Raw genomic sequence first — 144,179 nt, forward strand, 5'->3', positions numbered from 1 at the left:
AAATGGTTTGAGGAGACTGGCCAACAAAGTTGTTTCTCATCATTCAACCATTTGTTCATATGTTCAACCAGTATAAATTCTACTGAATTACTGACATGGCACCAAAAGACCTTTAGATTTGTTTCCAGTCGAATGGAGGCTTGCATTCTAATCTTGATTTTCCCACTACTTAGCTGTGAAACCTTTGGAAAGTCTCTTAAATGTTCATATTCCTCACAACCAAATGAATGGATTGGCTCTTAAGAGTTCTTTCCAGCTTGAAAACCTATAATTGTCTCCAGACATACGTAGAGTTAAAAAATAAACCAAAAAATGCATTCTGAACGCTGTTCCCTGTATTTCCTCTCTTAAAAAAAAAAGAAAAAAAACAATATTAACAGCAAAACAAAACCTTACTACAAGTTATTTTCTAGGAACTGTGGACCTGAACCAAGCCGAATTCCTGGCACAAAAGTGTTCTTCCTCGGATGACCTGACAATAATAGAACCATGCTAATTTATTTTACATGTCCTGAGTACCCATCATATCCATAAAATTAAGGAAGCAAAAATTCTTCTCTAGCCACCACAACTCTTAAAGTAGAGTTCTTTGCTACTGCCTATACTTTAGCATAACTCAGAGCTGGCATCATGGTCTCCTGTTGGTTAAAAAGAAATCATGTAACTAAGAAGAAAGAAATTTTACATATGAATGCCAAGGGGCTCTGTAGTATACAGTTAGTGGTTTTATTCCTTTTAAGTTCTTGTTTAAGTTCTTATCTTCTTCTTTCTGAGTTTTAATATTGGTGTGCTACAGATATTTCTAGGATAGGGTTTTGCCCAGATTAGTTTTGGAGTAATAAAATATTGTCATGTGAAGGCTTGTGCATCCCTTGCTAATTACTGGTATTGACAAAAGAAACACATCTGTATTCTGAAAAATGAGTCATTCAGCTACCATATGTCTAATTAATTTTGGTTAAGATACATTCAATTATATTTTAATTTCTTACAAATTGTAGACCATGGTTTATTCATCTTTATATCCCCAACAATCCCTGACAGTGTCTTCCATCTAGCAGATGTTCCATACATATTTGTTGATTGATTTTAAATCCAAACAATTAATACTGTTTATATTATTTCTTTCACCATCCTCAAGATGGTCTGACACCTGAATATGCTATTACAGGTCATGCAAATCATCAGCACTTTTTCTAATGCAGCTTTGATTTCCAGGAGAGATTTTATAGTATTTCCACCATATCTAATTCACTGACTACGAATACAAGGCTTGAGTAATCACCAAGCTGTATTAAATTTTAACTCAGTCTAACCCTATAACCAGAGCAGGAGAAATCCCCATTATTACTTTATTCACTGAGCCTTTCAATTCAGACTTAATCCAAGGATTAAAGAACAAATACCTGAGTATTGCAAATAATTTTTAGAACTTTCCCTCTTCATGACATATTCTGGTCATTACTTTCACAGAAATGGTTGTTCACATGATTGAAAAACAAGCCCCTCTCTTTAGAATGTTGTTTATTTATGCAGAGTAAAAACAATAGCTGTGTTAATTATTATCTCAAAATAATATTAAAAGTCTGACCCTAAATATTATCCTGACACAAAATTGAAAAGTCTGACCCAGTCAAGTCAGACAACAGCTAGAACTTTGTCCCACTTGTCTCATGTTTTTCAGGATGACCTAAATAATCCTCTGAGACTGAGGTAGGCTGGGGGAAGGAAATGAGTCAAATACTATTCTGTTCCTTTCCGGAACTCTTTGTTTCCCAGCATTTTTTAAAGCAAGTTTCTTGAGCACAGAGGCTATGCTGCATTTGTCTTACGCGTGGCAAATACTTAGCAAATTTTATTAGAAATTCTGTTGAATGAATCTGATTTTTTTTCAGCTGTTGCATTCCACTGGCTTTCTTGATGTTCCTGACACTAGATGCTAAACCTCCCCATTCCATGCCTGTTCATTGGCTATCCCGACACCTGAGATGCTCTCTCTTCTCAATTCCACCTCCTTGCTTCCCTGGTTTACATCAAGACTTAGCTCAAACTATATCTTCCAGTTCCGTATATAAATATGAAGTATTTCTTTATCTACATATAAATACAAAGTATTTCTATATCTATAGGTAAATACAAAGTATTTCTATATCTAGACATAGACATAGAAATATAAAATATCTGTCTATAGAAATACAAACCATTCATCTACATGTAAATACAGAGTATATACCTATCTATATAGATATATAAATGTATATATGTATATATACATGCACATGCAAAATATATATGTATATATATATGTATAGGCATATATTGAAAGTATACACATACACATAAGCATATACATACACACAAACACACACACACACATATATACAAAACAAAACCCAACAACAACAACAACAACACACCTAGGAGAACCAGAATAGCTATAGGTAGGGGCAGAGGTCTTATATAGTTCATTTACCATACCCCACTGCCTTCCCTCAGGGATTATCTCCCATTTACACTATATATATTTTGTATGTACATAATTATTTGCATGTTGTCTTCCTCATTAGAAAGTGAACTTCTTGAGGGCAAGGCCCCTGCTGTTTGTATCCTAAGTACTTAGCACATAGTGAACTCTTAATAAATGCTTATCAATTGTCTAACTGAAACTGCTTTTTAAAACCTGTAAAAAGGAGGTGAACTTGATACTCTTTTATGCTCTTTTTCTAACTTTATATAATTCCTTCCTTTGTCTAGTAACTCTTTGCATTAATAAATACTTTGCTTTTTAATTATTTGCAGTTCATTTAGCATGATCTCATTGTTAGCATGGAATAATATTAACAAAAAGATTGTATGGTTGTGTGGTTTGTCCTTTGTTCTCAAAGAGGACCATGACATCAGGGATGTGATGACATGACTTACAAATATGAATTGGATTTAAGTGATGGAGGGCTGTGCAAAGTCACCAGCCTCACTTTCTCCTCCAGAGTCATCCAGGTCCAGTGGCCAGATATGGATCAGGATGACTGGAGATGGCCCAAGATACAGTGGGAGACCTTGGCCCTTTTAAGCTAAGGTCTTTTCCAGTTCTCACTTTTAGTGAGGTAACACCCTACAGTGAGTAGGCCTCTTTAAGAAATGAGTCATGGGATAGCTCAGAGAGATGAATTCCCCAGTTTATAAATAACCCTAGGAGGGGAGTAGGCAGTTCTCAAAAGAAGAAAAGCAAGCTATCACATCCATATGAAAAAAAAAATGCTGTAAATATACCTAATAACAAGAAAAACAGAAATTAAAACCACTGTGAGGTTCCACCTTGAAATCATCAGAATGGCAAAGAAATGACAAGTGTTAGAGGAGCTCGGAGACAGAAAGTATAGGAATAGATTTTTGGTGGAACAGTGAAGCAGTCCAACCAAAAACAATCTGGAACTATATTCAAAAAGTCACTAAACTTGCAAACTTTGTCCCAGTGATACTAATATTAAGCTTATAGCCGAAAGAAATCAAAGGAAGTGGAAAAATGATGATGATGATAGATAGACAGACAGATAGATAGATAGATAGATAGATAGATAGATAGATAGATAGATAAGTAGGTAGGTAGGTAGTAGCAAATTTTGTTGTAGCAAAGAATTGAAATTAAAGTGGGTATCTATCAGTTGATGAATGGCTAAATGAATTATGGTATGTAAATGTAAAAAAGAGTGAGAGAAACCTAGATTTATACGACTTGATGGAAACTGATGTGAGCAGAATAAAGAGTACAATTATATGATGACTACAACAATGTAAAAGAAATCAAGTATGTCATACCATATACCAAAATAAAGTCAAAATGGGTTCATGATTTAGATATAAAGGCTGATAACTGTAAGCAAACTGGGAGGGCAAGGAATAGTTTACCTATCAGATTTATGGAGAACAGAAGAATTCATGACCAAACACAGAGAACATTACAAAAAGCAAAATAGATAACTTTGATTACATTAAATTGAAAAGTTTTTGCACAAAGTCAATGCAAACAAGATTAGACGGAAAGTAGAAAACTGGGAAAGAATTTTTATGACCAGTCTCTCTGATAAGGCCCCCATTTCTAAAATATATAGAAAATTAAGTCAAATGTACAAGAATACAAGTCATTCCCCAATTGATAAATGGTCAAAGAATATGAACATGCAGTTCTCAGATGAAGAAATTAAATCCATCTACAGTTATATGAAAAAAATGCTCTAAATCACTATTGATTACAGAAATGCAAATCAAAACAACTCTGAGGTACCACATCACACATACCAGATTGACCAACATGACAAAACAGGAAAATGATAAATATTGGAGAAGATGTGGGAAAATTGGAACACTAATGCGTTGTTGGTGGAGTTGTGAAATGATCCAACCATTTTGGAGAACAATTTGGAACTATGCCCAAAGGGCTATAAAAATGTACATACCCTTTGACTCAACAATAGCACTTCTAGGGCTGTATCCCAAAGAGATCATACAAATGGGAAAAGGACTTACATGTACAAAAATACTTATAGCAGCTCTTTTTGTGGCGGCAAAGAATTGGAAATTGAGAGGATACCCATCAATTGGGGAATGGCTGAGCCAGTTGTGGCATGTGAATGTTATGGAATACTATTGTGCTATAAGAAATGATGAACAGGCAGACTTCACAAAAACCTGGAAAGGCTTGTATGGTCTGATGCTGAGTGAAGTGAGCAGAACCAAGAGAACATTGTACACATTAACAGCCACATTGTGAGATGACTAATATTGATCGACTTAACCCTTCTCAGCAATATAAGGATCTAAGGCATTTCCAAAGGCCTCATGATGGAAAACGCTACCCACATCCAAAGAAAGAACTATGGAGTTTGAATGCAGATCGAAGCATACTCTCTACTATTTTTTTTCTTCTGTTGTGTTTTGTTTCCTCTTTTTGGTGGTTCCTCCTATTGGTTCTAATTCTTACTTACATCCCTAAGGTGAAAATATGTTTAATAGGAATGTATATGTATAGCATATATCAGATTGCACCCTGTCTTGGGGAGGGAGGGGGAGAAAAAGTTAAAACTCCAAAACTTATAGAAGTAATTATTGATCATTCAAAATAAATTAATTTTTAAAAAAAAGAAATCAACTATGAAAAACTTCAGAACTTTTTTCAATACTATAGTCAGAAGACCAAAAATGAAATATGCCATCCCAACTCTTTATAGAGAAATGATGGACTAGAGATGGAGAATGAAACATACAGCTTCAGATACAGCCAATGTAAAGACATGTTTTATGTGACTATGTTAGTTATAAGGAAGGGCTATTTTGTTTGTTTTGGGAGGAAATATAGGTAGAGATGAGGTGGTAACGATAATAAAACTAAAAAAAGGAAATGAAGAAAAGGGTATCAAAGAATAATTAAAAACAAATGGAAGAGAGCAGATCAAAGTTCAGACAAATGAAGCAACTCTGAATCTGCCATATTAAATTTGAAATATTAAAAAAAATAGAGGGTAAGTTCCTTGAGGGAAAGAACAATTTTTTTTTCATTTTTGGCTTTGAATCCCAAGTATTATCACAAGATTCTGAAAATAGTAAGTACTTGTTAAATGCTTGTTGAATTGAATTTAAATGAATCTTATGAAGGGCATATCATAGGTAAATTTTAAATTAATTTAAATTTTTTTCAACTTCTCCTTTTACCTTTTTGACACCTTATATCTTACTAGGAGTTCATCATCTAATATCTGCACTCTCTAGGTAGGTCCTTCATATTAACCCTCTATTTCCTCAGGATTCATCATGGCACTGCCAAACAAATGTAGGTGCCTGACAGAATACCAGTATTAAGGGGTGGAAGTGTAAATATTATATGCACTTAAACTTCATGTTTTTTGTTGGTAACTATCATTGCCTTTGTTACCTAATCCATGGCAGATGCTAATAGTGAAAAAGTAAAATGACAGGCAAGAGAAAGAGAGAAAATTAATAGAATGTCACAGTGGGGCAAAAAGAGGTGGATGCATACTGTTGATGCCCCTTATATCATACTTCATCAATTCCACCTAAGAGTGCAACATTCTAAGAGTATAGAGGTATTTATTATCAAACCAGCATTTTGCATTATTTCCCACCTCCAAGTCTTGTGTTACACAATCCAGTGATCTATTCACTAGACTTTTTCCTAATGATACACCTCTACATATAGAACAAAGCTACCAAATAGAAGGCATAAAGATTTCAAAATATAAAATATAAATCCAAATATTAAATGAACACAATATGTGTGAATATATTCATATATGTACATATAAATACATACATACATACATTTATTGTTGTTGTTATTGTTAATCCTTCATTTTCTTTTTTTCTTCCAGCTAAAGACAAGGTTTATTAAAGATCTGCCATTTTACCTAGACTCTTAAGGTATCTGAGCACCTGTAAGCTATTGGCTAGATTGTAAAAATCTGAGCCTAATCCTTCATTTTTTCAAAGAGGATCAATGACATCATGGGATGATATCTTGACTTGCCTGTGAATTGGATTTAAGTGAGGAAGAGTTGCACAAAGTCATCAGTCTCACTCTCTCTCTTCCAGAGTCATCAATGTCCAGTGGCAAGACAAAAGTCAAGACAACTGATGATGGCCCATGATGCAGTGGATGACATTGGTGTCTTTTATGTCTGACCAAGTTCTAGGAGTTCCACAGCATCTGCTTCAGCCACTTTCATGGCTGTTGGAACAAATTGTTCTGATCTTTCCATTCTGTCAGAGGAAGTCTTCACATGCTTGGGGCAGACATCACTCTAACTTACTGTCTGTCAGGGTAGTTTTACCCTGCTGTGTCAGCCAAGCATGCTAAAGTTTCTTGGGGCCACAGGTGAAAGTTGAGCAACAGATGAACACCAAAGAGGTGTGTGTGTGTGTGTGTGTGTGTGTGTGTGTGTGTGTGTGTGTGTGTGTGTGTGCAAATGACCCAATACAATAATTCTGCCACTCACTACCTCTGTGACTTTGAGCAAGTTACTTAACCCCTCTGGGCCTCTGCCTATAAAATGAGGTGATTGGACTAAATGACCTCCACGGTCCCTTCTAGCTCTTAACCTGTGATTCCATGTGATTTAGAGTTAGGAAAGGTTAGTGGCGAGGGAGGACACTGACACGTAGACTATTAGTCTAGAGTCACTCTTTAAGAGGTTAGTGTATCTCCTAGTGTCTCTGAATAAACTGAAGTCACCCCTTAGTGGGTCTGTTCCCCACTTTACCTCTACTGAATACAACAAAGTATGTTAGTGAATGGGGAGAAGGGAACTCAGGTGGGACTTCTTTCTACTTCTTGATAATAGCTATTAGGGGTTGTACAGGGAGATAACATTTAAAAATAATAATTTTCTTTAAATGGCTAGAATTCTCCTTCAGGATTGAATGAGATGAAAATTAAAGAATAGGGGTGGATGCAGTGGGGGACCTCGGCCTTTTTAAGCTAAGGTCTTTCAGAGGTCACACTTTGAGTGAGGCAATGCCCATTCAGTGAATAAGCCTGTTTAAGAAGTGACTCAAGGTGGAGAGAACTTCTGCTTCTGGGAGCCAAGATGGTGGAGTAAGAAGTAAGTTGCTCTCACTCTCCCTCATTGACCTCTGAAAGCCCAGAAAATATTGACCCAGGAAAAACCCTGAGCAAGCAGAAAGAGAGGGGACAGCCATCTTGTATCTCAGGAAGTTTAGGGGATTAAGAAGAAAGGCCTTTCTCGTTCTGGAGAAGGGGGAGGAGTACAGGATTAGAAGTGTCCCAGCAAGCCAGTGGCAAGCCCCACCTCAGCATATGAGGTTGGTGAAACAGGCAAGTGCCAATACCAGGACCCCCAAGAGCCTCAATACAGGAAGGGGAACTGGTAGAGACACCAGCTCAGAAAACGACCACAGGGAACGGCTTTATCAGCAGCAAAATCACCTGGTACCTCAACATAATTTTGGGAAGCACAACTCCAGAAGGCAAAGCTCCAGGCTGACAGAAATCTGCCAGCATCGAAATATCCCTGTGAAAGGCCCTGGTGAGCAGGAAAAGAAGCTTGGGTAAGTGTACACTTTGCTCCAGCATGAGAACTCAACATTTTTTTTTTGTAAAAAGTCAGGAAATGGGCAAACACCATCAACAAAATGCAGAAATGGAAAATGACCATAGATTCTTACTTTGGGGAAAGGGAAGATCAAGGCACAAATTCAGAAGAAGACAACACTGTTAATATACCCAGATACAAAACCTCAAAGGGGAATATGAACCAGTCTCAAGCCCAAAAACCCTTCTTGGAAGAGCTCAAGAAGGATTTTAAAAGTCAAATAAGAGAGGTAGAAGAAAAATTGGGAAAAGAAATGAGAGGTATGCAAGAGAGAATCAATAGCCTGGAAAAGGAAGGACAAAAATTAACTGTAGAAAACAAGTACTTAAAAAGTAGAATTGGCCAAATGGAAAATGAGGTACAAAATCTAATAGAAGAAAGTAACTCTTTAAAAATTAGAATGGGGCAAGTGGAAGCTTATGACTCTATGAGACAGTAAGAATTAGTCAAATAGAAACAAAAGAATGAAAAAATACAAGAAAATGTAAAATACCTCATTGGTAAAAACAACTCACCTGGAAAATAGATCCAGGAGAGACAATTTAAAAATTAATGGTTTACCTGAAAAACATGATGAAAAAAAAAGCCTGGATAACATCTTTTAGGAAATTATCAAGAAAAACTGCTCTGATGTTCTAGAACCAGAAAGGAAAATAGAAATTGAAAGAATCCACTGATCACCTCCTGAAAGAGATCCCAAATTGAAAACACCAAGAAATATAGTAGCTAAATTCCAAAACTATCAGATCAAAGAGAAAATACTGCAAGCAGCCAGAAAGAAACAATTTAAATATCATGGAACCACAGTCAGGATTAGGCAGGACCTTGCAGCTTCTACATTAAAAGACTGGAGGGCATGGAATACAATATTCCGTAAGGCAAAGGAGCTTAGATTATAACCAAGGATAAACTACCCAGCAAAACTGAGCATAATCATTCAGGGGAAGAGACGGAAATTCAGTAAAATAGAGGATTTCCAAACCTTTCTGATGAAAAGATCAGAGCTCAACAGAAAATTTGACCTTCAAATACAAGACTCAAGAGTGACATAAAAAAGGTAAACAGGAAAGAAAAAAACAACAACATATTATTAATAAGGGCAAACTGTTTACATCCCTACAAGGGAAGATGACATTTGTAACTCTTAAGAATTGTAAGGTCATTATGACACTTAAAAGGGGATATACTTAGACAGAGGGCATGGACTTAAGTTGACTTTGATGGATAGTAAAAAATCTAATTAAGTGGTGAAAATGGATTGTACTGGGAGAAGAAGAAAGGAGGAGGCAGACAAGGGTAAATTAAATCACATGAAAAGGCACAAAAACCAAATAAAGTAGAAGGAAAGAAAGGAGGGAGATGAAAATTGTTTGAACCTTACTTTCATCACATTTGGTTCAAAGTGGGAATAACATAATCAGTTAGATATAGAAATCTAACTTACCCTATAGGAAGTAAAAAGAGTAAAGAGAAAAGAAAAGAAAAGAAAAGGGAGGGGGCTAATAGAAGGGAGGGCAGACTGAAGAAGGTGGTGGTCTAAAGCAAAACTCTACTGAGGAAGGAAAGGGAAAAAGGAGAGAAAAAAGCATAAATGAGGGAGGAGGGGAATAGGATGGAGAGGAAGGCACAGATAATCATAACTGTGAATGTGAATGGGATGAACTCTCCCATAAAACAGAAATGGATAGCAGAGTGGCTTAAGAACCATAAACCTATAATATGCTGTCTACAGGAAACATTTGATGCAGAGGGATACACACAGAGTAAAGGTAAAAGGCTGGAGCAGAATATATTATGCTTTAGGCTGAAGTAAAAAAAAAGCAGAGGTAGCAATCCTGATCTCAGACAAAGCAAAAGCAAAAAGAGATACAATTAAAAGAGATAAGGACGGAAACTCCATCCTGCTAAAAGGTACCACAGATAACGAAGTAATATCATTATTAAACATATAGGCACCAAATGGTACAGCATCCAGATTCTTAGAGGAGAAGTTCAGGGAGTTACAGGAAGAAATAGACAGCAAAACTATACTTGTGAGGGACCTCAACCTCCCCCTCTCTGAACTAGATAAATCTAATCACAAAATAAATAAGAAAGAAGTTAAGGAGATCAATAGAATCTTAGAAAAGTTAAATATGGCTGACCTCTGGAGAAAACTGAATGGGGACAGAGAGGAATATACCTTTTTCTTGGCAGTACATGGCACCTACACAAAAATTGACCATGTACTAGGGCATAAAATCCTCACAAGCCAATGCACCAAGGCAGAAATACTAAATGCATCCTTTTCAGATCAGGGTGCAATAAAAATTACATTTAATAAAAGGCCATGGAAACATAAACTAAAAATTATTTGGAAATTAAATAATCTAATCCCAAAGAATGAGTGGGTCAAACAACAAATCATAGAAAAAAATCAATAAATTCATCCAACAGCAAGGCAATAATGAGATAATATACCAAAACTTATAGGATGCAGCAAAAGTGTTCCTCAGGGGAAGTTTTATATTTCTAAATGCTTATATGAATAAAATAGAGAAATGAGAGATCAATGAATTGGGCATGCAACTAAAAAAGCTAGGAAAAGAACAAACTGAAAATCCCAAATTTAATACCAAATTAGAAATTCTGAAAACCAAAAGAGAGATTAATAAAATTGAAATTAAGAAAACTATTGAACTAATAAATAAAACTGAGAGCTGGTTTTATGAAAAAAATAAAATAGAAAAACTTTTTATTAATTTGATTTTAAAAAAAGAAAGAAGAAAACCAAATTACCTACATCAAAAATGAAAAGGGTGAATTCACCACCAATGAAGAGGAAATCAAAACAATAATTAGGAGCTATTTTGCCCAACTGTATGCCAATAAATCTGACAATTTTAGTGAAATGGATGAATATTTACAAAAATATAAATTGCCCAGATTAATGGAAGAGGAAATAAAATGCTTAAACAACTCCATTTCAGAAAAAGAAATTGAACAAGTCAGTGATGAGCTCCCTAGGAAAAAATCTCCAGGGCTAGATGATTTGCAAGTGAATTCTATCAAACATTTAAAGAACAACTAATTCCAATACCATATAAACCACTTCGGAAAATAGGTGGAAAAGGGTCCTATAAATTCTTTTTATGATACAAATATGTTGCTGATACCTAAACCTGGAAGAGCAAAAACAGAAAAAGAAAATTATAGATCAATTTCCCTAATGAATATGGATGCAAAAATTCTAAATAAATATTAGCAAAGAGATTACAACAGCCTAACTCAAGGATGATACACTATGATCAGATAGGATTTATACCAGGAATGTAGGGCTGGTTCAATTTTAGGAAAACTATCAGCATACTTGATCATATAGACAACAAAACTAACAAATCATATGATTCTCTCAATAGATGCAGAAAAAAAATTGACAAAATATAACATCCATTCCTATTAAAAACTCTAGAGAACATAGGAATAAATGGAGTCTTCCTTAAAACGATAGATAGCATCTATCAAAAACCACCAGTGAGCATTACATGCCGTGAGGATAAACTAGAAACATTTCCAATAAGATAGGGAGTGAAACAAGGATGTCCATTATCACCACTGTTATTTGATATTGTGCTAGAAACGTTAGCTGTAGAAATTAGAGAAGAAAAATAAATTGAAGGAATTAGAATAGGCAAAGAAGAACCAAAGCTATCACTCTGCAGATATGATGGCATATCTAGAGAATCAAGTAAAAAAATTACTTGAAATAATAAACAAATTTAGCAAAGTTGCAGGATATAAAATAAACTCACACAAATCATCGGCATTTCTATGTATTACTAACAAAGCCCAGCAGGAAGAGATAGAAAGAGAAATTCCATTTGAAATTACTGTGGACACTATAAAATATTTGGGAGTCTACCCGCCAAAACAAAACCAGGAACTATATGAACACAATTACAAAATATTTTTCACACAAATAAAGTCAGATCTAAATAATTGGAAAAACATCAGTTGCTCATAGGTAGGCTGAGCTAATATAATTAAAATGACAATTCTACCTAAATTAATTTACTTATTCAGCGCCATACCAGTCAAACTACCAAATTTTTTCTACTCACTTTTTTATTTTGATTTATCAACAATCACTTCCATATGCTTTTGACTTTGAAACTTTTCTCCCCCTTTCTCCCCATCACCCTCCCCAAGATGATGCACAATCTCATATAGGCTATACATTTACATTCCTATTAAACATATTTTCACATTAGTACATTTGTAAGTAAAAATTAAAACCAATAGGAAGAACCATTCGAAAGAGGAAATAAAACTCAACAGAACAGAAAAAAAAATGATAGCGATTCAACTTCCATAGTTCTTTCTTTGGATGTGGATAGCATTTTCCATCATAAGGCCTCTGGGGATGCCTTAGATCCTTGTAATGCTGAGAAGGGTTAAGTTTATCAATATTAGTCATCTCACAACGTGAGTGTTATTGTGTACAAGGGTCTCTTAGTTCTGCTCACTTCACTCAGCATCAGACCATACAAGCCTTTCCAGGTTTTTCTGAAGTCAGTCTGTTCATCATTTCTTATAGCACAACAGTATTCGATTACATTCATATACCACAACTGGCTCAGCCATTCCCCAACTGATGGGCATCCTCTCAATTTCCAATTCTTTGCCATCACAAAAATAGCTGCTATGAATATTTTTGTACATGTGGGTCCTTTTCCATTTGTATGATCTCTTTGGGATATAGCCCTAGAAGTACTATTGCTGGGTCAAAGGGTATGCACATTTTTATAACCCTTTGGGCATAGTTCCAAATTGCTCTCTAAAATGGTTGAATCATTTCACAATTCCACCAACAATGCATTAGTGTTCCAATTTTCCCACATCTTCTCCAACATTTATCATTTTCCTGTTTGTCATGTTGGCCAATCTGATAGGTGTGATGTGGTACCTCAGAGTTGTTTTGATTTGTATTTCTCTAATCAACACTGATTTAGAGCATTTTTTCATATGACTATCAATATATTTAATTTCTTCATCTGAGAACTGTCTATTAATATCCTTTGGCTATTTATCAATTGGGGAATGGCTTGTAGTCTTATAAATTTGTCTTAATTGTCTATATATTTTAGAAATGAGGCCCTTATCAGAGAGACCGGTTGTAAAAATTCTTTCCCAATTTTCTACTTTCCTTCTAATCTTAATTGCATTGCTTTGTTTGTGCAAAAACTTTTCAATTTAATGTAATCAAAATTATCTGTTTTGCTTTTTGTAATGTTCTCTATCTCCTGTTTGGTCATGAATTCTTCTGTTCTCCATAGATCTGATAGGTAAACTATTGCTTGTTCTCCCAGTTTGCTTATAGTATCAGCCTTTATATCTAAATCATGAACCCATTTTGACTTTATTTTGGTATATGGTGTGAGATTTGGGTCTATGCCTAGTTTCTGCCATACTCTTTTACAGTTTTCCCAGCAGTTTTTTTCAAAGAGTGGGTTCTTGTCCCAGAAGCCGGGGTCTTTGGATTTATCAAATAAAAAATTACTATAGTCATTGACTATTGTGTCTTGCATATTTAACCTATTCCACTGATCCACCTCTCTATTTCTTAGCCAGTACCAAGCAGTTTTGATGATTGCTGCTTTATAATACAATTTAAGATCTGGAATTGCTAGGCCACCTTCCCCTGCATTTCTTTTCATTAGTTCCTTTGATATTCTGGACCTTTTGTTTTTCCAAATGAATCTTGTTATTATTTTTTCTAACTCTATAAAATAATTTTTGGTAGTTTGATTGGTATGGCACTGAATAAGTAAATTAGCTTAGGTAGGATTGTCATTTTTATTATATTAGCTCGGCCTACCCATGAGCAACTGATGTTTTTCCAATTATTTAGATCTGATTTTATTTGTGTGAAAAGTGTTTTGTAATTGTGTTCATAGAGTTCCTGGGTTTGTTTCAGGAGGTAGACTCCTAAATATTTTATAATGTCTACAGTAAGTTTAAATGGATTTCTCTTTCTATCTCTTGCTGTTGGGCTTTGTTGGTAATATATAGAAATGCCAATGATTTATGTGGCTTTATTTTACAGCCTGCAACTTTGCTAAAGTTGTTTATCATTTCAAATAGTTTTTTACTTGATTCTCTAGGATTCTCTAAGTATATCATAATGTCATCTGCAAAGAGTGATAGCTTTGTTTCTTCTTTGCCTATTCTAATGCCTTCAATTTCTTTTTCTTCTCTATTGCTAAAGCTAAGGTTTCCAGTACAATATTGAATAACAGTGGTGATAATGGACATCCTTGTTTCACCCCAGATATTATTGGAAATGCTTCTAGCCTGTCCCCATTACATATAATGCTTGCTGAAGGTTTTAGATATATGCTATTTATTATTTTAAGGAAGACTGCATTTATACCTATGCTTTCTAGTGTTTTTAATAGGAATGCATCTATTGAGATGATCATGTGGTTTCTGTTGGTTTTGGTGTTGATATGCTCAATGATACTGATAGTTTTCCTAATATTGAACCAATCCTGCATTCCTGGTATAACTCCTACCTGGTCATAGTGTATCATTCTTGTGATAAGTTGCTGCAATCTACTTATAGTATGTTGTTTAAAATTTTTGCATCTATATTCATTAGAGAAATTGGTCTATAATTTTCTTTCTATTTTGACTCTTCCTGGTTTAGGTATCAACACCATATTTGTATCATAAAAAGAATTTGGTAAGACTCCTTCTTCACCTATTTTCCCAAATAGTCTATATAGTATTGGAATTAATTGTTCTTTAAATGTTTGATAGAATTCGCATGTAAATCCATCTGGCCCTGGAGATTTTTTCCTAGGGAGTTCATCAATGGCTTGTTCAATTTCTTTTTCTGAGATGGGGTTATTTAAGTATTTTACTTCCTCTTCTGTTAATCTGGGCAATTTATATTTTTGTAAATATGTATCCATTTCACTAAGATTGTCAAATTTGTTGGCATATAGTTGGGCAAAATAATTCCTAATTATTGTTTTAATTTCCTCTTCCTTGGTGGTAGCTTCACCCTTTTCATTCTTGATACTAGTAATTTGGTTTTCTTCTTTCTTTTTTAATTAAATTAACCAAAGGTTTATCTATTTTATTGTTTTTTCATAAAACCAGCTCTTAGTTTTATTTATTAGTTCAATAGTTTTCTTAATTTCAATTTTATTAATTTTTCCTTTGGTTTTCAATATTTCTAATTTGTTTAGTTGAGGATTTTTAATTTGTTCTTTTTCTAGTTTTTTTAGTTGTATGCCCAATTCATTAATCTCCTCTTTTTCTATTTTATTTATGTAAGCATTTAGACTTTTACTGCATCCCATAAGTTTTGGTATGTTGTCTCATTATTGTCATTCTCTTGAATGAAATTATTGATTGTTTCTATGATTTGTTGTTTGACCCAATCATTTTTTTAGGATTAGATTATTTAGTTTCCAATTATTTTTTAGTCTATCTTTCCATGGCCCTTTATTACATATAATTTTTATTGCATCATGATCTGAAAAGGATGCATTTAATATTTCTGCCTTTCTGCATTGGATTGTGAGGTTTTTATGCCCTAGTACATGGTCAATTTTTGTGTATGTGCCATGTACTGCGAGAAAAAAGTATATTCCTTTCTATCCCCATTCAGTTTTCTCCAGAGGTCTATCATACCTAACTTTTCTAATGTTCTATTCACCTCCTTAACTTCTTTCTTGTTTATTTTGTGGTTAGATTTATCTAGTGCAGAGAGGGGGAGGTTCAGGTCCCCCACTAGTGTATTTCTTCCTGTAACTCCCTGAACTTCTCCTGTAAGAATTTGGATGCTATACCATTTGGTGCATATATGTTTAGTAATGATATTACTTCATTGTCTATGGTGCCTTTTAGCAGGATGTAGTTTCCTTCCTTATCTCTTTTGATTAGATCTATTTTTGCTTTTGCTTTGTCTGAGATCAGGATTGCTACCCCTGCTTTTTTACTTCAGCTGAAGCATAATATATTCTGCTCCAGCCTTTTACCTTTACCCTGTATGTGTCACTCTTTTTCAAATGTGTTTCCTGTAAACAACATATTGTAGGATTATGGTTTTTAATCCATTCTGCAATCGTTCCATTTTATGGGAGAGTTCATCCCATTCACATTCACAGTTATGATTACTATCTGTGTCTTTTTCTCCATCCTTTTCCCCCCATTTATGCTTTTCTTTCTCCTTTTTCCTTTCCCCCTTCACTAGTGTTTTGCTTTTGACCACCCTCCTTCAGTCCCTCCCCTTTATTATCCCTTTCCCTTTTCTTCCCCTTTACCTTACTGTTCCCTCCCTTCTTCCCCCCTCCCTTTTCTTTCCCCTTTTCCCTCCTACTGCCTATAGGGCAAGTTAGATTTCTATACCTAACTGATTATTATGCCCTTCTTGAGCCAAATCTGATGAGAGTAAGGTTCAAACAATGCTCCCCCACTTCTTTCCCTCTGCTGTAATAGGATTTTGTGTCTTTTCCTGTAATGTAATTTACCCTTGTCTGCCTCCTCCTTTCTCAGTACATTTTCTAAGATCAGATTGATCCACTTATTTGGATCCATTTAACCCACTTGATTAGATTTTTTTTATACATCATCAACTAATATCCACCCCTTTATGTATACTCCTTTAACTGGTGTAATAACAATACAGTTCTCAAGGTTGCAAGTGTCATATTCCCTTGTAGGGTTTAAACACCCCCTTATTAACAACATATTGTATCTTTCTGTCCCATTTACCTTTTTATGTCCTTCTTGAGTCCTGTACTTGAAGATCAAATTTTTTGTTGAGCTCTGGTCTTTTTATCAGGAAAGTTTGGAAGTCTCCTATTTCGTTGAATATCCATCTCCTCCCTTGAAAAATGATGCTCATTTTTGCTGGGTAATTGATCCTTGGCTGCATTCCAAGCTCCTTTGCCTTACAGAATATCATGTTCCATGCCCTGCGGTCTTTTAATGTAGAAGCTGCAAGGTCCTGTGTAATCCTGACTGTGGTTCCATATTTAAATTGTTTCTTTCTGGCTGCTTGCAGCACCTTCTCTTTCATCTGGTAATTTTGGAATTTTGCTATTATATTCCTTGGTGTCAATTTGGGATCTCTTTCAGGTGGTGATGGTGATTCTTTCTATGGTTATTTTCCCTTCTGGTTCTAGGACTTCAGGGCAGTTTTCCTTTATGATTTCCTGAAAGATACTGTCCAGGCTCTTTTTTCATCATGATTTTCAGGTAGTCCAATTTTTTAAATTGTCTCTCCTGATCGATTTTCCAGGTGGTTGTTTTACTGATGAGGTATTTTATTTTCATCATTTTTTCATTTTTTTGTTTCTGTTTGACTGATTCTTGCTCTCTCATAGAGACATTAGTTTCCATTTTTCCAATTCTAGCTTTTAACAGATTGCTTTCTTCTGTTAGTTTCTGTACTTCCTTCTTCAGTTGGCCAATTTGTTTTTTAGGGACTTGTTTTCTTCAGTGTACTTTTTTTCCAATTGGCCAATTGTATTTTTAAGGACTCTTCTACCTCTCTCATTTGACTTTTAAAATCCTTCTTGAGTTCTTCTAAGAAGGCTTTTTGGGCTTCCGACCAGTTCATATTTCCTTTTGATGTTGCAGATGTGGGTTTGTTGACAATGTTTTCCTCTTCAGAATTTCTGTCTTTATCTTCACTCTTCTCATAACATGAATCTATGGTACGTTTCTTTTTACTCATGGTGTTTCTTTATTCCCTGGCCTTTAAAGAGATTGAGCTCTCCTGCTGGGGAACAGAGAGCACTGACTCAAGCTTCTTGTGTTGGGAGCCTAGGTCTTGGTCACTGGCTTTGTGTGCTGGGGTCTCTTATGTTGGTAATTAGAGGCTGTAGGGTTCTGGCAGCTTACCTTGTGTTGGGCTGGAGTCAGCAAGGCTGGAACTTTCAGGCAATTCTAGGTTGCCTGCTTTTTCTTTCCTTTAGCTTTCTTCAGCTCCTTTTAGATGGGTGGTGCAGGGTGCTTATCTGCCTGGGGCCCCTTGTAGTTCTGCCTCGCTTATTTTTGCTGAGGCATTGGGAGACTTGTTTGCTGGGCTGCTGTACTGCTGCTCCCAGTCTTTTTTCTAGTTCAGCTGTTCCAGGGTTTTCTTCTGGGGTGATATTTTCTGGGTTTTCAGAGGTTGACAGGGTAGAGTGAGAGCAACTACCTTTTTACTCCACCATCTTGGCTCCCGGAAGCCCAAACATTATTGTATAGAGCTAGAAAAAACAATAACAAAATTTATCTAGAAGAACAAAAAGTCCAGAACTAATGAAAAGAAATGCAGTTGAAGGTGGCCTTGCTGTACCTGATCTTAAATTGTATTATAAAGCAGAAATCATCAAAACTACTTAGTACTGGCTAAGAAATAGTGGTGGATCAGTGGAATAGGTTAGGTATGCAAGACACAACAGTCAATGACTGTACTAATCTACTATTTGATAAATCCAAAGACTCCAGCCTCTGGCATAAGAAATCACTATTTAGCAAAAACTGCTGTGAAAACTGGAAAAATGGATGGCAGAAACTGGGCATAGACCAACATCTTATACCCTATGCCAAAGTAAAGTCAAAAAGGATACACAATTTAGATATGACTGATACTATTAGCAAAATAGAAGAGCAAGGCATAGTTTACCTTTCAGATCTATGGAGAGGGGAAGAATTTATGACCAAAGAAGAGATACAGAACATTATGAAATACAAAATGAACAATCTGGATTACATTAAACTGAAAAGTTTTTGCACAAATAAAACCAATGCATCCAAATTAGAAGGGAAGAAGAAAACTGGGAAAGAATTTTTACAACCAATGTCTCTGATAAAGGCCTCATTTCTAACATATATAGAGAACTGAGTCAAATTTATAAGAATACCAGTCATTCCCCAATTGATAAATGGTCAAAGGATATGAACAGGCAGTTTTCAGAGGAAGAAACTAAAGCTATCTATAATCACATGAAAAAATGTTCTAAATCACTATTGATTAGAGAAATGTAAATTAAAATGACTCTGAGGTACCACATCATACCTATCAGATTGGCTAACATGGCAAAACAGGATAATGATAAATGTTGGAGATGTGGGAAAATTGGCACACTAATGCATTGTTGTTGAAGTTGTGACAAGATCCAACCATTTTGGAGAACAATTTGGAACTATGCCCAAAAGGCTATAAAATTGTGCATACTCTTTGACCTAGCAATACCACTTCTAGATCTATATCCCAAAGAGATCATAAAAATGGGAAAAGGACCCACATGTACAAAAATATTTATAGCAGCCCTTTTTGTGATAGCAAAGGATTGGAAATTGAGGGGATGCCCATCAACTAGGGAATGGCTGAACAGGTTGTGGTATATGAATGTAATGGAATACTATTGTGCCATAAGAAATGATGAGTAGGCAGACTTCAAAAACACTTGGAAAGACTTACATGAACTTATACAGAGTGAAATGTGCAGAACCAGGAGAACACTGTACATAGTAACAGCCACATTATGGGTTGACTGACTTTGATAGACTTGACTCTTCACAGCAATGCAAGAATCTAAGACAACTACAAAAGATTCATGATAGAAATTGCTATTCACACCCAGAGAAAGAAATATGGAGTCTGAATGTAGATGGAAGCATACTATTTGGTCTCCTTTTTCTTTGTTGTTTTGTTTTATTGCTTCATTCTCCTGGCTCCTCCCATTAGTTCTAATTGTTCTTTACATCATGACTAATGGGAAAATAAGCTTAATATGAATGTATATATAGAGCCTATATTGGATTTTACATTGTGGGGGAGGGGGCTTGGGAAGAAATGGGAGGGGGAGAAAATTTAAAACTCAAAATCTTACAGAAGTGAATGTTGAAAACTACAAATAAATAACTTTTTTAAACAAGAAAGAAAAATAAAAGAATAGGGTCAATAAATTGAAGAGCTGAGGAAGAAAAATGCCTGGATCAATTTGCATTTTTCAAAAGTGACAGGGCTAGCTACTCCTATTAAGGTTAAATAATTTTAAACTTTGCAATTTTTACTTTTTTATTTTAAAGCTCCTTTAGTTTCTTCAATAAGGAAAATGTTTATTTCAATGACAAGAAGATAAGAGAGAAACTGGAAACCTGCATCCCTTTCCCTAGTAGATCCAGTGAAAAGGAACCTAGAATAAAAATAGGGGATGGTGACATTAATTACCAAGGAAAAGAAGAGGGACAGATACAAAGACAGACGGAAAGAGAGGCAGAGACAGAAGGTTTTGGGGAGCCAACCTAAAACCAAAAGGATTTAACAACCAGCAGTAGAGCCTTGGGGCATCACAACATACTTATCTGTGTTTCAAAAAATTAATAGCAGGTAGAGTCTATAAATATGTTATTAATTTAATGGGGATGAAAATAGCATCTACCTTCCAGGGTTGTTGTGAAGATCAAATAAGATAATATTTGTAAAGCATTATATCAATGGTAGTTATCACTATTGTTATTATATTCTATCACCTTCATATCTGACTCCTTCACCTTCACTCAATGATCCAGCCCATGTAACAAAAATCTTAAAAGAGAGAAAAAGGAATTCAGCAAAACTAACCAACACATTGACCCAGAAGAAGAGAACGTATCGTCTTCTACAGTCATGGCAGCTGACCTCTACAATGAAGCAAAGAAGGTACATTTTAAAAATTCTTCTCTAGGGTCAAGATTGGTCATTACGCCATTGTTTTTGTTTTTGTTGTTCTTTTCAATTGTATTGTTATTGTTTTATATATTATTTCTCTTCTCTTCTGTTTACTCTGCATCAGTCAGATAAGCATCAATCCCACCTCTGACTAATTTATATTTACTATTTCTTATACAAAGTAATATTCCACTTTCACTATTTTAATATATAATAGTTTGTGTAGCCATTCACTAATTGGACAGCTACTTTGTTTCCAGTTCTTTGCTACTACAAAACATGTTCCCCTGACTATTTTGATGTACATGGGAAATTTCTTTCTGTCCTTCATTTCCTTGTGTATATATGTCTAGCAGTACTATATCCTTTTACATATATTTAGTTACTTTTGAAATGTAATATCAAATTGCTTGGACTAATGGTTGGATTAATTCATAGTTTCAACAATTGTCTATTGGTGTATTATCTTCCCATAGCTTCTTCAACCTTATCTATCTTTATTTTTTCTCATCTTTGCCAATTTGCTGGGTATAAGGTGAAACCTGCAGATTGTTTGGATTTGAATTTATTATTAGTGACGTGAATCAACATTTCATATGTTTAATAGCTTACAATTCCTCTGAAACTTTTTGTTCACACCCATTGATCACTTATTTATTAGGGAATTATAGCTAGGTCTTAAATATTTGTGTTTGCTTATATATATCCTGAATGTTGCATCTTGATCACAAATATTAGAGGCAAAGATTTTTACCCAAACAAAAGCTTCTTTGTTAACCTAGTTCTTTTGATTTGTTAGAACAAAAATTTTTCAATATTATAAACAAAATAATCTCTTTCATTTTTTAATATCATTTCTATCCCTTGGTTCAGAATTCTTCCCCTAGCCATAGATGTTCTGCTTGTCCTAGAGATTTTGGGGGGGGCGCGGAGAAGTTTTGTGTGGTGTGTGTGTGTGCATGAGACAGAGAGAGAGAGAGACAGAGAGGAGAGAGAGAGAGAGAAGAGAGAGGAGAGAGAGAGAGAGAGAGAAGAGAGAGAGAGAGAGAGAGAGAGAGAGAGAGAGCGCTGTAACGTTCAGGTTGTTATCCATATTGAGCTTACTTTGGAATATTTTGTAAGATGTTGGTCTAAATTTAATTTCTGCCAAACTAGTTTCCAGTTCCAAATGTAACTAGTTTTGGTTTTTATCATTTACTATTCCAAATCAATTAATTACTATTTCTTCCTTATCTAGTTTTTCCACTGATTTTTCTAAACTAGTGCCAAATGTATTTTGATGATTACTGCCTCATGCTACAATTTGAGACCTCAAAATGATGTTTTCCCCTTCATTCACTATTACACTTGAGCAGATTTCTTTTTACACAAAAAAGACAGGGTTTTTTGTTTAGACTAACTTTCAGATTTGCAAAGCACTTTACATACAAGATCTCATTTGAGATAAGCACTTAAGATTACTGTTCCCACTTTACAGGAAATAAAGGTTAATATAAGTGGCATGCCCAGGGTCGCCCAGCTAGCAAAGTGACAAGCAGGATTTGAACAACTCTTCAGGACTTCAAGTCAAACCTAGTCTAGCCAGTAACCCAGACAGCCAGTTAGTGGTGCCTCGGTAACTTTTTGTCACGTGTTCCTGCATGGCTGAATTCGGTCCTGCTGCTAATTACAAAAGGCAGAGGGAGTAAACACGCTGTCACGCATTCCCAGGATTTTCCTGTAGAAGTATCTCCCGATCACTATCAACCTTCTCAACCACACAGCAAGATACCTTTGAAGCAGAGCACCACAGTTATTACGTAATAGCCAGCCCATCTAGAGGTAACAAGGGGAACTCTGCTTCCCAGTGAGCATTGCGGTCGGGCCGCACTACAACATCCACCATGCACTGCGCGAACTCTTCCCTCCACGTTGGTGTATGCTGGAGCTTGTAGTTTCTTTGAACACTTCCCTATGACCATCTTGGTGAGGTAGAAAGTTCGGCGGCTTGGGAGGAGGCTGCTTCTTGGTATCGACATTTGGGATTATTTTAAAACAAGAAAAAAGAAAAAAATCCAGCTCTGAAAATACCGTCGGTTTTTAAATCAATTAACACTCATTTCCTCTCAACATCCACCCACCCACCACTACTCTCGAGGTAGGGCGGGAGGGCCAGGGGAACCGGAAGTTGCGTTTGGCGCATTATGGCGGCGCGGTGGAGCTCCAGGTATTTACGGAACGCGTTTGTGGGGAATGGAGGAGCGGAGTGGGCGTGGGGCTGGGCGGCCGTAAGGGCTGTGGAAGAGGGGAGCGCGGCCTCCGACCGTGGCTGCTTGGTAACAACCAAAGGAGGTTCGGGCAGAGCCGCCGCTTCTCGACGTGTGGGGCTGGGGTCTGCCCGGGGCGGAGCGGAAGGGTCGCTGCATTTGCTTCGGCCCGGACCGTGCATTCTGGGCCCACTCCTTCCTTCGCCCACGGGCAGGGAGCGCCTGACCTCCGGGATGGACCCCCTGCCCTCGAGCTCTGGCCAGCTCGACCTGCCCCCACGAGCGTGGGGCATGGGGCTCCGGGCAGTTGGAGCTGCCCCCAGCCCGACTTGAGCCTCGGCCGACATTTCTCCAGCGCCTGCTTAGTGCACAGCGCTGAGCCTCGGTGCTGGCACCTAGGAAGCGCTTCATTGTTTCCCTCATACTCCATTCTCCCCCTTTTACCTTCACCTGTACTCCCAGTCCTCATTTCCCTCTTCCCCCCTTCCTCTTTTCCTATCCCACATGTTAACTTACCCCTTCCTCCTACTCCTCCCCTTTCTCCAGATCCCCTCTTTCCTTTCCCCTTTTCTCTTCCTTCTTCACTCCTCTCCCCCCTCTTTCTCTTCCCTCCTTTCCCTTGAGGGGAAGGAGGCACATTTACTGGGCGTCAAGTGGATGAAAATCCATTCAGGGAGTCTGAGAAGGATTGGTCAAATACGTAAAAGAACCAGGACAGTACAGGGTCACAAAAACAAAGAGGAGTGAGTATCTAGGAGAAGAGGGTGAATGCCAGCATCAGAGGCTACAGAGAAATGCAGTATTGAGAAAAGGCCGTTGGATTTTTAGCAGTTAAGTGATTATTGGTAACTTCAAAGACAATGGTATTAGCAGTTGGATGAAAAAGTTAGAAACCAGATTGCAGAGAGTTTTAGAGTTAAAGAAGATGAAAGGGAGGCAGCATTGGCATTTGGCTTTCTCAAGGAGTTTTAGCCACATCCTTTGTGAATGCAACGAATAGACATAAGGATTAAGTGAAGATTGTTTTGAGGATGAGGGAGTCATAAGCATATTTATAGAAACCAGAAGAAAGGAGAAGGAGCTCACATCAATTGGCTTCAAGTTTTCTGGTGGTTCTTTTGTTTTTTAATGTTTCCATTTCCTTTTCATCTTTCAGCTCTTCTTCCATTCAGCTTCTTAAAATGTCGTAGACAGTTTTGCTTAGTTGAATCTCTCACCAAGCTTTCTTTAAACTACTTTTATCGTCCATTTCTCTTTTTTCTTTCCCTGCTATCTAGCAAACAAATATTCTAAACAATTTTTGCCTTTCGGGACTGTATCTCTGCTGGCAGGGAGTTCCTTTATTTTCTGAATAAAGTGCTTTTTTAAGGATTTTTTTTTTGGTTTCATCAAGGCAGCTTGTTTTTTCAGTCATTTAATCAGCAACTTTTTATTAAGTACTTTGTGCCTGAACTGTGCTAAGTGCTATGGACACAAGGAAAGATTTTAAAAAAAATAGTCCCTACTCTCAGAGAGTGTACATTCCATATGGGAAAGACAGCATGTGAAAAATATGCATTGGCATTAGCTGCTGGGAGGACGAGAAAAGGTGGCCTGCACAAAAACAAATGATCGATACTCAGTTAATACCTATTAAGTGCCTAATATGTCCTAGGCACTGTACTAAGCACTGGAGATACAAAGAAAGACAAAAGACTGTCCCTGCCCTCAAGAAGTTCAGAATCTAAGGAGGCCAGGGGTCATTGCATCTCAGTGCATGGAATGGGGTGGGGGTGTTAATGTGTAAGAAGACCAAAAGGTAGGGAGAGAGGAGGGGTTATGATGGGCTTTAACACCAAACAGGATTTTCTATATGATGCTGAAGGTGATAAGCCATTTGAGTTTATTGAGTTTGGGGGAGGGGAGCAGGGGTGACATGATCTGGCATGCTTTTTTTAGGAAGATGATTTTGTGGAGGATGGATTGAAGAGAGACTTCAGGCAGAAAGATCAGCCAGCAGGCTACTGTCATAGTGCAGGTGTGAGGTGATAAGGGCCTGCACCAGGGCAGTGGCAGTGGCAGAGGAGAGAAGGGGGCATACATGAAAAAGGAAGATAAAATCTGCAGACCTTGAAAAAAGATGGGATATAGGGAGTTAGAAAGGGAAAAGCTAAGGATAACATTGGAGTTGGGATTCAGGAAGGGTGGCAGTAACCTTGACGGTCATAAAGAAGTTTGAAAAAAGGGAGCTTTACAATTTCAATACTACAGAAACAATCAGGATGTCATAAGACCTAGCACCTTCTACGCTAAAAGACTGTAGGTCTTGGAATGTTATACTTTGAAGAGCAAAGGAGCTGGGGTTACATCCAAGAATAACATCCAACAAAGTGGAGTACAGTCCTGAATGGAAAAAAAAAGGACGTTTGATGAACTAACTGAAAGACTTTCAGGTATTTGTAACAGAAGACCAGAACTCAATGGAAAATTTGATATAAAAGATCCAGAAGAAATATAAGGAAATCATTCAGGACTAATTACAGGGCACTGATAAAGCTTAAACTGTTTACTTATGATGTATGAAAATGTTATCAATATTCTTAAAACTTATCATTTCTAAGGTAGTTTGAAAGAAAGGCTGTGGCTGAGTTGTATATGATGGGGTGATTCTAAAAGAACAAAATTTGGTAGGAAAAGGTAAAAAGGAGCACTTATCATAAAAATGAAGCTTGAAAGGAAGAACTAATATAGAGGAAACAGGAAGGGGTGGAGGACTGGTAATGTTGGAATCACACTCCCATCTGGGTTGAAGAGGGAACAAAATGTACATCTGAAGAGGTTAAAAGTCTTCTGAACTTCTAGAGAGATGAGAAAACTGGGAGATAGGATTGGGGAGGGACTTTTAAAAGGGTATATAGAATAAAGTTAGGAGGGTAGAGGGAGAAAATAAAGGATGGAATTTTAGAGGGGTGGATAAAATAAGGAATAAGAGGGTAAGGGGGAAAATAATGTAATAAGGACAGGGTAAAAAGAGAGGCTGAGGAGGAAAATAATGAGTAAAAAATAAGATGGAGGGAAATTAATAAATGGTAATTAGAACCTTGTCAAATCTATAAGAATTTGAATCATTCCCCAACTGATAAATTGTCAAGGATATGAACAGTCAATTTTCCAATAAAGAAATCAAAACAACTAATAGTCATATTTTTAAAAAAAGGGAGCTTTAGGGAAAAAGATAATGAGTTTAGTTGAGCTGAATCTTGAAAGAATCCTGGGAAATTAAAAGGAAGAAGGGGAACAGAATGTTCAAGGTAGGGTAGATAGCCAGTGCAAAGGCATAGAGATAGGTGGAATGTCATATTCCAGGAAGTGAAAGTCAGTATAGTTATGTTGTAGAGTGCCTGGTAAGGACTAAGGTATAAAAAGACTGGAAAGGTAAGAAGACACCAGATTATGAAGAGCTTTAAGCGCCAAACAGCCCTTTAGATACGATCCTAAAAGTTATAGGGAGCCACTACAGCTCCTTGAGTAGGAGACCTATGATTTAGAAAAATCACCTCAGCTGATGAGTGGAAGATGGTATGGGGGGTAACTTGGGTCAGGGAAACCCAACACAAAAGCAGTTGCAGTAGTCCAGGAGAAGAGAAAAAGGCTGAACTAGGAGTATGGTTTTGAGGGGGCAGAAGAGGATGTAGAGTAAGAATGTAGAGTAAAGATGTTGGGAGTTTCCTTCATCTGCCCATATTATGTATTTTGGCACTAAAAACTTGCTTGAATAGGTCAGGCTGGAGTTCTAGTTAAATGTGATACTTTTCTTCTTTTTGTGTTTAACTTTGATCCTTATTCTAACAAACCATTGATCTGACCACACACAGAGAGCTGATTCAGGAATGACTTCCACATTGGTTAAGGAGTTAATTTCTGTTTATAGGATCTGAAGATCATCGTTCTGGAGATAGGAGGGAGGGACCTCAGTAGCCTTATAAGCCAACCCTTTTATTTTGTAGATGAGAAAGCTGAGGCCCATGGAGGTTCAGAGATTGGTCTAAGGTCACATCCAAAGTAATCACCAGAGATGCTATTTGAACTTAGATCCAAGGTGTTTCTAGAATCTGAGTGCAGTTTTAAACAATCAGAGTTTAAAAGTGCGCTCAAATATTTGGGATACCCTGTGTATAGGTATGAAACTTCTGCCTCTGACTGCTCTCATTCTTTACTCCTGATTCATATTCTCTAACATACTTTTCACCATCCATTCCTATTCCCACTTCTCTAAAGTAACATAATGTCAAAATATATGTTGATTCAATTTAGGTCTCAACAAGCTCTTGATAACATTACCTCTTCAACCTTAACAACAAATGTTGCTGTGTAAGCTTTGATTATAAAGTTGCTCAATTTTAAAAATTAATTTTCAAAAAATGTTTCACTGATGCCTATTGTATTTTATCACAGCCTCATTTCTGGAGGGAAGAAACACTCCCTTCCCCACCTTATACTGAACCTTCCCTTTTAACAAAGAAAAACAACTAATGTGGTTACCATAATCTGACAGCTTCATTATCTATTCTCCAATACCATCATTGGTTTTTCAGTTACATAAAGTTTGGTTTCCTTTTAGTGATCTTTGTTGTGTATTCTTTTGATTCTCCTTATTTTACTGAATTAGTTCATACAAATCTTACCATGTTTGTGTGAATTCCTCATTTTTTGTCATTTCTAGAAAGTATGACAGTACTGAGGGCCATTTTATATTTTTCTTTGTTTAGTGGCTGTGTTCAAAAAAGTCATCACTGAGTGACAAGGCTACTGGTATTGAGCTTCTTCATATTTAGTTAGGCTGATCTCCAAAAAGCAAATACAATGTGTGACTTACTTAAAGGTTTCCCATATGAAACTAAGGATTGGAAAATCCTGCTCAAACCTAATCTCAAACTAGTATATCTGTGACTACTTTAAGTGCAGGTGTAGTCTTGCTGAATTGGTTACTTGTGAAAGGGATAAGGTACTATGTATTATCATAAAATCCACATAGTAATTCTAAGAGCAGAAAGAGCTATAAATTTTATATAAATTATTCTCATCTCAGGAATTTCCAATTACTCCAAGTACCAAACATACACTTATTGAACTATAAGAATTTCCCTACAGACTTCTCCTGCAACTGCAATATTCTTGTTTTGGTGAAACTGCTAGAGCAATGTATTTTGGCAGTCTTGTCACTTGCACACTTAAATTTTGGGACATGAGTGTGTATGTGGAATTGTTTCCTGATAGCTTAACAAATGACTTAGTGGAGATAAAAGAGAAAGAAATGACACAGATGAGAAAGAAGAGAAACACTTTACATGTCAAGTCTTAAGATATAAAAGAGAAGGAAAAATATTTTTAAAACTTTGTCTAGGGAAAAGATTAGTAAAGACTGAAGAGGAATAGCAGAAGAAAAATGTAGCATCACATTTATCTTGGTTGGAAAATTTCTGGAACAAGTTAACAATTTTAATATTACAATTAGTGTGGAAAATACTGCATTTTGTCCTAGAATTTTAAAGAATGCATTAGAGGGGGCAGCTAGGTGACACAGTGGATAGAGCACCCACCCTAGATTCAGGAGGACCTGAGTTCAAATCCAGCCTCAGACACATAACATTTACTAGCTGTGTGACCCTGGGCAAGTCACTTAACCCCATTGCCCAGCCCAAAAAAAAAGTGCATTAGAGGTCTTCTAGTCTATGAAATCTCAAATGATAATTTTTTTCACTCTTGCCAATTTTATTTTTTTATTTTATTTTTATTTTTTCTTGACATTCACTTTTTCAAATTTTGAGTTCCAAATTTTCTCTTTTCCTCCCACCCCTCCCCACCCATTGAGAAGGTAGGCAATATGATATCAATTATATGTATTAAGTCATGCAAAACATATTTCTATATTAGCCATGTTGCTGGAGGGGGGGTCGAGAAAACTAAAGAAAGTGGAAAAGGTATGCTTTAATCTGCACTCAAAATTCATCAGTCTGTGGAGGTGGAGGTGGATAGCATTTTTTACCATGGGAATTTGGAATTGTTCTGGATTGTTTTCTTGATCTGAGTAGCTAAGTCTTTTACAGTTGATCATTCTTACAATATTGCTGTTATTATATACAATGTTCTCTTGGTTCTGCTTACTTCACTTTGCGTGAGTTCATATAAGTCTTCCCAGGTTTTTCTGAAACCACTCCTCTCCCCCCCCCTTCATTTCTTAGAGCACAATAGTACTCTATCACAATCATATACCACTTGTTCAGACATTCCTCAATTGATGGGTATCCCTTTGATTTCCAATTCTTTGCCACCATAAAAAGAACTGCTATAATGTTTTTGTACATATAAGCCTTTTCCTTTTCCTTTCATCTCTTTGGAATACAGTTGTTTTGATATTTGGGATATAGTGGTATTGCTGGGTCAAAGGGTATGCACAATTTTATAACCTTTTGGACATAATTCTAAATTGTTCTCCAAAATGGTTGGACTAGTTTATAACTCCACTAACAGTACATTAGTGTTCCTTTTTCCACGTTCCCTCCAGCATTTGTCATTTTCCTTTTCTGTCATGTTAGCTCATCTGATAGATGTGAGGTGAGACGTCAGAGTTGTTTTAATTTGTGTTCCTCTAATCAGCAGTTTAGAGCATTTTTATCTGACTATTGATAGCTTTGATTTCTTCCTCCAAAAACTGCCTGTTTGCATCTTTTGACCATTTATAAATTGGAGATTGACCCTTATTTTTATAAATTTGTCTCAGTTCTGTATGTATTAAATGATAATTTTTATCCAGGATTATCTTTGTGTAATATTTATTGGATTTAAAGCTAATAATACTAATTTATTGCCCTAATTTTGCCTCCTTTTTTCTCATAAATTTGCTTTATCCACATTAATACCATTTTAAACATTTCCCAAAAAAATTTAATGATATAAAATAGACTGTTTTTGAGCAGTTTGTAATCTATCCAAACTAGCCACACACATAGACAGTCTTTTTTCTTCATACTGATACATAAATGGAAGAATTTTTTCCAAACTGGAGGTTATCTAGCCTTTCAAAGAGTTGTCCTTGTCCCTTATAGGCCATGCATGCACCTGTAAATAGGTGCTATTTATATTTGAATTTGTAAATAATATGTAAGTACTATTCCAGACTTGAAGAAATTTAAGGTGGTTCAAAGTTGTTTGGCCTACCAAAAACAGCAGACACCAGGAAGAAATTGAATATAATCTTTCTTCCTTTTCCCTTTTTATTTTATTTTTCATGAAAATCTTACAATGTAGCAACTGTAATTGAATTTTCTACCCAAAACATGCTGATGTCTTTAGTGATAGTGACCATATTTTCCCATGAAGTCCTTTAAAAATGTTTCTTGTGTTTACCTGAAGAAGCCTTTCTAAATAATCAAACTAATGTGTTGGAATGTTCTAATAAAAGCTTGGCTGATAATTTCACTGGAGGGATTACTTTGTGAATCATAAAATGCTCAACATACAGAAGAATTTTAGCTGTACTAGGACAGCTAGCTAGCTTTAGTGGATACGGTGAGGGGCTTGGAGTCAGGAAGGCCAGACATCAAATCTGGCCTCAGACCCTCAATAGCTGTTGTGACCCTAGACAAGTCACTTAACATATTTGCCTCAGTTTCCTCATATGTAAAATGGAAATAGTAATACCTATGTTTTAGGTTCATGTGAGCATCAGATGAGATAATTGTAAAACCCTTAATATGGTACCAAGCACGTAGTAAAAGTTATATAAATGTTAGCCATAATTATTATTGTAGTGTTATCTAGCAACTTGGCCTCCCTTGGCAGTTTTATCATAGTGATAGTCCTTGATATTAATATTCTGGTTCTCATCTGGGACCTCATTATTGTTGATCCTGTCTTTCTGTTTGAGGTTCAGTAGGGCCCAGGTGTGATGCCTATAGTAGGTTTAGATTTTGAAAAACATCTGGAACAAGGGTTCATAGCCTTTTTTTGTCATGGACCACTTTGGCAGTATTGCAAAGCTTGTGGACCTCTTCTCACAATTTTTTAAATGCAAAATGGGACTACGAATAAAACCAATTATGTTGAAATACAGTCATATGTACGTGTATATACACTCACTCACTCTGTCTCTCACATTTAATTTTTTTTAACAGATTTACAGAATCCAGGTTAAGGATTCTTGATCTAGATGTAGCTCTTCAGGGCTTGGTATCATCTAAAGTTGTCAGTGGTAAGAAAGTTAATAGGAAAAATGTTTCAAAGATCACCTGAAACTTAGTTTCAAACATTGTGGTATAGCTCTGGACAACTGGGAAGTAGCTGCCGCCTGTAGACAAGTCTTGATGTTAGTAGTTAAGGACAGAGGACTCTTCAAGTAAAAGCTTACCACAGCAACTGATCAAAGAATCTATCTGCACATGAGCCTTTCATAGAAAGTTCTGCAAGCTGGTCATTTTAACTATACCAATACACGTATAATATTTAATTATCTGACAATTAAAATAATAATAACATTTAGCAAGTCTTTTATCTTATATCTCTTTTAAATTAGGCCCGCTTACTACAATTAAAAATGAAGAAAACACTTGATAATTTTCTCCTAACCATTTTATTCTCTTCATTTGGGAGCAAACACCTCTAAATATTAACTAAGTGGTTACATGGTAACCTGAGTTTCTGGATATAATTTTTATGTGTTGTTTAATTTAATATTTTTATGGCATATTATCTGTACCTTTTGCTAAAAATGTTCAAAATTTGTAAACTTCACTTTAATGGATAGATTTTGGGATAATTTATTACTTAGCTTTGATAACTGAGTTTCAAAAAATGTAAACATTTCTTTAATATGCATGTATTCTAAGTTATGTGTTATTGAAGATCATAGGAGCATAGGGTAATAATTATAATAATAACTAACACATAGAACTTTGAGGTTTGCATAGCTCTCTTGATATATATATTTTTCATTTGATGTTCACAATACTTGTGAGATAGGTGCTATTATTCCCATTTTAGTTGGTCAGTAAACATTTATTAAGTGCCTACCATGTGCCAGGCACTATGCTAATAAGTGCTAGAGTTGCAAAGAAAGGTAAGGAACAGTCCCTGCTCTCTAGGAGTACAAAGTCTGATAGGGGAGACAACAGGAAAATGGGTATAATACAAACAAGTTATATACAGGATAAATAATCAACAGAGGGAAGACACTAAAATGAAGGGGGATCAGGAGAGCCTTCTGGTAGTAAGTGGTATTTTAGCGGGCACTTAAGGTAGCCAGGGAAGCTGGGAAGTGGAGATGAGGATGGAGAACATAGCAGACTTGAGGGGCAGCCAGGGAAAAAGTCCTGAGTGGGGAGATTGAGAGTCTTGTTGAGGAACAGCTTGGAGGCAAATGTCACTATCACAGAGTACATATGGCTTAGAATATATGCATGTTAAAGAAATAAGTTCAGATTCTTTGAAACTCAAAGCTAAGTGATATCTCAAAATCTGTCCATTAAATTGAAGTTTACAAATGTTTGAACATTTTTAGCAGTAGCTAAAGATAATATACCATAAGGTATACTCATAAAATATTTAAACACCAAAGGATTTTATATTTGATCCTGTAATTGAAACTGAGACTGAGAGAGATTAAGTGACTTTTCCAGGGTCACATAGTAAATGTCAGACAGAATTTGAAGGTCCTACCATTTAACACTCCCATTTTACAGATGAAGAAATAGAAGCTCTGTGAAATTAGATGCCTGCCCAGGTCATGGAGGAAGGGAGTAGCAGAGTCAGTTGGTTCCTCTGATTTGTAGTCCTGTATTCCTTCAACTGAACCACACTGCAGTTCCTCCACAGTTAAATGTGTAAATAAATTAACACTTATTTCAACAAGCCATCACTATTCTAAGTGAAAATGGAGAAGTTTGGGTGTTTTGTCCTAATTTTTTTTAATGGAATTCTTATCAAACAGTTGAGTCCTCAGTGTACTCTCAAGTGATAGAGGTTTGCAATGATGTTACAACTCTTAATACAGTTTGAGTTTCAGTAAGAAATTTAAAACAGTAAATTTAACTGGCAAATATTTTTCAAAATCATCAGCTAGAGAAATTTTAATGTTAAAGTAAGCCCTTGTTCTTCATCTTCATCTTCTTTAGACTTTGATGAGCAATTGCTACTAGACTTAGTGTCTCCCCAGAATTCTTTCTGCCCACTGCTGCCATTTACTTGACCACTCTTGCAGTCACTCATTCTGCCCTTGTAGTTTCTGCCTCATATCCCACTGTTTCTTTGTTTCTCACACTTCTCTGGAAGGAACAAAAAATGAAAATTTATCCTCCTTTCTGTTACTTTTATCTTTGTCATTTAACATTTATTCACCTATTGTGGATATGAAACTCCATGAGGAATTTCTTTTTCATTTTACTGTTGTATAAATTGGGTATTTGAGGTTATCTTTTGTATTATCTTGTGACAAAGTGCCAAGTCTCTGCTGTGTTGAATTAATACATCATATGCTATTTAAAACACATTTTCCACTCTTGTTAACAAAAGTCGGCTTTTGGGTTTTTTTGTGTATTTTATAGATGAAATTTCTCCAATCAGGAGGGAAAAATTGACTACCAAGGAATTCATAGTATTGAATTCTTTATGCCAATTTGGAGCAGTTAGTGTATTGCTACAGTCTACTACAGACAGAAGTAAACAACAGAAAATGAAAAGTAGCGTGGCCCACGTAAAAGTAAGTATTTTTAGGTTTTCATTTACGCCAGCTAAAGAGAAAAGCATGATTTAAAAATGGAATTGGATAAAGCAAGCATTTGTTGGTACCATAGTTCATCAAGAATTAGGAAAAGAGTTGACTTTTGGAATATTTGTAGTGGGAAAACACAAAAACAATCTTTTAGCTTAGAGAAACCCTAACAATATTTGAAAGCTTGGTAAAAATGTACCTCTCTCTCTGACACATTCTCTTAATGTCTGTACTTTGCAAGGAGCAGCTAGCTCTCCCACAGTCCAGATTATTACCTCCTTTGGTGCTGCTGTTTTACACGGACAGGTCACCTGGCCTCCTTGGGCTTTGGTTTCCTCACAGATAAAATGAAGCAGTTGTGCTAGATGGACCCTGAGGGCTCCTCTGGCTCTAAATCTGTAATATTATGGATGAGAAGTTCTTCCAGTTCATGGTTTCACAAATCTTGGCTTCTGTTTACTGCTCCAAGAAGTTTTAAGGACATGAAAAGACCAGAAAGTACTCATTTGAATCTGCTGAAATCAAAATCTAACAAGTTTTGAAAAAGAGATCTTGAGAGGAAATTGGGCAGTTCTGAAGCAAATACTCATTTGTTCATTCAGAAGTATCTGTAGAAGCTGTGAACATATGTCTCAGTGAGTTTGAGAGATACAGTGAAAACTCGTGTTCATTCAGCTTAACTGCCCTTGCTAATCCCCATGGCTAAAAGTAATTGCTCTTCAATTAAATGTCCCTAGGATACTTTGTTTGGACCCCTTATTTGTCTCATTATGCTCTTCTTACCCATTTGTGTGCCAAATATTCCCCAATTAAATTGTGAGCTTCCTGATGGTGGAGATTGTGTCATTTTTTCATCTTTGTATGTCTTGAGTCTTGCATAGGGCTGGCAGTTAGTAGGCTCTTAATAAATGCTCATCATTGATTGAAACTAGGCTCTCTGTGTCCCTCACATACCCAGTAAGCTCCACAGGGGAAAGGACTACATTGGTTTCATCTTTGTTTTCCCATTACTTGTCACATATTAGGTACTCAGTTAATACTTGTTGAACTGAATTTATACATAGTAAGTATTAGTAAACCAGTATGCTGGTGGCATAAAGAACTCTTATACCCCATTATCTTGGTCATTAGTGTGACTTAACCAGTCTTATTAGAACCATATTAGATCTTACTGGATTTTTTAAAAGTCTATTGTGTATGGTGTTCAGTTGTGTGGTTATGCTTTACTTAATGGACAAATACGGGCTAAAGTGTTAGGCTGACTGAATGTAACTATTTAAAAATATTTTTTATACATTAACGTTGGTTTTTAAACTTTGCTTAAAATTTGAAGTGCAGTAACCATATATAATTATGCATCTTAAGTTGCAGATTTTGTCTAAAAAATTTGTACAATAATTTGTCTACATATGTGTACCTATATGTTTACTATGCAAAGATATGGTGGTTATTATTATTATATTTTTAATGCTATGTCTAAGACTATAACAGTAAATTTATTGATTTGTTCCTGCTATCCACCAGAAAATATAAAATTAGAAAAGAAGATATCATGTATTTAACAGTAATCAATAAAAAACTTTTTCTGAGTACATTTATATACCATAAAATAAACGTGGGTAAGTATACAAGCCAATTGTGTAGTAAACCTTTTTTCCTCCAGGTGCATGATTAAAGAGTTGGGCTAAAGACTACATGGCACTAGAACATTTAGTTGATACAGGGTCCTTAAATTTTCCTTTTAACTATTTTACAGAAAATAAATTTCCTACTTCTATCAGAATTTTAATCCTGATTTAAAAAGCTAAAATATCTGCGTTAAAGTTGTAGGTGTAATAAACCAAAAAAAAAAATAGTTATCTCTAGTTTGATGTCTGCAAATGTTCTCAGAATAATCCCTTGTTGGGAAGTTGCTAAGAGAGTCAAGTCAAGTTGCTAAGAGAGTCAGTGTACCTCATTTTTTCTTGCTTTTTGTCAGGAAAACTGCAAAAGTAGACAGGCTAAAGCTATGAATATATTTGATATGTTATATAATCGTGAACCATTTTGTTGGCATAGTTATACTTGCCTGTGTTGTTAGGAGATCCTCAGTTTTCCAGCTAGCAGCATTTAGATATAGCTGATTCTGTTACTTCTTATCCATGTTCGCACTGCTCTGCATATATAGTTTCTGTTTTAAGATTAAAAGGCTGTCCCACATTTGTTCTGGCCCATAATTTTTCTAATGTTTATTTTGGGTTTTAGTGAATTGGGATTACTTTTCAAAGAGAGAACAGAGATGCTATAATGAATGGATAGCAGACGTCAGCAAAAGTAGTTCTTGGACTTGTCAGAGTTCAGCTTTGAATGTCTTCATTTCAGTGCCGACTTTGAGCTCAGGAGCCTCGTGTTGTAAATAATGTGAAAAAAAACTTGCACAAGTTAAAAATGGCATGTAAGCAACCAAAGTGTTTCTAAAATATTCATTTTACCCAAACATATTTCATTGCCTAGGATTTATTTTAACAAACATACTTCCAAATAAATAAGTAAATAAATTCAAATTAAATAAATGCAATTAAATAAAAATTGTTTCTAGGTAACATTTATTCAGGACTATTTGGCTACAGATGTTTCTGGAAACAACTCTTATGTGTTTTATTTTTGTTTTTCCTTTTTCTCCTTAAAGCATAATTCTGGTCATGAAAGAAGAGAGCTTTCTCAGAGGAGTTCTTCTCCAGAAGAAAGGTATAAACTTTATGTTCCAAATGCAGTTAAAATTCTGTGATCCAGAAGTGTTAGAAATAGACTGCAGTTTCACAGTATATTATCTGCAGGTCTGGTCTCTGACTAACTGAGATGTGAAACTACCTTCCAAAAAGTCCTCAGGTATTTCTGTAACTAAACCCTGAAGATGTAAGGGGACTCTTAAGATGTACTGGCCTTATGAACTGGCTGTCCCTCCTTCCTGGGATGCTCTCCGTCTTGTGCTCCAGCTATTGACCTCTCTGGTGTCCTTTAAAGCCCAACTAAAATTCTACTTTCTGCATGAGGCCTTTCTAAATCCCTCTTAATTCCACTGCCTTCCATCTGTTAATTATTTGCTATTTATCCTATATATTGTTTGCTTTGTATGTATTAGTTTGCATATTGTCTCCCCCATTAGATTGTAAGCTCCTTAAATACAGGGCTATTTTTTTTTGCCTCTTTTTTGGTATCCCTGGCACTTAACATAGTGTCTGGCACATGGTAGGTGCTTAATAAATATTTATTGATTGATTTCATGTGTAACTATAGTTTGTAATTGTTAAGTAAATGGTAATATTTACATCTCAACTAAACATTTTAATATGTCAACTAAATATTTGAAATTTTTCTCATAATGAAATTAATTAAGAAATTAATTGAAAAAAGAAATGAAGTGTATAAAAGTTACTCTTTTCTCTGTTGAGTAATCTGCGGCTGTCATTATAACATCAAAGCTGACAAGAGTACCTAAATATCCATCTTTTCTAGAACTCTATGACATAATTTCATGATACAATATTTGAATTACTTAAGTTAATAAGTTGAATAACCACGCTGAAATTAGGTCATGATTTTGTTTATGTTGGGTTGAGTTGGGGCAAAGAGAATTAGGGAATAGACCATTACAGCAACTTGCTCCTTTTTTTCCTTTTTTTAATTTTTCCTTTGCAAGTTGAACAATTCACCTGGCATCTAAATTTTGTGCTGGCAACTAGATACAAAATAAATTAAGAAGGGTTGGTGGAACTTCTTTAGCACAGTGCCTCCCAGATGGAAAATTGAGCTGTACATATCCAACCAAAGACAAATTCAACTAGGACCAAAAACTTGGATCATTGTCATTCACTAAGATTTGTGAAGACTTGGGGGCTTTGGGCAAGTAAGTTAACCTTTCTGGGCCGCAGTTGCCTCATATGTGAACTAAGAGGGTAGAGCAAGATGGCTCTTGAGATCCCTTCTAGCACTTGATTTTTGACCCTGTGGTTCTGGGCATAACCCAAAAACTATTTCAAGGCTTAGTGGATGAGCCCTTTTAGATTTGGCTGCCAACATTTTTCAGTAACAGCCAGTCAGTCAATAAGCATTTATTATAACCTGCTCTGTACCAGGCATTGTGCTAAGTGCTAGGGAAACCAAAGGAGGCTAAAGAAAGTCCCTGGGGAGATAAAGAGCAAACAAATACATACAAACAAGCTAAATGCAGGAGAAATACAAAATAATTAAAAGAGGAAAGGCTCTAGAATTAAGAGGGGTTGGGAAAGCCTTCCTGGAGAAGATGGAATTTTAGTTGAAGCCAGAAGTCAAAAATGAGGAGGGAGAGCATTCCATGCATGAGGGACAGGTAGAGAAGATGCCCAGAGCTGAGAGTCGGAGTGTCTTATTCGTAGAACAACCAGGAGACCAGTGTCACTAGATCAAAGATGTGGCAGAGAGTAAGGTATAAGAAGATTGAAAAAGTAGGAATGTGTGGGGAGGAGGTGGGGAGTGGCTAGGTTATAAAGGGTTTTGAATACCAGAAAGAGGATTTTGTATTTGATCCTGGAAGTGACAGGGAGCCACTGGAGTTTATTGAATAGGGAGGATGATATGGTCATACCTGCTCCACCTGTGGTCTTCTGGATAGGTTCAAAACTGATTTGATCATATGGCTAACTGGTAGGAGTCTCAGCAGTCAGTATTTAATACCACATTACTTTCTATCTTGTCATTTTTGCTTTTTTTATTGGATTTCTTAGATATGAAGAACAGGAGCGATCTCCCCGGGACAGAGATTACAGCAGGTCAGATCAAGAATATTCAGGAAGAGGACATTCTAATGATAGTACCATGGAATCACGGTTAGTATTGTTAAAAAAAAATGAAATTAACATTTGCACTTTCTTAACAGAAATCTAGAATTAGCTTCATTATGGCTGAATACCATGATGGGAGTAAACTTAATGCATGCAGTGTAGCAAAAAATAGATTTTTATTAAGCAACTTTCTTCTTCAGCCTGGGAAAGTTAGAACAAAAGAGAGAGGTGCCGTAGAATTGGTGAGAAACAAATTTGCTCCCAGTTTTCAAAAAGAGACTTGGAACCCTAGGCTGTTGAGGTCTTGAATCAAGGTGTACCTGACTCCAAAATCAGCTTTCTCCACTGTTACACATTGCCTTCAGAATCATAACTTCCTTTAAAGTTTTGTTTATACATCATCTTTTTAGTAAAACTGTTTTTCAGTAAAATTGCTTCTTTTGAAATTGCTTTGTATTTACTTGTGTTACATGTAAACTCCTTGAGATGGAAGCTGTTTTGTTTTTGTCTTTTTATTCCTCTAGTAAATGTTTAATAAGTGTTGAATTTAAATTGTAACTTAAAGTGACAACCTAACATTTTAGATTGCTTCCAGAAGTGTTTCATAGGTTTTTTCAGTACACACACATAGTTTAAACTGTATTAATTTTTTTTGAAATACCTACTTCGTTACGTCATTGTCCTGCTGAAAATACTTGAGACTCACCCTGTAACCTACCGTATACAGTTGTTTGTTAGCTTACTATATGCCAGTACTGAACTGTGTTCTGGAGGTAGAAAGACATAAATGAAACAGTTTTTACCTTCAAGAAGCATACTTTGTGTCTGGGTAAGGAGAGTAAGGGGTAGGCTTTTGAGAACACTAGCGCCAGGGTAGGAGGGGGATTGGGATTTATCTTTTTTTATAAAGTAGCATGTGAGTTCAGCCCCTCAGGAAACTAGGGATTATTAAACATGGAAGTGAGGAGTGAGTCTATCCTAGATATGGGGGACAGTCTGAGCACAGGAATAGGCGGGAGAGATGAAAGTCATGTACAAAGAACAGCAGGTAAGTCTGTCTGACTGCAAGTAGAGCATGTGAAGGGGAGTTACATGCAGTGAGCAGGGAAAGACAGACTGGAACTAGACTGCGAAGGGCTTTAAGTATCACATAGAGAAAGCCTATAGAGATCCAATGGAGTTTACTGAGCAGGGGTATTGCAGCTAAACCTTTGCAGCTGAATTCAGCAGCTATGAGGAGTTTGGATTGGAGAAAGGGAGGAGAAACTGAGGCAGGGAAATCAACTGAGAGGTTTTGTCAGTAGTCTGGACACAAGGCTCAGACTCCCTAGACTAGTTTTCAAGAGCTCATAATTTAGTTCCTTCCCACTTTTACAAAGTTCTCTCCTATTAATGTTCTACATAGAGCTGCTTAAACATTTTCTACTCGTGAACCCTTCAGCACTTTTTAAGTCGTGGGTCGTGACGCACGGTTCAAGAAGCAGTGTACGCAAATCTTGTATTCCATACATGCTCATGAATCTTCTTGCTCTCTCAAGAATAGACCATGCTGATTCATTTTTGTTAATGTTATTCTTCTCTGATTAGTGCCCAAGAATACTTGCCCTCTTGAAACTCTTGTAGCCACTTTTACTACTTGCTTGGTGATGTGCAGCAGCACATTATGACATCTCTTGTATTTTTCTCTAACCCTTTGTTTTTTATATGGTTTTCTGCTCAACCAGGTGATGAGTTTCTGGAGAATAACACCTATATTATATTGTTTCTTATGCCTTGCCCTGTCTAACAATTTAAATAGTGTTTTGTATATTGGAATTACTGAATGAATTGGATTTCTTTCCATTGTTTTCTTCATTCACAACAGAGGGAGAGATAGAGAAAAACGCAGGGAGAGAGAGAGAGAGAGAAATTCTGATCGGAGAAGGTACAGAAAATCTCCTTCACCAGACAGAAGTATAGAAATAGCAACAACTCAGAGCTCATCTGCTCAGGATGAGCCCCCAACAAAGAAGAAGAAAGACGACGTGGATCCACTTCTCACTCGCACGGGAGGTGCTTATATTCCTCCAGCAAAGCTCAGGATGATGCAGGAACAGATTACAGATAAAAACAGGTACTTCACCATTACTAAATGTCCAGTTCAACATTACTAGATGTCCAGTTAGATAATGATATTCTTACTGAGAAGGGTAAAAAATCTGATACTTGGTACATGAGAGTTAACCCTATTTGTAGACATCAGATAGGTACAAAAGAGTTTTTGGAAAGAAATGGTGATAGTCCTTAGAGAATTTTTCTTTGCTGCATTAGAAGACTGACATTGACCCATCCCATCACTCCCCTTCTCTTGATGAGAAAGTAACAGACAGTTTGAATAATGATTATATGACTTGTACTTTTTGTACCTTTATTATCCAGTCATTCTTTGGTATGTATTTAGTTGATATATTCATGCCTACTACAAGTGGTTGTGAGCTTTTAGGAAAAAAAAAATCTGAATTTTGAAGGCAACCTATGTAAGGGTGAGCCTGTGCATTCTGCATTCTAATTAGAATTATAGATTTGTTTTAGTGTTGAAAGGGAAAATATTCCAACCCAACAGCAATCTGATTTTATAGTAAAACATCACATTGTAGATCTTGTCCTATCTCATCTTTCTATTACATTGTAGATCTTGTCAGAGAAGGTACAAGTTAGGTCACTGGAGTAGAATCACACACATAGCTCACTCACACTTTGAGATGGCTAGATGGACCAGAAGCAGAATTAGAATGGCTTTAGAGGTTATTCAGTCCAGGCTTCTGCTTAGCACAGGAGAATTCCCTTTGCAACAGACCTGATAGACTTAGACTCTGCTAGAGTGATGGGGAGAGAGCTGCTGCTACTTTACTGCTGTAAGATCTTTTGTTGGACAGCTTTGATTTTTAGGAAGTTCTTTTTTATTTCAAGCTGACTAATCAACGAAGGCAAGCAGACAAATGTACGTACCAAATAACAGCAGTAAAACAAAGCAACAAAGGAAAAGGAGAGCAAATAGTATGCTCGAATCTGCATTCAGACTCCATAGTTCTTTCTCTGGATGGGACAGCATTTTCATCACAAGTCATTTTTAGTTGTCTTGGGTCCTTGCATTGCTAAGAGGAGATTAGTCTGTCAAAGTTAGTCATAGCACATTGTAGCTGTAACTGTGTACAATGTTCTCCTGGTTCTGCTCACTTCATCCAGCATCAGTTCCTTTAAGTCTTTCCAGGTTTTTCCGAAGTCTGCCTGTTCATCATTTCTTATAGCACAACAGTATTCCATTGCATTCATATACCACAACTTGTAGAACAGTGACGATATTAACCAAAACCATTCTTTAACCCGTAGAATCAAAAGAATTTACAAACAAAGCCAAGCAAATAAGAGGCTTTTGTTTATTTTCATCAAGGCCTGTCCAAAATTCTGCCATCTGGGGTCAAGTTTTTCTTCCATCTTTTTTCCTTCCATATAGTTTCAGTCAGTGTGTTTACAATTCTGATTCTAGTGGTTTCACTCTGTATTACCTTAAACATATCTTTACATGTTTTCTTGTATGTTTCACGTTTATAATTTTTATGGTAACATAATATTCCATTTTATTAATATGCCATAATTTATTCAGCCATTCCCCAGTTTTTGGGAATATAGGGTATTTCCGATTTTTTTGCTATTAAAATAGAGCAGTTATGAATACATTTTTTTTATCCCAGTTGCTGTCCTCTGTATCTCTGCTCTTTTCCTTTACATCTACCAGACCTGCTATTTATTTATTTATTTTTTTGTATTTTTACTTACAGGAATCTCCTTTTTTGTCCCTATTATGTGACGTTTTCTTAGTTTGGACTTGGCATTCTAGCCTATGAACATTTAAATTAAGATTCTTTGATTTCTCATATTAGTTATTCCTTGGAGTCCTATGTGTTACCCATAGATTTTATAAACATTCAATTCAACAAAGTAGTTATAATGTGCCTCTAAGCAAGGATAAAGCCCTTCGTGGAAATGTTGGCCGAGAGCAAGCTTTTATTTTTCTTGTCCCCATCATCACCAGGTTTTATTGATTATTTAACATCTATTTAGCATTTATCAAGAGCCTATTGTGTGAAAAACACTACATTAATTGAAATGTGTCCAATTCATCTTTATCTCTTTTTCCTGCCACCAATTTACCACAGATCTTTGTCAGCTGAGGACCAGATTACTATCTCTTTGCTTCTAATCTCTACCCTTCTCTCCTACAGTCTGTCTATGCCCTATTATCAAAATATTGCTCCTGAAATAGACTGCTCTCATTAAGTAATTCCATTAAAACATGGATTTTCTCATGTTACTCCATTGTGAGATTCTTTAGACAAACCTGTAGAGGAACAGGAAATTAGCTACTCTTTTTCTTTATCAGTGCTGGTTCATAGATTAATTCTAGGTGCAGTCACAGTTTAAAAGAAACATTTGACAAACTGGAGTGTTCCTTGAGAGAGTTGCCAGAATGGTCAGGGGCCTGGAAACTGTTAATGTGAAAAATGGATGAAGAAATCGGGACTGGTTAGCCTGAAAAAGATAAGATTGGAGGGAGATAGGAGATTTTCCACATGTGAAGGGGAGCCATTTGGACTAAGAAAGAGACTTGTTCTCTTTCTGTTTGGCAGAATTAGAACAAAAAGATGAAAGTTACGGAGAGGTGGATTTGAGCTTAGTATGAGGAAGAACTGTTTTTTTGTTGTTGCTGTAGTTGGGTTTTTTGGGTTTTTTTTTTTTTGCTTAGGCAATCAGAGTTAAGTGACTTGCTCAGGGTCACACAGCTAGTAAGTGTCAAGTGTCTGAGGTCAGATTTGAACTCAGGTCCTCTTGACTTCAGGGCTGATGCTCTATCCACTGCGCCACCTAGCTGCCCCTAAGGAAGAACTTTTTGACAGGTATAAAATAGAAGGACAGGAATCCTAATAAAGTAATGAGCTTGACACTCCTGGAAGTAATTAAAGCATCCTAGATAACCAAAGGTCACCAAAGATAATTAGGAATAAGGAGCCTTGGAGGCTGTCTAGTCCAGTACCCATATTTTATAAATGAGGAAATGGGCACGGAGAAATGAAGTCACTTGGTAGAACAGATCAAACAGCTGGTAATTAGCAGAGATCCTGTATTTGTGCAGGAAGGACTTTTGCTTTTTGGATCATCTGGACAGGTGAACTTAACAGTGTTACAATGCAGTATCTAAATGTACACCAGTGTAGTGTTCATATCTTACTTATTATCTCCTATTTTCTACATCCGTTTATGGAATCATAAAACCAGAGTATTATGAAATTAGAACGTTGTTAAGGGCAATCAGTTCAAATGGAGTTCCCCAGAAGATGTAATTGGTCTTTCCTTGCCTTCATTTTTTCTAATTTCCAGGAGCTGTCAGTTTCCTTATCATTTTTATTAAGAATTTCAGCTACTCTAGCAATACTTTTCAGCAACTAAAAGCCTCTTTTAAAACAGAATAGAGACAGAAGGTTGGCACAGTGGATAGGCACTGAACTTGGAGTCAGGAAGAACTGCTTTCAAATTCTGCTTCAGATATTTAATTAGCTTAGGCAAGTCACTTGACTTTCAGCCTCATTTTTCTCTTCTATAAAATGGGGATAAACAGTAGCTCCGACCTCACAACCTCTTAGAGTTGTGAAGATTGAATGAGATAACATATAAAGTGCTCTGTATACCTCTAATCACTTTGTAAATACTAGTTATTTATTACTGTTATTGCTATTATCATATGTAGTTTATTTAATAATCAAACAGATGAAATTTAGGCTTCTTAATAAGCTTTTGATATTTCATTCTAGCAAATCAGGGAAGAGATTCAAATTATGCTCAGTGAAGATCTTATTGATACTTTTGTTAAACCATAGAACACATGGAAGGATGTGAAATCAGTCTTTGTATGTAGTCATAAGCTATTAGAATATAGCCCTCTCAATTTTACAGGGGACATTAAGTGATTTGCCTAACATCAAGTAGCAATTAATTTTTTTAAATAGATGAGATATTCATCCTTCTGGCCTAGTTAATATAATTCTCTCTAAAGGCAAAGAAGGAATTAAATAACATCTAGTCTTTTAGACATGAATATATGCAAATATCCCAGAATCACAGATTGTCCATTTTATAAGGCACTTACAGAGGCCGTCTGGTACAAGCCATACATGTACAAAATTGTCTGCTATACTATGCCTCACAAAAGGGGTCATCTAGCATTTGCTTGAAGATCTCTAGTAAGGGAGAACTTACTATCTTTTAAACCCTCCTGCTGGCCTCATTTTATTTCTGCTTTGTTTACATGATGTGCTTATGTTCCCTCAATGCGTCCTCATTGTAAATAAGATCTACAGCATAAGTTTCACTTTTAATTTTATCTTGTAATTAGCAAAATAGTTTTTTGTCATTATTGTTGAAAAAAAATCTAGTTTATCTACACAACAATGTTGGGTTGTTGAATGAAGAGATAAAATGCAAAAGAATATTTACACATTAAGCTCTAAGAAATACATTTTTTTGTTTGAGTCTTCTTGCACAAAATGACTAATATGGAAATGTTTTACATGATTGTGCATGCATAGCCTATATCAGATTGCTTACCATTGCAGGGAGAGGGGAGGGAGAAGGATAGAATTTGGAACTCAAAACTTTAAAAAATTTTTTTAAATTGTTTTTACATGTAATTGGGGAAAATAATAAAATATTTTTTAAAAAGAAGTGAATTCTTTATGAAAATTATAATGATACCTAAGAAGAGATTACCATCCTTCACCATTATTTTACCATACTATGAAAAGATTTGCATAGTATAGGAAGTATCAGTTTTGCCATAATAAGGCAGGTTTAATTATCAGTGTTGTACTTTAGAATATGTACAGATAAATAGAGGGTGTTTTTTCTTTTAATTTAGGAAGTTAGGCATTTACTTCTGTGGTTACAGTATAATGAATTGTGTACTTTGTATATTTATGGTAAAAATGAAAAATTTTTTAAAGAGTATTGTTGGATTAATTTTTATATTTCTACTTGGTATTATCCATGATTATATTTAGAAGGTAGTGTAACATCCTTAGATTTACCTATTTTTAAATTTCTTATAGCTTAGCGTACCAAAGGATGAGCTGGGAGGCCTTGAAAAAGTCAATCAATGGTCTTATCAATAAAGTGAACATTTCTAACATAGGGATCATCATTCAGGAACTCCTTCAAGAAAATATAGTTAGGGGAAGGTGAGTATCAAGTACTTCATATCTCAGTACTTTTTAAAAATAACCTAGCAACAGTGGCAAAAACAAACATTACTATTTTAAAATGTAGATATTAATCTTTGTAATTGTGTGCCATTTTCTCTCAGTGGTTTGTATCTATTCATTTCATGGTCATTTCTGATTAAACTACAAACTATCTCACTTAGATTTTAATGGGTTGTCATGAAGCATGTGAGCACATACACACTTAACTGTTCTCAGTAGAGCTTGTTACCCAGTTGTTATTGTTGATACCCAACATCTTAAACTGGTCAAAATAAAAAAAAGAATGGGCTGAGAATTTTGAAAGTGACAAACGTATTTTAAAAAGAGGGACATGATGTAACTTATGTTGTCCCAGACTGTGTTGTCACAAGGGTAAGAGAACAACAAAAGTAATACAACTTTATGTTTCTTTGGTGCATTACAGTTTTTAAAGTACTTCTATATACCCCATTCGCTTATTCATTCAACACACATTCATTAAGTACCTGTATGTGATATTAGGTACTGATGGTTTAAAAAAGAGAAAGGAAAAAGAAAGACCTTACCATTTACTTGGGAGAAGACAGAGACCAATACTCTGCTGGAAAGCTTAATTCTGTTGGGCATTCACACTGTAGTATAACAGTCTATTCCTCTCCTCCTTCATCTCCCTTTGTTAACATAGGGTATCATGCCTTTGCATAAGGGTGCTCTGCCCAAAGGAATGTAAATTTCCATCGCTGAAACCCATAGATATCTTGGGATTTATGGACTAGATTTCTTTCTTAAGGACCATGCCTTAAACCCAGTTCACTCTGGCTCTCATTGATTGGTCAACAATAGATCCCAGCCTAAATCCCACTTAATGGTCAATGTTTGGGCCCTGATTGGCTCAGAGTAAATATAAATAGTAATTGTTTATGTTTTGGCCAGAAACTCTAAAGGTCTTCACCTTCCAGATTGATTTTTTTTTCTTTGATTAGATAAAAGAGGCCATTCTTTGTCTCTTTTCTTACCTAGCCTTAATCATTGAATGGGTGTTGCTTCAGTCAAACTGAGACCTGGGAAAGACCCTAGCTTAAAAAGACTAAGGTCTCCCACTGCATGGGGCCATCGCCAGTCATCCTCTTTTATGTCTTGCCACTGAACCCAGATGGCTCTGGAGGAAAAAGTGAGGCTGATGATTTTGCACAGCCCTCCTTCCCTGAAATCCAGTTCATTTGCAAGTCATGGCATCACCTTCCTGATGCCATGGTCATCTTTGATGACAAAGGACAAACAACAACAACAATAACTTATACTGTTAGCTTTCTTCTTAGTTTAGTTAGCCAGGACTGGTGAATTTTTTGATAGGGGAGCAGGGAGGTAAGGGTAAAGAGTAGATATAAATTGGGGTTAGGCAGACCTCTTCACAGTGCTGAAATTGGAGGCTTTGACAGCTATATGTAACAATTAGGGTATTGATTTACAAGAGAGTTGGTAAATGAAAATAAGAACGGCCATGATATGGGAGAGGGATTTTTTTTAAATGGTGGAAAGTTCTTCCCAAAATAATTTTTATTCATCTTCAGTCCCTCCCTTAAGGTGATAGTAAGCTATATTTTATAGGAAATCTTTTCTTAGTCTGCCATTAGCATTCATGCCATAGATAATGTTATATGTTAGTGCTGTAGCTAATGTCTGTTGTGAAGAGCAGCTAGCTGGCACAATGGATAGAGTGCTGGGCCTGGAGTCTAAAAGAGTCATTCTCCTGAGTTCAAATCTGGCATTAGATGCGTACTAGCTGGGCAAGTCATTTAACCTTTGCCTCAGTTTCCTCATCTGTAAAATGAGCTGGAGAAAGAAATAGCAGTATCTTTGCCAAGAAAATTCTAAATGGGGTCATGAAAAGTCAAACACGACTGAAACAACTGAACAGCAACAATTTAAAAACCAATATTTTTGAAGCTGATTTGTTTGAGTCTTTTTCTGATGTTTTGCTTAGATATTCTTTTCTTCATAAACTTTGAATTTCTGAATTCTTTCAGAATGCCAGAGGTCATGAATTAGAAGAAATAGGAGCTGAAAGAGACAAATTTTGTCAACAACCTACTCCTAGGGTTGGAGGGGTAGGATTAATTTAGGGTTGTGAAGACCCCCTAGCATGTGTTTATTGAAAGTGCTGAAAAATTTGGTCTTTATTTGGTTCTCACAGCTACTTACACTAGAAAATACTGTTACTGCATTAAAATTGCTAATAAAGGTATTTTTTTTCTTTGGAAAGGAGTGTAGTGGGTTTTTATAAATTTTTTATTTGAAAAAAGTTTTGATGTATTTTTCTTTTTTTAAAAAATCACAGGGGATTGCTGTCTCGATCTGTTCTGCAAGCACAAAGTGCATCTCCAATCTTTACCCATGTTTATGCAGCCCTTGTGGCAATTATTAACTCAAAATTCCCAAACATTGGAGAACTGATCCTCAAGAGGTTAATTCTCAATTTTAGAAAAGGCTATCGAAGAAATGATAAGGTATGTAATAGATTTTGCATTTTAAATGCTGTAATAATTCAGAGTGCTATACATCTATACTATAGATACTATTTAACAGTACAGAGAAGGGTTAAAAATACTTAAATTCTTATAATTATGTAGAATTTTTGCAATGGTGAATCACAGTGAATTAACACCCCTAATACTCCCGCTAACTGTATATGCAAATGTTGTTGATGCTGTGATACTTTAAGGAAATTTTATGTACTTATTTTCCTACTTGAAAAAATAAGTTCATACCATTTACATTTTAGATAAATTATTAAAATACTTAAGATTCTGCAACTAAATGAAGATTTTTAAGACTCAGGAAGTCAAGTTTACTATTTAACTCTGTTGCTTTGTTTTGCAGCAACTTTGTCTTACTGCTTCAAAATTTGTTGCACATCTTATTAACCAGAATGTGGTAAGTACTTGTCTTGAAATTTTGACCTATTCCATAGAATAGGGAATCTAGCTCTATAACATATCCTTTGGTAGTTTCTTTTTCCTTGTGATATGCAACACGATTTATTTTTTCTTTAGTGTTTTAGTTGGTAATTATAATGAACATCTCTAATATTTTTTCATAAAGAACTAGAAAATATCTAGTTTTTTTACATTTGCATATTATATTACTATCAAACTGCACTTGGATACTCTTTACAAATTGCTACACTTTCAAATAGTGTAACTTCATTTATTTTTTAATCTTGAGATTAAAATTGGAAACTGTTTTCCCCACTCATTTGTTCATTAAACCCTAATTATGTGACCATAGTAGGCAATGTCATTTCCTATATCTGTATCTTTGCCTTCAGGTTATTCAGTTTAAACAAATAGAAAAAATAATTGTCATCTGTATTATTGGTAAATATGTTTTCATTTCAGTATGCTACTTTTTAATTTATTTGGCTCAAACATTTCCTTATTCTATAGTGTGTTTTTTTTTCCTCTAAAATAATTAAGTTTACAATCTTGGCAAGTAGCAAAATTGGTATTGACCTTACTTAAAAGCTTACTTTTCACATCTGTTGTAGTTTATAGGTTGAGAGAAATAATAAATGAAAATGAATTTTGTTTAAGGTTACTAAGTGCCTGGGTTTCAGTCTCACTCTGTAATTTCTTTTAAGTACAGAGATTCACTCTTACTCATAAAAAAAAATTTGAGGTCCACCTCCCTAGCCACCGTGGCAGTACAGACAAACCTATTCTTTAAGACCGGAGACAATTGATTTTACATATGCTGAGACACTGCAAAATTGCACAAAATTTGCAAGCACTATAGTGAACAGTATAAAGCTAATCAAAAATATTTTCAGGACTTTTGCCAAAAAGTTAAGTTGGTGTATTTTATTTCTCTTCCTTCGTTGTGGAGTGGAAGCATTATTTTTCTGTCATAGACATGAGATTATTATTTTATTTTTATTTCATTTTTGATGTTACTCATTATGAAATTTTAACATTTTTTCCTTGTAATATATGAGCAATTTTTAGAAAGGATTGTCTAAGTTCTTTGGTTCCATTATAAGAAACGTTGTTTTTATGATAAATTTTCATAATAAAATTATTCTCTTCCAAATTTGCTTATAAATTATTTGTGGCATTACTTATCAAAATGAAACTTTAAACATAGCTCTTGATTTTTTTTACATTGATAATTTGATTCATTTTATAGAGTTATATAGTATTTTTCCTTTTACCAAAAACTTATGAGTTTTTTGATACATTAGAATTCATATAATGAGACATTAAAAGGTTGAATTATTAGATTCATATAATGCTTTAATCAGAGAAAATTATATAAAATAATATATTCCTAATCCAGAATTATTAAACATACTCTCAACTTGAATATTGAATTTTATATTGTACATTGAAGATGGTAAAATATGCATTTATCTAAATATCAAGAGAATATTCTTAAGATTGGTCAGCCGTTCAACCATTTATTAAGCACTTATTATTTCAGAGGCAACTAGGTGGATAGAATACTGGGTCTGAGTCAGGAAGACCTGAGTTCAAATTTGGCCTCAGACACTTACTAGCATGTGACTCTGGGCAAGTCACCTAACTTCTGTTGCCTTAATCCACTGGAGGAGGAAATGGTAAACTACTCCTAGTATCTTTGCCAAAAAAACCCCTTGGACAGTATCAGCCTGCTGTCGTCCACAAGTCAAAAAGAGTCAGACGGGTGAATGACTGAACAGCAGCTACAAAGCGCCAGGCACTGTGCTGAGAGCTGGGAATATAAAAATATAAGTAGAGGGAAAAACTGGCCTCTGCCCTCTAAGAGCTTGTGTTCAAATGGGAACGTCAGCACAAAGAAGCTGCAAAGGGATGGAGGGAAGATTGCCCCTCCCTCCCTTGTGTAGAAAGTCTGGAGTGCATCCTGGATCAGAATTCTTCTAGGATGGCTTGAGGCACTCTTCTAACTAGATGTCCTGGAAGAAGCCATCCAGTTATAGGGAGAGGCCTCAGGAACAGAGGCTGTATCCACTGAGGAATTCCAAGGTTGGAATAAGACTCCAAGATAAAGGGTTGGGCCTGGTAGAAGGAGCCTGGTGTACAGCAAGTGTGGACAAATCATAGTCAACCAATCCCTCTATTCAGTCTGAGTTAACATTTGAGCAATTTGGGGGGATTTGTTAACAGATCTTAGATGTACAAAAACAGAAGAAATAAATTTACTGTCTAATTGAGATATTGGTGTCAGCTAATCTGTAGCTAGTAACAGAACTTACTGGCTTATAGCCCAGCATTGCCATCACAAGAAATTTTCATTGATATTACATAACTCAAAGTATTATTTTATTAATAATTATCCAGAAGCATGTTCTTTTAATAGTATTACATCCCACTCTTATAGGCACATGAAGTTTTATGTTTAGAGATGCTCACCTTACTTCTTGAAAGACCAACAGATGATAGTGTTGAAGTAGCAATTGGATTTCTTAAAGAGTGTGGCCTAAAATTAACAGAAGTGTCACCTAGGGGAATTAATGGTAAGTATATCCTTTACTATAGAGTTGAGGTTTTGGTTGAATATTGTGTATCTTTTATTCAGATTAAGTTTTTTCTTTTGTATTATAGCTATATTTGAACGCCTTCGCAACATTCTCCATGAATCTGAAATTGACAAACGAGTTCAATATATGATTGAAGTGATGTTTGCGGTACGTAAGGATGGATTCAAGGATCACCCTGTTATTCTGGAAGGACTTGATCTAGTAGAGGAAGAAGACCAGTTCACTCATATGCTTCCATTGGAAGATGACTATAATCCAGAGGATGTACTTAGTAAGAAAACGTGCCAAACTGTTCGGGGTTCAGTATAAATATCATGAGTGTTTTCATGATTTTAAAATATACCGTTTTTCTTTTTTAAAAGATGTCTTCAAGCTGGATCCTAATTTTATGGAAAATGAAGAGAAATACAAAACTATTAAGAAAGGTAAGTGGAATTTTCTTTAAATTGATTCTCAAGTTTAAAAAAAACCTACACAACTGTAATTTTATATTTTTGTGGAGTGTTTTTGTGATTATCTTATATTTAATTTGTAAGAATTGTGCCTATTGTTTAAAAGCTCAAGAATTTAAAAAAATAGAACAGCTGGGGCATATTAATTCCTAATTGAATTGAATATTCTATATTCAATCAACCAGCATCAATATGCATTTAATAAGCACCTACTGCGTATCAGGAATCACAGTAAGCACCGCAAATATAATGACAAATGAAATAGCCCCTGTGCTCAAGAAGCTTCCATTGTGGAAAAAACAGTATGTCCATAAATAAGTGTATGGAGAATATAGATATGTAGATATAGATATGTGCAAAGTAATATGGGGAGAGAGGACACTAAGATCCAGGGGATTGTGACCTCAGAAAAATCATTATGCAGAAAGTGATACTTGAATTAAATCTTGAAGAAAATAAGGGATTCTAAGAGGCAGAGGTGAGGAGGAAGTATGTTGGAAACACAAAGATGCCAATGTAAAGGCACAAAGTTGAAAGTTGATATGTCGTCTGTTAAGAATAGCAAGAAGGCCAGTTTGGCAGGACCATAAAGCCTGGGGAAGGGAATAATGTAAAATAAGATTGGGGCCAGGCTATAAATGCCAGATAGAGAAGTTTATATATTATAATAGGAAGCTGCCAGATTTTACTGAGCTGGAAAGTCGCATAGTGAGACCTGTGCTTTAGGAAAATTGCTGCAGCTCTATGAATGATTGATTGGGGTGGGGAGGGAGCTCAACATAGGAAGACAAATTAGCAGGTTATTGTAGTGAGAAATGATGAGAGCCTACACTGGGGGTGGCCATTGGATAGGCAAAATTGGCCAGCTGCAAGAGTGCTGGAAGAACAAATGGCAATTGACTTCATTTGTAGGTTGAGTAAGAATGAGGAAAGAATAACACTGAGATTACAAACCTAAGTGACTAGAAGGATATTGGTGTCCTTGACAGGGAGAAAAAGAGAGAGAGAGATTTCAGAAGGATGGCTTTGAGGGAGAATAATAGACTCCATTTTGAACTTGTTGAGTTGGAGATGTTTATGGGAGCTCAGATTTGAAATGTCCAGGAATTAGTTGTTGATGCAAGGGTATAGCTCAGAAGAAAAAACAACAGATAATTCTTAAACCCATAGGAGCTGCTGAGGTTACTGAGTGAGAAAATTTAGAGAGAGATGAGAAGAGAACTCAAGACAGCTTTAGGGTGTGCCCAGAATTAGGAGAGTGATATGGATGATGAACCAGCAAGGAGACTGAGAATTTAACATGGCAATCTTCTGAGCCAGTATTTGGCCTTACAGGAGGCAGTGTGGTACAGTGAACAGAGTGCTGGATTTTGAGCCTAAGTTCAAATTCCATTTCTTTTTTTTTTTGTCTAGGCAGTGAGGTTAAGTGACTTGCCCAGAGTAAGTGTTATGTGTCTGAGGCCACATTTGAACTCAGGCCCTCCTGAATACAGGGCCAGTGCTCTATCTACTGTGCCACCTAGCTGCTCCTCAAATTCCATTTCTGACATTTACAAATCACTTGTGTAACCTCAGACAGACTTTTCCTCTTCAGGCCTAAGTTTCCTCATCTGCACATTGAGGAGCTTGGACTTCTGAGGTCCCTTCCAACTCTAACTCTGTGATCCTGTCATCTATAAAGTCACATTGTTTTTCATGTGTTTACTTTAAAAAAATAGTGGGTTTTATACCTCTATTGTTTTTATCAGCCACGTAGCCCAAATGCAAATGATGATGACATCCATATCTTTTACCTTTGCGTCATCTCTGCATTTCCGTCTCTTCGTTGAACATTTTTTCTCAGATAGCCTATAAGTATATCTAATTAAACATGGTTAAAGTTGAACTCATCAACTATGACCTCAAATCAGCTTCCCTTCCCAAGTTCCCCATTCTTGTTGTAATACAGGATTTAGAGTGATAAAATACCTTTGAGATTGTTTCATTTGCTCCTCCTCCCCCACCGTCTTTACTTCTTTTGAGGCTAAGAGAGGTTGTAATACGTCCAAGGTAGCTCAGATGTCTTAGGCCAAAAAAACTTAGAATTATCTTTGACTGTTACCTCTCCTTAATCACCTAAATCTAGTCTGTTCTCCCAGTCCTGTCAACTCTTCCCCCAAAAATGTCTTTAGAAATCATTCTCATCGTTTCATACCATGATTACTCAGCAGTTACCTGGCTGATTTCCCTAACTTTAGGCATCCTGAATTCAGTTGCCAGACTAATTTTCCAAAAAAAACCACTTTGATATCCTTCCTACTGGATGTCTTACTTCTTTCTCTCTCTTCCTCATCCCTTCTACTCTAGAGTGTCCTACCATCTGTTTATTTCATTTATGTGTCTGCAAACATTTGCTCATGCTATCTTCCCCTGACCCTCTAAAAATGCCTTTTATAGCACTAAAAGTCTGTATTGCGCAATTAAGCCATTATATATTCATATCTTGAATTATTCCCAATTGTCTTATATCTCAATATTGCCTCTATACTTAGAGTGAAAGCTACTTGAAGTGTCTTTTTGTTTAACTTTTATAGCATCAAGTATAATGAATTGTAGATGCATAATAAATGTCTACTGATTAATAGAAAACCCAAACTATTTGTTTCTTTTATCCAAATTGGTTATTTTGATTTGGGGAATCAAAATTAAAGAATATTTTAATTGTATTTACAAGTTCATTCCCTTAGTTTATTAACACAGCTGGAAATTTTAGCAAAGTTAGCTCTTTTTCCTATTGTAAAGTTAGCATTTGTTCCTGGAGAAATTAGAAGGCCTATCTTTATTCCTTTTTTCCCCCCTGATTCTCCCATCTTCAAGCATCTTGGCGATTTGCCAATAGCTAGAAATGGAATCTCTCGTTTTAAAAAAATTATCCAGTTAATTAAAATGAAATCTAATCAACTTTTGCAGTTAAGCAAAATTCACTATAGGTCAAGAGAAACTGATGGAAACACTCACTGGAATGTCCTTGACTTTCATTCTTTCAAAAATATTTTTCATTGCTGGGGGCTGTTACCAAAAAGAACAGTATTTAAGGATGGACACAGCGTTAGTAACATGGGGCTACCTAATGAGCTGTATTTACTTTACTTTGTATTTGCAACATTTGGGGAACAAGATATTCTCTCCACTTTCTTAACTATCTACAGACTGGCTTCTGATCTCATCACTCAATCAAAATTATTCTCTCCAAAGTTACTAATCATTTTTTACTTGCTGAATCTAGTGGCCTTTCCTCAGTTCTCATCCTTCTTGGCCTCTCTGCAGCCTTTGACACTCTTTTTTTTGGGAGGGGGGGTTGTTTTTGTTTTTGTTTTTTGCTAGGGAGTGGGGTTAAGTGACTTGCCCAGGGTGACACAGCTAGTAAGTGTTATGTGTCTGAGGCTGGATTTGAACTCAGGTCCTCCTGAATCCAGGGCCAGTGCTGTATCCACTGCACCACCTAGCTGCCCCCCTTTGACACTCTTGCATCACTCTCTTCTCCTAGACACTTTGTTCTCTTCAGGTTTTCATGACACTAGTCTCTCTTGGTTCTCTTCTACCTTTCTTATCACTCCTTTACTAAATCTTTATCCAGGTCATTCCTGCTAATCATGAGTATCCCACAGAGCTCTGTGCTGGACCCTGTTCTTTTCTTCCCCTGTACTGTTTCATTGTTCATCCCATCAGCTCCCATGGATTCAGTTATCATCTCTATGCTGATGATTCTCAAATCTCCTTAACCAGCCCTAACCTCGTTGACCTCTAGTCTCACATCTCCGATTGCCTCATGGATATCTTGAGCTGGATATAGCATGGACATCTTAAACTCAACATGTCCAAAACAGAATTTATTAACTTTCCCCCTAAACCTGTTCCCAATTTCCCTAATACTCCCAGGCTCCCAACATAGGTAGGTGTCAAGGAATCCTCATCTCCTCACTTTCTCTTGCTCCCCATATCCAGTCTGTTGCCTATGTCTATTTTAACTTCATAGCATCTCTCATATATTCCCCCTTCTCTTCCCTAACACTGCTACCACCCTGGTGCAGGCCTTATCACCTCACTCTTAGGCCATTTTGGTTATCTGCTGGTTGCTTGGCCTGGTTATCTGCTGGTTGCTTTGCCTGGCTCAAGTCACTCTTCACTCCAGTCCATCTTTCACTCAGCTGTCAAAGTGATCTTCCTAAAGTGCCTGGCCATGTTGTTCCTTTTCCCCCATCTCCCCCAAGTTCATTGGCTCCCGGAGTAAATATAAGATCTTCTTTGACATTCAAAGCCCTTAATAACCTATCCCCCACTCCACCTTCCCAGTCTTTGTACACTTCACAACCCCCACTGCCACCACCCCTCCCACCCTCTCCCCACACACCCCTCATCTCCCCACCTCCCCAACTCTGACGTTGACTTCCTTGCTGTTCCTGGAACAAAACACCATGACACTCCTTTGCCTGACTCTGGTCATTTCCAGCCACTGTCCCCTGTGACTGGAATGTTCTCTTTCTTCTTCTCCACCTTCTAGCTTCCGTGGCTTCCTTCAAATTTCAGCTAAAATCCCACCTTCTGCTTGAAGCCGTTCCGAATCCCTTTCATTTTGTGCCTTCTCCCTATTGATTATTTTCTATTTACCCTCTCTATAGCTTGTTTGCAGTTATTTTGATATTATCTCCCCTCTTACATTATTAGCTCCTTGAGAACGAGGACTGCCTTAGCTTTCTTTGTATCCCCAGTACTTAGCACAGTGCCTGGTACATAGTGGGCACTCACTTATTGTTTATTGACTGACTGACTTTCTTGGATGCTTATTATTTTTTTATTAAAAAAGTATATCAAAGCTATCATGACATTTTGAACTTTCAATATTATAAGTTTTCTACCTCCTTAAGAGAACTGGCAAATTTTGTTGCTAGTACACCATTGAAATGGTATCATTCTCTTCTCCTGTTAGTTAGTACTTCTGCCAAGGAGATTTATTTAGAAGCTTCCAGGTATACATTTGGATTTATAACTACCTACTATAAGGGGTTTTAGAATCTGTATAAAAGCAAGCGTTAATTGAATATGATCCTTTTGCATTGTTTCAGCTTCAAAGCTCTGGTTGCCTCATCATGGAATGAAGGTGACTCTAGGTTCCTGAAGACTTTGCCAACTAAATATAAGATGAAAAGATTAGAAAGTCTTTAAGTATAGGTTCAGCTCCAAACTGTGTGCCTTTTGTCCAAATACCAGTCTTGATAAGTTCAGAGACCCTCACCACTAGAAGGTTGTTATTTGAGAAAAGCCTAGGTAAACCTGAGGGCCAGTTGATGTGGGGACACAGTAGCTTCTAAATCACATTGACTAAGATGTAGTAGAGTTAAACTCGTGCTACTGAAATTACACATTTTTAAAAAAAAAACATAAAATCACTGACCTTGTGGACAATATCATGAAACAAATGACTTTAGAAGCACAGAAGTTCCATAGGTTTCAAGCTAGTACAAATCCTACTGTAAGAGTAATAGAACAAATGGTACTTTTTCAAAACAAACTTTGTTTGTTTTACATTTGACCACTCTTTAGATGGTCTGTGTTATTGATTTTGATTGTTCACCATTAAAAATGTTCGTGTGTAGCATGAAATGAATAATAAAGGAATAATGAGATTTTTTTTTGCTCTTTTCACATTCCATAAAATGATTTTGAGAACCCTGAAATTCTTAGCAGTCTTATTCATCTTCTGTACCCTTCCCTGGCCTTTCATAGTTGCCAACTCTCCTTCTTATGTTGAAATAAATATGACTTTGTCTCTCAAAATATGCCAGTTTCCAGCCCAAAATCTTTCACATTGTGTTTTGAAAAGCTACCAGCTAATTCTTTTTTCCTGCTTGTCCAGCCTTTGTGTTATGACCACCTAGTTTTTTTTGGCAGAAGGATAATAATGTTTTTTTTTCCTAGGAGAGCACTCCAAGTTGGCTCATGTGTATTTAAGGGGTTGGTGCTGTCCTGTTTCCCTGAAGTGCAGAGTGAACCAGACATACTATTTTCAAAATGTGATACAGGTGACATGTGACCTTTAATTTTTGCTTTGATTTTATTACCTACTTTGTTTTTTCTAGAAATTCTTGATGAAGGTGACAGTGATTCAAACACAGATCAAGATGCCAGAAGTAGTGAAGAAGATGAGGAGGAGGAAGAAGAGGGGGATGAAGATGAAGAAGGTAAACATTTTTTCCAAATTATTTCAATGATATTTAAGAAAAATGTAATGGTACTTATGTAATTAACTCTAACAGTAAGCCTGTTAATTTTTTTAAAAGGCAGACTGATATTTATGCTTTTACCTGCTGTGCTTCATTTTAGAACTTAAAAATAAATATGACCAAAGTTTTCATGAATTAGAGGGACTACAAATATGGCTAACATTTGCATTTACATTGTACTTCAGATTTTATATTGATCTGTTGTGGTGAGCTGTTTATTCTCAGAAAGTTAATAGTTCACCCATAAATGAATAAAGTCTTCTAAAGCGCCTAGGTGCTATTTATTGAAATATTATTTTATCAGACAGCAACATGAAGAAGCCTTTTCTATAAATGGGCAGTTTAGGAGCAGGGAGTTTTCTTAGTTTGATTCAGAAACTTTTTGAAGCAATGTTGCCTACTAAAAAAATCACCTTTAGGTTGATACTAGGGACTTATTTTTTAAAGGGTTTTAGGAATTAAGTTAATTCTCCTCCTAGAATCTGCCACAGAATGTGCTAGATTGTAGCATAATAGCTCAGTAAGGTTACTGACTGCAGATTCTAGGACTGTCCACCTACCTTGCAACTGAGAAAATAACTTGCAAAAATCTGATTTTATGTTTTTTAAAGTATAATTATACAAAGGTTTATTTGCATTTGTTTCACACTTATTTTGCTGTTTTCTAAATTTTGCTGTTTTCTTCCAGGACAAAAAGTGACTATCCATGACAAAACAGAAATCAATCTGGTGTCATTTCGTCGTACAATTTATCTTGCTATTCAGTCAAGGTAAGCTCCTACCTGTGTATATTGAAAGCACCTTTGTAGCCTTGGTTTCCTTAATAGTCTTTGTTTCATAATAAAATGCTGTTAACCATCTTATTCTCTTTGCAGTTAAATATAACCATGAACAAAATCTTGAGAACTGCTACTTACTTCATCTACAATCTAATGATATGGTGAAAATTTAATGATTTATTTTTACTTGCTTGGATTCCAAGTTCTGATTCTGAGCAAAAGAGTCGTTCTCTGCTAACTTTTTCACACTGTGTGTTGCAGTGCAGATGGGAAGATATCTGTTGAATATGAATATACTAGAAAGACGTTCTCAGGCAAATTTTAAAGACCCTCCAAAGTGAGGTTAAGTAAAGGCAATAACTACATTTTGAAAACACAGTGATTCCTTTTAAACTAGAAGTCACTGAGTTTAATTATGAAGAGAAATACGTGAAAATGTTAAATAATTAATACATCTGTTGTTTTGAATGTGAAGAAACCTATTGAGATGGTGGATATGTTGTTTACATTTTATACTGGAGGCAAAATGTTTTCACAGATTTGTTTTGTTACTAGGTTTTGTATATTTCCACTTGGTATGATGTAATAGCTATGATTCATAAGTGGGAGTCATCTTGTTTTCAGTCTGTCTGAAAATTTTCTTGGCTTTAGATTCATCTTCAAATGAAAGAATGTTAAAGAGCAAAATACTGGTTGGGAATTTTTTGGTTTGGACTTGGCTATTTATTCTCCTCTTAAGATAAAAAATACCTATTAAATACTTTATTCTTTTCAAACTAAGTTATTGTAGAAAATTGGACTTCTTTAATGAAGAAGTGACATTCTAAGATAATAGATTGACATTCTGTTTTGGCCTTTCTGTTAATCAAATATCAGTTTCTACTAATATCTTATAAATTAGTCCCTGTTACTATTATGGAAGTGCCTTCCTTTCTTTTTTTTCATTGAGAATATTTACATTTTCTTAATAACCTGAATAAAATAAATTATTTTTTTCAGTACTTCAAAGATACAAAATTCAGTTTATTTCTGCCACCCTTGCAGATCATAATCACTCCCACACCTTAATAAACGGTCTTCATAATTTCTGTGCACACCCTCATCCTGCCAAAAATCTGTCACTTGGTTGACTAACCTTCTGTGATAAGCCTTCCAAATTTTACTGTATTACTCCTTGAATGATAAACATTGTCCGTTGCTGGACCTATACTTCCCTTTCCTTGGGTGGAACATTCCAGAGATAGCAATTTGTTGTTATAATTTTCTTCCAGAACTTGGAAAACCTCTTCTTTATGACATGAAATTAGAATGTTTTAGTGAAAATGAAATATAATGAATAAACAGTATTATAGTAGGGCTAATGTAATATTATGTAATAACTAATATAAGTATAATTTCCCCTTTTCTGTCTCCCTCCCCAATATCAAGTCATCAGGTTGCAAAAACTTCACCTGTGAGGGCTGCCATTTTGGCCGTCTCTACTCTAGATCACAGACCTTGAGCCTGTGCCAATTGGGGCCCAAACAACTCTACATTTGTGCTGTTCCCACCTTTTAATGGTTGTTCTTTTACCCTTGAGCCACCTGACACTCTTCTTGTAATTTAATAAGACAATCCAGGCCATTTGACAGGTGCTACCTCAACTTCTGTCTCCTAAACCTCCTGTGTTTTCACCTGTTACCTCCTACTTGACTCCAGTTATAGAAGACCCATCTTTGTTAGGGCTTAGCCCTCTCCCATCTACTCTGAAATCTTGATCCTTTGGTCATACCTAGTCTTTCTCATCTTCTGTCTTTATTCCCATCTCCTCCACTGCTTATAACCAAGCTCAGGCTTCACCTATTTAAAAAAAAAAACCTTTAACTTTGACCCTCTTCCTTTCCCCCATATGTGCCCCCTCAACATCCCCTTCTCCCCCCAAACTATCAACCTTTACTGCCAGAATCCTAGAAAGAGGAGATTATGGGCTATACATGCTACCACCATTTCTTCTCCATCTACTCTTTCCTTAACTCCTTACTGTCTGGCTTCCATCATGATGACTCCACTGAAATGTCTCTCCAAGATACTAAGCCCTACTTTGAGTGAGGTTGAATGTCTTTATTTTCCCTGTCCCCTTTCTTTACTTTCCTAAAACATATGACACTGTCAGATTATCATCTCCCATTACTTGACCTGTTGAATATATTCCTTTTTCCAAGGACGAACTTAAATCCCACTTCTTTCGTGAAGCCTTCTCTGATTCCTTTTTGAATTGCTCATGAGACTTCATATAGTCCTCTCATTTGCATTTATTGTCTTATTTTTATTACAGCCATACACTCAACTAGGGCTGACCAAGCAGGTCCATATCTGACTAGGTTGCTTGAGTATTTAAGGTTTAAAAATGAACAAAATGCAACATTTGTAGTCCATCTAACAGTTAACAAAAGGAGGCTTACTTAGAACAAAGGAAGACCATTCAGAATGGGAAATGGATATCCATTGATAGTATAGTTTCTGTTCCACTGTTAGTCATGTTATTGGTCTTCATCAGAAGTCTGCATTCCCTCATTCCTTTACTGTTTTTGTAATCCCACCTCTCACCTGTGCCTCCAATAAGCCGTAGCATGCGTAGCAGCCACACTCTGGTAAAATTGAAACCATCTCTGCAGATGGACTAAATCAGGTTGAGGGTAACCAGCAGGCCTCAAATTTGCTAGTGAGTTAGGGGGTTTCTACCCCAAGCATGTGAAGACTTCCTCTGGCAGAATGGGTAGATGAGAACAGTTTGTTCCAATGGCCATGAAAGGGCTTGAAGCAGGCACTGTGTAGCACTTTGAGCTTGATTAGACATCAGAGATACCAACATCATCCACTGTATGCTGGGCTTTTTCCGGTCATATTGACTTTTGTCTTGCCACTGAACGTTGATGACTCTGGAAGAGAGAATGAGGCTGATGACTTTGTACAATTCTGCCTTACTTGAATCCAATTCACAGGCAAGTCAAGACATCACCCCGATGATGTCACTGGTTTTCTTCTAAACAAGGAGAAACAACAATCATGTTGACCAAGAAGGAATGTCACCAGCTGAACCTTTGGCCCCTGAACCACTTAAATATCTATACCTTTTAATGAGTCTGATTTGAACTCAGGTCCACTTGACACCAGGACCAATCGTCTATCCACTGTGCCACCTAGCTTTCCCCCCCTTTTCTTTAAGCTTCAGATTTGTTAGTAGGTAGGACTGCTATTTCTCCACTGATTTTATGTATATGCAGCCAAACCAAATTCTACCAGTATTTGCTGTAGCAGATATGTGCCCTTTTTTTACCCATTCCTTTACCACTAATAATTTATTCTAAGATTAATGAATCCATTTCTTTCCAACACAAAACCTGAGATTTTAAGACAAACATAAAATGTGTTTTTATGTATATATTTGCTGTTAAAAATAATTCACTTTCAGAATTTGGAATCAGTAGTAAAATTTATTTTACAGAAGCTATTGGAAAATTGAAAGCTTATACCTAAGAACTAATCTTTATGAGAGTTTTTAATTTTTCTAAATTTAAAAATACTTAGTAGAACAATGAGCATAACTTCAAAATGGCCTCATATGTGGGGAAATGACCACATACTTTATAAAATTATGAACAAGAAAAATAAGCCTCTCATGCAGCTGGCTTTCTCTATGATGTTTCACTTACTAGGCATGAAGAAAAGTAATAAAATTTAACAAGGAAAACAGGATATTCATTACTTTCTACATCAACTACTTGCCTTGTTTTTTCAGAATTTAGATTTTTTTCCTTATAAACTAAAACTTGTCTTTTAAGGAAATTAAGAGTGGAAATGTTTACGTTGTCTCCATTTACAAATATTAATATATTTCTGTATTTTTTGTGAAAATGATCTCTTCAAAATTGACTTTAACATTGCAAGCTATGTTTGTGTACCTCATAGCTATAAAGGTTAATGGTTTCTTTCGGTAGGTTTTTTCCTCAATATGCCTATTTCGATCAATTATTTTATAAAATTCCACTCATGTTAAGTTTCTTGTGTTCATAAATAATAATTGGCAGTTGGTGGGGGGGATGAAAACATAGGTGAGTCTCACAATAAGACGGTAACCATTATATTTCTGTTGAATATTTTATAATCTCAGTTCTAAATTTAAGCAGAATGATAACTAATATAGAAACATACCTCTAGTAGAAGCACACCAAAGTGTTAACATTTTTAAATGAAGTTCAAATTTTCTAGTATTAATTAGGTGTAAGGATTTTTTTCTAGTGTTTATTTCATAATTCTTTTGTAGTTTCAAAATTATTTTTCCCCACTAGGGAAGTGCTTGAATTACACTGTCATTTATTTTGCTCAGTTTGGAGCTAAAGACAATGAACAGAATAAATAACTGGAAAAATCAAAACAAGTTAAAGGACTTTTCTTTGAAGTTACAGTTAAAGTACAAGGACCTTACATTGAAAATTATGTGAGATAATATTCTCTTTGCAGTGATGGGAAATCATTTCTTTTCCTTCAGATAATATGAGACTACTGAAGTTGCACAAAAATATAAGAAAACAGGATTAGCAATGAAAGGAAGCTCTGTGCTTTCAGTCATGCTGTTGTTTAAATGAATTCTACAAGTTCCAAATCTAAAATATGCCATTTTTTGTCTACAGTTTAGATTTTGAAGAATGCGCGCACAAGTTGCTGAAAATGGAGTTCCCTGATAGCCAAACAGTAAGATAATTTGTCATTTTTTACAAGGAAGAGAATAATTTTATAATTTTATGCTTAGCAAAGTTAGCTTTTGTGAACTGAGAATATTATATAGTAAGGATGAAATAGTTACATCATAAACATTTTTCAGGTATTGTTTTTTTTCCTGCTTAATGATTTAAATCAAGATCTTTCAATTGTTGTTTAACACTATCCATCCTACATATTAACCTGTTCACAAGTAAAGGGGAAAACACATCAGATTTTGAGTTTTCATACATAAATGCTTTTGAAAGATTGGATATGAGTTTAATTATTGTTTAAATACTTTGGTGAACTTGATTTCTATGTTGAATTTTTTACCCAGTAAAGAATTCCTTTGTAAAGTAAATAGCAAGGATCACAGGGTCTTGCTATCATATTGCATTGTAACTGTAGAACAGAAAACAAATACCTATTGCTTTACTTCCATTTCCAAGTGCTTATGCCAAAAAATTTTCTGCTTATCAGAATATCAAATAGTTGCCAGTCTGACAAGAAAATTAACTAGTATGCTTCTTGTTGTTTGATGTTTATTTTTAGGCCCCCCAACTTGACTGCAAGTTCTTAGAGGGCAGAGAACACATTTTCTGTTTGTTTTATGTATTTTTAATTGCATTTAGCATGGTTCTTTGTGTTAAAAAAAGTTAAATAAATATTCATTAAATTAATATATCAGTCATTAGCAATATTTTTATAACAATTTGGGTATCTAGTTCCTCTTCTGGAATTAGTAGTCTTAACAAACAAACCCACCAGAGTTTTGGGTTTTTTCCCTTATTGTGATAGTGACTCCAGGGTTCTCAAAGGTGAAGGTAGTCTTAAGTTCTGGCCGAAGACTCCATGACTTGGAGTTTGGTTCCAGTAATAGACTGTTGTCTAAGAACTAGCTTCACTGTTTTTTGGAAAGTTTGTCACCAGAATGTTAGCCATCCACTAAATGAAAAATATTGTGGGCCATACCCACTTATAAAAATCATGTGCTAAGACATAGAATTGTTGTAGTTCACATGAATAGGAGGTATACTCATATTGATGAAATCAAAATTTTATTGAAAGAAAAGCTGCAGATATTAGTGATGGTATGAGGAAAGTCATAGATGTCTGTAACTCCCTTGACTGTTTGTTCTCTGAATTAAAAATATCATTAAAAAAAGAAATTATTTATTTCTAGTCTGTAGTCTTCTTTAGACTACAAGTGCTGGGTATATGTATTGAATATAACTAGATACAAAGTGTATCCAAACCTTCAAAGTTATAGTTTGAAGAGCATTATAGGCTCCTATTCCACACCATAAGAGATGATGCTTTTATATACATTATGTCATTTGAGCCTCACAGCACCTCAGTTTCTTTTTTGAAGAGGATGCTACCAATATCATCCACATTTAAAGATGAGGAAATGGTACCGGAAGGATCTGTGACCTGCCTAGGTTCACAAAGCTTTGTGTCACAAGTGGGATTTGAACCCAGTTCTTCATTATACAAAGCCTGGCACCCTGTCTTTTCTACATTATAAAGTGCGTGCTTTCAAAGAAGGAAGAAATCATTAACCATGAAGGCTTTTTTTGAGTTGTGACTTGTGCCGAATTTTAAGAATGAATCAGATTTGTAACAGTTGAGATGCTAGAGCAATGATGTGAGCAGAAGACCCATACTAGCAATTGAAAGGTTTTTCAAATACAAATTCATCAGTATGTTACTTAACCTTTCCATCTTTGTATCCCCTACAGATTCAAAGCATGTTACTTTCTTCAAATAACTGATAAAAGTATTAAATATAATGAAAACAAGGATAGTTCATTTCACTAGAGATCTCATCTTAGACTGATGTTAATTCATCAGTCAGTAATCTTTTGATTAGTTCTGTTTAACCAGTCCCAAATCTACCTAAAATTTAATAAAGAAAATGAGATTAGCTGTTAAATTGAAGGGATGGTGGAGAAAACTATCCCAGATGAAATGGCAAAACTAGATAATATGGAGGATGATTTGTCACATAGAAGGAAAAAATGAAGATGGTACCCACTAATTATCAGGTGAAAATAACAAGTAGATGGATGGATGGTGTGGAATGAAAGCCTGTAATGCTCTTTAAACCCTAAGCTCTGAGGGTTTGGATGTTTCATATCTACATAGCTTGTAGTTTAAATAAGTATATTTTATAGAAGAGGGTTAATGAATAGCTCTCTACATGAAGAAGTTATACTGAAATCCACAAACTTAGTAATGGATGAAGAGTATCTCAGCTAAAATAGAAAGAGAAAACATCATGGAAGTGTGTTACATATTGCCAAGCTTAGTGGAGGATATTGATGATGCTCTCCTGACATTATGGTGATTACAGACTTGCACAGATGCCGGTTTTAGTAGTGTCTGTGAACCCAATCTCTGTTGGAAATCTATTCTGCTTAAAATATCTGATGTATTTTTGTCTTGCTGTGCTAATAATTAATCTTTCAGAATGTTTAAATGAAACAACAGAGTGAACTGTCATTTTGGACTTGGTTCTGAATAATATAAAATAACTGATTTTTGATGTGGAAGGTGTAGAAAACTTCAGAAAAAATGACCATATCATTCTGAAGTTTGATGATGTGATGAGACATTATTGGTGATACCCTAGGTTTTATAAAAACAAATTTCAAAAAATTCAGGAATATGGATATGTTTTTTTATGGCTGGAGACCCTACTAGCAAGGAATTAGAAATTCTAAAAAATGAAATTGTGCTTATACAAATGATTCTAGTACAAGGGAAAAGTCAGGGACATAAAAAGGAAACCATTGTGACTTCAGAGTAAAGTGCTGTGAAGAGTGGAGTTATCTTGGACAAAAGGATAAGTTTGCCATATCAGTTCAAGAAGCCCAGGTATTCAGAACTGTTGCCTAGACTACTGAGCAGCCCATTTACTATGAAATCTGTGAGGCTAAGTAGAAGAATGTTTAAAAATTAAAGTGTTTTCTTTAAATAGCTTGATGCAGACTCTTGGAGTGGACATAATAGCTGTTTATTTTCAAATTGTTGAAATGATCGTGCTCAGTTTTAGGAAAACAGAAACTTTGGATTTTGTTTTCCATACGTCATAGATATAGGGAGAGGGACTGGATCTTTAATTTCACTGCTGTAGAAACCTTTCATAAGTAAGTAAATAAAACCATAAAACTCACCCTACCTATGCAAGTTTTTTTGCAACTTGAGAGAGTTGCCTAGAGCACCAAGGTTAAGTGACTTATCCAGGGTCACAGAGCCAGCAGTATGGCAGGGCTTGGAGAGAGAGGAAGGGAGAGGAAAGGTGAGGAGAAAGAGAGACACCGAAGAGGGTGTGATTTCCAAGTTTTAAATGTAATTTTAAATTTGATAATACTGACACCTCCTTGCTGCTACTCAAACAGGTCAATTCATTTTCCAACACTGGGCATTTTATCTGTCTGTCCCCTATGTCTGGAATTTCCCTGGAGTCCCTGACTGCTTCAAGTCCCCATTAAAGTCCCACCTCCTACCAGAACCTTTTCCTGACCTTCCTTAATATCAGTGCCTTCCCTCTGTGGTTAGCCCCAATTTTCCTACATCTCTTGTTTGTAGGTAGTTGTTTGCCTGTTGTCTCCCCCATTAGACTGTGAGCTTCTTGAGATCAAAGACGGTCATTTGCCTTTTTTTGTATCTCCAGCACTGAGTATGGTGCCTGGCACATAGTAGGCTAGCTGACTGATTTTCTTCTCTCTCTCTCTCTCTCTGTCTCTCATATGCGTGTGTACATAGTAATGTTTGTAGTGAATTAAAATTTATTTTAAAAATTCTTTCTGAGTTTTGTCATAATCCTTAAGCTATTTGGAGATATTTCAAGGTATCCCAAAGCCAAGGCTCAGCCCCTAGGAGATTTCCTCTTACATTACTAGTGTCCGATCTTTGTATGGAGGAGGAAAATCCATACTAACAGTGATAAATACGCTATGTTCCCAGCATCCATGCTGGTGTAAGTTCTCAGAGCATTTTGCTATTTAGAAATGTCCTCTTGCTGGGTGATGCCTAGACTTTACCTTACTTTAAGATGCAGGAGGTTTCAGTTTGTTTGGTTTTCTTTCATGGACTTCAAGGCCCTGTGGTTTTGTTGGTTTGACTCTACCCTTCACCTGCTGCAGATCTTGACATTTTTTTTGATGTAGTCAATCTTCAGGAATTGCTTTGACTGAAAATTTTGAGATGATGTGACCAACCTTTTAATAAGCCTTCTTTAACTAGAATGAGATTTTACAGTCTTTAATCAGGACCCTGCAGGAAGCCTTTCCAGATTTTTAGGGCTTGCCAAAGCTTGCACTCTAGAAGACCCATTCTCTAACCTCTGAGAACCCAGGGATGCTGCTGTGCCTCAGAATTGGCAGTAGAACTTCAATGGAGATCACAGTTTGACAGTACTTTAAAAGCTAATTGTCATTGCCTAATGTTGCAGTGTTGCCTAATGCAAACCAGTGATCAATAAATATTGGTTTATTGATTTCATTCTGTTTGGCAAGTGTATTAAATGCTTGTGTGTGCTGTTTGTTGTTTTGTTTTTTGCTAGGATTCTTTACATTATTAAATTATTACTGTAGTTAGTTAAGTAATGAGATATAATTGATTATCTTGGTTTTCATAATTTCATATTGAGTACCAGAATACATTTGAACTTGTTACATTGTACTTTTACAAAGTTTGAGTAGATATTCTTTTCCCTTGAGGTTATAAATATACTGTGTGCAGGTCTTAGTTTGTATAGAAACTAATGTAATTTTGACAATGCATTGTTTTCATTTGTTCTTTGAGACTTAATGTGAGTCTGGGTTCTTTCAGCCTTCTCTGAAGTAGGTACATTACTCATTCTATTGTTTTCTACCTGTCTCTTTGTATTTGGATCCAAGAGCTTTCCAGGTACCGCTTTTTATTTAGGCAGTTTTTATCCAGTTTTTTAAGGAAAGCATAAATTAAATAGCTTTTGTTTTATTTGTTTTCCAAAGCTACTTTTAAATTTTTCATCTCTTTTAAAGTGTCATTATAGAATCATATACATTACAGCTAGAAGGTACCACAAAATGTCATTTGAATTTTTGTTAGATAGGAATGATATAATCATCATTAATTCATTAGCAGATATTTATTGTGTCAGGCACTGTATCAGGTACTTTGGTGATCAGATAAAGCATTCTCAGACAGCAGCCTGGAACATTTGTAATGCTGGATTTAGAACCAGACTTGTGTTAAAATTCTGCCTCTGATAATTACTATGTGTGTGGTCATGAACAAGTAACTCCTGTGAGACTCGGTTTTCCTCATTTATAAAGAAGGGATTGTGCTAGATTACTCTGGGGTCCCTTCCAGCTCTAAATCCCATTTTATGGATCATAATCCAAAATTTTGTAACTTGCAATCTAATAGAGATGTTACATTCAAAATAACACATGAAAGTGCCATGACACTTTTTGTCATGACACATGACAAGTACAAAGTAATAGGAGAATTTCATAGATGGGAAAGATTACTTAGTTATTGAGTTGTGGTTCTCAGAAGCCATTGAGGACAGAGCTGGGAGAGGAGAAACACTGGGCAACTGTGGGTGACTTGATAAGATTTTCAGTTAAGACAGAAAGATGAATTGATAAAGACTGCTGAACTGGTAACCCAACCTTTAAATGCATTGGAGTCTAATTTACTCATAAGATATTTTCTTTATTTGGACTAATTGATTGTAACTTGAGAGATTGTTGGGAAATTGACAAATCAGGAAGGCTACTTTCTTCTGTTCTTTACTAATCCAATGTAGCAAAGAAAAGAGTGAATTAAATTCATGACCCAGATTTTTGTTTTATTTAATCTTTTATTTAAAACTACATTTCCTGTGGCTAATCAAAAAAAAATGATTATCTTTTTTTATTGTTAAGTTAATTATTAACTTTGGGATAAATAAAAGTTTGTAGACTATACAGAAACATCATGCCTATATATCATGAATATTTTCTTTAAGAAGAGTTAGAGTGTATTTTCTTTGGTAGGCTAGCTACTTCAGTCAAAAATTTGCAAGCATTTATTAAGTGCCTACTACATGCCTGTCATTGTAATAGGTGGTAGGAATGAAAAGACAAAAAAAAAAATGAAGATTTCTTTGCCCATGGTAACCCGTGAAATGAAGAAAAATGCAAACTCTCATTCCATCTTGTGCTGTCACCTTTGTCTTTTGCAGTGACTTTAACAGTTATAGAAAAGGAGGCAAAGAGTGTTAGAACCCTACAGATTTTCAAATTATTCGTAAATGTTAACTTAGCTTTTGGTACTCTGAATGTAATCTCCCTGTTCAGAGTTAATAAATGGATATGCAGCCACAGACACTAAATTGTATCAGTATTTGCATTCTCACTGTAAATGACAAAAACAAATTGCAATTCTATGAATTAATATCTTATGGGTTCTCCTTGGAAAGACAAATAAAACAGTTGGGAGTTGGTTTTATGTAAACACGGAGACAACAAAAAACATCATTTCGTGGGGCACTTGTTCATCTCATAGTGCTGTGCCATTTTGCAAAAGGCCATGATGAAGATAATTGCAGGGGTTTTTTTGTTGTTAGAAACATCTGCTGCAGGTAAGAAAGTAGAGACAGTCTACAAAGAACCTACAAACTAAATCAACATTTATTTTAGCTCTCAGTGACTTTACTAAGAAGGCATCAGGGAGGATAGCCAAAAATATTTCGTAAAATGTGATTCAGGATCAAGAAATGAAAAGGCCAAAGGCTTATAAGCTAGAAGGGACCCCTACCTCCATGTCACGAATACTTTATTCACTAAGAGAGCTGGGAGACGCTAGATGTCACAAGCACCGAGTAATTACTGGCAATGAAACAGATTCTACTAGTCAGGAAAAACAATATGGGAGTCATTTCTAAATCAGTTTTCTTGAGTAATCAGAATATCAACTTATTATGTTGGAGATCAAAATAAATATTAGATCAGAAGAATGAATTAAAATGAGAAAACATTGTATAAAATTGAGTCCACTACTTATTTCCTATTTAAGCAAGGTGTTGATGTTTAAAAGAATTGAAATTTAGTCTATTTAAATCACTACAGCTAAGAGACAAAAAAAAATCCTATAAATCTCCTTAACCATGAAACAACTAATCTTCTTGCCTAGCAGAAAGAAGTGGTAAACAAAGGCAGCTCAGGTTGGTGAAAGGTTATGAGCAGTAGAAAGGGAGAAAGACATATTTATAAACTGTTGGCCAGAGCCTCAAATAAGCATAATCATTCAGAGGACCTTTAAAGATGAACCTGGAGAGAGGTCAACAAACAGATGAAAAATGGAAAAAGATTTGTCAACAATTTTACAAATGGCAATTACACTGAAGCCACCACTTGCTACTCTAATATTACAATCTCCTCCAGTGTGCTGTATGAAAGAGAAATGACTTTAAAGAAAAGACAGGGAAAAAAATACTTGAACTCTACAGTTTTGATGAAGTTGAGTCATAGAGTTTTAGGCTGTCTGAAAGCAGTGAGAATACCAGATGCTTGGAAATAATCAGGGACTTGATTATAACCAAAAAAAAGATAGCTATGAAAATATCAATAACTATTGACTGATAAGTCCCTCCCATCTCTCCAAAATCTTTAAGAGAATAATCTACACTTGTGTTGAGGGGTATCATCGATGAAGGTATAAAAAGGAAACGTGCACGCTTTCGCAAACAATATTTTATAGCAGATCACATCTTTACAATTACACAACTGACCAGTGTAGAAAATACAAGATTCTCAGTGGAGTTATTGTTTATTGACTATTTAAAAAAAGCATTTGATTTAGTAGAGCAAAATGTTACTTTAAATGTTCCCCTTAGACAGGTTATCTCCATGAATATGGCATAATTACATCAGGTTCCTTGGAAAATGAAGCCAATAATTTTGTGTGATGGTCTTCTTACCGCTAATACTAAGAAAGGTTTATAATAGTGAAAGCTGTATTCCCCAAAGGTGTTTGTCAACTGTTATGATGAATGTTCAGGGCAGAATCCAGAATGAAGAGAGGGTCCATATAGATAGTGAGGCCCTCCAAATGTTGCTGTATGTATCTCATGTCATACTGATTACATCAAGTCCTGGAATGTTTCACAGCATCTAAATGAGATTCAAATTAGGCCCCTCAACCAAACAGGCAAAGCATAGTGGATAAAGAATACCTAGTGCTCAGCTTGCAATATGTTTAACAGACACTGCAGATAAAAAATAAAACAAGCCCAGAATGGAATAGGAAGAGAATAGGGTAGTGGTAATTGCATTTGGAAAATTGTATAATATTTTTAATGACCTCATCCTCTGCCTAAAACAAAGGCCATTTTTAAAACATTTCTTCTCATGCCATTTCGTCCTGTGCTTCATGAATTATCTGAGTTTCCAAAGTATTAAAATTTCAGGTCACCTAAAAGACATTGGAGAGGTTTGAGTAGGCTACAGTATGTGGCCAACCAAGGATTTTATGGCAGAAATAGAGGAAAGGATACTATCAGAAACATGTATAACCAGAGAAAGTGGACAGTTGCTTATGTTAACAAGAGCAAGGGACAAATGGACAGACAAGCTAGATGCTACATTAATGTCTGCAGTTTCAAGAGACTGAGATTCTCAAGGAAAGTGCTGAGTATATTGGTGGTCCCTTCAGTCAAGCAAGTGAGTAAGCCATTGTAAAGCAGCTACAGTGTATATCAGGCGTTGTTAGACAAAGATCAAAATACACCTTCAGAAAAAGGTAACAAAGTCTAAGCTCCTGCATCCAAAACCTCCAAGAAAAATGTGAATTGGTCTCATGCCATGGAAGTGCTGAAAAAGGATTTTGGAAATCAAGTAAGAGAGATAGAGGAAAAATTGGAAAGAGAAATAAGAGTGATGCAAGAAATTAAAAAAAAAAAGTCTACAGCTTGGTAAAAGAGGCACAAAAAAATACTGAGGAAAATAATACCTTAAAAAATAGACTAGGCCAAATGGTAAGAGGTACAAAAACCTGATAAGGAGAAGAATGCCTTGAAAAGCAGAATTGACCAATTGGAAAAAAGAGGCACAAAAATTCACTGAAGAAAAAACTCTTTAAAAAGGAGAACTGACCAAATGGAAAAGGAAATCCAAAGGCTCACTGAAGAAAATAATTCCTTAAAAATTAGAATTGAGCAATTGGAAGTTAATGATTTAGTGAGAAAACAAGAAACAATAAAACAAAACCAAAAGAATGAAAAAATAGAAGACAATGTGAAATATCTCATTGGAAAAACAACTGACCTAGAAAATAGATCCAGGAGAGATAATTTTAAAATTATTGGACTACCTGAAAGCCTTGATCAAAAAAGGACCCTAGAAATCATCTTTCAAGAAATTATCAAGGAAAACTGCCCTGATATTCTAGAACCAGAGAGTAAAATAGAAATTGAAAGAATCCACTGATCATCTCCTGAAAGAGATCCCAAAACGAAAACTTTGAGGAATATTATAGCCAAATTCCAGAGTTCCCAAGTCAAGAAGAAAATATTGCTAGCAGCCAGAAAGGAACAGTTCAAATATCATGGAGCCACAGTCAGGATAACACAAGTTAGCATCTACATTAAAGGATCGGAGGGCTTGGAATATGATATTCCTGAGGGCAAAGGAGCTAGGATTACAACCAAGAATCACTTACCTAACAAAACTGAGTATAATCCTTCAGGGGAAAAAATGGATATTCAGTGAAATAGAAGACTTTCAGGCATTCCTGATGAAAAGACCAGACCTGAATAGAAAATTTGACTTTTCAAATACAAGATTCAAGCATAAAATGGTAAAAAGGAAAGAGACATTATAAGAGACTTAATAGGGTTAAACTGTTTACATTCCTACATAGAAAGATGGTATTTGTAACTCATAAGAGCTTTCTCATTATTAGGGCAGTTAGAAGAAATATATGTAGACAGAAAGCACTGGTGCTAATTGAATATGAAGGGATGATGTCTAAGAAAAAATTAAAGGGTGAGAGAAGAATGTACTGGGAAAAAGATAAAGGGAGAGGTAGAATGGGGTAAATTATATGACATAAAAGAGGCAAGAAAAAGCTTTTACAGTGGAGGGGGAGATGAGGGGGTGTGATTGAACCTTACTCTCATCAGAATTGGCTCACATTGAGAATGACATACACAGTTATTGTTTAATGACCTCAGCTTCTTTCTGAAACAAAGACCATTTTAAAAATTGGGTGCAGAAATCTACCTTTCCCTACAGGAAAGTAGAAGGGGAGAAGGATAAGAGAAGTTAGGGCACATTGGGTGAGAGGGAGGGTAGTCAGAAACAAAATACTTTTGAGGAGGGACATGGTGAAAGGAGAGAGAGAATACAGTAAATTGGGGAGAGGAGGATAGGATGGAGGGAAATACAGTTAGCAATAATAACTGTGAAAAAAAAATTGGAAACAAGTTTCTTTAATCAGGGTCTCACTTCTCAACCATTTAGAGAACTGAGTCGAATTTATAAAAATGAGCCATTCCCCAATTGATAAATGATTAAAAGATATGAACAGTTTTCAGATGAAGTCATCAACTTTATATATAGCCATGTGAAAAAATACTCTAACTTATTAAGATTGAACTGTTTACATTCCTGCAATGGAAAGATGATATTTATAACTCATGAGACCTTTGTCAGTATTAGGGTAGTTGGAGGAAAAAAATTATATGTATGTATAGGTAAGTAGGTAGACAGATAGATAGATAGATAGATAGATAGATAGATAGATAGATAGATAGATAGATAGATAGAGGGCACAGGGTGAGGTGAAGATTAAGGGGTCATATCTGGAGAATAAAATTAAGGGATGAGAGAGGATTATATTTGGAGAAGAAGAAAGGGGTAAATTATCTCACAAAAAAAAGAAAAGAAAATGCTCTTACAGTGGAGGGGAAATGGGGGAGGGTGAGAGGGAATGAGTGAATCTTATTCTCATAGGATTTGGCTTAAGAAGGGAATAACATACACATTCAATTGGGTAAGGAAATCTGTCTTACCCTATGGAAAAATAAGGGGAGAAAGGGACAAGAGAACAGGGGGATGATAGAGAGGAGGGCAGATTGGGAAAGGGGGTAATCAGAGGCAAATACTCCTGAAGAGGGACAGGGTCAAAAGAAAGAATAGAATAAATGGGAGGGCAGGATAGGATTAAGGGAAATAGAGTTAGTTTTTCACAACATGTCTGCTATGGAAGTGTTTTGCGTAACTGCACATGTATAACCTATATTGAGTTGTTTGCCTTTTCAGTGAGGATGGGTGGGGAGGGAGGAAGGGAGAAGATTTGAAACCTAAAGTTTTAAAAACATGTTTTAAAAAATGTTTTCACATGCAACTGGGAAATAAGAAATACAGGAAATGGGGTACAGAAGTCTGTCCTGCCCTACAGGAACATAGAAGGGGAAGGGGATAAGAGGTAGAAGAGAAGGCAGACTAGGAGAAGGGATATTCAGAAAGCATGCTGTCTTTGGGTGGGGGGAGGGGTGAGATGGGGTGAAAATTTGGAACTCAAAATCTTGTGGAAGTAAATATTGAAAACTGAAAATAAATAAATTTATAAAAAAGAAAAAATACTCTAACTCACTATTAATTGGAGAAATGCAAATTAAAGCAATTCTGAGGTACTACCTTATACCTATTAGATCGGCTAATGGGAATAGAAAAGGAAAATGACATTTTGGAGGGGATGTAGGAAAAATGAGACATTAATGCATTGTTGATTGAGTTGTGAACTGATTCAACCATTCTGTAGAGAATTTGGAACTGTGCCCAAAGGGCTATAAAACTGTGGTTACCCTTTGACCATTACTAGGTTTCTATCCAAAAAGAGATAAAAAACAAAAAAGGAAAAAGACCTATATGTACAAAAATACTTAAAGTGGCTCCTTTCTGGTGGCCAAGAATTGGAAATTGAGGGGATGCCCATCAATTGGGGAATGGCTAAACAAATTGTGGTATGTGATTGTGATGGAATACTGTTGTGCTATGAGAAATGATGAACAGGTTTGTGTCAGAAAAACCTGGAAAGACTTACATGAGCTGATGCAAAGTGAAATGTGCCATGTGCAAAGTAACAGCAATATTGTGAGATGATCAGCTATGAATGACTTAGCTATTCTCAGCAATACAGTGATCCAAGACAACTCTGAAAGGACTTAGGATGAAAAATGCTATCCATCCCCAGAGAAAGAACTGATGATATCTAAATGTACATTGGAGCATACTTTTTTTACTTGCTTTATTTTTGTTTTGTTTGTTTATTTTTAGGCAACTGGGGTTAAGTGACTTGCCCAGGGTCACACAGCTAGTAAGTGTCAAGTGTTTGATCTGAGGCCGGATTTGAACTCAGGTCCTCCTGACTTCAGGGCCAGTGCTCTATCCACTGCGCCACCTAGCTCCTCCTTGCTTTATTTTTTTGAGGTTTGTTTTTTGTTCCATGTTTTCTTTCACAACATGATTAATATGAAAATGTTTTGTATGAGTACAGATGTATAACCTGTATCGAATTGCTTGCCTTCTTAGGGAGTGTGGGAGGAAGTAAGAAGGGAGAGTTTTGGAATTCAGAATTTTAAAAATGAATGTTAAAAATTGTTTTTGCATGAAATTGGGAGAAAATAAAATGATAAATGAATTTTAAGAAAAAGAAAGGAAGTAACTTTCTTAAAATCTCCTTAGAGAATTTATAGGAGGACATGGACAAGTTGCATAGGATCTTGTGTCATGGAAGACACAATACGCATTGATTAATTTGGTTAGTTGGTTACAATGTAATGGTGTTTACCATTGTGTTAGCTAGGTGTAGTAGTAGGTAATAGTCTAATACTTGTTTCAAGATTTGTCCAGTAAAACATCTTTGATAACCTGGATAGAACAGTTTCAGTTGAGTGAAGTCAAACTGGATAATCATGAATATGCAAAATACAGATAATTATAAGCTGATTGTTGACTCTTGTATTCTTTTAATATAAACCAAGGTCTTAAAGTAATTTAGCAAATTTGAAAGGTGTTGCCCTTTTAAAATCATTTTTTGGTAGCCAAAACTGTATTATCCTTTGTTATAGCAGTTTTGTTATTCCGTTATGTGGACTTCTTAGAAAGACATAAACTCCTAGAAAAAGAAAAGGATTGTTTAACGATGATCTGTGAAAAAAGGTATACAATACCTGTTTATGGAGACACTAAATCTGTTGCTAGCTACTGAGAACATAAATATCACAATTGCTTTTTAATGGCCTGAGTTAGAAGTGATATTGAGGTTTTATTTTTTCTACAAGACATATTTCATTGCAGTAAGCTAAAGCATATGGCATATATTTGCATCTCATTTTGAATAATTCAAAATGAAAATAGAATTTCATAGAAATACTGACTACTTTTATTGAATTTCTTTTCTCAGATAGTTCATGACAATTGACATTTTGTCATAATTTAAGATGGTGGGAGAAAGTTGCAAAGGTAGAAATTTAGGCTTGCATCAAGGGAAAACTGTAATAATAAGAGCTGTTCAAAAATTGAATCATCTGCTATAGGAGGTAACAGACTCTTTCACTGGAGGTTTTTAAACAAAAGCCGGTTGGTTCCTGGGCTATATGATAGAAGGTATTCTTGTTTTAGTACAGCTAGAATGATGGCTTTTGACATCCCTTTTAACTGTAATAATTTCTCATCATGTCTTTATGAGTGAGGTAAATGACAGCAATTATCATTACCCTCATACATACAAAAATGGAGGTACAGAAAAGTTTGGTGATTTCTGTGATGAGTCACTAACAAGTTCATTATTATTACACTGCTACACCACCTGCCTATTTCTCTTTTCATTCCTATGATATGTTTCCTTTTTTATTCCAAATATTATTTATAGGAAAAAATAAAAGCTAAGAAAATCACAATATATGGTACCCAAATACTCAGTATACACAATATATGATACACAAATACTCAGATGTTATCTCATCAATTTGGAAATTCCCCCCCAGTGATAGAGATAGAACCCATTCATGCCTGTTCTTCCAATGTGAATCATGTTCATGTTCTCCCATGAGTTTGCCGTAGGGCATCACCCAACATTCTGGAGGCCTTGTTTCTCTTGATATTGCAATGGTATCAGTGGAGACTGACCCACTACTTGTCACCCTTCATTCTTGCGATATGAGCAGCTTGTCTTCTCTTCCTATCATGCAATTCCTTGATGATATTTTTTACTACTGTTTTTCTTTGAAGTTCCTCATTGCTTATCTTACAGCTTGCTTTCATCCTCCATTTATCTCTCTTGTCCTCTCTGTGATACTCAATTTAATTCTTCCCAGACAGTTGTATTCCATCTCTCAGTGCCATATAGTAATACAGATAAAATGTTAGTAATAAAGGACAGGCTTTTGATTTCATGGGAAGTTTGGGATCTCTAAAGGAGGTTTACAGTTTCCCAAAAGCAGCCCAGCCTACTCTTCTTCTCCTCTTCAACTCAGGGCCCAGCTTAGTGTTCATCTTACTGTCTATTCCAGATATACATGCTGAGAAATATTCTCTAGGGTGTCCATCCAGATGTGTATTGAAATCTAGCATTAGATACTCTTTACCCCCATAGTTTTTCCTCTGTAGATAGATAGGCAAAGTTCCTGGAGTGACTTTATGGACCGTTTCCAGGTTCTTCATTTTTCTGGAGCTTATTGCAGTCAGCACAATGTCATCCACAAACACTGAGGATCTCACCATCCTCAGGGAATCTCTTGTGTGTAAACTCTGCTCAGAATTTACTCCATCACAGTAATGAGTACCATAGGTGACCATACATCCCCTTGTAAATCTTTGTAGCCTGCATATGATATACATGCAAAAATTAATGATTTTTGAGAAACTAATTCTTAATGCTATTTTGAAATTACACTTGACTTAAACATTTCATCTGTGTAACTTTTATTATGTAACATTTGATGTGTATAATTTTGTGCATTGTGGGTCACTTTTATTCATAGTATAAAATATAATAAATCATATTTGCCTCTCTCTAAGCTGAATTTATACCCTAAATTCATAGATTCATAGATTAACAGCTGGACTGGTCCCTAGAAATGAATTAGCCCAACTCACTTTTCAAATGAGGAAAATGAGGCCCTTAGAACTTAACCGATTTGCCTAAGTTCACTCCAGTTGTAGGTGAACAAAGCAGGATTTGATTCCAAGTTATCTCACTCTAAATTCAGTATTCTTTGTGCCATATGGATTTATACTATTCCAAATCATATAAAGTGAGGCTATATACCTTTTGTTAGTATGTATATCGTCACTTAGGATGATAGGAAACTACTTGAGAATCAGGTGAACTCATTCATTTGTAGAACAGTGCTCTGAATAAATTCTTTGTTTACTATTGGCTATGCACAGAAATGGTATGTATAGCTATACATTTAACTGATGTTCACAGGACTGGTTTTATATTCCTTACTCAACCACCCTGAAGAAAATTAAACAAATTAAAGCATTTAAAAGTGTGTGTGTTTGGAGAGAGAGAAAATGGGTTCCCACTATGTGTAAGACACTGTTGTCAAAAAGCATTTCAAAAAATTGCTTTGATACTTATCGCCTTCATAAGAAAGATGTTCTCTTTTTATTTTCTTTGTTTTTTATTTCCTTCTGCTGAGCAATTTTCAGTTGCTAATATCGAGTATAATAAAGGAAGACTTGGAAAGCATTCTGAAAGATGTAGAGAGGAATGAAATCTATAATACTTTAGCCACAATGTTCTTTTTTTTTTCCCAAAGGAAAAAATTTGTGGATTGAGTGAAGATTTTCAAATGCTACTAGGTCAAGAATAATAAACTCCAATTTAGAATTATTCAAACAGGAAAAAAATCATACAGAGCAACTCATACTAGTCTTCAGCCTTCCCAACAATATGTTTACAGTAGCATTTATGCCACCCTTTTGTACCTGTCTTCTCTTCCCACTTCCATCTTTGAATTATGTTTGTTCATTTTTTCAGAATGACGACAAATTGGGTTCTTATAGTTCCTTTTTTTTTAATTTAAAATTTCAAAAGTTTTATTGATGCCTATTGTTTTTACATCACAATAATTTCTGAATCTTTCTTCCTAGCCCCCTCCCAAAGAACCTTCTCTTGTAACAAATATAAATAAAGCAATGGCAATTGATAGAACTTGCTTCCACATCTGACCGTGTACGCGATATTCTTTGTCCATAGTTCTCCAACTCTCCAAAGGAATTAAGGGAGTTACATTTCCTTATCTCTTCTCTAGGTTTAGAGTTGATCATTACAGTTATCTAGAATTCAGGTTCGTTTTAGTGTCTGTTTACATTGTTATTGTCGTGTGTATTGTTTACCTGATTCTGCATGTATCATTCTTCATTAGTTCATAAAAAGTCTCGTGTTTCTCTCAATTCTACAAATTGACTTTTCCTTAAAATGCAGTAATATTATTACTTTCACATACAACAGTGTCTTTAACCATTGCTCCATCGGTAGATACCCACTTTTAGTTTTTTGTTTTGTTTTGTTTTTACTAACACAAAAATACAGGTACTAATATCTCAGTATATCTAGTACCTTTCTTGCCTTTCTCCTTATTGGGATCTGTACTCAACAATGAAATCTCTGGACCCAACCCAGAGTAAGGATAGCTTAGTGACTTTTTCTTGCCTAATTCCAAATAGAATAGTTGTGCCACCTCCCAATTCTCCCAGCTGTGGATTAGCATCCTTCTTTTCCCACAGCCTTTCCAGCATTTAGCTATTTCTGCTTCTTGGCATTTTTTTAAACCATTTAATGGGATAAAACCCTAGAGTTGTTTCAATTTATTTACCTTTCTCTTGTTAATAGTAACTTAGAGCAGTCTTTCAAGTGGCTGTTAACAATTTTTGGAAACCATTTTTTGACTGCTAATAATTGTGGAATGGTGAATATGTCCTTCCTCGTGTAAATCATTTGTGGCTATAGCATGAGAATTACTTTCTTAGGACCATAGGCTTATATAATTTGGAACTGAAAGAGACCTTAGAAACTACCTAATCCAGTCCTGTCATTTTACAAATGAGGAAACAAATTCAGAAAGGTTGACACTAGTAGTAAAATGTCCCAATGTCACACAAGCCAAGAGTCTATTAAGCCCACTCTAGGATGAATGATACTGTCAGTGTCTCTCAAGTTTTCCTCATATTTATACTTACCCAGCAGCTTCTTTCTTGTTGGAGATAGTCAATTCCAAAACAGCAATTTCCTTTATTTCTTCTACCTTTTGAAAAATTAAATTACTATAATACAGTGTATTAATACTTCTTGACAAAAGAGTAGGAAAGTGTAACAACTACTCGATGGCCTGCAAGACAGAGAGCTATCTTTTGATAGATAAAAATGTAGTAAAAAGAAGGAACGCATAGTTCAAGTGAACTCATTAAGTATATTATCAAAAATACGCTCCATATCTGAAAAGTAGCCTGCTGACCTTTCTGTTATTTGAGGGAGAAGGGAACATGACCAGAGTTGCTCGTATTTGGTCCTGGCATTTGTGGCTGTTTTTCTTTGGTTAAAGGGCCCTGCCCTTGAAGAGTTAGGATATCTATAACCCTTCATCTCAGATTGAACAATCCTAAATCTTTCCTATATTGTTTTAGACTCAAATATCCTAGTAAAATGTGTTCCTCACCCCCAAAAAGTTGGCATTTGAAGCATTTATCCAGATAGTCTTCTGTTTTTCCTTGCTTATGGAGATATGACTTCAAATTATTTTTGATTATGTATTGAAATGGATTTTGTGTTTTAAAGCATGGAGTGTATTTATAGGAACGAAACCTTCATTTATCCAGCATTACTAGAGAATATGTTCCATAAGTGGAATTTCTAAATCATTTAAGCAAAAATATTTAACTTCTAATAATCCTTAATGAGGAAAAAAAAACCCTCAAATAAGAGAGAGAGAGAGAGAGAGAGAGAGAGAGTGTGTGTGTGTGTGTGTGTGTGTGTGTGTGTGTGTGTGTGTGTATTTCCAACCAAACCAAAATATATTTGCCTTCCTAAATGGAATTTAAACTTTTCTTATTGACTCAAGGTCATACAGTGGTGCTGTCAGGGTCTTGTAAGATTTTTAGGGGAGTGTGCTCCATCTTGAAAGGAATCTTGAACATCTCCTCTTTTAGAGTTCTATTGTTTCCTCCCCAGACGGCAGTCTAAAATCCACCTCTTGTTAGTAAGGTACCTGCTTTTAGTTGTCTCTAACATCTTTTCTTCCTAGTTGATACATGTAGCACAAGCTAAAAAACCATAGGTGTTCATGCACACTAGAATTACATACAGAATGATTCTTTTGCTGCCTTCCTTGTTCTTGAATGGTTAAAATAATCAAGTAAGTGAAAAAAATATTACATAATTCTAAGAAAAGAATATTGCTTTTGAAATTTAAAATATTAAAATAAGCAAAGTATTTTTTTCTCCCTTACTGATGCTAGTGGCTATATAATGGAATTTAAAGGTCTGTGTTTGTCTCCTGATTTTTACTAAAGGTATTGTCATTGGAAGGAAATATATTAGTGAATTAACCTTTAAAATTGTAATTGAAGACAAAATTGCTATATGAACTTGTCATATCACTCAAAAAATACAATTAAAGCCTTGTAAACTTTAATTTTAATCCAGAGGATAGTTATTCTAGAACTCACCTCAATCTCTTGACAACATTTGCAAGGATGTCTTTCTGAGTAAATCTTTTTTCATGCATATGGTTATTTGAGATACGCTCCTAAAAATCATTGTATTATTTAATTAAAATGTTAAAATATTTAATTATTGTAAACCACAGGGGATTGCAGTACTGTAATTGCATTTAGACTGGGGTGGGGGCAGAAAGGAGAAAGTAATTTGTTTTGCAGGTACTGCTGATTTTGTTAGCAGTGGTATCAGCATTTTAACCAATTTCATTGTTTAAAACTTAATTAACTACAATATTATTCCTTAAGAAAGAGGCATAAAAAGTTAGTATGCATTTTAATACATCAACCTAATATAATATGACAGTGCTCAGAAAAACTGTGACTTTAAGTTTTGATATTTTTCTGATTTAACATTAGATTGGAGTACTTTTAGTATATTTTTGCATACACTTACAAATTTTAAATTTAATATATTATGTGATCAGAATCTCTGCTGTTTTTCAAAGATTTGCTTTTAACAAAATGCTAACATATTAAACCCATTTTTAACTAAAACATGTACTTTTTATAAGGCAAAACTTTCAACTACTCTATGTAAAATCTGCCCCCTGATTGATAATTAGGTTGTAAATATATGCAATTTAGGGACTATATATTGAGCTTATTTGAATCCTTCCTCACCTTACCTACCCCCACTTCCCCCCCAAAAAAAACACCCCAAGCTGTGTCACTTAAGCAAATTCTAAGAGTCCTATGTACTTTAGATATTTTGGACCTGTAGTGGACCATGACAAACTATACCAGAAAATTGTCACTCATACATACATCTTTCCCTGAAATCAGGGGTGAATACTGAGCACCTAGTACTTTGGTGGATCTATGCTTTCATTAGCATGGGAAGTCTTTTCCCCACTGTAGATTTACAACCCCTCAGTGCTTTCTCATCTTGTGCTGTTCTTAGCCATCTGTTCCCATAAATTTTCCAGGGAAGATCAGTCCAACTTAGTGAAATCCTTCATTTCATTCTAATATCTCATTCTTTTAGTAATCTTGGGGGTATCAACATATCATTCATTCAGACTGTATTTTTTTGTCTTTTGTGAAGTAAGAGACAATTTATTAAGCACACAAAATTAAAATATATGTAGATTGCTTTTGGAAAAAATTAGCTGAGAAAAAATATGCAAATTGTTGTTCTCCAAAAAATGGGGAAATTCATTTATCCAAGTATCTGACAATAAATCAAACATTAAGCCACAAATGACCTACACACAGTGACCAAGATGAATGGCTCTGTGATCCTTAGGATTTGGAGCTAGAAGGACTTTACTAGAGACCATCTCCAATCTCTGATTTTATAATTGGGGAAACTGAAAGGTTGTTACTTTTTCCCTCCTTTTTTTTTTAAACAGCTCAAATGGTACATGCTTCTGTTCATTCCTGGGAAAGTATATTGTTCTCTTTGTTCTGCTTACTTCAGTGTATGTCAAATCATATACGTCTTCACAGAGTTTCAGGGCTGGAAGGAACTTCAGCAGCCAGTAATCCAATCCTTGCCTGAAAAAAAGAATCTCTAACACAGCACACCCATTAAGTGGTCATTGAGCCTTTGCTTCCTATGTTTCCCTGGATTCCTCAAAGTGCTAATGTCTTACGGTGCCCTATTATAATCATTTGTCAGCCATTTGTCAATACTTGGACCTTTACTTTGTTTTCAGTTTTTTGCTTCCATAAACAATATCGCTATGATGTTTTGTCACATATGAGACCTTTCTTCCTATCTTTGACTTCTTTCACTTCCCTTTTGTTCCCAGTTGTTTACCACCAGAAAAATAGCTGCCATTTTTAGTGGTGTTGGTGGGTCAAAAGTTTTAGTCACTTTTTGAGCACGGTTCCAAATTGCTTTCCAGAATGACTGGACCATTTCACAGTTATAACAGCAGTGTATAGGTGTGCTTGTTTTCCCTCATCCCCTCCAACATTTGTCAGTTACCTTTTTATCAGCTTTTCCAGTCTAATGACATGTAAAGTAGAACTTCAGGATTGCTTTAATTTGCATTTCTCTGTTAGTGATTTGGAGAATCTTTTCATTTGACTATTGATGGTTTCTGGGGTCTTTTTTTTTTAAACCTATGGTATTCAAACAAACAACAAAGTAGATCACAGAAGCCAAAATAGATGATTAAAAAACATTTACACAAATGAGTTAAAGCACATAGAAAAAAATAAATTGTCAGGCAACAAAAAAAATCTTCCCATCAAGTATCTTGGTTTTATAAAAGTCCAAGATAAATAGGAAATTGGTACAAGTATGTTAGAACAAGAGCCATTGCTCAGTATTTAGCTAGGCAAAGAATACTAACCAGTTTTCAAAAGAATAAATGTTTCTAGTTCAAGAGCCATGAGAGGTTGCTCCAAATCACTAATAAAGGAAATTAAAATTAAAACTTTGAGGCTTTACCTCATATTGAGCCAGTTGGGGAAGAATATCAAAAACAAAGCAAATGCTAGAGAAACTGTTGAGATATAGTGGTAAACAACTGAGAACTAAGAGAATGCCTGTCAGTTGGGGAGTGGCTGAATAAATTGTGGTATATGAAAATAATGTAATACTATTGTGTACTAAGAAAATGATAAGAGGGACACATTCAGAGTAACCTAAGGAGAACTTGTATGAACTGATGCAGAGGGAAATGAGTAGAACCAGGAAAACAATTTATACAATAAAAACATCACAAAAATCAGCAACTTAGAAAGACTTAACTCTGATCAACACAGTGAAGAAGCAGAATTCCAGAGAGCAAATCACAAAGCATGTTCCTTACCTCCTGACTAAGAATTAAAGGACCCAGGTTGCGGATTGAGACATATGCTTTTTAAACAATGCCATTGCAGGAATTTATTCTGCTTTACTGTGAACATTTTTACAAAGTTTTTACTCTTTTTCTTTTTCCCCTATTTAGGGGCTGAGAGAAAAAATAGATTTTTTTTTGTTAATTGAAAATAATTTTTTATTTATTTTTTTTTGAAAAGTTCCTGAAGTTCTTCATCATATGGGCAATATCATTTATAATTCCAAAAATCAGTCATTGGATGAGCATTTATGAAGCACCTACTTTGGGCATTGCACTATCCTAGTTATTGAAGGTACAGAGACAAGAAAGAAACAAGAGCTTATCATTCTTCTAGGACAATGGAATGCATAAATATATATACCCAGATAAATAAATACAAAATATATAAAAAGTAATTTCAGAAGGATGGAATGAGAATATTTAGGATCAGAAAAAGCCTAATGTGCTTGACCTCAGCCTTGCAGGGAGCTATGGATTTCAAGAGGCATAGTATATGAAAAGAAAGAATACTACATTTGTGGAGGATGGCTTATTTAAAGACAGAGACAGATGGTGGAATACCATTTAAAGATTGGTCAATCTGACTGGAACATAAAGAGCATAAAGACGAGGAATACTGTGAAATCAGCCTACAAAGATAGGGGAGGTTGTGAATGGTTTTAAAGGCCAAAGGGGATTTTGTATTTGATCCTGGAGATAGTAGGGAGCCATTGCAGTTTATTGAGTAGGGATATGACATAGTCAGACCTGTGCTTTAGGAAGGTCACTTTGACAGCTGCATGAAGGACAGACTGGAGTCAGATTGGAGTCAGGGAGACCAGCCAGAAGGCTACTTCAGTAGTCTAGGCCTGAAATGATAAAAGCTTGCACCAGCATAGTGGCAGTGGCAGAGAACATAGAAGAGTAAATACATGAGTTGTTGTGAAGGTGGAATCAGTAGGATTCGGCAACATAATGAACAGGCAGGAGTTAAGAGTGAAGAGTCAAGGGTGATATCTGGCATATGAACTTGGGTGACTGGGAGGATGGTGGTGCCCTTGACAGTAAGGGAGAAGTTAGGAAAAAGAGAGGATTTGGGGGGAAAGATAATAAGTTTATTTTTGGATATTTTGAGTTCAGGGTGTCTACAGGTTATTCATTTCCAGATATCCCAAAAGCAGTTATAGATGGAAGACTAAAAGTTAGCAGAAAAGTTAGGGCTGGGTAAACTGATTTCAGAATCATCAGCATAGAGATGATTAATTGAACCATAGGAGCTAATGAGATCATCAAGCAAAATAGTGTGGAGAAGAGGGCTCAGGACTGAGCTGTGGGCCCCCCCCCCCCAGTTAACAGCAGTTAACCATGTGAGAGTTGGTCAGCGTCACAAAAACCTAGAGAAGAGGAAGTATGATGGAGAAGAGGGTGATCAGCAATGTCAGAGGCTTCAGAGAGAGGTCAAGAGGGAGGAGGATTGAAAGAAAGGCCATTAGATTTGGCAGTTCAGAGGTCATTGATACCTCTGGAGAGAACAGTTTCCCACTCTTAGGGACCAGTATGTGGATGATCTATCAAAGAAGACTGAGGAGGAACCATCAGACAGTGCCCAACGCTGGAGAGAGGGCAACAAGAGTGAGGACCGGGGAAAAGCCATTGGATTTAATGAAAGAGTTTTCAACTAGTTCATTGCAGGGTTATCCATTTTTAAATGTTTTCTGCATTATAAGTAATCATAACTGTTAATTGAAATTAAAGAGGTAATCCTTTTATGGTAAATCTGTAAGTATATCTTGTATCCCTTAATGTAACAAATTGAATGTAAATGTAATCTTGATCCTTTGAATTGTTTTGGATGTACAAGGGAACCTTGACTCATACCACTGAAAAAAATTCTGGCCATCCATCCTAAGCACTTTCTTTTCCTCAAGGCTGTGTTTCATATTATTGCTACCTCATTCTTCACTCTTGTTCTTTACTGTGTCTTAAAGGAACAGATGGCCCTTATCCAGCTGCTGTTTTTGTGCCCTTCCTTCATGTGCTTGCCCTTTCAGTTACTGCTCCCTTTTCCGAAAACTTGGTTATCATCTGTCTCCAACTACTTACAGATATGCCTAGATCTCTTGCATTCCACCTCTGGGATCCTATGTCCCTGCTTCCTTCCACAGCCAATACCTAGAAAAGGTATGCTTAACTATATGTGTATCATGGACTTCTGCCATTCTGGTGAAATGTGATGACCCTTTCTCAAAATAATATTTAAATGTACCAAGAAAGCAAACTATTTTGAAATGTGGTTACCCAAAAAATTTTTTTTTTAAGTTTGTGATTCACAGGTAAATAATTTCTGGCCTAGAAGAAACCATTTACATTCCTTGCATCCATCTTCTAACTTCATCCCTCAACTGAAGCTGCTCTCTTCAGAGTTGGCTTTTTCTCATTGTTCTTCTGTAAACCACTCTCTACTGCTAGACATTCTTCTGCCTGTGTTTTTACAACAATGCTATCTCCTGACTCTACCTCCCTCTGTTTACTTGCTCCTTCTCATTGTCCTTGGATGTATCTTCTTCCATTTCCCACTCTCTCTACACGGTATGCACAGGGGCTCTACCTTTTGCCCTTTTCTTCTTTCGTTACACCCTCTGCTTTGGCAGTTTCATCAGTTCCAGTGAGTTTAACCATCATCTCTTTGCTAACTCTAAGCTCTGTATATCTAGCTCCAGTTTCTTGGACTCCAGTCCAACTTCATCAGCTGCCTGTTGGACATCTTAAATTTCACATATATAGGAAAGTACTCATTTTCTTTTGCACCAAACTCTTAATATTTGACTCCATGCTGCTTTACTCAGACTTATTTGCATATTACTCTCCTTCATGTACTTTATATTCCAGCCAAACTGACCTTTTTTCTGTTCTCTAAATGTAAAATCTCACCTCCTCCACCCTGCACTTAGGCTCCATGCTCACGTGCCTTCTCATGGAATTCATGACTTTCTCTAGACTCAGTTACGGTGTCACTTCATGCAGAAGGAAGCCCATTCTGATCCCCTCTCCACCATTTCCTTGCATCATCCCCCTAGAAATTACTTTACATTTTTTACTTGATTTTTGTATTGTATTTAATTTTCTTTGTAAGTGTTGTTTCTCCAGACCCCAGCTTCCTTCCCTCCCCTTCCCGCCACATCCTCTCTCAATCCAATAGAATGTAAACTCTTGAGGAGAAGGATTTTCAGTCTTTGTCTTTGTATTCCCAGGGCCTAGCCCAATGCTTAATAGATGTTGGTTGAAGGGAGTCCCGCCAAAAAAAAAAAAACCTTTTCTTTGTGTAAATTCATCTCCTGATTTTTTAAAAACTATGGGTTCATGGTGGTTCAGTTGATATTTTCAATTCATCATCATGTGACAGACATTTTTGTCATACTGTTTAAAGTTAAGTCTGTGCCTAACATTTGGATAAATTTATATACTATGTGGATACAAGCTTTTCTTGAGAGTAATAGTTGCATTAATTTTTTTCCCCTAAATAGAAAGAACTTTGCAACATGATACTTGACTGCTGTGCCCAACAGAGGACATATGAGAAATTTTTTGGCTTGTTGGCAGGGGTGAGTTTCACATTTCAGACTTTGAGTCATAACATAGGATACAGCTACTTTGTTGTTTTTTATCATGAATGGTATGGACTAGCCAACTACTTTGTTTTAATTTTCTTAAAAAAGAGAAGTTTAAAGCTAGTTTAAATTTCGCTGTCTCTTATAAGATTTTCCCAGTCCCACTCCCAACTGTACACTTTCCTATGTATCACCCTATTGCTTGGAACACCCTGATATTGCAACACAGTGAACCATCTTTCCAAGGCTTTTGGAAATTTCTACTTCTTCCTGGCAGTTTTCCCATCCTAATGTAATTAAGTATAGATTTTGTTTTGTTTTCCCTCAGTTCCTCATGTCAGGCAGCATAGTCATGGGGCCAGGAAATATTAATTCTAAAACCTGTACTTTTTCATCTTCTAGGCCCAACTCCTGTTGTAATATTGCTTCTTTGTACAAATACCTGCGTCTCTGATCTTTTACATATATAACTTTATTTTAACACAGGGGTGGGGGGAAATTGTGGCCTTAAGGCCACATGTGGCCCTCTAGGTCCTCGAGTGTGGCCCTTTGACTGAATCCAAGGTTCACAGAACAAATCACCTCAATAAATCAGTGATCACCTTAATCACTTTAATAAAAGGATTTGTTCTGTAAAACTTGAAATCAGTCAAAAGGCTACACCCAAGGATCTGGAAGGCCACATGTGGCCTCGAGGCAACAGGTTCCCCACCCCTGAATCTATCAAATATTACATATCAACATATATGTGTATGCATCATTTGATGTAAAAAATGTACAGTTTAATTTATTAATTTATTTGGGGTAGTTGTACTCAAAACTCATTCTACTTGTTTTTATTCTTCAGCGTTTCTGCATGTTGAAAAAGGAATACATGGAGTCCTTTGAGGGTATTTTCAAGGAACAGTATGATACCATACATCGCTTGGAAACAAACAAATTGCGAAATGTTGCCAAGATGTTTGCTCATCTCTTATATACTGATTCACTTCCATGGAGTGTGAGTAGTAAGACCTACATTCCAGCTTTCTCCCAAATTTTTTATTATTCCTAAGTAAGATTTTAAAGAAAAATCTAGCCATAATTTTACTTTTGAGGAAATAAACTTTCAAATGAAATGTATGCCTTACTGCTATTGAAAGTTCTACCTATAAGCATTTTTCTCACCAGAAAAGTTCTAAAAAACTGAGTAGTTAACATAAGTACCATGCCATCCAGCATCATTCCAAGGGTCTTTCTGTGATAGGTACTCTATCTCTGATAGTGGCTCTAAGGATGTCTTTAGGAGACTATCTCCTCTTCATTACACTGATTACAAAAATGTAAAAATGTTCTACATAGATCTTTAAATAAACTGTCAACAGATTGCAATCTGTAAAATTTATTAAAAAAAAAAACTTCTTGAAATACCTTGACATTTTTAGGCTTTACAACCTGTGGGCCTATCCAACCTACGGGCCTATTTAGTGTAAATATTTTTTGTTTACTGTGTAAAGTTAGCCATGCCTAGCATATTGAGCTCATGACCCAAGCAGAGCAGTAACAACCCTGTATTTCTCAGTGCAGATCACCTGGAAGCAACTCACTTAAAGTGCCATCTTTCAAGATGATGCAAAGAGTTGGATGAGTTACTTGGCCCCTCCTTTTTTCTGCTACTACTATGACTGGGATCAGTGTAATATGAAATAGGAAGAGATAGGTTCCTGTCCTGAGTTGGAATTCCATTTTTCCGTAGATACAGTGTTAGACAAATAATAGGTATTCTCAAACATGGAGTTGAATAGACTTTTGTGAATTGAGCTTGGGATCGTAACACCTATTTATGACATAATTTCTATAGGATTATACCTTAAACTAGTTTTTAAGTACAAGCTACTCAGATATTGGAAACTGCCTTTAATTTCTTAATAAAACTTAATTCCTTCATGGAGCAAGGAATGGTTCCTATTCCATCCCACTGGTATTCTGAATAGCTTTGTGTTCACCCTATCCTCACTTTTAATGATTTTATAGTCTTACTATTTGAATATGTGCCACATATTGTGCAAGATCCTATACTACACACATACATATACATATTGATGTTATTTTTTGTAAAACTCCAAAGTTTTTAGGAGCTCATAATCCTTGCTTCATCATATAATGAAAAAACCAGAATGTCCTGACATAAAAGCATGTTAAAAATTAGAAAATGTTAGAACCAGCAGCAACTTTTGAGGCCATGGTTGGCCTGACCCATTCATTTGACAGAAAAGAAAACTGAGGCCTGAAGATGTGAAACCACTCGCTATTGGTCACACATCATTTCACTTAGCAGAGCTAGGCTCAGATGTCCAGAGTCCCCTTCCCTGGTACTTCCAGTTGTCCTCTTCAAGGAAGAAAATGAGCTTATCATAGGATTTCCTTCGTGTTTTGAAAACTAGTACAGAGAAATTCTTTTAAACTTAGCCAAGTGGTCATGTATATAAAAATCAGGTAGTTCTAGTCAAAGACTTTCTAATGTAAGGTAAACATTTGCTGTGATTTTTAATATCACTTGTAAGTATAGATAATAGAATCTCAGAAATGGAAGTAATCTCTAGACCATGTAGTCAGACCTGAATCTGATGTTTCCTTTGTTTCCATCTTTTGAAAACTAAAGTAAAATTGTTTGCTTTTTTCCCTCATTTTCAGGTTCTTGAATGTATAATATTGAGTGAAGAAACTACTACGTCTTCCAGCAGAATTTTTGTCAAAATATTTTTTCAAGAACTTTGTGAATACATGGGACTTCCTAAACTTAATGCAAGACTGAAGGATGAGTAAGAGCATTATTTTATTATTCATTCTTTATCACTGTTGGGGATTCTATCTTTTATACATCTCCTTCTTTCACCTGCTATCCCCCACCCACAGTAAAGCCCACTTGTAAAACCATGAATAGCAAGTTCACATAGATGAATCTTTGAAATCCTGAAAGCCATGACTTAGAATAGATGGCCTATATCAGTGATTTGAATCAAAGTCAACAAAATTGGAAGAAGGAACACTAAATTCATACTACATACTTGGGTTCGCTCTACTTCTTTAAGTTGAACTTTTTGCATATTATTTATTTACATGTTAGCCTCAGTGTTTTTGCTTTTCTTTCTCTTATGTACCTCGTTTTTATGTACACATGTGGAGTTTAGCACATCCATCATAGTTTCAAGAGCTTGTCCATATTATTTTATTATACTGGAATTTATTGCATTAAATAAGTATAAATAAATGATTCACTAGCTGGGCCTTTGAAATCTGTATAAGATTGTAATTGTGACATATTTTGACCTATAACTTTTTTGTAAAGGATGATTGATTAAGGTAATGTCATTTCTTTGTTGAGTTTATGGATATTGATAGGTATGTGACTTTAATCTGGAATTAAAATACTAAAACTTCCCTTGTAAAAATTTGATGGAAATTAATGAATTAAATGATTTAATTCTTTGGCAGATAAAGAACTTTACATCCAGGCCCCATGATAATACTTTTGCATGTGGGCTTCATTAAATATTAAGACAAGTATTTAATAGTTTTAAATCCATATGTACAAACGTTCATAATATACCACTTTAAACTTATATTTATGTTGTACTGATATGATGTTTCTCCTCTAAGATTTTGATGGTTTTCTGTTAACTAGCAGTTAAGAATTGTTTTATAATTTACCCTTTAATTCACTGGGTTTTTTATAATTGTTTATTGTAAGTCATTTACTAGTAGGAAGATTTAAAACTTTTGTATACCACATACTATCACTATTGGCATTATTATCATAAGCTTTCATTTATCCAGCGTATCCCAAAAGTCTTAGTGCAGTTTTAAGCTTTAATAACTTCAGAAGTATAACTGCTGCAAATTTTAAAAAAATTATTTGAAAGTTTAAATATTTAAATTTCTTTTTAACTTATTTAGCTTGGTAAATTGTAGATTATGAATTTTTAATTTTAACAAGCTTATGCATTGATTGTGCAACAGTTTGTGGATTACCCTTTCTCAGACTGCTAGATCACTAGAGGAATTCATCTTGCCTAGCCACCTTGGTCACTTGATCTATCTCCATTAGTGGAGTAACATCAAAACTGTCATGTATGCATCAAAACTTCATTCTTAGGATGATCTTAAGACTAGGATAACAAATGTTTTGGTCACTGAGCAGCAACTGATGAACATTTCTACAAAGTTTGAAGATTGGAGCAATTATAGCACAAGACTGTAGTTATGTTGGATTTTAATAAAAATATCAATATCTAAAACTTTAAGTATTTAACTTTTCATATGTTGTTGTTTTATAAGTTTGTAGTATTTATACTTCCGAACTAATTAAAGTCTGAAAACTGTGCCAACAACCTCTCTATCACTTTATGGTTACAAAGCACCTTCACATCCATGATTTGTTCCTCACAGCAACCCTGTGAAGTAGGTCGTGTTGAGTACTTACCCCATTTTGCAGATGAAGAAACAAAGGCTCAAAGAGCTTTACGTGATTTGTTCAGGGTCACAGGGGTAGTAAGTGGTTTCACTGAAATTACCTGGTGACTCCACAAGAGAAAGTTGAATTTTCTTTTCATTGTACCCCACGATCTCACATTCAAGTTGCTCGTGTGAAAATTTGTTGTTGCTGGTTTCATGCAAACCTTGTCTAATACACTGCTGAGGAAAGTGCTTATTTGGTTGTGCTATATGCACTACTACTTTAAAATTTGCAATACATTTTCAGATAATTTCTATATTTGTATTGCAGTGTTCAAGTTATATGCTACATTCAATTTCTGTTCTGATTCTTATCTTTATTAGAACGTTGCAGCCGTTCTTTGAAGGTTTACTACCCCGAGATAATCCAAGAAATACTCGGTTTGCCATCAACTTCTTTACTTCCATAGGTCTTGGAGGCTTAACGTAAGACGTTTCATTCTTTCTAAAATTCTGTTGCATTTTAATTGTATATTCTTAAAAGTTAAAATTAATCAATACTTGTTTTTAAAAAAAAAAACAAACTAAATGAAATTTTCTTGTTGTGTAGGGATGAATTACGAGAGCATCTAAAAAACGCACCCAAGATCGTCATAGCAAAGAAACAAGATGTGGAGTCATCAGATTCCTCCTCTTCCTCCTCTTCCTCTTCAGACTCTGACTCCTCAGACTCTGATTCTGACAGCAGCGATAGCAGCTCAGACTCATCCAGTGGCAGTGACTCCTCATCCACAAGTGGCCAGAGCTCTGACTCAGGTATTAAAAACGAATACATGAAGTTGGCTTTGCCTCTGCTGTCCCATGTGTACTCGTGAGGTTTTGTGTGAAGTTAGGTTATTTCAGAGTTCAATATTTTAGGTCAGTATTTCCCTATATAATGTTTGTAATGCTGCATTTTACTTATTTTAATCTTTTTTTTAAGAGAATAAATCATTCAGCCAACATTTTATTAAGCATTTATTCAGTTCCAGGTCACACTGTAGTAGGTGCTGGAGATATAGGAACAAAAATGAAACTGTCTTAGCCCTCATAGTTGTCCCTTTTGGCATAGGGAAAACTGTTAAAAGGTTCTTAGGTTTGCATTGTATGAAGCATTCTAGCTTTAGTTCTTCCATGAGCCCTGTTGTTGTTTTCACCTTGTATCAGTTCTGTGTCCTTTCTATTTTCATTTTTTTATATATATATTTTTTTAGGCAATTGGGATTAAGTGACTTGCCCAGGGTCACACAGCTAGTATGTGTCAAGTGTTTGGTCTGAGGCTGGATTTGAACTCAGGTCCTCCTGACTTCAGGGCCAGTGCTCTATCCACTGTGACACCTAGCTGTCCCTTCTGTGTCCTTCTTAATGGCTTCTTAGGTTACCATACCTGTGGATTGTATCCTGTTCTTTTAGTCCAGTGGACTGGGAGGCAGTGCAGTATTTTGCCATGCAGCATCAAGTCAGATAGATGGCCTTGCCATTTCCTGGTCCTGAAAAGTTTCTGGGGACATAGTACTCTTTTTCAGATTTGAGTGAACAATATGACAGTCAGGAGTATGAGGGCCCATTATGTTTTTGAGAAAAGATGTTCTATTTTCTGATGAAAAGCCTATTTTTGACACAATATATGATAAATACTGGTCATTTAATGTTCACCTAGTCTAACTCTAAAAAAAAAACTTGTTCTTTCATTGAATCTATTTCGGGACCAGATGATAGCACAGCATGAACTTCTGTAGTAAGGAAGCTTGCTGATTCAAAATTAATTTGATTTATTATATGATTTCAACAGTGAATTTTTGTAAATAAATCAATAAGCATCATATAGGCAAGATGAATTATGTATATGGCATAACTTCATCATGGTGAAATTTGTCACAAGTTTATAAGGCTGGCAATACCTGAAGTCATTGTTTATTATTGTAAAGTCAGAGAGTTATGATAGTAAGGCACAAGGTGAGGGCATGGTGTATCAGGGTCAGAGAGACGTTGGTTCTGCTGAGAGCCAGATGGCTTCTGCACAGACAGCTGCAGCACAGTTGAGCTGCTTGATGGAAACCAGAGAGGTGAGTCCTTAGTGACAAACTGAGTGATTCTGCAGTCTGCTGGGGTAAATGTTAGGAAGGGAATGATGAAGGTGGGTATGGAGTGGCAGTATTTTTTATTTAGGATATTTTTCTACCATATTTCCATTTGGCTGTGCATGAGCCAATACCATAAAGAGAATAATTTTGTTCATCTCAGCAGTTTACTTTGTTTTATGTACCCAAACTAGAGAAGCATAGCAAAAATGATGAAATATTGGGTCATAGCTAAAATTTGACATAAACATGTTTATTTTTATGACTTACTATTCACAAGTGGTCTAAGTTATTTTGAGATATTTTCTCAGAAAGCAAATGCTTATTAATTATGGTTTTATATTTTAATAGAGCTTAATGTTCTATTTCGTCAGTATAGTTAGTTAATGCTGCTCTGATAGTACATGAAAACAAAATTGTTTTGCCATATTAAGGATGTTAATTTGAAGAAAAAAGAAAATGTTTTTGGCTACTCTGCTAATAATGTTCCAGTTCACTTAACAGAATCGCATCAAGGCCCTAAATATCTCTCAGAGGTGTTTTTATTTATTATTGTTCTCTGTGTGTACTTGTGAGAACTACATCTCATCAAAATGTTAACTAATTTGCAGTTCTCAAACCTCCCTATAACACTCTATCACAGATTTTTAAAAAGTATCTATTGCTGGGTATGGTAACAGTATGCCTGTGATCTCTCATCCAGGGAGTCTGAAGCTGGTGGATCACTTGATCTCAGGGGTTCTGACGTATAAGAGGCTAAAGCTAATCATGTGTCCACACTACATCAGGCAGAAAGAGCAGATCAAAGCACCAATCCATATCATTAGCTTGGTCAAGTTAAGGGAAGACAGTCTCAAAAAAAAAAAAGAATAGAACAAAAAATTCTAAAGTTAAAAATAATAGAATTTTTAGTTGAATGTAAGCTCCTGAAGGGCCAGAATGAGTTTTTCATTTTGTCTGTATGTCCCCACTTGCTGGTGCAGTACTTGGCATATAGTAAGCACTTCATGAATATTTACTTGATTAGAGGAACATAGCAAACTGCTTAATGTATCACTCCATTTCCCGCATCTTCCAAAAATATTGTTGTCTTTGTGGTGTTTACTTATTTTGATTCCTGGCAGATCTGGCACAGTATCCCTTATCACTGAGGAGAGAATGGAACCTGTGTAGGCTTTCTTTTACTTCTCAGGCATGACTAACTGCATTTTAGAAAAAACAGTTGTAAGGAATGCATAGAAATCTCATCGGTGGTATGAAATCTGTCATCTTTCCCTTTAGATTATCTATAAGAAACAAAACAAAGAGGATTAATGTGACATTCTATCCTTATTATTTTGTGCCAGAGGGTCACAGTCATGGCTCTTTTAAAAAATAGCTAAAATTCAGAGGTTTTCCTCCATTAAACTTGGCTTTCCTCCCAGTTCACCTGAGGTTAATGAAATTTTACTGTATTGGCAAGTTGTGAATACTGTTATTTTTATGTATTATCATAAATTAAGAAATTAGCTTAAAATAAATGTTAATTACATTTATTTTATGCTTTTACTTTTAGATAAAGATAAGAGGAAAAAAGAACAAAGAAAAAAGAAAAATAAAGAAACAGATAAAATGATTAAGAAAAAGAAAACAAGTGAAAAGAAACACGTGGAAAATAAAATGGAAAAAAGACAGCAAGAGACAAGAATTGAAGAAGACAGAAGATCAGAAAAAAATACAGACCGAAATTTAAGAGATTCAGATTGGAGAGAGAACTTATCAAAACATGCCCCTGACAGAGATACTGCCACAGAACGAAACAATTACAGTGTTTTAAAGGACAGAGATCATGATAAGTACATAGAGCCAGAAAGTAAATCTGGTGATACCAAGAAGAGAAGAAGAGAAAGAAGGAATTCTTTTTCCGAAAATGAAAGAGAAAAACACCGAAACAAAGACAGTGAGAATCATAGGAGGAAAGAAAGATCAAAATCAAGAGAAAGGAATAGAAGTCATCCAAACCCCAGAGATGAGGAAGATCGACGTTGGAATGGTGCAGAAAAGGAATCTGAAAAACACAGCAGACGTTGTGAGCAGTCCCGAGAGTCAAGGAGGAGCCATGACCGCCGAAGAGAAAACTCTCCAGCAAGACGAAAATAATACTGAAATTCCTTACATTCAGTCTGAACTGAATTTTTTTACATTTGTTGCTGAACTTTATTTCAAAAAAGAATCTTTGTATAAAGTACTGGTTTGTATTATACATTTTTAAGAGGTTTTCATTGAAAGGTGTTTTGTAATCTTCTCCCCCCCAAAAAAAAACCAAACCAAAAACCTTCCCCCCTTGGTTAAACATATTTGAAGAGAGAGTTTTCATTTAAGAGAAGAATATAATGCTCACTTATATTTTGTGAATAAAATTGTCAAACTCTCATTGAATCAGTGTATGTATCAGTAATAAAATTATTTTTCTGTAAATATTTTCTGATGGTCTGAGGACATAATAATATGAATTTATTAATTTTTTTTGTCATAGTTTTTAAAAGTTAAAGATTTAATTACAAGTTTCATATTACATCTTGTACAAATATAGACAAGCACAGTTTTTCCCCCTCCCAGGAGTATTTTGTTGGTTAGGTGAATGTTATGTTTAAATGATCTTCATGTTATATGATATATCAGTTGTGAACTCATTTACTTTATCAGTAACATATCTTCTAGCTGGATTTAAGTTTTCTACAACACAATTCATTTAGTCTTACAAAATATTATTGCAGCAAGGTAATATATTTATTTTTAATAGGGATTAAGATGTCATTGTGAAAGGACATGTAGTTGTGAGAAATTTGAACGCCGTAACTGTGAAATTATTCAAATTGTTTTGTGTGGATAATTTTAAAGGTTTTCATCGTTGTAATTCTCATTATTTGAAACATATCAGCTTATTTTTATATTTTTTAAAATAAAATCTTTCCTCTGAGAAACCAGATTTTCTGACACACATTTTCCCTTATTTTCTATTAGTTATCTCAAAGGAATGAAACTCATTTTAACCAATTCAAAATCTCTTAATAATATTTTGTCTTTAGCATGCAGTGATTCAAATTTCTGACTTTTGTTGTAAAACCTGGGCATAAAAAATACGTGACTAAAGATGAGTTAACAGTGCCAAAGTAATCTTTTGGTTAATGTAAATTCAGTCTTATATTTAGTTGGTAGTGTATAGACTGATAAGTCTGGAAGGAACTTCCATTGTTTTGGACCATCCCTCTAACCAAGATATTATCACATCCAGACCAACCCAAGAGGATGCAAATATAGCCTTTCAGAAAAATATTGAGTATAATAAAAGTAAGGTACCAACACATACATTGAGAGCTCAAGGCACTGACATACTAACATGGTAAAGCAGAAACCAAACCTACTAAAACCTCCAAGTTCATCCTGTATAAAAATTGACCATGCTATCTAGCATATCTGCAGGTATTTCCTTAATGCAAACAAATACAAATAATAGTGATGCATTTACAGAAAGGAGAGGAGGAGTGTAAGTGCCATTTCAACCTAAAGTAAAGAATGCCAAAATTCAATATTAATGTTTTAAAGACGTTATATCACAGATTATCACATTTGTGTTAATATCAACGCAAATTAACTTTCAGAAGACATTTTAAGTGGAAAGCTGAGCAATAATGTATATATAATTTTTTGAACCTCAGTTTAGTCTTAGGGGTTAGACTAAATTATCTCTTAAGGGCCCTTTTAAAGCTTGGCACCTACATAGCACATCCTTAGATAGTAAGCTAAATTAAAAGGCCTTCAATAAAGTTCTTCCTGTATTTTACAGATGAATTCCTTTCTACTAAAATGAAATGCCTGTATTTGGAAGGCATTTTGTGAGAACCATACACACAAGCTCCTACATAAATTTTTAACGTTTCTCAGTGAGAATTGCTTTCATTCAGTAAACCCTTATTAATCACCTGTACTAGGTTAGGTACTGAGAGACTCAGGAGAGAAGTAATGAGATATAAATAAAATACCATCTTCATCTGGAAACGATGCTGATTTAAAAGCTGCCAATGTTTAAATCCCTGTCAACTCACAATTTAGCAGGGATGAATAGACATATATACAGATCAGAAATTGAAGGTTACCCATACTAGACTTTTTCATGTATTGCTGGTTAAAATGTGAATATTTGTAAGAGGAGCCACATAACTAAAACATAGTGCAGAATTAAGTCAATGAAGGATTTTAATAACCAGTATTTGATGATGAGTTATTTTTCAAAGAGAAATGAACTGTTTAGTTTGCTTATTCATTGTATTTAACCAGTGTGATCAAAATCAAGATTTGAGGGGACAGTGGACTAGAAATGATAGCCAATCTTCTCTTAGTTGTTTAACATTGGACAAGATAATGTCTCTAAATGAAAAATGGGTCTATATGTTTGCCATGAAATATTAGAGATGCAATATCTTCAAATGGAAATATCTGTCAAGTATTAGCCATTTCTTTTATTACTTTGATGAATTATCCTAATAGTTTGCTAAAGGTCAGTCTTGCTATTAAGTTCCAGCTTTAATTGAATCCTCTATTTACATTCGCTGCCCTATTTATTCTTGCCTAAGCACAGCTTGTAGGCTAAGAAAACACTTAAATACTCATCCAGAAAGGTATGAATTTCAGTATATGAGGTTATATAGAACAGTGGTGTCAGACTCAAAAATGGGTTGACTAATCTATACTTAAGGATCCCTGCAAGCCACTTATTGACTTAATCTTAAAATGTAATATTACATAAGTTTTATTGTATTTTTATTTATTTTGTTAAATAATTCCCAGTTACAGTTTAATCTGACTCCAAGGTGTTGTGGGCCACATGTACTGCAATGGAGTAAGGAAGGAGTTGAACAGGTGAGCCGATGGGAAAACCAAATAGCTTCAGTCCCAGGCAGTGTAATTTCATCATAGAATTTGAAGTGTCATGTATTTTGAGAACATCAGGCATTGCAGCATTTAAATACAACGTATTACATGTTCAACTTGTTTTTAGTAACATTTGAGTTGACACTTCTCACCAAAGCACCTAATGGTTGTTTCCTTCAGGGTTTCCTAGTAACCCAATAAAAAAGTGTTGCCCTAAATTTATTGATGCCAACTTTTTCCTCCCCCAAGAGAAGGCAAGGTAGCTGTAAGACCCATAAGTATTTTAGAAAATGCACAACTCTGGGAGCCACCTACATCTGGGTAGAGTTATGAACTTGATTAAAGTCGATCTGGAGGGAAATTATTCCTTTGCAGGGCTGGGGATTACATTCTCTAGTGCAGAATTCTAAACCTTTTTATGTGTTACGAACTTGTTCGGCAGGCTAGTCAATGTATCCCTTCTCATTAAGGTTTTAAATGCATAAAACATACAAGATTATAAATCAAGTTGGTTATATTGAAATATAATGTGTATATATAACATAAACACACATACACAAATACATTTATGTTTCACAGACCCCAGAGCAATGGGAAAATTCAAATCTCTTGGCTAAAAGTTCTACAACATAATGACTCTTATTTAGTCCCAAGTGTACAGCATGCAAACTTTATGAAAGAAGTAATACTGACTAAAAACGAGTAATTTCTCCTGGAATCAAGGTGTGATAAAGATAACAGTACTCAAATTCTTAATTCCCAGATGTAGAAATTCCATAGTACTGTCTTTGTGACCAAAGCTATAGACTTGTTATTTTCGAACATTTCAAATGGGTAGTTCTTCACTAGAAGAGGTTTTGTTAATTTCAAGTTAAATATGTCTCTGGTTCTCTAGCATTTAAACAGTCCCATACTGATTTGACACATCTTTGGTGCTTACTGTCCTTGGAGGGAAACTAACGAAAAATGTCATGATGCAGTCCCTGCTCTTGTGGAGTTTGCAGTCTTTGTCATGGGGGAGGGTTGCCATGCCTGCACAAATTTATATATTTATATAAATATATATAAATATATAAATTATAACTATCAGAAAGGAGCAAAGAAAGGTGTGAGATTTGAGAAAGCAAAAGTAACTGATGGAGGATCAGGGAAGCTTCAAAGAAGTTGCATTTGAGTTTAAAAAGACTAGTCAGAATTTGGCAGGGGAAGAAGAGTAGAAAGGGTATTTTAAGCGTAGAGAACTATACAAGCAAAGATAAAAGCCCAGAGCAGAGTTGTTCAATTCTGCTCGAGCATAACCTGTTGGAATTGGAAGGTAGTTGTTCAGAATGATAGATAATTCTGGAATGGCAGAATGATGCCTGATTATGGAAGGCCTTGAATGGCAGACAACGGAGTTTGAACTTGGTAGCCACTTAAAATTTTCTAAGAATAGGAGTGAGATAATCAGATCTATTAATATTCATCTGGATCTGTGATCTCTATTCAGTGTTTCTCTCCAGCAATGCAGATTTCAACACATCCGTGGCTGCTCATCCTATGCAACTTTCCCCCCCCCCACCATGTCCACTAAAAATTCACTACAGTAAGCCAACCCAGCATCCTGAAGGCCTTCCTAGATTTCGCCCAATCCTGATGGGGTTACCAGTGGAACATTCAGGCAATCTGTCATTCCTTTCTCTCGCCGTGTGACCGATCCATGTCTCTGTTCAAACAGTTCTCTGATAGTCCTTTTCATCTTTCAAGTTTCTCCTCGATTATATGTCATAGCCAACTCTCACCTGTTATTTATATATGAATAAAAAGTATTTGTCTGGTAGCATTATGAAGGATTGAAGAAGATATAGAATGTTTTCAACTTTCATCTCTTTGATTCTCAAGTTCTGCTTTGGTGTTTAATTGGGAGTTTTAATTTATTGATTTTTCTAGAATTTCAGTTGAATTCTTAATCCATTTAGATTTTATTTCCTTTATTTTGTTAATAAAAGTATTTAGAGATAAATTTTCCCATAAGGACTGCTTTCTCTACATCCCACAAATTTTCATATATTGTCTCATCTTATATAATGAAATAATCATTTCTATGATTTGTTCTTTGGCCAACAAATTCTAAGTTATAAAGCCTCTAGTTGCTTTTTAATACTTTTATTTTTCCCCAGCAGCTCTTTAATTTTTATTGCATTGTGGTCAGGATGTAATATTTCTACTTTTATTCATGTTTTCTGATGCTTTTAACATCCTAATACATGATTTATTTGTGTTAAAGTACTAAAAATATGTATACTCTTTTCTCTTTCCCTTCAATAATCACCAGAGGTTGATCATATCTAATATTTCTAAAATTGTTTTCAGGTTCTTAATTTTTTTTCTTTTCTCTTTTTTTGTTAGATTTATATAGGGCTGATAGGAGTAAATTAAAGTTCCCCACTATTATTGTTTCATGGTCAATTTCTCCTTGTAATTCACTGAATTTTTCCTTTAAATATTTAGAAGATATGCCATTGAATGCATGTGTGTTAGGAGTTGAAATCAGTTTATTGTCTAGCTTACCTTCAACAAAAGGTAGTTTCCTTCATCTCTTTTAATAAGAGTACATTTGCTATTGCCACATCCAAAATTATAATTCCCTTGTTTTTTGTTTTGTTTTGCATTCAGCTGTGGCATAATAGATTTTGTTTCAACCCTGTATTTCTCTTCTCCCTTTATATTATTTCATTTAGTGACCTCATCAGATTCCATGGATTCAATTATCATTTCTATGCTGATGATTCTCAGATTTGCTTATTCAGCCCTGACCTTTTGATCGGCAGTCTTGTATCTCCAGAAGCCTATTGAAATGAGTTTCCTGTAGACATCTTAAATTCACCATGTCCAAAACTAAACTCATTATCTTTCTCCCAAAACTTTACCCTTCTTCCAAACTTTCCTTGTTTCTCTTGAGGGCACCAGCATCCTTCCAGGCTTGCAATCTAGGTGTCATGCTTGACTCCTCACCACCCCCACCAATCCAGTATGTGGCCAAGATCTCTTGATTTTTATTTCTTAACATCTCTCGCGTACACACCCTTCTCTCCTCTGATACTGCTGTCATCCTATTACCCTAGTGCCAGCTTTCATCACCTCACTGCTGGATTACTAAAATAGTCTGCTGGTTGATCTGCCTATCATAAATCTCTCCCCACTCCAATCCATCCTCCACTCATGTTTCTAATTTTCCTAAATCCACAAGTTCAGCTGTGTCAGATACCTACTCAATAGGGAGCCACTAGGATTAAATATGACCTCCTCTTTCCACCAGTCTTCTTTTACCTTATACACCTCATATTCTTTGATCCAGTGATACTGGCCTCCTTGCTTTTCCTCACACAAGACAATCTATCTCCTGACTTCAGGCATTTCACTGGCTGTTCTCCATGCTTGGAATGTTGTTCAGTCCTGTCCAGCTCTCCATGACCCCGTTTGGGGTTTTCTTAGCAAAAATACTGGAGTGATTTGCCATTTCCTTCTCCAGTTCATTTTAATAGATGAGGAACTGAAGCAAAGAGGGTTAAATGACTTGTGCAGGTTCACACAGCTAGTAAGTGTCTGAGGCCAGATTTGAACTCAGATAGTCCTTACTCTGGGCCCGGCACTCTATCCACTATGCCACCTAGCTGCCCTCATGTCTGCAGTACTCTTCAGCTTCATTTCCACCTTCTGGCTTCCCTAGCTTTCTCCAATTCCCATCTAAAATCCCACCCACAAGAAGCCTTTTTTAAAAAAAGAAATTCAATTACATGTAGAAACAACTTTTTAACTTTTTTTTTAAGTTTTGAATTCCAAATTCTATTTCTCCTTCCCTGCTCTCTACCCTTCCTGAGACAGTAAGAAATCTGATATAGATTATACATATTCAATCATATAAAACATTTCCAATTTTGTCCAAGAAGACTTGAATAAAAAAGAGGAAAAAAAAGGAAGGAAGGAAGGAAGGAAGGAAGGAAAGAAGGAAGGAAGGAAGGAAGGAAGGAAGGAAGGAAGGAAGGAAGGAAGGAAGGAAGGAAGGGAGGGAGGGAGGGAGGGGAGGGAGGGAGGGAGGGAGGGAAGGAAGGAAGGAAGGAAGGAAGGAAGGAAGGAAGGAAGGAAGGAAGGAAGGAAGGAAGGAAGGAAGGAAGGAAGGAAGGAAGGAAGGAAGGAAGGAAGGAAGGAAGAGGAGGAAGGAAGGAAGGAAGAAGGAAGGAAGGAAGGAAGGAAGGAAGGAAGGAAGGAAGGAAGGAAGGAAGGAAGGAAGGGAAAAGAAATATAGTGTGCTTCAGTCTGTAATCAGATAACATCAGTTCTTTCTCTGGAAGTGGATAGCATTTTTAATTATGAGTCCTTTGGGATTTTCTTGGATCATTATATTGCTGAGAACAGCTAAGTCATTCACAGTTTTTCATCATTGTTCTTCTGGTTCTGCTCATTTCTCTTTGTATCAGTTCACGGAAGTCTTTCCAGGTTTTTCTGAGATCATCCTGTTCGTCATTTCTTATAGGACAACAGTATTCCACTACCATCATATACCACAACTTGTGCAGCCATTTTCCATTTGATAGGCATCCTGTCACCACAAAGACAATTACTATAAATATTTTTGTACAGAGCTTCTCTCTCTCTCTCTGTCTCTAAATCTATTTGGGATAGAGACCTGTGGTATTGCTGGATCAAAGGGTATGCACGGTTTTATAGCCCTTTGGACATAGTTCCAAATTGCTCTCCAGAATGGTTGGATTAGTTCTCAACTCCACCAAAAATACGTTAGTGTCCCACTTTTCCCAATCCCCTCCAACATTTATCATTTTTCTTTTTCTACAAATAGCATCTCCTAATCCCTTTTCATTCTAATGCCTCCTCTCTGTTGATTTATTTCCTACGTATCCTGCATATAGGTGGTTTGCATGTGGTTTGCATGTGTTGTCTCCCCTTATTGAGCTCCTAGAAAGCAGGGACCAAACTGTCTGTCACCTTTCATTGAAGAGGCTAGTGGAAATGACAAATAAGAAGTCATTTAATAAATCTTTATTGATTGACTGATTTATATTTCAAGTGTTTCTTATAAACAGTATGTTATTCCCACATAGAAAAATGAAGTACAAAGAATTCTGGTTTTAGAAATGCAGGCTCTGTGTTCAAATCCTGATTATTACTACCTATGTTTTGTCTTTGGACCTTGGTTTCCTCCATCTGTGAAATGAAGAGTGATTGGATTAGGCTTTTAATGCTCCCTAAGATCTCAAAAGAGAACCTAGAGCTAGAATGGATGTTAGTAATCTAAATATTTTTATTTTTGAGATAAGGAAACTGAGTCCCAGAGAGGTTAAATGACTTGTCCTAAGCCATACAGATAGTAAATGTGAGATCTGGATTTTGAACACTGGTCCTTTGACTACAAATCCAGTGTAATTTTTTTTTTCATTTTAAGTGTTACTTGAAAAATTATATGTGAAATCTTAGTATTTATTTTTCAAATTATTGTGAGAAAAAAACATTTTTATTGTTTTATCTCTAGGGGAAAATAGAACCTCCCTGACATGCTACCAAGGCCTTCATAATCTGGCTTGAACCTGTCTTCCCAGCTTTATTTCACATTTCTCTGCTGCACACACTTTTCACTCCAGAGAAATTAAACTACTAGCCATGTTCCAAACTTTAAATTTCCTTTTCCCATCCGATGTTATTTCTACTATACAACACTTGGTAAGTGATTGGATATGAACAATGAGAGAGAGAAAAGAATCAAAGATAATACGGAGAATGAGTTAGGCCTGTGCAACAATGGAAAACTATGAAAAAGATAAGAGTATCTTTTGCTCTTTCACTCTTATTTTTTTTTTTGCCCTAATTTTCAGGATATCCCCAGTCTCTTAGATTTTCTTCTTCATTTCCCTGTTTGTTTCTTATTCTTCTACCTTTATATATCAGGGTGATTTGGAACTCTAGTGCTTTGTGTTTAAATATTTGATGTCTTTCTTTTTAAATCAAATTTTTATTTTCTTCCATTAACAAAAATCTACTTTCTCTGCTACCTGCTTCCCTTCCGCTCTGCTCCCCCAAACTACTGAGAAAGAAAGAAAACTCAAACCCTTATTATAAGTCTTCACGCGGTTCCTGTGCTTGTCTTGGCAGGTAGATTGCCAAGTATCTTATACTTGATGTAGTTATGGAATCTCTTCCTGCTGGATTTTGTTGGTAATTACAGAAATGCTGATGATTGATGTGGGCTTATTTTATATCTTTGCAATTTTGCTGAAGTTGTTAACGATTTCTTTTTTTTTTTTAGTTGACTCTAGAATTCTCTAAGTAAACTATTTTATCATTGCAAAAGTGATACTTTTCTTTCTTTTTCTCATATAGTCACTATAGTTAGCATTTTTAACACATTTTGAATGTTAATGTTGATCATGTACATGTTTATTTTTTGTTCAGTTGTTTTAATTGTCTCCGATTCTCCATGACCCCATCTGAGGTTTTCTTAGCAAAGATATCATGCTGGTTTACTAGTTCCTTCTCCACCTGATTTTACAGATGAGGAAACTGAGTCAAACAGGGTTACGTGACTTGCCCACAATCACACATCTAGTAAATATTTGAGGCCAGATTTGAACTCATGAAGATGAGTCTTCTGATTCTGAGCCCAGCACTCTATCCACTGTGCCACCTTGCTGACTACATTCTTGCTCTACCCCAGTCTTATTGGAAAGAACATTAGTTTATCTCCATTACAGAAAATGCAGACTGTTGTTTTTTATATAGATAATACTTAGCATATTGAGGAAAGTTCTGTTTATTCCTATACTTTCTCATATTTTTTAAAAAAATAATAGCTGGTGTTTTAACTTGTCAAAAGCTTTTCTTTATTGAAATGATCATATGATTTTGTTGCTGGTCTTTTTATTTTGCTGCTGGTCTTTTTTAAAAAATGGTCAATTATGTTTGTAGTTTTCCTAATGTTTAACCAGTCCATAATTCCTTATATAAAACTAAGTTGATCATAGGTTATAATCTTAGTGATATGTCATTATAGTCTCCTTGCTAAAATTGTATTCATAATTTTTGCATTGATATTCATTAATCTCTGTATTTTTTACTTCTCCTTGGATTATGTATCAAGACCATATTTTTATCATAGAAGGAATTATATAGGACTCCTTTTCCTATTTTTTTCAAATAGTTTTTATAGTATTGAAATTATTCTTTCTTTGAATGTTTCATTGAATATGCTTGTAAATCCATTTGGTCCAGGTCCTGCCTTTTTTCCCTTTGGGTCCTCATTTATGGCTTGTTCAAGTTCTTTTTCTTAGGTTGGGTTAAGTCCCCTCAACCACAATGTTCTAGCACTGAATGCCCAACTTGCTACTTGGTATTTTTACTTTCAAGTCCCACCAAATTCAACAAGCCCCCAGATAATTACAGTGGAAAGAAGGGCAGCTAGTGGTGCAGTAGATAGAGTGTGAGAGCAAGAGTCAAGAGGATTTGAGTTCAAATCTGGCCTCAGACACTTCCTAGCTGGGTTACCCTGGGCAAGTCAATTATCCCTGTTTGTCTCAGTTTCCTCATCTGTAAATTGAGCTGGAGAAGGAAATGGCAGACCACTCCAGCATCTTTGCCAAAAACAAACAAACAAACAAACCCAAATGGGTCATGAAGAGTCCAGCACAACTGAACAAGAAGTCAGTGGAAAGAACATTGGCTCTGGAGTAAAAGTTATAGGTTCAAATCCTTCCTCTGATACTACCTCTGTGACCTGGAACAGGTAGCTGGAATTCATGGGCCTCAGTTTCCTCATCTATAAAATAAGCATTTTGGATTAGGTAACTTCTGAAGTCCCTTCCAACTCCTAGCTAGATCATAGATTCCATGAGGAACGTATCTTACCTATCTTGGTCTTTCACAGCGTTTGATATGTAATAGGTTCTTAAAAAACAAACAAAGATGAATGAATAAATCTAAAAATTGAGCTGTTTTGATTGCATCTCAGGAAAAGTGAACTGACAAACTTTCAATTGTTGGGATGTTATGCGCATGTGAATTCTAAGGTCATATACTTCAAAATGTAAGCATGGCTTGGTGAATCAAGGAATAGCCTTAAAGCCAGGAAGCTCTGTTAAAATCTGCCTCTAATATATACTAGTTCTGTGACCATGGAGGAGTCATTTAATCTCTCGGTGTCCCAGACAGCTCTCTAAGACCATAAATTATAGATGAGCTGCCAATCTGAATTGGTTGAGTAAATTCCCACACCAGGAAATCCATACATGAATAAAATCAGAGGCTCAAATGGAGAAAAACAACACAAATAGTTTCTAAATTCCAAGATATATGGTCACATAGTGTACAGTGTGCTGGGCATAGAATCAGGAAGACCTAAATTAAAATCCAGATTCAAATGCTGACTAGAGGAATGACCCTGGGCAAGTCACTTAATCTGTCTGCCTCAGTTTCCTTAACTTAAAGTGGAGATAATAATATTCACCTCACATAATTGTTATGAACATCAAATGAGATATTTGTAAAGCATTTACCACAGTGCCTCACACATAGTAGGTGCTTAATAAATGCTCATTTCCTTCCTCCTGATGGTGGGACAAGGAAAAGCACACCTTTAAACACAAGATACTAACTTGAAAACAGAAGTCTGTATTACACATCACATAAGATATGGAAAGGAGAGCTATTATATTTGTCTGTGCTTGTGGGCTTATTTAGGAACTGAGGCACAGTTAGTATTATTGTTCTCTTATTAAATGTGAACAAACATGTTCACTAGTACTTACTGTAGTTTTCTTTGTTCAGCACCTAAATCTGTATAATATACAATTAGGCACGTCATAAATGTTCTCCAATGAAGATCTATTGTTGTTCTGACAGTCTTCTCTACAATGCAGTTGAAAACAAGAAAAAAAACAATTATTTTTGTAGAATGCTTTAAAAACTCTCTTGTTATTGAAGCATATATTATGTGTATATGTATATGCATACATTCTTACTCATTTCAAAAAGGCATAAAACAGGGAGATTTATACTCATCAACGGAGTTTAACACTCTCACAAAGCTGAATCTAAATAAAATAGGGATTACTTAGGGAGTCTGTCTGAGGTCTCTCAGATGAACCAGTTTGCAAATGACATTTTGCTGGTGGCAAGCCCCAAAACAGCAGAGTTCCTAAAGAAAACCCACCTTATTTATCTCTCTATGTCCCCTTCTCTCTTCTGACATTGCCACCACTCTGGTGTAGCCCTCCTCTCTTTGTGACTGGATTATTGTGGTAGCCTCCTGGTTGGTGTCCCAAACACAATTTGTTTCCTACTCCAGTTCATCCTCCACTCAGCGGTCATGACTTTCTGAAAGCACAGGGCTGATCATGTCGACCCTCCTACTTAGTAAACTCTGATGGCTCCCTATCACCTCCAGAATCAAATATAAAATTCTCTACTTGGCATTCAAAGCCCTTCATACCATGCCTCTACTACCTTTCCAATCTACTTATAGACCCTTTGGTTCAGGGATCCTGACCTCACTGCTGTTCCTCAGACACTCCATCTCTTGGCTCTGTGCATTTTCATTGGCTGTCCCTCAGGCATGAAATGCTCTTCTCATCTCCACCTCCTGGCTTCCTTCAAGTTAAAACTAAAACCTGCTTCTAGGAAGTCTTTCCCTAACCCTCTAAACTCTAGTGTTCTCTTTCCATTAATGACTTCCTATCTATTCTATATTTGTTCATAGTTATTTGCATGTGGTCTTCCCAATTAGATTGTGAACTCTTTGAGATCAGGGAATATATTTTGCCTTTCTTTGTGTCCCCAGTGCTTAGCGTAGGGTCTGACACATAGTAGACACTTAAATGTTTATTAACTTGACTTACTTCCCACAAAAAGAAAAAAAAAGACAGATGAAGGATGCCAGTTGTTTAAACAATATGTAGTTGGGTAAACAGTCCTCAAAGCTCACCCATGAGTATATCTACTATGATTGGACACAAACAGACAATGACTTAGACCTAAAATCAGACAAGAATAAAAGATTCTGGATTGCTTTGGGGGAATTACACAGTGCTCTCCCAGAAATAAATGCTCATTTTTCTATTATCAGTACTCTTTTGGTAATGTTTCATGGCTGCAGTTAAAGACAACTACAATCTATGAAGAATTAAAGTAGAGATTCATCTAGAGGGCAGTGGAAAGGTGACACAGACCAGAGTACATCACAAATGAGGAATTACCCAGAAAATCAGTATAAAGTATGCTATCAGAGAAATATATGGCCAGAAAAAATGGTAAGCTGGTCAAAGCAACTCTGAGGTTCCATCGCATATCCATTTAACTGACAAAGTTGACATGTGGAAAATAACAAGTATTGTAGGCGATACACCAATTCTGGAATGCAATTTGAAACTGATGGCAAAGTTCTGATCCCAAAGTCACTAAACTGTATATAACCCTTGACCTAGCCATACTACTAGTAGACCTTTATGCCAATGAGATCAAAGAGGAAAGAAATCCAATATGTACACAAATATACTCTTTTTGTGAAGGCAAACAACTGGGAACTCAGGAGGTTCCCATCCTTTGGGAAATGGCTAAATAAATTATGGTATACAAATGTATTAGAATACTTAATAAGAATTAATAAAGGAGACTATTTCAGAGAAACCTGAAAAGACTTGTATGAACAAATGAAAAATGAAGTGAGCAGAACAAGAACAATTGATACAATAACAATACTGTAAAAACACATAACTTTGAAAGACAAAGATCCACCATTATTCTAGAGGAACAGTGATAAATAATGCTACCCATGTCTTGACAGAGATGGACCAAATATGTAGACTGAGATGTATTTTTGGCCAATATGTGATTTTGTTTTTCTTGACTGTGCAAATTTGTTGCAAGTGTTGGTCTTTTTTTTGTTTTGTTTTGTTTTGTTTTGTGTTTTGTTCCTACTCTCCCATTTCTGGTGGGATGGGAAAGGTGGGAGGGAGAAAAAAATGCCTATTAATTTTTAAAAATGTTTAATTAAAAAATAAAGAAAAATGGATAATTAATGGTCTAGATTCTGTATTGATATTCACATAATGTCCAGGAAACATAGGCAAGGCATGTTAAGCAGTTGAGTACTGTGTCACTATAATATATTTGCACATCTTTACATTAAGAGAGCTTCCAGGAATACAAAGGCAACAGTCCCACTGTGCCCTACCCCAAACTGTATTTGAAGTACTAGCTTCAGTTTTAGGCATTATGGTTTTTTTAAATTATTTTTTATTTATTCCATTAACTATTTCACAATTACATGTAAAAAAAATTTTTAAATCATTTAAAAAAATTTTAAGTTCCAAAATCTTTCCCTCACTTCTGTCCCTCCCTCATCCTTGAGAAGGTAAGAAATTTGATAATGTGAAGACATGCATATTATATTTCCATGTATGTATATTATACATGCATAATATGGTTTCATTTTAGCCATGTTGAAAAAAACACAAACAAAATAAAACAATAAAATAAAGTTTTTAAAAAGCGTACTTCAATCTGCATTGTTCAATCTATTCATCATTTCTCTCTCTGGAGGTGGACAGCATTTTTCTGTCTTGAGCAGAGTAGCTAAGTCTTTCACAGTTGATCATCTTTACACTATTATGGTTATTGTGTACAATGTTCTGGTTCTACTCACTTTACTTTGCATGAATACATGTAAGTCTCCTGCTACTTTTCTGAAATCACCCTGCTCATTATGTCTTATAATACAATAGTATTCCATCACAATCACCATATCTTGTTCAACCGTGCCTCTACTGATGAGCATCCCTTCAATGTCTAATTCTTTGCTACCATAAAAAGAGCTGCTATAAATATTTTTGTACACATAGTCATTTTCCCTTTTCTTTGATCTCTTTGGATACAGACCTATTAGTAGTATTGCTAGGTCAAAGGGTATGTACAGATTTATAGTCCTTTGGGAGTAGTTCCAAACTGTTCTCCAAAATGGTTGAACTAGTTCACAACTCTACCAACAGTGCATTAGTGACACAATTTTTCCACATCTCGTCCAGCAGTTGTCATTTTCTTTTTCTGTCATGTTAGCCAATCTGATATGTGTGAGTTGCTACCTTACAGTTGTTTCAATTTGCATTTCTATAATCAATAGTGATTTTGAGCATTTTTTCATGTAACTATTGATATCTTTGATTTCTTCTTCTGGAAACTTCATGTGCACATATTTTGACCATTTATCAACTGGAAAATGGCTGTTATTTTTATAAATTTGGCTCAGTTCCCTCTATATTTGAGAAATGAGGCCTTTATATGAGAAATTCTATAACAAAAATTTTCCTATTTCCTGTTTTCCTTCTAATTTTGGCTGTATTAGTTTTGTTTGTGCAAAACCTTTTTAATTTCATATAATTAAAATTATGCATTTTACTTCCCTTGATTCTCTCTATCTCCTCTTTGGTCACAAATTCTTCCTGTATCCATAGATCTGACAGGTACATTTTTTCCATGCTCCCCTAATGTATTTCTGATATTACCCTTTATGTTAAAATCATTTATCCATTTTGATCTTATCTTGGTATATAGTGTGAGATGTTGGTCTATGCCTAATTCTGCCAAACTGCTTTCCAGTTTTCCCAGCAATTTTAGTCCAATGTTAAGTCCTCACCCCAAAAGCTTGGATATTTGGGTTTATCAAACACTGAATGACTATGGTCATTGACTGTTGCGTATTGTGTACCTAATCTGTTCCACTGATCTACTCTGTTGTTGTTGTTTTTTTTTTTCTGGTGAGGCAATTGGGGTTAAGAGATTTGCCCAAGATCACACAGCTAGTAAGTGTCAAGTGTCTGAGGCTGAGGTCCTCCTGACTCCAGGGCTGGTGTTCTATCCATTGCACCACCTAGCTGCCACCACTACTCTATTTCTTAGCCATTACCAGATTGTTCTGATAATTATTACTTTGGAATACAGTTTTAAATCTGTAACTGATAGGCTATCTTACTTATATTTTTTTCATTGTTTGCCTTGATATTTTTGGCATGTTGTTTTTCCAGATGAATTTTTACTACTTTTTCTAGCTCTAGAAAATAACATTTTGGTAGTTTGGTATGGCACTGAATAACTAAATTAACTTAGGGAGAATTGTCATTTTTATTATATTGGCTCAGTCAATCCATGAGCAATTAATATTTCTCTAATTGCTTAGATCTGTCTTTATCTATGTGAAAACTGTTTTGTAATTATGTTCAAATAATCCCTGTGTTTGTCTTGGCAGCTAGAGTCCCAAGTATTTTATATTGTCTGCAGTTATTTTAAATTGGATTTCTCTTTTCGTCTCTTCTTGATGGACTGTGGGTAATATAGAGAACTGCTAATGATTTATGTGGGTTTATTTTCTAATCCTGCAACTTTGCTGAAGTTAATTGTTTCAGCTCATTCTTTAGTTGATTCTATAGGATTCTCTAAGTACTACCATCATATCATCTGTGAAGAGTGATAATTTCATTTCCCCGCTGATTATTTTTATTCCTCCAATTTCTTTTTCTTCTTTTATTGCTATAGCTAGCATTTCTAGTACAATATTGAATAATAGTGGTGATAAAGGACATCCTTACTTCCCCCTTATCTTATTGGGAAGGCTTCAAGATTATCCCCATTACAGATAATGCTTTCTCTTGGTTTTAGATAGATACTACTTATCATTTTAAGAAAGGTCCATTGATTCCTATGCTTTCTAGTGTTTTTAATAGCAATGGATGTTGTATTTGGTCAAAGGTGTTTTCTGCATCTGTATAATCATGTGATTTTTATTGGTTTTGTTATTAATATGATCAATTATGCTGATAGTTTTCCTAATATTGAACCAGCCCTACATTTTTTCTATAAATCCCACCTGTTCATAGTGATGATCTTTATGATATGTTACTGTAATCTCTTTGCTACTATTTTAATGAAAATTTTTGTATCAATATTAATTAAGGAAATTGGTCTATAGTTTCTCTCTCTCTGTTTTGGCTTTCTTTGGTTTAAGTATCAAAAATGTGTTTGTGTCATAAAAGGAATTTAGTGGGATTCCTTTTCTTACCTATTTTCCATATAATTTATATAGTATTTGGATTAATTGTTCCTTGAATGTTCGGTAAAATTCACTTGTAAATCCATATGGTCATTTAAGGGTATGGGTTAGACCAGATGACCCCTGGAATCTCTTCCTACTCTAAAATTATGTTATTCTGTGAATGAAAAAAAAATATTGTGTTTTTTATGTCCAAAACACTGAGCTAAGGGCAGGAGATACAAATAATTTGGATTAAATAAAATTGAAAAGTTTTTGCACAAATAAAATCAATTAAGTTTAAATCAGAAGAGAAATAGTTAACTGGAAGAAAAATCTCATGCCATAAATAGCTATGTCTTGTGAGTGTTTTTTTTTCTGAATTTAATTTCATGAACAACAACAAAAAGAGATTTCCATATACAAAATGGAACAGAAAATTACATTACGTATAATTACATATAAACAGAGTATTATATATGCAATCATGAATTTACATTTTGTATAGCTTTCTTTTAAAATAAAGTATATAGTAAGTTCAACATGTTTCTTTTTAATTCAATATTTTATTTTCCTCCCAATGACATGTAAAAACAATTTTAACATTTGTTTTTAGAAATTTGTGAGTTCCAAATTCTTTCCCTTCCTTTCCTCCCCACCAAATCCCCATTGAAAAGGCAAGCAATTTGATATAGTATAGTCATGCAGAACATATTTCCATGTTAGTCATTGAACATGTTACTTTCATAGCTTGAATACTTATCTGTGTTTCTGAATTTTTTTGTTTGCTTCTGTGCATTTTTAAAGATGTTTCAATGACCTCATTTCTTTCTTTCTTTCTTTCTTTCTTTCTTTCTTTCTTTCTTTCTTTCTTTCTTTCTTTCTTTCTTTTCTTTTTTTTGGCTACACTATCACCAGCTTCCTTCTCCCCCCATAACAATTTTTAAAAAAAAAACCCTATAATCCTTCAAACAAAAAAAAAACCTTTAAGGAAAATAAATCCATACGTTTGTCATATCCAAAAATATGTGTCCATTATGTACTTTGTACCCATCATCCTTCTATTAGGATGTGAGTAGCTTGTTATATTATCAGACTTCTGGAGTCAGGGTTGGTCATTTCATTGAACAGAACTCTTAAGAATTTCAAAGTTGTTCTTTACAATGTTGTTGCTGTATAAATTTTTCTCCTGGTTCTGTTCACTTCATTATACAAGTCATCCCCTGTTTCTATGAAACTGTGTCTTCATTTCCTTCAATGCAATGATATTCCATTACACTCTTATGGCTTAATCATAATTTATTCAGCCATTCCCTAAATGACAAACACTTCCTTACCTTCCAAGTCTTTGCTACAACAAAAAGAATAACTATACATATTTGTATACATATTGGTGTTTTTCCTCTTTCCTTAATCTCTCTGAGGTATAGAGCACTCAGTAATATTTCTGGGTCAAAGGTTATGTGTTGTTTATTGACTTTGGGAGCATAGTTCAAAATTGCTTTCCAGGCAGCTGGACCAATTCACAGCTCCACCAATAGCAGAACAGTGAGTCTGTCTTCTCACATCCTTTCCAATAGCTATCTTGAGGAATGGCTGTTCCTCATATATTTTAATCAATTCCTTATGTCTTTGACTTGAGACCTTTATCAAAGAAATTTTCTCACATAATTATTCCCAAGTAAACATTTTCCCTCTAACTTTAATTGCATTGATTTTATTTCTGCAAAACTTTTTGATTTTATATAATTCAAATAGTCCATGTTATCTTCCACATTGGGAAATTGGCCAAGGACAGCCCAGCCAAAAGTGCATGTACAGCCTGCTTGGCCTGATGCAATCCTCCATGTGGATGCATAGGTATTCTAAGATTATTTCCTGTCTCATTATGGTGTGGTAAAGAAAATACCTCTTTGATTGGCTCCTGAGCTGGAACTGAGTGTACATACAAAAGACTCCTATGGGAGGCAACTTATTATCTCTCTTTTCTGATAGTGACTGAGGCAGTTATTGCTCTATGCCTCAGAACTGCTTCTACTCCCCTACCCACCTGGAGATTTACATTTGGCATGGATTACTGGCTGCATTCTTCTGGAGCAATTTCAGTTTGTCAGTGTCGTTCCTGTAAGTTAGTGCCCAGAATGAAACACACTACTCCATATGATATCCAGCCAGCCAAGAGTACAGTGGGACTGCCATTTCTTTACATTCATTACAAACTAAGTTTAAGTGAGCTTTTTGGGTTTCTGTGTCACACTATTGGTTTATAGCAAGCCAGTAGCCCACCATATTTCTTTCATGAACTATTGTCTTCATACTAGTGCTCTTGATATATTCAACCTGTGTATGGTACTTTATACTTATTGCTTTGAATTTCATTTTATTAGATGTGGATCATTGTTTTAGCCTACCAAGATCTTTTTGGATTATGATTGCCAATTTTCATATCAGCTATTTCCTCCTGAAGTTTTATGGTTTCAGCAAATTTGATAAATATACCATCTATGTGTTCATAGAAGAAATTGGAAGTAGACTAAGGACAGAACCTTTGCATCTAATTAGAAACCTTCTTCTAGTTTAATATTGATCCTATAGGGTCATAGATTAAGAACTGAAAGTGGGACAGGGAAAAATAGTTATCTTATAATATTTAAGGAACCAAACTTGGAGCCAGAAAGAAAAAACAGGAACTAGAAGTTCCAGAGAGTCAGACTTCAGCTTCATGCAAGGACAAACCTTCTAACAATTAGAACTGTCCAATCAGCAGACACTTTTAAGAACCCATCGTATGTCAGATGCTGTTCTCTTTTTGGAATATTCAAAGACAAAAATGAAATAGTGCCCCCAAAGAGAAGACAAGTGAAAATGTAAGTATATACAACATATAGAAGAAATTAAACTAATTTTTTAGGTGAAGGCAATAAGATCTATAGGGATCAAAAAAGACCTTTTGGAGAAGGTGGTGCTTGCACTGACTTTTGAAGAAAACTAGGCATTCTCAGAAACAAAAATGAGTAGCACTGCATTATCTCAGCAGGGACCTCATCTGTAGAGTAGGGTGTCATCCATAAAGGTCTTTGACAACACTATTCCTGGCCCTCAAATTCCATTAATACAAAGTCAAATCCATATCTCTTTTCTGAACTCCACACTTTGGTTTACAACTCTGTAGTACTTATTTATCTTCACCAAAGATGTTTTCCTAGCACCTTATTGTTTACGTGTTCAAAACTTAACATGTCTTCTTTCCCCCCCAAACCTGCTCCTTTCTGTTAATGGTAACATCACTCACGATTACCCCATCTCAAGACATTAGTCATCTATGATGTTCTCATCACCACCAAGTAAGTCTACAATTATTTCTCCTGGGACTATTGCAATAGCCTCTTACCTGGTTTCCCAGGCTCCATGTTTTTGTGACCCAAATATATGCTACTCACCACTGTCTAAGTAATCTTTCTATTGCAGAGTTAGATAAAGTCACTGCCCAGCTCAAAAACTTTTTCAGTTTCAGTTTCAACTGCTCTTTATACTTTCATGATTCCTTTTCTCATACTCTAGTCTAGTCAAATTGTAGACATCCTCCATACTTTCCACTCTCAGCCTTTGCTCACACCATTCACTATTCTTAGAATGTTGCACTCCATTTTACCTGTTGAAACGTTACACATACATACAGTGAAGAGAACAGAGGGAATGCCAGAAAGAAGCACTGGAAAACATGATAGCTTTGAAAGCTACAAGTTGAATGTATCATATACTTAGTAAAAGCAAGCTGTACACAGTAGAGACCTGCAATTTCATGTAAAAGCCTCTTTTTCTGTTATACTGTACATACAGAAATGACTATTTTATTTGGTGTTTATTAAGTTCAAAATAAAAATATTTAAAAAATAAAGTCTACCAAAGCAATTCATTGATTTTTTTCATAGTTCCTTTAGATATTTTTACTAATCTGTTTTTCTACATATTCAGTAATAACTTTACCTCATAAAGTAAACTATTAATATTGCATTACACCTAGTAAAGAAGGAAGGAAGGAAAGAAAAAGAGAGAAAGAGAAGGAAAGGAAGGAAAGAAGGAAGAAAGAATAGAAGAAAGAAAGAAAACAGAGGAAGAGGGGGAAAGACAAAAGAGTGAGAGAAAGAAAGAGAGGAGAAAGAAAGAAATAGAAAAAGAGAGAGAGAAAAAAGGGAGGAAATCTCAAGTATTAATTCATCAAAAATTGCAGGGGAGCCCTGGCTAAGATGTGGAGGCAGAATTATGTGTGTCCAGCAAATATCTTCTCCAGGCCCCATCCAAAATGATGTTTCCAGCTTTTACTTCTATAAATCCATCTGGTCAGGACCTTTAGCTTCTAAAGTAGAATTGCTCACTCTTTAATAATATTTCTCCCTTCTCATTTCACTTATCAATCATTGCTTTCTGGGAAGCTGTTAAAATGACATTTTAAGAAGTTATCAGTTTTTCAATCCTTAGCCTTTGTTTCAAATAATCATTTGCATTATAGATGAGATGAATATGTAGACACAATGTAAATGTTAGGACAGTAGACAAAAGGTCCTCCTTTGGAGCCATAGATAGAAGGTGAAAATGACAGGATATTCCTACCATACCTAGAGCCAGGAAGAAACTCTAGTCTTTTCATCAAGAATGCTTGAAAGTCCCTTATTTCACTGAATGACCATTTTTTCTTGGTTGTATTCCTATCTCCTGCCCCCATTTATTCTATTTTCTCTTTTGACCCTGTCCCTCCTCAGAAGTATTTGCTTCTGATTACCTCCTCCCCCAATTTGCCCTCCCCTCTATCATTTCCCTGCTTTCTTGTCCTCTTCCCCCCTATTTTCCCATAGGGTAAGATAAATTTTCATACCCAATTGAGTGTGTATGTTATTCCCTCCTTAAGCCAAATCCTATGAGAATAAGATTCCCTCATTCCCTCTCACCTTCCCCCCATTTCCCCTCCACTGTAAAAGCCTTTTCTTGTCTGTTTCATGTGAGATAATTTACCCCATTCTACATCTCCCTTTCTCCTTCTCCCAGCATAATCCTCTCTCACCCCTTAATTTTATTCTCCAGATATCACCCCTTCATCTTCAACTCATGCTGTGCCCTTTTACATATACAAACATATAATTTTTTTTTCCGCCAACTATCCTAATACTGACAAAAGTCTCATGAGTTACAAATATCATCTTTCCATGCAGGAATGTAAACAGTTCAATCTTAATAAGTCTCTTATGATTTCTATTTCCTGTTTACCTCTTCATGTTTCACTTGAGTCTTGTATTTGAAAGTTAAATTTTCTATTCAGCTCTGGTCTTCCCATCAAGAATGCTTGAAAGTCCGTTATTTCACTGAATAACCATTTTTTCCCCTGAAGGATTATATTCAGTTTTACTCAGTATGTGATTCTTGGTTGTATTCCTGTCTCCTTTGCCCTCCTATTCCAAGCCCTGCGATCTCTTGATGTAGAAGCTGTTAAATCTTGTTTTATCCTGATTGTGTTTCAACGATACTTGAATTGTTTCTTTCTGGCTGCTTGCAATATTTTCTCCTTGACCTGGGGATTCTGGAATTTGGCTGCAATATTCCTAGGAGTTCTCCTTTGGGGATCTCATTCAGGAGGTGATTGGTGGATTCTTTCAATTTCTATTTTGCCCTCTGGTTCTAAAAATATCAGGGCAGTTTTCCTTGATAATTTCTTGAAAGATGATGTCTAGGCTCTTTTTTTGATCATGGCTTTCAGATAGTCCAATAATTTTTAAATTCTCTCTCCTGGATCTATTTTCCAAGTCAGTTGTTTTTTCAGTGAGATATTTCACATTGTTTTCTACTTTTTCATTCTTTTGGATTTGTTTTACAGTGTCTTGATTTCTCATAAAGTCACTAGCTTCTAATTGCTCCATTCTAATTTTTAAGGAAGTATTTTCTTCAGTAAGCTTTTGGACCTCCTTTTCCATTTGACCAATTTTGCTTTTTAGGGCATTCTTCTCCTCATTGGCTTTTTGGACCTCTTTTGCCATTTGGGTTAGGGTATTTTTTAAGGTGTTATTTTCTTCAGTATTTTTTGGGTCTCCTTTAGCAAGCTGTTGACTTGTTTTTCATGATTTTCTTGCATCACTCTCATTTCTTTTCCCAGTTTTTCCTCTACTTCTCTTTCTTGCTTCTCAAACTCCTTTTTGAGCTCTTCCAAGGCCTGGGACTGATTCATATTTTTCTTTGAGGCTTTGGATATAGGAGCTTTGACTTTGTTGTCTTCTTCTGGCTGTATGTTTTGACCTTCTTTGTTACCACAGAAAGATTCTATGGTGTGACTTTTTTTGGACCTTTGTTTATTCATGATCCCAGCCAATTACTTGAGTTTTAAAACTCTTTGTTAAGGTAGGAGTTTGCTTCCAACGCGGAGAATGTACTGTTCCAAGCTTCAGGGGGTTTGTGCAGCTATTTCCAGAGATACTTCTATGGACTTGTAAATTTTCAGTTTCCAAGGTGGTATGATAAGGGGTGAGGTGTTTACTCCTTTCCCGGCCTGTGCTCTGGTCTATGAGTGACCACAAGCACTGTTTTCTGCCTTGGAACTGGGAGGGGGATGTTTTCTGCTCTACCACTACAAGGTCCAACACACCAGCACTCCTCCTTGCCCCAGGACTGCCACCTAGAACTGTGACCCAGATCCAAGCACAGGCAAAGCAAGAGAATCCTGCACCAGCAGAGAGATCCTTGCAATCCCTCTCTGATCCGCCACTCTATTCCCCCTCAGTCTGTGGGCCAGAAGCTCTGGAAGCAGCTGCTGCCCGGGGCTAGGCTTGGGGACTGGAGCTGCAACCCACTTCTCTCTCTCACTACAGTTACAGACTTTTTCCACTGACCTTCTAACTTGTCTTTGGTGTTCATGGGTTGAGAAGTCTGGAAACTGCCATGCAGCTGCTCGCAATTCAGTCCTCTCAGGCTTGCTCCAGGTTCGCTGAGGCCTGCCTTGCCTGCAGACCCTCACCATACTGCACTCCTCTTCCTGCTTGGCATGATATACCTTTCTGATCAACCATCCAGGCTGTCTTGGGCTGTAAATTTGTTGTCTTTTTGTGGGTTCTGCTGCTTTAGAATTTGTTTAGAGCCATTTTTTTATAGGTATTTGGAAGGGTTTGGGGGAAAGATGAAGCAAGTCACTGCTTTCACTCTGCCATCTTGGCTCTACCCCCTCAACTTTCACTCTTTATGAAAAATACCTATGCGACCTTAGTCAAATAACTTAAATTCTCTGGGTCTGAGTTTCCTGCAATCAAGTCAACAACCATTTATGAAGCATAGTTCCAGGCATCATGCTCAGTGCTCTCCATATAAAGAAAAGCATAGGAGCCACTAGAGTTTATGGAATAAAGGGGTGATGTGAGCAGACCTACATTTTAGAAAGATCACTTTGGTAGTTGAGTGGAAGGTGTACTGGAGTAGGAAGAGAGTTGAGGCAGAGAGATCAACTAGGTATGAGGTGATGAGTATGGTGGCATTTTCAGAGAAGAAATGGAGGCATATTCAAGAACACATTCAGAAGTTATTACAAAAGATAGAATTAACTTGGTTTTGGACAACTGATAGGACGTGAGAAGTAGGACGTTATGGAATCAAGAATAACACTTAGATTGTGAGCCCACGTGACTGGGAGAATGGTAGTGCCCTTGAGAGTAACAAGGAAACTATGAAGAAGAGAGGGTTTAGGGGGAACACAGGGAGTTCAGTTTTTAATATAATAAGTGTGAGACATCCAATAAGCCATTGAAGATGTGAACCTGGAGGGTTGGATAGACAAATCTGAGAATTATATGCATAGATATCATCATTGAATCTGATGAGATCACCAAGTGAAATATTATAAAGCAAAAAGAGAAAAGTGCCCAGGACAGAGCCTTGAGGGACTTCTACAGTTAGAAGGTGGGATCTGGTTGAAAATCCAGTAAAGGACACTGAGAAGGAGGGATGATACAGGTAGGAGGAGAACTGGGATAAAGTAGTATCACAGAAACCAAGAGAGAAGAGTATCAAAGAGATGAAATTGATTGACAATGTCAAAGGCTGCAGAGAGGTAAAGAAGGATGAGGATTGAGTAAAGGTCATTGGATTAGGTAATGAAGATCATTGGTAACTTTGATGAGTGTAGGGAACTTCCTCATTTGTAAAATGAGTCTTGGACTAAATCTATTTTGACATCCTTTCAGTTCTAGAACTATGATCTTAAGTGTATAATGATATCACCAATACTTTCACTCAATATTTAAGTGATCCACAGTGGGATGGGGCTAGTTTACTGTCAGATCAAGCTGACATAAAATTGTAGTGTTTTGAGATGGAATGGAGTGGGTGCAGGGGCAACATTCATTCAGGTTAGGAGAAATAATGCAGCTGCAGAATCTGAGGTCTTTGATTCTGGACCTTTTTCTCTTTGTGTTGACTATGGTGAAAGCAGGGTGTTCCTAAGTCTCTGAGCTAGTTCAAGGTTATAGTGTGTGCTGATTTAGAATCTGAATACAGCTTTAACAAGAATTGGAAGAATAAGTGATGAGAAAAGCTGTGGTCAGCTCCAACTTAGAATTGCCTATTTAAATTGGACTCAAGAAAAAGTAATCTTACTTCTTTCATTAGATAAGGATTTCTGGCAGTAAGAACCAGGCCTATAATGCCAGTAAGGCACTTGTAAAACTTTTCATTCTGTATTTGTGAACAAGATAGAGAAGTGGGAGCTAGGTAGTATCATATGTTATCTTTAAGTTAATGTTTAGAAAGAAACCACTTCATAAACTTTAAAGTGCTATACAAATGCCCCCTATTGATATTGTCATCATTATATGCATTATTCTAGTTATATGGATGTGAAGGCAGTTAGGTGGTACAGTGGATAGAGCATGGGCCTGGAGTCAGGAAGACCCAAGTTTAAATCCAGCCTCAGACACTTACTAGCTGTGTGATCTTGGGCAAGTCACTTAAACCCGTTTGCCTCAGTTTCCTCATCTGTAAAATGAGCTGGAAAAAGAAATGGTGAACCACTCCAGTATCTTTGCTAAGAAAGCCCCAAAATGGGGTCACAAAGAATTGGACACAGCTGACAAGACTGAACAATGACAGCAACATGGATATGTAGCTGGCTGAAGAATGCCAGGTCTCTGGTGGCATACCATGTGTCTCTGACTCTAATTCTTTTCTGTTCAACATTTTTATAAGATGAAAAAATGTCATGCACAAATGTTGGAGAGAAAATATATTGGATGACAAAATCAGCATATAAATTTGATCTCAGTAGACTAAAGCTGTATATATGTAGAATCTGTATATAGCTTTAACAAGAATTGAAGGAATAAGTGATGAGAAAAACTGTGGTCAGCTCCAACCTAGATTGCCTATTTAAATGGGACTCAAGAAAAAGTAATCTTACTTCTTTCATTAGATAAGGATTTCTGGCAGTAAGAATTATAACAGGAATTGGCATAGGAGCATAGGTTCATAGTTCTGGAAGAAACCTCAGAGGTTATCTAGTGAAGCTCCATAATTTTAAGATGAAGAAACTGAGATCTGGGGAAGTTAAATGAGATGATCACGGGTCACACAGGTATTTTTGTTCATATGTGGGATTTGAATCTAGGTTTTCTGACTCCACAGTCAGTGCTCTTTCCACTGAACCACACTGCCTAATTTTGTATTTAAAATACTGGTTACATGGGTACAATTTAGTGGATACATAGCTTGCCAGCTATGCAAATAGACCTTTAAATTTTAGTTGCTAAAAAAGCTAAGGTTAGTCTTAGCATTGTGTTAAAAACACACTGTATAACAGCACACTGTGCTCTATGCTAATAAGAACATATCTAAAGTATTGTGTTGTGTTCTGGGGGTGCAGAACATTTTAAGAGAGACATTGGAAAACTGGAAAGCATCCAAACCAGGATGATCAACGTGGTCAAGGGACTGAAAACCAGATGGCTTGAATAATGGGTTAGCCTCAAGAAAAAAAATAATTAAGCACCATATGATTCTCTTGGATAGAGTGCTGGGCCTGGTGTCAGGAAGACTGATCTTGGTGAGTTCAAATCTTAGTTGTGTGATTCTGGGCAAGTCACTTAACCCTGTTTGCCTCAGTTTCCTTTCAGTAAAATGAGTTGGAGTTGGAGAAGGAAAAACCACTCCAGTAACTTTGTCAAGAAACTCCCAAATAGGGTCACAGAGAGTTGGACACAATTGAAAAGTGACAATAACAATAACAACAAATTATTTTCAGTATTTGAAGGGTTGTCATGTGGAAATGAAAGATTAGTCTTATTTTCTCTTGCCTCAGAAGACAAAATGACATTGGAACAATTGTTCCAATTTACAGGGAGGCATGTTTAAGCTAAAGAACTTTTCAAAAGATGGAGCTGCCACAGAAAATGGTGAGTTCACTGTCCCTGGAAAACTTGTTTAAGTAGAAACTGTCCCTGCTGTTTGTGATTTTGTAGAAGGGATTCTCATATAAGGGAAACAGTTCTTGATGTCTTATGGTGTCTCTCCCATCTATAAGAATCTATTGTACATTTTAAAATCTTTACATTTGCCTATAAAAAGTAAACATTCTAAAAATGTAATAGTTTGAAGGAAAGAATGTATGTGCAATATTTTATTTTTCTTTCAAATATGTCTGAGTGGACCTTTTTTGGCTATATTAAGTCAGGAATGTTGTTAGAATATGCACTGCTCAATTGTAGGAGTTTTCCTGTCCAAAATAACATTGCAATATAGATAACTTTGTATTTAAGAAAAGCTCAAACAATGTCCTGTAAGAGTACTGACTTTTAGTTTTAATTTACTTTTCCCCTAAGGATTTGTGGATAGCTATAATTTCATAGTAGGTAAAATCGGAGACTTTATATTTCTTATTTTCTCCTTGTGGTTACCATCTCTCTTCTTCTATGACTGGCTATAAAATTAAGTTGGTCCTTTGATATAAGCCCTGTGGCTAAAATTTGCCCCATTGACTTCTGCTCTTTAAATCAACATATCTTATTTTGACCCTTCTTCCAGATAACACATTAAATCCATAACTAAGTCAATCTTCTTTTTACCATAACCCAACTAACAATCTGCTTTCCATCTCAGTAGTCAATTACTTTAGCAATCCCAGATTACTACCTAATTTGTCATTAAATATAATTAAATCACTGAAATAATTCCTTTGAAGAATTGTGCTTGACTCCCAAGGAGCCATTCTAAAGCTTCATGAAATCCTGAGAATCTGAGTTTTCTCTATTTATTTATTAGAGGAGAAGAGAGCCACTCTGCTTAGGCAAACAGACTTTAAGAGTCTTTTCTTAATAGTAGACATGAATACATTGGAGAACAGAAAGACGGCAGAATCATCTCAGCTTTCCTATTTGATATAAAAAGCAATTTTCCTTGGAACAGAAAGGTTTGTTTCTGGCTTCCTTCCCCTTGGGAAGACATTTTTTTTTCTCCTCTATCTTGAAAATGGGTCTGCTCTCTGTGCTTTTAGGTCATTTTCTGCATCTTCATTTTTTTTGCCTGGCTCAGCTCTATCTCATCAGGCAGCAACTCACTTTCCTGGAGTTGCAGTTCCTATTTTCTATCTTTCAGTGTCTTATTTTTAGAACTATTGTTTTATGCATTGTCAGCCACATATGCTAACCATTCGAGAAGTTGTCCTATAGAGGAGTGTATAGGGAAGTACATTTGGTGAAAATTTGGATTATGTGCTCAGTGCAATGCAAAATTATGATAAAGGTCTTTTTTAATTGATTTTTCCCCCACCAAAAATCAATATTGGACCTGAGGATTGCTGACTTCATTAACTATTGATTTGGCCACCAAACAAACAAACAAACACAAAAATCAATGGTGAGGAAGTCAAACAAATGCCAATCCACTGTAACCGTCTTTGGTAGGGGTGGTAGAGATAACTTTCAGAGAGGAACTGAGTCTCATGTGGGAGCAGAGAAACCAGCTTGTGCAACTAAGATCAAATTATTAGAATTAGAAAAAGTGTGTTGTGTTTGTGGATATACCCTTTCTTGCTTAAGCAAGATGTGACTCCCCAGGAGCACTGTGAATTTTCTGATAGAACCTTCAACCAGAAGATATTGAATTAAGAAAGGACAAAGCATGAAGCAGTATTTGATTCAATTCAATAAACATGAATTAAGTGCTTAGATGGGGTCCCACATGGTGCCAGGTGCTGGGAGAAATTCAAATATAAATAAAACATGATCCCTAGTAAATAATAGCTCACCTTTCAAGAGCACTTCACAGTTCTACTTGCTACAAAGGGACAATTCCAGATTGGATCCTGGGAATAGAGAATATGATAAAAACACAAGGTAGGAAAAGTAGATGACAGTTCTTCAGAAATGAGTCTGGTAGATTAGTAACTGAAAACACCTCCATTATTAGGGTGGTTGCAGTTCCAGTAAGAATGGACTATTGAATATCTTAGGGCATATTTAAAACTAAATCACTGGGTAAAGTCAATCCACTTTTTCTGAAATCGCATAAAAATATTTGTCTCAATTTCACTGGAAACCAGAGGTTATTTAAACATTGGCCTTCAGCAGCAGGATGAATAAAGATAAGAGCCCTTGCTGAGCTCAGACTTTCATTTCCTTCCAGTGATATACATAGCCAGAACAGTTCTTCCTCCCACTCGTCTTCTCCACTGCTGCCTCTCCATCCCATAGCAGGTATCAGACTCACTGTCAATCACTCAGACAAGATGCTGTACAAGTAAAAACAAGTGTGAGCGACCTCTAGGACTCCACTCTGAAGCTATGATCTTCTCACTAGACTTGTCTTCTTGGGGATGCCATACTTCCAGTTCCGTAGTTTCAGGCACTAGCAGCTGATGACATCGCATTTCATTTCCTTAACTCTCCTCCGTTATTTGAACAGCAGAAAAAAATATCCTTGGGTAACAGCAACAGGGTCAAACCCTTCAACAAGCATGTAAACCTTGTTGGAATTAGAGTCTTTCATATGCCCAGTCCGGGTAACCTTCTATATGAATCTACACATGCCTGAAACATTTTCATTCAAGCTGATCTAACAACTGCTTTATCAAGCACCACTCCAAGGTCACTCCTGCTTCTTTGTCACCAAATCTAACCCATGGGCAAGTCATTTAGCTTCTGTGTGTCCCATTTCCTCATCTGTAAAATGATAGAGTTGGATTAGGTTAGGGGTATCAGGCTCAAATAGGAACAGACCCCTACAGGCCTACATAGTGACTTAGAAAGCCACAAATTATATTGATTGTTATTTTTATTTGTTTTGTTTAATATTTTCCAATTAATTTAAATCTGATTCAGGCTTAAGTTTGAGATCACTTGATTAGATATGCCTTTAGGTCCTCCTCTAAATTGATGATTAGATAAATTGAAATCAATGATTCTTGAATTTCAATCTATGAATCCATGCAGATGATTCCCAAATCTCTATCTTTACCTTCCCTCCCCTATATCAGTGCTCTAATTCTACATTTCTAACTAAATGCTGGATATCTCCTAGATAACTTTCAGGTACCTCAAGCTCAACACATATAAAATTATTGCCTTCCCTCCAAATCTACTCTTCCTATTTTATTTTTGTTAATAAGCAAGTTATCCTCCCAGTTTCATCTGTTAGCCCTCTAATCTCTCTGTGTTCCAGTCATGGACTCCTTCTACTGCATCCTGTAGAGAGGTGAGATCAAAAGATGACGTAGAGATAGAGAATTTCAAAGATGCATCTAAGCTTTAGGGTTCCACCTTACTGAGCCTAGTCACAGGAACAGGATACATAGTGCATTAGCCAACCTATTTGATTTCTGAGAAGCCACACAGTAATTCTTCTATTGTCTGCCTATCCCACTATGATACACCTTCCTTGCAAACCATTCTACCCCTCCTCTAAAGATTACTTGTTCACAAATGTCCAAAATTAGAATTTTTCATTTGCTCATTTTTTTAAAGTCATGTACAACTCTTTGTGACTCCATTTGGGGTTTGCTTGGCAAAGATACTGCAGTGGTTTGCTATTTTCTTCTCCAGCTCATTTTACAGATGAGGAAACTGAGGCAAACAAGGTTAAGTGACCTACCCAGGGTCACACAGCTAGTAAGTATCTGAAGCTGGAATTGAACTCAGGAAGATGAGTCTTCCTGACTCCAGGAGTGTTCTATCCACTGTGCACCTAGGAATTTCCAAATATCCAATAATACCCATGGTCCATGTTCTGCTTATACAAAAGCCCATAATATCAATAGGAGAAGAAAGATAGAGGAAGGACTGAGAAGCCTTCATTCCCACAATCTTTATGTGAGCCTTCAGTGGATTCTCCAGTTTATGTTGTCATTGCTGCTGTTCCTCCTGCTCACTCAGTCAGGAACATTGTGGCTTCTTTTTGTATCCTTGAATTCCTTAAACACAGATAATATGGTGATGACAAACACAAAGGCCCTTTTACCATATATCTTTGTTGAGAGTGGAAGCCCACAGATTAACATAGACCTTCTTTGACCCTTCAGCTCCTCCACCCAACAGATCCAGTCAGCTGCTAAACCCTATACCTTCAAATCCCACCAGCTCTCTCACATTCAGTATCTCCTGGGCACTCCTATTTCAACCACCCTCGTACACGTCAAACTTAATATGTTCCCTTCTGAACTCATTGTTCCCTTCCTTCCTCTCCAAGTATCTCCCTTCTTCCAACTTCTTTATTCATGATAATGATCATCAATATCCTCTTAGTCACTCAGGCTCAACATTTTGGAGAAATATTTGATTCTGGTTTTGCCTCACTCTCCTTTCCCCAAAATTCCATCAAATGACACTTCTTATAACCATGCCCACCAACCTAGTTTAGGCCTTCAATTGTCATTGTTGTTTGTCCTTTCTGGAAGAGAACTGATTACATTAGGAGGAGGGTGTTGTGACTTGCAAGTAAATTGGATTTAAGTGAGGTAGGGCTGTACAAAGTCACCACCCCTACTCTCTCCTCCAGAGTCATTGGAGTCCAGTGGCAAGACATAGGTCAGGATGACTGGAGATGGCTCTGGATGCAGTGGGAGACCTGGACCACAATTTTTCTAGCCTGGACTATTGAAATAGCCTTCTAAATGATCTTCCTTCCTTCATTCTCTTTCTACTCTTTTCCCTTTCTAATCTATCTTTTACACAGCTACCATAATCTCTCAGTGCTCAGATCTGACCGTGTTGCATTTCATACTATTCCTTTATACGTAACTATATAGTCAAAAGAATGCTGTGCATATAGTTTACCTACATTTTACCAAAGTACCTGACCATCTTTCTTGTTTGTGTGTTTGTGTTTGTTTGTGTGTGTGTGTGTGTGTGTGTGTGTGTGTGTGTGTCTATTTGGGGAGTGGAAAGATGCAAATATATGAGCTAGTCATTTAGGTGAATCAGGAGCTGCCTGAATGGCCAAAGCCAAAGCAGAGTCATTAATGGTCCAATGTAGAAGTCTCTAGTGGTGTGCCCCAGGGCTCTGTGCTTGATCCTTCATTGTTTAATATCTACATTAATCACTTGGATAAAGTAATAAATAGTACTCAACTACCATAATGGGTTTGTGACTTGAGTATTCCCCCAAATGAAGTATATCACAACTCATCCATGACAGCCAATCCTGTGTAACTCTTGACCGTGTCCTCCCATAAGTTCACCACAGGTTGTCCACCCAAGGTCCTGGTGGTCTTCTTCACTTTCTGCTGGCATGGCAAAGGTATCAGTGGAACACACTGACTGTTTTCCTGTCATCCCTCATTTTTGCCACATGACCAGATCATCCTACATTCCTAGCATACAATTTCTTGATGACATTTTGTATTCCTGTTTATCTTTGGAGTTCCTTATTAGTTATATGTTGCAGTCTGCTCACGCCCACCATATTATCTTCCATTGCCTTTTGGGTCATACTCATTTATTATTGGATAGATAGATGAATGGATGAATGAATGGATGATAGATAGATAGGTAGATAGATAGACAGATGAGAGATAAATAGACAAATGAGCGTTTATCAAGTTCTTATAATATGCCTGGCACTGTATTAAGTGCTGGGCATACAAATCCAAGCAAGCAAGACAGTCCCAAATTAAAAAAAAAAAGAAAAGAAAAGAAAATTAAACAGTCCCAAAGGAATAATTGTTAGAATAAGAAAGAAACTGGATTACAATTGAATTAATGACTAATTGGTTATGAGTAACACGGAGTGAGAGGCCTGACCTACTTTCAGAAAAAAAGGGCCATAGTAAAGATAGATTTATTTAGAGGGCATCTTACTAATGAAGTGAAGCAATATACTGTTTCATCAGAATCTGATTTGGTCATAATTCCCAGGAAAGAAGAAAATGAGCATTTTTAAAGGTACCTACTATATGCCAGGCACTATGCTAAGCACTTTACAGATATCTTGTTTGATCCTCATAACAACCCTCAGGTAGGTGCTGTTATTATTCCCCCTTTTACAGCTGAGGAAGCTGAGGCAGACAAAGGTTAAATAACAGAGCTAGTAAGTGTCTCAGGCTGTATTTGAACTCATCTTCCTAACTCCAGACCCACTTCTCTATTCACTGCACCATGTGCTAACCTTTTGGTGATGTTACATCACAGCTAAAAGTTTTCAATGTTTCAGAGCATATGTCCTTCAAAACAACCTCTGAAGGCAGTATTTTATTTACTTTTGTCATCCAGACATAAGCACAAACCAGGTGGAAAAATTAAAAAGCAATTAAAGGATTTTCTCTGCCAGTGGATTTCACCTGTGCAGGAAAGACTACCTCCTGAAACAAACAGCTATGATTTATTTTAATGCTGTCTTTTAAGTACAATAAATGGTATCGAAATAGCACATCGTGGAAAGGTAAGAATGACAACAAAAGAGAGGAAGACAAAAAGGCAATAAAATTAAACATCTACTTGAAATAAAAGAATGTAAAAAGAAACCCCATCCTTCAAAGTAAATATATTTATGGTAACCTTTTAGAATTTTTTTTCATTGCATATACTTTTCTTTTGAAAGAAATTTCATTTTAGAGATTATATTTTGATGAATACAGTATTGTATAGATGTGAATGTTTTAGGTGTATTGATGTATATGGCATATAACACTATTTTAAAAATATCAACAAATTAATAATTAATATAGTAATGCTTTAATAGTGTATCCCTTATATTTATTAAGCACTATCTCAAATGACATGAATTAAATTAATGTAAATATTTCATTAAAATTGATTTGTTTGACATTGGTCATGCTTGTCCTTTTAAACATTTGACCACATCAATTATTTTTATTACAAAGGAAGGCTGCTTCTATGTACTTGTTCTGTTATCCCTAGAGCTTTCAACTGAAGAAATGGGTGCTTAATGACCATAGGTATAATTGTTTATTTGATGTTTTTAAAAATGTAACATTTTGAAAATGTCTCAGCTTCTATACAAAATGACAAGGACTTCCTAAGATGTTTAATTTATTTAATTTAAAGAAGGTCTTATCATATGTGGGTACGTGTATATATGTATATATAGACATGTATCACTTTTATTGTTTTGGGAACAGTTACAAAGAACAAAGTTAGGACAAGCTCTATACTCTTTTGTATTGATAATTACAAAATAAATTTATAACATTTGAAGCCCCTTTCCTGTTAGTGTTTTTTTTTATCCCATCTTCCCAAGATATGTCACTATATGTCATTCCCTTTTTATAAAGATATTTTATTGCCCTCATAATAAAAACAAATACATAGATTGAAAACAGAACACAAAATGCCATCAATGACATGTTAATATGTGTACAAGATAAATAGGATGGAATTAGAGAACTCTAAATCTATGATTAATATTCTGGAGGCAGAAATGTTGAATATTTAAAACCTATTTCATCTTTCTCAGATTTTTGGCAAATCCAAATAGTAAATGTTTATCTATTGTATAATTTGAATATCCAGTTCACCTTTATATTTTTCACTCATTTGATAAAGATTTATTATTCTCACTTTTACCATACAGAATGAGCCAGATTATTTTTTTAAATTTATAGTTTTCACAACCTAGTGGGTCCTTGAACCAAAGAAAAATAGAATAATCTCTTTGAAAAACATTTTTAAAATTTATGTATTACCTTTGTTTATTTCCAAATGAATAAAATACCTATGTAAACATGTGTGTGTGCTCGTGTGTGTATACATTGTTGTTTTGCCCGTGTAGGATATATGTGTCCCCATAGGTCTATCTAGATGTAGCTCACAGGGAGGCAATAACATATGTCTCTAGAGGTTCCTCCCTCATCACTCCCCTTTTCTAAGGGAGAGTTTGATTCCTGCCAGGATGGGAAACAGGACATTTAGCTAGAGGCTGGCTACTCTGAGAGTGGGGTACCAGGCTGGAATTATATCTATCTGCTCCCTTAAATATTGTATTAGGCTCAAGCTGTAGTCCTGATCACTATTCCTTAATGAAGAAGGGTCCCAAACAATATATCCAAGGCTTGACTCCCTTCCCACCAGATGCCAATTCCACAAAGAACACACATAGCGTATAAATCCATTTATTCAAACAGCAAACAGAAATCAGAGAAAGTAGACCTGAGAATATATACCAGATGATACACAGAGTGTATGAGCTGTTCTATTGGAAGTGAGACAACTCAGCCCAAATGAGAGACAGAGACAGAGAGATAGAGACAGAGAAAGACAAAGACAGAGACAAAGAGACAGAGAGAGATGAAAACAGAGACAGAGAGAGTTCTAGGTCTCAGATGTCATCCAAGGGAAAATTCCCTAAAGTCTATAGTATGATACCAAGAATAATGACATGATTGAAGTGCCAGATCCTCTACATATTAGCTTCTTTTCAGGGTCTTTCTCCCTCCAGTGACCTAAAGAGAGTTTGGAATGGTGCATCTTCTCTCTTGAAGCGAGATGCTGCAGGACCATCATGTCTCTTCTCTCTAGCACTCACCAACTCTGCCCCTCATGAAAGTGTGGGACATTGAATGACCAGTCTCCACCAATGAGGACAGAGCCTCATACCAGTGGGTGTGCTGCTTGAGTTACAACTGTGTGTCTGAGAAGCTTGCAATTAAAGTGTTAGCAGGCAAGGATTCTTAGTGTGATAATCTTTAAGACGCTGTGGTAGTACATTAAGCAATTAGGTGGCAGTGGATAGAGTGCTGGACCTGGAATCAGGAAGAACTGAGTTCAAATCCTGCCTCAGACACTTAACAACATGTGTAACTCTGGGCAAGTCATTTAACCTCTGTCTAAGTTTCCTCATCTGTAAAATGAGGATAATAGCACCTACCTTGTAGAGTTGTTGTAAGGATTAAAATAAGACAATATTTGTAAAGTACTTCTCAATCTTTAGAGCACTATATAAATGCTAGCAATTATTATGATAGCTGATGCACAAAGAGACACAATCACTTGTTCAAACTTTCAGATTGCTTGGGTAATATTTATTGAATTTTTGTTGTAAGACACTCAATGGATCAGCCAAAATTTGTTGAGCCCTACCTTAGGTCCTAGAGACAGACCAAAAGGATTGGCTTCATGTAGTGAAAGAGGTCGCAATTTGTTAAAAGATACAGGAATGTAAAAGACACCTCAACTAAAACCTATAAGCAATCATAAATCTATTTTTATATAGGTATTTACAAAGTGATTTGCACTTATTATCTTGCTGGAATCTCATGAGGCTTTGTGGTAAATAATGAGGTATTATCCCCAGTTTACAGATAAGCTTGAGGCTCAGAGAGGTGAACTAATTCATCTGAGATCACACAATTATTAATTAAAGATAATGCAGGTCAATTGACTCTCAGTCTAGCGCTTTTCTCACTTAACCATGATGAAGAATAGGGAATTTCAAGCATTGGGAAAACTTCTGAAACGGAGCAGAGGCATAGATAATCCTAAATTTTGGGGGGTTTAATTGGTTTTGGGACATATATGCAGAATATATGTGAAATATATGCATTTATATATATACATACATTAATATATGTGTATGTAAGCATATGACTTATGCATATATTATATGTACATATAATTTATATAATTAGACTTTAAATATGACTCTCATCTGGGAAGTCATTTTTTTTAAATGAATCCCTCACTCAAGAGGATCTAAAAAGCTTTATAGTTTCCCTAATCTTCATCCATTTTCCTGAAAATCAGAATTCTCTCTCAGATTGCTGAAAGATTTGTATCTGACCACACATTTTAAGATTTGGCTCAGGTTCAAAGAGAATGAAAAGCTTCTTATCTGACCAAGAACATGACCTGGAGCAAGAGTCAATCTGTGAAGAAATCTGAATCCATTCTGGAACCAATAGGGACTCTGTACCACCTGAAACCCTCTGAAATGTTACATTAGATACCTTCCATTTTCTCCTCACCCCAATCTGACCCACCCTACGCATAGATCCCTGGGTCCCCATGGAACTGGCCAGGGATTACAAGCACTAGTTTAAAGGTACCAAACCAACAGATTGAGTCCTATCAAGAGATCTTATAGCCTCACATATACCTCCCGAAATCCATGGCCACACATCTCTCTTCTCTAAAGTTTGTCAGTGTTAGCAGCAGGGAGAGCAGTAGCCAGTAGCAATTCTTTTTACCCACCTTTACTTAGCAACTTAATGTCAGTACCTTGGCAGGACATTCCCACCCTTCAACTTTTAGGGACCTCACTGCCTCCCTGCCTCCAACTCTAGTGATCCCAAGGATTTAGGAAAATGAAAAATAGCTTCTCTATACACACACACACACACACACACACACACACACACACACACACACACACACAGAGTTAGGACCTAGGTGGCAAAGTAGATAGAATATTGGACTTGGAATCAAGATCTAAGTTTCAATCCTGTCCCACTAGCTGGCATCTAAGATCCCTTTTAGCTCTAAGCCTCTGATCCTATGAACTGACCTTTGCCTTGGAGTTAGATGGAAAGTACCATTTGCATCAATCAGTGTTTTCCCATTGTTTAGCTCAAAGTTGATTTTGCCCCCCCAGTTATACCTTTGGGCAAGAAGAACACAATGTATTCTGTTGCCCTGAGCCTTGACAAGTGTGGCATTTAAAAAAGTCTGAGAGACATAATTTCTGAGTAATTTAATTATTTTAGTAATAATGCCAGAATTTTTACTAAAAGGGCTAGTGGCACTCTTGAATGCCAAAGACCCTTCATAGTGGTGGGCTCACAGTTTATATGCTTTTGGAAGAGCAGGTGTTCCTGAGAGTGGCCATCAACTCTGATTGGTTAACAATTAATAAGATAATTAATATTATAATGAGGGATTGAGCCTATTCAAATGAACTTTGATTATGTCATTTACTTCTAAATTACCCCCAGCCTTGAGCAATCTATTCAAAGAATTTATCCCAGTCCAAACCTGAGTAGAGTACAATGGTTTCTCCACCTGGGTGGAGGTCTGAACAATATTGTTAAGAAAGTTAATCCAATCTCATTATCAGTAATGCCCTTCAAGAGACTAAACTTTTGAAGTCAGAACTTTAGAAAAAGGCGGTAACTCTGGATCATTTCACTCACAGATGAGGCTCCAAGCACATTAAAATTTGGATGATAATAACCATAACAATTATTTGATATTTGCATAGTGTTTTAAGGTTGTCAACGCACTCTGTGTACGTTGTCTCATTGAATGCCTACAATTTCCCTGCAAGGTAGATGCTACAGGTAATATTATGCCCATCTTAAAGAAAAGCAAACAGAAGCTCTGAGATGCCAATTGATTTGTTCATGGTCACACAGCTAGTAAGTCTCTGAGGTATGTCATTTGGCAGATGATTTTCTTTTCATGAAGAACTCTCTCAAGAACCTGATTCAGGACAGCTCCATCTCTCCAACTGTAAAGGCATCTGGGACAGAAAATCCTGAAATGTATTATTTTCCATTTTGCAGCACTTGATGGGGCATCTAAAGAAAGAGCATTTTATTTCTCAGCTTCATAGGGAATTACACACATGCTTCTCCCTTTCATTTTTCTTTTAAAATTTGCAGTGATTTTGTTAGAGACGATAGCTCCTTTATGAGGAAATACGTCTGAGGAACAAAATGAGGCCTCCCAGCAGATCCAGTCATTTGCAAAGCCATTGGAGAATCTGTAGGTAGAGGCTTTGAAAACTGAGGGAGGGAGGCAATGCATCAACTGCTCATACTTATTCTCCTAACTGCCAGAGAAATTAAATTTGTTTTTCACCTCCTGAAAACTTAACACATTTTTATTGCACAAATCTCTCCCATGTTTAATACTACCCTGCAATCAATTTTCTTATTAAAATGTATGTCTCGCTTTAATTTTGCATTTCCTTATTAAAAAGAGTGCTTAGCATGTTTGGTGATTGCCCAGTTTATGGGTCTTGTTCCTAATGTTTTTATAACCTTTAGCTTCTCATTCAGTTCAACTGGCTGGTTGTTTTTAATATTTTAATATCTTTTCAAAGGATAATAATAACTGACATTTACATAGTTCTTTAAAGTTTGCAAAGCCCTTTAAATACATTATTTCCTTTGATCCTTAAAACAATCCTATGAAATAAGTGATATGTTTATCCGCATTTAATGGATGAAGAATCTGAGGTTGAGAGAAAGTGACTTGCCTATGATCACAGAGCTAGAAAGTGTTAAGGGCCAGTTTTGAACCCTGCTTGCCCTTATTCCAAGTCCAGTACTATACCACACTACTTCCCAGATCACAAGATTATTGATTTAGAGCTGGAAAAGACTCTAAAGGTCATCTAACACCCCCCCACTCCCAACCCTGCATTTTACAGAAACTCAAGCTCGATGAGGTTAATTGACTTGCCTAAAGCCAATGATAATGAGGTTAATTGACTTGCCTAAAGCCAATGATAACTATATGTGTATACTCTATACAGAGTACATTTGCTCACATTCCTATATTATTTGCACAGAATTGTACTAAACACTTTTCACAAAATAACCTGTAAGGTAGTTAAAATAAACTTTATTATCCTCATTTTATAGATGAGGAAACCGAGTCAGGAATTGCCTAGGGTTGCACTAAATGTCAGAGCTATGATTCAAACTGAGGTAGGGACTCCCATTCCATTATTTCCATGACAGCATGTTACCTTATCAGTAGGGGAAAAAAAAGATGGTTTGGGCCATACAAATGTCCTTTAATTTTGGTTTTGTCAGAAATATATATATTTTATCTTAGTATTATTAGAGTCCTTCAACCTCTGATACAAGTACATGCAAGAAAATATGGAAGGTCTCAAAAGGTATCAAAAGTTTTGGGTCTTCCTGCTTTTATCTACTGTCTGCAGGAAACCTCAGAGGGTGAGGAGAGAGAAGAAAAAATATGTATTTGTTTAAAAAAATTGTTTTGTTTTGTTTTTTAAAGAGTCTGATAACTGCTTTTAGGGCTATCAGCAGCACTGTTTTCTAAACTCAAAGATCTTGCTTCCTTGATGTTTTCCTCTCTTGACAGAATCAAAATACTTTAGATCTGAAAAAATACCTCAGAGATGACCTAATTCAACTCCCTCATTTATATGTATACCATACTTACACAGGCAGATGTTTCAGTCAACAAGCTTTATTAAGCATTTACTGTGTGTCAGGCACTGTGCTTAGCACTAAGAACAAAGGAAAGGCAAATACATGGCCCTTGCCCTCAGCTCACATTCTAATAGGAAAGATAACATATGAACAACTATGTATCCAAGATTTATACAGGGTAAAATCTAAGAGAGACATCTCTTCCCCAATCAGAAGGTTGACAAGATGTATCAGAAAATGGAAGTTATGGGAGTGGCAAAAATCATTGAGCTGAGCAGAGTTTTGTTTGGTTTTTGAGGGAACCTACACCACTTTGGGGGTCAGAGCCACCATAAGGGGTCACCTTATCTGTCAGAGGAATCCTTATCTCTCAGGAGGTACCTACCCCCATCATTTTGGGGTTTGAGGCTATGACCATCAAGGACATTGGTGATACCCCAGGGTCCTGCCAGAGTGCAGCCAGAGGAGGAGGGGAGATGGTATGGAAAGAAGGCTGCTAATCAAACATTCTCTGGCGAATTTACAGAAATGGTTCCTGACCCTGACTCTTCTGGTGAACGCTTGCTTTACGTTTTTAAAATGCTAGACTGAGCCAAGAATAGCCCAAAGTTGAGGGACAGATGGGTAAGTATTTACTGCAGTAATAATTAACAACAACAACCACAACAATAATAATTAGCATTTATACAGCACTTTAAGATTTTCAAAGTACTTTATACATTACCTTATTTGATTCTCCCTGTGAGGTAAGTGCTATTTATATCCACATTTTACAGATGAGGAAACTGAGGCTAAGAAAGGCTAAATGGCTTGCCCAGGGTCACAAAGCTAGTAAGTATTTGAGATATGATTTGAACACATCTTCCTGACTACAAGTCCAATACTCTAAACACTATGCCACCTAGATGGCTAACAAGATCAATAAGGACAATTTTCTAAACTATTTGTAGCAATAGCACTGGTCTATATCTGTGGCAGGTTCCTGACTACCCCTTCTGCCCCACAGGTGGTGTATGCTCCCTACGTTCTGTATCTACTATTTCACTGACACACCCCCAGCACCCCACTCCTGTCTCCTTCACGTTGTGCCATGTGGTTGTCTGATATGGCTCTCTTGATGGTCTTGCCAGAACAGTAATTTGGCAATGGTTCCAGCCCCAAGAACCAATCTAGAGGTCTTTCTTTAAAAAAAAAAAAGCCTCAATTGTCACAACAATTCATGACGTCCTTGTTACTTTCAGATTCTGGTACTTCCGCTCAACCTTCTGGTTTTACCCTCCAGTAAAACCTGAAAATCTAAGGGAAACCAGAATGGTGAAGAAAAATCTACCAGTACAACCATGGGCTACATACAAATAGCCAGTTATTTACAGACTCAAGCCTAGAACTCATGTCTCTTGACTCACGGTATTCCATATTTATATTCTGAAATTCATTGCATTCTTTAGTGGTGATGAATTAAAAAATCCCTCCATAGCAGATGATGACCAATCATATCTTTAATGCAAATCCTTAGTCATTTCTATTTTTTTAAAAATCATATATGGACTCAAGGTGAAGCTTATGGAGACCAAAATGGGGCAAGGATGAAGCTGTAGTATAGGGTTTGGGGCTCACTGACTAGGAAACAAAGCTGTTAAGATTGGGTAGGTGAGGAGAGCTAAGAAATGAAACCAAGTGATCTAGCGGGAGTCAGTATGCAGAGTTGAGGGAGGGTGGATAGCAGAGAAGGAGCGCATGAACAACTGAAGATAAGAGAGAAGAAGCCAGGGGCGCTATCAGGTGATAGTTGATGAACTGGACCAGCAAACCCAAAATTAGAAGTGGAGTTCACTTCCATAAAGTGGCTATCACTCAAAATATGAAGATTCTCAAAGTAAAAGTAGCCACCCATGAAGATTTATCTAAGTGAAAGAATAGATACCAAATATATGCCCCTCTCATCTCTTAGGGAACAACAAAAGCTCCTCTGGACCTGATTGTGGGTCAAACCTCAGCAATGGCCAACATGCAGAGATTCTGCCTCTAACCACACTCATTGTCAGGGACTATATGACTAGGAACCTGGCCACTCACTACAGCATAGGAGGAGGAAGAGGGACCTGGTCAGGGATCGGGGTGGAGCACCGATGAGCATCTGGGGAAGTAACACCAATGTTTTCATGCTGAGCGTTCTAAGCTTACCCTAGTATGCTACTGTCAGCTATCTCTGTCACCTCTGGGGGTACCACATCTTAGACCACTTATTTTAGTGGACCTTTTGCTTTTTTCATTCATCAGATATTTATTAAGCACTTACTGTGTACAGAACATGGTAGGCACTGGTGACAAAACAGTGTAGATAATTCCCCAATGGAATTCATCTGAGCTACTAGACTTTTCTTAAATATGTTGACTATCCTCAAGGACTAGCTGACCTGTAAGGTTGTTTTCTGATTTGATTTTGTCATCCCACTGTGTAACTGGATATTCTTAAAGTATAGGCCTGATGATGTCACTTCCTACACAAGGCACTTCTAGGGCAGAATATATACTCTACTATTTGGTGTTTAATCTTTGCAGATTGATTTTAGATCTCTCTCCCTGTATTCCAGTCAGCCTGGAATGCTGTTTCTCCAACTTGACTCTATCTTCTGCTCCTGTGTCTTTGTCCTCCATGCCTGGAATGCCTTCATTCCTCACCAACATTTTGCAGAATTCATAGCCATCTTCAAAGGAAAGTTAGGTACCAACTTCTCAATGAGGTTTTTCCTGATTCCCCATAGTTGCTTCTACCCCAATTACCTTGTATATATTACATGTGTATATGTATCATTTCTTCTCAGTAGAATATAAATTTATTTTTTTAATTTTTCCCTATTTAATAGCATTTTTTCCAATTACATGTAAAGATAGTTTTCAATGTTCACTTTTATAAGATTTTGAGTTCCAATTTTTTTTTCTCCCTACCTCCCTCGCCTCTCATCTCACCAAAATGGCAAGCAATCCAATATAGGCTATACATATACAATCATATTAGACTTATTTCCACATTAGTCATGTTGTGAAAGAAAAATCAGAACACAAGGGAAAAACCATAAGAAATAAAAAAAAGAGAGAAAATAGTACGCTTTGATTTGCATCACACTCCATAGTTCTTTCTCTGGATGTGGATAGCATTTTCCATCATGACTCTTTTGGAATTATCTGAGAAGAGATAAGCCTATCATAGGTGATCATTGCACAATGTTGATGTTACTATGCACAATGTTCTCCTGATTCTGCTGACTTCATTCAGCATTAGTTCATGTAATAAGTCTTTCCAGGTTTTTCTGAAGTCCGCCTGCTCATCATTTCTTATAGAATAACAATATTCCAATACATAGAATATAAACTTCTCAAGGATCGGGTCTATTTAATTTTTGGTTTTGCATTTGTAGCACCAGCGCAGTACATAGGATATGGTAGGTAATTAGTAAATGCTGGTTGAACTGAATGAAGTATATAGATTATCCAGGGAAAACCCTCTATTTGTGACCTTCTTTGCCCACATTTCTCACTGTCCTAGTTAATCAGATCCTAGGTTTCTTTAATAATAATAATAATAACATCTAAAATTTATATGGTGCTTTAAGGTTGGCAAAGTACTATACAAATATTGTCTCATTTGGTCCTTACAACACCTCTGGGAGGTAGGTGCTATTATTATCCCCATTTTACAGATGAAGTAACTCAGGCAGAGAGATAAGGAGACTTTCCTAGGGTTGCAAAGCTAGTAAGTGTCTGAAGTAAATTTGAATTCAAGGCTCCCTGACTCCAGGTTCAGTGCCCTATCTACAGTACCAGCTAGCTGGCTCAAGATATAAAATTCAATGTTTCATCAATCAGTGGATGTGTTGTAGGCTATCCTAGAAATAGCCTATATAATAAAAGTGTAAGTAAGTAGCGTGGAAAACAGATTAGCAATGAACTTAACAGTGTTTTCAACAGAATGTGAAGAGCTATTTAAAACCATAAAAAGAAAAAAAACAGCTTCCCAATTATGGGGCAAAATCAGTTCATTTCAAGTTGTTTGTTGTTTCAAGCTGAATAGTCTATGGATTTGGCTAAATCACAGAGAATATATGTATGTATCTATACATATATACACACATACACAGATATATGTATACAAATATAAATCATATCTATATGTACATATGTAAATCTATGTCTAATATTTACGTAGTGCTCTAAGGTTTACAAAGCACTTTACAGATACAGTGTGTCCCAAAAGTCTCAATGCAATTTTAAGCTTTAATAAGCTCAATTAATTCATATGACAACCTGTGAAGTAAATGCTTTCATTATCCCTAGTTTATTGATGAGAAAATGATGTCAGAGAGGTAAAATGCTCTGCCCTGGCCAGAGCTAGTAAATGAGGCAAGATTTGAAAAGTCAGGGCTTCCTGAATATAAGTCTAGCCATTCATCATCATGACATCTAGCTGTCAATATCTCTGTAGATAAAGATTTATAGTTACAGTATGGGAAGAATTGCAAAAATACTTTAAGCAATTTCAACTTAAAGTCTGAGAAAACATGAAGATTTGCTAATTAATCAGAGAAGAGACAGAGTAATCAAATTGATGGAATCATAGGTCTACTAGGTTAGGCAAAGTTGAAGAAAAATGTGTTTTCCCAAGTGTTTCTGTCACTTGGAATCAGTACTTTTCCTTTTCTTTGCTGAAATTCAACCTAAAAATATGTGTGCATCACCTGATAAAAACCAGCACAATAATGTTCCAACTTAGGAATAGCCCATATATACCACCCTAGCAAATACAATGGCAGGATGTCTTCCCTTCCATTTTTTCCGCCTTGGTCTTGCCCTGATGCTCATTGCTGGAGATGATTCTGTCTTTCTCTTCCTCTTTCTTTTCCTCTTTCTCCTTCTCCTTGTCTTCCTTCTTCACCTATTCTTTCTCCTCTTCTTCTTCCTTTCTTTTCTCCTCCTCCTCCTTTCACTTCTCTTCCTTTTCGTTCTCCTTCTCCTCTTCCTCCACTTACCCAACTCTCTGTCTCTCCAAAGCACTTCTCATACTAATCATCATGATTCCCTCAGAAGCAGATTCCTGACTTCCTCTAAATGGAGGCACCATCCGAGGCACTCGGAGCATCCACCAGGATCCTATTCCATAGCTATGTTATGAGCACCTGTGGGAAAGGTTATATTAGAAGTATTCTTTATTGTATTTGATATGTCTTTTATGTTTTCTACCTCATCTTCTATTTAATCAAGTTATCTATCTGTACAAGATTACAAAGTAGTTATGATTCTGTAAGGATCAGAAGAACTTACTGTGGAAAGCAGCAAGGAATTTACTGTAAGGGGCACTTTGTATTTTGTGTTCTGTCAGATTCTGACTCTAGGGCCAATGCCCTATCCACTGTGCCACCTAGCTGTCTCCTGGGTGGGGGGAGTCATATTCTTGATTCATACTCTCATTGGTGGGCAAGGTACCTGGGGCTTCTAGTACTGTCATTCATAAACCCCAGTGAATGTGTTTCCTGTTGTTTGTCAGCCGGTAGTCTCAAGTATCTTTTTCTCAAGGGTGTTTACTGAGAAGGTATAGCAAGAACAGTAGTTGTGAAAACATCACCATCCAAAACTAGGGGTGTACTGTCTCCTATGTAGACACAAAATCCTTGGAAAGAATGAGCTTAAACTTAGCGGCAGTGAAGCCCATGTGATATGTCACATAAGTGACAAAGGAGTAACCCACAGCTTCTGGTTACTGGACATCCCTTTGTCCCTTTGTGGAGTCCTCATGAAGCTCCCCTTCAGCATTTTTATGAACTCCAAAGTTCAATGTCTTTGTAAAGTGGTGAAACTGGTGACGTTGCTCTTGGTTCCAGCAGACATTGCTACTAATGCTGATGGTACCCCCTAATCTCCACCTTTTTGAAGTTCACACAATCATAACCTGGTCAATTGCATCTCTGAATACTTTTTTTTTGTCTTTTTTGGGAAGACTTTCTGTTTGTCCTTAGAATTCTTTTCTCCACACTCAACTTGATATATTTTCTCCTACTAGTTCAGCCTCTCTGATAGTATGGTCAATGGGAATGGGAGAGAAGAGAAAGAGAGGGAGGTACTTTCTCCTCTCCTCAAGAGCAATTTCCTCACTGATCCAACCATTCTGAAGAACAATTTGGAACTATGCCCAAAGGCCTATAAAACCATGCATGCTCTTTCATTTAGCAACACCACTGCTAGTTCTGTATCTCAAAGAG

At 36.0% G+C, this 144,179-nt stretch overlaps 1 protein-coding gene across 1 annotated transcript; it reads left to right on the forward strand.

Annotated features, from left to right (window-relative positions):
• Positions 1-22,757: 22,757 nt before the first annotated feature.
• On the forward strand, positions 22,758-98,327 carry CWC22 (CWC22 spliceosome associated protein). The gene is made up of 20 exons (XM_021006403.2): positions 22,758-23,029; positions 33,647-33,801; positions 36,482-36,540; positions 38,556-38,657; positions 40,477-40,725; positions 45,752-45,880; positions 48,222-48,390; positions 48,764-48,817; positions 51,260-51,395; positions 51,484-51,690; positions 51,782-51,844; positions 57,988-58,089; positions 58,820-58,901; positions 63,581-63,641; positions 88,722-88,799; positions 89,653-89,805; positions 91,479-91,606; positions 93,624-93,725; positions 93,850-94,055; positions 96,915-98,327. The coding sequence occupies exons 2-20, from the start codon at positions 33,775-33,777 to the stop codon at positions 97,496-97,498; spliced, it is 2,691 nt and encodes an 896-aa protein (XP_020862062.1). The 5' UTR covers positions 22,758-23,029; positions 33,647-33,774; the 3' UTR covers positions 97,499-98,327.
• Positions 98,328-144,179: the final 45,852 nt, after the last annotated feature.

The sequence above is a fragment of the Phascolarctos cinereus genome, unplaced genomic scaffold (assembly GCF_003287225.1).
Source record: "Phascolarctos cinereus isolate Bilbo 61053 unplaced genomic scaffold, phaCin_HiC Scaffold_726;HRSCAF=1367, whole genome shotgun sequence".
NCBI lineage: Eukaryota > Metazoa > Chordata > Mammalia > Diprotodontia > Phascolarctidae > Phascolarctos > Phascolarctos cinereus.

Bases quoted from the DNA above. Each gene is read 5' to 3' on its own strand.
- CWC22 (XM_021006403.2), top strand. From the start codon at position 33,775: ATGAAAAGTAGCGTGGCCCACGTAAAA. The intron at 51,845-57,987 runs GTAAGTGGAATT...TGTTTTTTCTAG, and splicing joins ATACAAAACTATTAAGAAAG to AAATTCTTGATGAAGGTGAC. The intron at 88,800-89,652 runs GTGAGTTTCACA...TTTATTCTTCAG, and splicing joins TTTTTGGCTTGTTGGCAGGG to CGTTTCTGCATGTTGAAAAA.